General features: G+C 39.2%; 2 protein-coding genes across 2 annotated transcripts in view; both read right to left on the bottom strand.

Annotated features, from left to right (window-relative positions):
• Positions 1-8,003, bottom strand: part of SLC22A7 (solute carrier family 22 member 7) — a 20,085-nt gene extending 12,082 nt beyond the window's left edge. Inside the window, exons 1-3 of the mRNA XM_063317830.1 lie at positions 7,599-8,003; positions 3,198-3,301; positions 1,308-1,462 (exon numbers count right to left, since the gene is read on the bottom strand). Coding sequence (XP_063173900.1) covers positions 1,308-1,462; positions 3,198-3,301; positions 7,599-7,973 — 634 coding nt within the window. The 5' untranslated portion in view covers positions 7,974-8,003. The remainder of the gene's footprint in view (positions 1-1,307; positions 1,463-3,197; positions 3,302-7,598) is intronic.
• Positions 8,004-26,370: 18,367 nt separating this feature from the next.
• On the bottom strand, positions 26,371-137,760 carry TTBK1 (tau tubulin kinase 1). The gene is made up of 15 exons (XM_063302627.1): positions 137,728-137,760; positions 129,236-129,397; positions 101,360-101,507; positions 99,485-99,558; positions 96,233-96,373; positions 94,082-94,186; positions 77,786-77,851; positions 74,402-74,494; positions 73,765-73,890; positions 71,851-72,005; positions 70,258-70,480; positions 69,632-69,807; positions 64,954-65,512; positions 29,962-31,571; positions 26,371-28,404 (listed from the first exon to the last, which is right to left on the bottom strand). The coding sequence occupies exons 2-15, from the start codon at positions 129,341-129,343 to the stop codon at positions 28,002-28,004; spliced, it is 3,987 nt and encodes a 1,328-aa protein (XP_063158697.1). The 5' UTR covers positions 129,344-129,397; positions 137,728-137,760; the 3' UTR covers positions 26,371-28,001.
• Positions 137,761-144,179: the final 6,419 nt, after the last annotated feature.

Here is a 144,179-nt window from a genome sequence, read left to right as displayed (position 1 = left end):
TACTTCTCAGATTTGCCACTTTCTTCATCAGCTTGTTTTCTTCTCTTTGACCCCTGTCTTGGTTGTTGTTTTTATTGCTAGTTGATCTTGTAATTGTATTCCTGATATTTCAGATTTTGTTTTAAATCAAGAATTGCAAACTTTTAGGGTCAGTGAGTACATTTAGAACATCCTGTGCTTCACTTTTTTTTTATTTCCAACTTTTAGGAAAACCCTCATATATTATCTCATCATTTCCTTTCACTAAGTGCAAAATAGCAAAATTGAGACACACAATTAAAGGATCTGGGCCTCTGTGTACTTGCTTAGTACACAGCTTAGAATGTGTTTTCAATCCTGCAACTGAGGACTACATCACACTTTTTTCACTCATATCCCCCTTCCTGGTCTACCTCAGCCCTACAGTTTTCTTTATTTCAGTCACAGTAAGAGAGTTGCTTATTTTTTTTTTAAAAAAATGCTTCTGTTATAACATCTTTTTCTCATGTCTACTTTTCTTCAGCCTTTCTGAGGAGTTGTTGATAAGATTGGGTCTTATTTATTTTCATGCTAGGATTAATACATCTATTTTCACCCACATTTCCATTTATTTATTTTTTAATTCTGCACCCAAGTTTTGATGATGCAGCCTTGGGGGAAAAAATCCCAGAAATGACTCTACCACATTACCAAAGAGCATGAAGGCAATTTTTGGTTTACTAAAATCAGTCCATGTGGAATTTGCCCCTGTTCTCCTCTGGATTTATGAATACTGAGCTAATCTTGCCACTAATTAATACATTTTCAGATTTGTAATGTAATAAATATTTTGTCCCGACCACTTCCAAAGAATTAGAGGGAAGGATACAGGTTATCACAGGCCCATTAATTCTTGCCCAGCCTTACCCAGATTCCCAGGTTTGGTTTACTGCCCATACATCTCTAGACCATGAGAACTAGAGGCTCTCTTTCTATGATTCCTTCTTTCTTTTTTCACAAAGATACCAACATGGTATCGTATTTACCTAGTATTTGGTTAGATTTCAGTTTGCAGAGGTACCAAACCAGAAGTTTCTGCAGGGCATGGTAAGAGAATGCTATCAAAGCTCTGCCTGTTTGTATTGTGCAATCGTGGCCATCTTGACTTTTTTTACTGTGGACACCTCTGATCCATAACTATATAAAATACACTTGAGTCTTTCATCTTTCCACAAGAAGCATGCAGCAATCAAGGGCATTTTTCGCATCCATGATTTCCCTTGCACAGCGGGTTCCTATCTATCCCTAACCAGTTTTAAAGGCCCACCTTGACCCTCCCTTTGGCTTACCCAGTGGAATTACGATGATGGAGAGCCCACAGATAAACACCCCCGTCAGTGTCCGTGTCACTGCCAACATACTATAGGAATCTGAGGCCGCACTCAGCACCCCAAAGATGAGGGTGCCCAAGTAGGACACCAGGAGCATGCTCTTCCGACCAAACCTGAGGCACCATAGAAAGAAACATTACTTCTGCGACAAAGGAGACAACTTGGAAGTCATCCCCAGATTCCTACCACAGGTCATGAGAGTAGCAAATCGCCCTTTCAGGGAAATTGACTAATGGTTCACTTTTTATCCAAACAAGCAAAGAATTCCTCAAGGAGCAGAATCAGCTCTTGGCAAGAAAGCTTCATGTGATAGTAATCTCTATTGAGGCAAAAAATAGCAATATCCTGTACTTTGAACAAGTCTTTTTCACCTGTCCAAGAACAAAAATATAGCACAGAAATTATTTTGGAGCAGCTACTAGGTTTCTGTAGGCTATGAACACAAGTGGAAATAAATGAAAATAAGTAAGTAAGTCTGAAATGGTAGTACCCATTTAATTTGTTTTTGACCTATTTTATATTTACTGTGGCATTACATCTATGCTGGTCCTTTCATGCAGTCTAAATAATTGGTCCTACAGAGTTATTGTTGAGAGAGAGATGGGAGCTTGTTCTGCAAATGTGTAATTGGAAGTTAGGCTCCCCCCCCCCAAAAAAAGCATGGGATTAAAACTTCTAGCACATGTCAAGAGGCAGGATTTACCCAGATTTATCTAGGTGTGGCTTTCATTGGAAGCAAAAACCATTCAAGACTCTAACACTTTTTACTATTTTGGGGGGGGGAGTTTTTAGTCTGATTTGGTTACAAAATAATAATATGAATATATAGGTGGCTTTGAGTCAGTCTTGACTTCTGGTGACTGCCTGGACTAGTCCCTGCAGTTTTCTTGGCAAGATTTCAGAAGTGGTTTGCCATTGCCTGCTTCCTAGGACTGAGAGAGAGTGAGTGGCCCAACGTCATCCAGCTGACTTTGCGCCCAAGGCAGGACTAGAACTCACAGTCTCCAGATTGCTAGCCTGGTGCCTTAATCACTACACCAAACTGGCTCTTCTAATATAGATGAAGACAAATTGCTTAGATTCCTGCCCCCAGTTAGATCTTCGGGGGGGAATGCTCTGCTGCCTTCCTAAATGCTTTTGCTTTACAGCTCCAAATTTAGCCTTCCCCTCACTGTTTGCCTCCTCCGTTTCCAACACTGTTTCTGTTATTCCCTTCTGTTAAGTGGAAGGAGAAAAGTTATGACATTTACCTCAACAGTTTCCCCCTGTTGGAACATTCCAAAAAGATCCATCTATTTCCTGGCTATTGCAAAAACTTCCATCTGATCATTTGCCTGACAAAGGGCCCATATGTTAGTGCTACCAGATTTAGCCTGTAAAGCTCCAACAACCACTAGATGGCAGCAGATATATCAAAATACCAATACTTTGCTGCTATCTAATGGTTGTCTAGTGTTTCACACCCCAGGTCTGGTAGTGTTATTTATAGGTTTTAACAACATTATTATGCTAAGTTATTTTAAAACAAATCAGATTGTTATCTAGCTAGTATGGGGTTGTCTCTTTTCTGGATTTTGCAAAATTTCTGTATGCTTTGGAAGCATACAGAGATAACTGGATATTGACTCTGAACAACTATTTTGTCCTACAACTAAGCTTTGGCTGAAAATTGAAATGGATGAACAAAAGAGCTGTGTTTTCATTGGGAAATTGTGTATAGGGATCTAGGGGGTTGAATTCTCACATTTTTTCTTGCCTGTGCATGAACTTTTACAAACATATCCTTCAGATACATCCTCAGATACACACATATCTAGATAAAATAGTGGAAGAATGAAACCAAATTACCTGTCTGACAGGTATCCAAAGATCACAGCCCCGAGCATCACCCCGAAGAAGAAGAAGGTAGCAGTTGCTTGGTTCAAGCTTTTATGCTCACAAACCAAATCCCACTGGAAAATAGGCATTCATTTAATGATTCCCTTTTTCAGTAGCCCAGTAAGTTTCATGTTCATGATAATTTACAGAAGGTGATAAAACATTTTAAAATTATACATTCCAACTAACCAAAGTCTATGGGTTGGATCCAAAGGTACCATTCTGCTGGTAGATGTTATTATGCCAAAGGGTAGATAATGAAATTCCATTAGCACCAGCACTGGCCCGACCATTAACCAGAGTGAATGGAAGATGTTGGGGAACAGCAGCAGCTGGAGTTTGGAGGAGACAGCAGCATACAGTCCAGCCTTTCCTACTTCCCTGAAGTAAACTGCTGCCTTCAGATGCTATGGAAGATGCTGTTCCATAGTCAGTGTTGAAGGAACATTCACTGTCAGTTGAATATTCAAATACTGTGGCTTTTCTACACGGAATGAGAGGTAGGCACCATGTTCTTCTTTGGTTCAGAACCCAAAAGGTCTTGGGCTATCCCTGCAGTCATCCTGAACACTCCTAATTCTCATTTGTGCAAAGGGGTGGGGGTGGGAATGAGCCCTGTAGATACAACCTGTACAGCAGTACTTAAATCATTTTAAATCAGAGAAATATCAAAAAGCCAGAACATGCAGAATATACAAAGCCACTTTTATTGAAATCACCACATATTATCAGAGATTAAATTAGCAGTTTAGATCCAAATTTGGTTGGTAGAACAGACAGAACAAGTCTACTTTCCTTCCACACCCTTAAACCGAGGTGAAAGGTGATCACCCCTCTTTAGATATTACCCAAATACCCTAAAATTCATTCAAATTAACATTAGGCCCCTTTATTAGACCCCAAAATAACTCAGAGTTGGGTTTGCCAAAATCAATGTCTTGATTTTCAGCATTGGGGGGGGGGGGCAGGTGGGCATTCAATCTACCTTTAGAGATGCCAGTGCAGCTATTTTAAATCTGAGTGAATTTATTTTCCTTAAAGCTTCTGAGGTGCTGCAGATAATCTGATAGGAAGAAAGTTTGCCATGCAATGATAAATCATTAACTCTCTAACATTTAAGGAAGTTAACTGAAGTGCTGAGTAAATCTGCCATTTAATCTGCTGGGAAGTGTGAGTGTTAATAATTTGAGATGGCCACCCGATTTGGTGCACTAGAGATGCATGGAGGATAGGCTCCTCAAAGACTGTGAGTCATGCCTGCTAACCATGCCCTTCAGTTGCTTGTGATACCGAGAAGCTAGCAGGAGAAAGCTATTGTAGTTACACTGTGCTGATAGACTTCCTTGAAGCATCTGTTTGGTCACTGTGAGAAACAGGATGCTAGACTAGATCAATCTTTGCTCTGAACCAAACAAATCTCATGTTCTGTTTCTTTGGCAAGCCTCTTTCTAGTAATGGACAGACACCAGAGGAGCATTTCAGATTCTTGTTGCTTCAGTAGGCATGGGTGTCTGGCAAATCGACAGCAAAAATAGAACACTAGAATATGCTGGAGACACCAGGAAGAGAAGACCAACAAGTAAGAAATTTACTGTCTCAGAATGCCATGGAAAAATTAATGCTTACTACAAACCAAGAACAAATATTGTATACACTATACAGAAAGATTTTCACATCCACCCCCAAAACTGTTGCCAGATCTCAGAATAAATTGGCTGTGTTCTCGTGACAAGCTAAAGTCACAGTTAACTGACACATGGTCTACTGAATTAATCTAATTTTCTGGGCTCACACAATGCACAACCATAAATCACCTTCAGTGATGTACATGCATTAGAAGACATTGTATATAAAATAAATGAACTAAGTGAACCACATGGGCTGGTTTCATATAGCACAGTAAGTTAAAATGGTTGACTAGTTTATGGCCTTGTGTGTCATGGGAACAGAGCCATTAAGTCAATCATCAAAAGTCAAAGATTTTCAGTGAGGACTAAGGAGACATCTCCGCCCACCCCACCCCACCCCACCCCAAACACATACATACACTCAAAATGTTCGGGGGACAATATTATATCACAACAGCATACATGCTTAAGGGCATTTTGCCCCAAGAACACGACCAGCCTACTAAAAGGAACCAAACTGCAAAGGTGTGTACACTAGGAAAAGTGTACAGGCATTTTATGTATTAGGAGAAAAGGCAGAGAAGTGTACCCGTGATTTTTCCATAAACCGAGGTAGAATCATGATAAATAACGTTAAGGTTGGTAAAATGAGAAACTGAGCAAGAGTGAAGGTGATATATTCCCTAGGCACGACAGCTACATCCCCCAGAAGCAACATGCTTGGAATAGCATTCTCTGGGGAATGTGACTGAAACTATGCTCTTGTTGCCATAACCAGCTTGTGGGTCTCTGAGAAGTATCTGGTTGCCCATTTGGTAAGAGAAGGCTGGATTCAGTGGGTTTTGGTCTGATCCCACACAACTCTTCTTCCATTACTGAAACAAAGAGCACAAGGTTAAACATGTGAAACAGCTTTCCTTCAAGCTGCTGCTGTTCTGATGGGTTCAATTTCTCTCCCTCTCCAGCCAAAGTAGCCTTTAGCCAGGCTGGCTGGGAATATCGTATGTTGTGGTCCAACACAACTGGAGGGCATCAGATTGTGACAGACTAAGATAGCACAAAGAAGATCTAGGGCAATATCAAGAGACACTGCAAAAGAAATACAAGCTGTTGGTAGTGAGAACCTGAAGAACTCACAACCCACACATGCTCGTTCTCTTAGCTCTGAAATGAGTCTTGTCATCCCACTGCCTCCTTCTTTGTTTTGTCCTTCCATTTCCTTTCAGTCCTGACTTTCCCTTTATCTATTCTTACCCCAATGTGCTTTTATGAATCATCATCCTATTATTATTATTATTATTATTATTATTATTATTATTATTATTTCAACTTACATTCTTTAAGCAGGAAGCACCTTGCTTTAACTAAGTAACTCTTCTTCCCAGAAACATGTTCTTGGAAATACCAATTTCTGCTCTCAGTAGAAAATGTGCCTGGGCCAGTCTTATACATTTATTTGTTTGTTTGTTTGTTTGTTTATTGGCATAACAAGGAAAGACCCTGGAAGGAACTAAAGACGACCAGCAGCTTCTTTGTAATCAAGTCATACTGTGGCTCTGTATCATTTGGGCCAACTTTCCCAATCTGGTACTTTCCAAATGTGTGGGATTACAACACTCATCATCAAGATGGTCATACTGACGCTGGGCTGGATTAGCTGCACACTTAGAAGACCTCTATCTGATTATAACAATGCCTTTGCAGGATTTCCAAGCCAGGCCTGGAAATATTCAGTGCTTTATTCAGAACTACTTGCATTTAGAGCAGAAACTTCATTCTCTGACTGCTTAGCTTTGGCAGTTATGAAGTGATGAAAATAGACCACACCTGAACTGGGGGCAAGTTACTTTCTCTCACTGCTGAATATCTTCAACCCTCTCTGAATGCAAAGGCTGATCCAGACTTCTCTGACCCAAATTCATACTGTGTTTGGGCATGTGTGTGTGCCTAATATCCAGAAACAAGAATAAGAGAAAAACACCTTTTCCTAGTCCTCACCCTTCAAAGCAGTTGTAAATCCTGATATTTGTCCTCTGAAGAAAGTAAAGAGACATTTAATTGTAATGTCTCAGAAATATCCTCAAATTATATTCCCAGGTCTTTAGGAGGCAAAAGTTTGAAAGTTTAAACCTCTTTCTACTAGTGTATAAATCTGAGGTACAAGTCAAAAGGGGAAATGAAAATGTCATCTCCATTCATCCCAAGTATAAGTTTAGCAAAGCATTTTTTCAGTGCTTCTTTCCTACTTTTCCTAAACAGTGAAATGTACATACATTCATCAACGTTTTTCAAAATCTTGTTTCCAGAGTGATTAAAATGGATCAAGAAATAATCTGATGATACAGGCAACATATGCACTAATATCAGTAGTGGTAGTAATAATTTTATCATGTATATTGTGCCTTACAGTATTACATAGACAAAATTAGACAAGACCCTGCTCTTAAGTAGCTTACAATCTCAGCCAAGTAAATTGACAGAGAGACAAGAGTAAGATGGACTGGTTATGATCAATGCAGTCTTGCATATTCAGCTAGAAATAAGAATTAAATGAATACGAAATTCCAATATATGATTGGATAGGTGATTATCTAAGGAGAATACTTATATTACCCACATAAGGTTTTGGAAAAAGTGAGGAGAGGGATAACATAACACTATATTCTCTTTCACCCCTTAATACTTCATTCTCTTGCTTTTTTCTGATGCTAATTTGAAGTCTGATGCTAATTTGAAGTTTTACCTGGGTGGCTATAGTGGAAATGAATTGGGACTGATCATAGATCCATCCATACTGGCAGCTCTGGACAGATACGTTGGTCAATTCATGGGAAGAGTTAAGCAGGAGGCGAAACTGAGGTTCAGAAAACATCTCACAGGAGCTGAAAGCACCATTAAAATCCCTTGGAATGTTGATGAGTAGAACCTCTTCTTCAGTAAGGTTGGCAAACTGGTGCTGATGTGGGATGGCGCAGTGATGTCCTGGTATGGCTGCTAGGAAGTTATGCAGCAGGAAATGCAAAGGGAGGAAGAGCCTTGGAAGGCAGAGCAGAAGCAGTGTTAACATCTGGAATTGCCCAAAGCCTCCAGCTTCTTGCAGGAGCTCTTCAAAGTTCATCTTTGCCAAGTCGCTTGTTTGCTCATAAGAGCTAAGATGCCAGAGAAGAAAAACCCTGCTTGTGTTGTGTTCTATATGAACCAGGTGCCATGACTTTTCACAAACTCTTTGTGGACTTTGAAATGTAGAACATGTCTTTCCCCCTCCCAGCAGAAACTGTGCCAAAGGATTCACAGTGAGAACTAGACGGAGCCAGAATCAGTAAAATCATAGTTACTGAGACATGAAAGAAAGATGCCCAATAGAAAAAGTAGGGACAGAAGGCTAGGAGATAGGAGAATATTTAACAGAATGGATATTATTGGTTGACTAATAACCTTTAATGCTTCCAAGAATCAGGCTGGACATACAATATATATTTCTCTCTCCTTGTCTGTAAAGCTAAATACTATCCCATGCAGGTTACTAAAATCACATACAGGCCACAGTACCTTCCTATAGCCAACAATTTTCTTCCAGAGCATCTCACTGTCCTTGTTCATTTAAATAGGAATAATGGGAGTTGTCATCCAACGCACTGGAAAGACTTGTACAAGGTTGCCTTAGAATAACCAAAGCATAGGAATAGGTCAACCAAGGTGAGACTTGCTGGCCAGTTCAAACATTTTAATGGGACATAGAGGATGTTCCTTAACTAAACTGTAAACTAACTAATCAATCACAGATTAATGCAACAGGTTGTGCAAACTTAGTCCAGGTGTTTATTATTCAGTTTTCAACTCAGAAAGCTGGGTAAACTAGGGTCATTAGCCTTGGTAAGCATGTCATGTGAACACAATCACATGCTTGATAGTTCTTTGATCCTTACATATCATACTGGGACTTTTTATGTTTGAGGATTCTTTTGAGAAAAGAATGAGGTGTTTAATAAGTGACAAACTCAGGATGCCCAAAGGCAGATGCCAAAAAATGTCTATAACCATTTTTAGTCCCATCTATGATTCCTGATTCTTGTGCTCAAAGGTAAAGGACTCAATCATCCAAAAACTTTGTGGAAGTTCTAACTGTATGGAATAATTCTTGGTGAGGGATATGGGGAGTTAAAGACCAGTGCATAGGATGCAGTAGTACATGTTAGCTGGCTGTCTAAGTATAGATCATCTGCCTGTCTAGTAGGAACTCAGTCAGCAGACAATGACCAGTGATAACAAGTCCATGACATGAAAAGTTTAATCTATGAAGGTTTGCAGATCAAACCACTGTACAATGCCAAGGAAAAGGTTGGGGATCTCCTCTTGACAGTTTGACAGCTTTTTTGCAGCTTTTTTGATTTTCCCACTCAGAATTACAAATTTTTGAAATGGCCACTGGACTCGTGACTTTAATAATGGTCTGATCTGCAGAAATTCCCAAGTAGAAATGTTTTGTATCCTTGCTATGAAAAGCTTCTGCCTATACAACAGATCAGGCTGTTTGAATCTAGTATGTTGCTCTTTGTTTCTTGTCCACTTGTAATATGCTTTTCTATCAGTGGTCAACAAGGCAGCTAATATCCTGTAAGTATACTATAAAACATGCACAGAGATGGTGTATTGGATGACCCAGGAGGAACAAGTGTAGGAAGACAGCCACGTTAGTCCATGGTGGCAAAAAATCAGGAATCTGGTAGCACCTTTTCTGACTAACACATTTTATTGAAAGGCACAAGCTTTTGTGAGCTGTAGCTCACTTCATCAGATGCTGATGCAACTCATGAAAGCAACTCATGAAAGCCATTCCGAGAAGCAGAATTCATCCCTTCGAGCTCCCCCTACTGGTCGATGATTTGGCCACAGGCATGATTAGGATAGCCTCTAGGAAAGTCAGTTTTCTTCCTCAGAGATGGGGAGGGCACAGATCAGTTTCCTTGATTAACCGAATGGGAAGACTTAGCCAGTGAAGTGGAAATAATGGGAATATTGGGAGAAAGTGACCATGTAATGTTGGACTTCATGATTTTCAGGAAACTAAGGCTCAGTATGTCAAACATGTGTGTGTGTGTGTGTGTGTGTATGTACATGTACATGTACATGTATATGTACATGTATATATTGGATTCAATAAAGTAGAGTTTAATAAACTAAGAGCAATGATAAATAGAATTCCATGGCTGGAAAAACTAACAAGAAAAGTAAATCAAGTTATGCAAAGCATAATTGCAAACAGTTTCAACAAGGGAAGAAAAGAGGAAAGCGATAAAAGAAGCCAATGCAGCGGTACATTATGTTGTGTTGACAATGGAAAGAGTTTAGTTAAGATATAAACCCAAAAGGATATATATAGAACATGGAAGGAAGCCAAAAGGAATGATCCAGGAAACTACAGCCCAGTCTGACATCGACACATACAGTAGGAATATTTAGAGCAAACCATAAAATAATTGACTTCTAAGCAGCCTGAAAACAATGCAGCAATTACTAGACTTTAGCATAAATTATTCCAGAAGAAGGACTGTTGAACTAATTTGGGGGGGGGGGCACAGGGGAGGGAATCCAGTAATTTTCTTAGTAGGCTATAGGAATGCTGTACACATAATATGATTTTGCAAAGCATTTGATAAATTATTGCATTACATTTTGATTAACAAGCTAGTTAAGTGTGGATTGGATGGCATATGTATAGCTGGCGCTAACATATATTCAAAGAATGTTCATCATCCTGATCAAACTGGAAGGAGATATCAAGTGGGGTACCACAAAGATCAACTCTAAAGTGAGCCTTCAACATTTTTATTAATGACTTGGATGAGGAGATGGAAGAAATGCATATCAAATTTGCTGAGCAGAAAAAGCTACTGATGATACCACAGAAAGTTTGATACTTGATATCTATCCATTCTACAGCTGAGTCAAAATGTAAAAGCATGATTATGTGGGCATTTGGGTCACCATTCACATAATATTTTTTCCATCAATTCCATACACCCACATTTTGGGCAACAATGGCTCAACTGTCAATGGACATTTGGGCTTATAGGATGCTAAGACAGTCTGAAAGCTTCTCTGGACCTCCATGATTCCATGCTTCCAGGAGTATTGGAGAATGGAACTGACAAAATTAACATCAATCTGTTAGCAGCCACTTACTGTACAACCAAAAGACAAGATTCTCACAGTCTTCTTTAACTAGCTTTACTGAAAGGGGAAAAGAATTAGATTACAGAAATTTTGATAACTGGATACATTTACTGTAGTACCTAATTTATTTCTAAGTAAAACCCAGTGAAGTAGATCTTGATTTTCCAAAAGCAATTTCACAGCTATGGGTTCCTTGTACAGCCCTTAAGGATGCTGACATCATAGGAAACAGGGGATAAGTAAAAAGCTGGTTCCCTATTTGGCGGTAGGGGGAGGTTTGCCAGATGGCCTCCAGTCAGTGGTGCAGCTGATGCTTGAGTTTAGGATGGAGGTCCAAAACCACATGCTTAAGAGAGCACCAAATTGCACCCACAGAGTGAGAAGTGGGTGGGGCAGTAGCATTCAGGCCTATTATCTATAATTAGGTTTACATGGCCATGCTGGGACTCATCTGGGATCAATCAGCTTGCATATCTTTATTTATTTCATGTCCAGATCAGACAGTATATACCTAAAGGACGCAGGCAGGGAGCAAAGAAAGGAAAGGTCATCTTGCTGTTATTTGAGCCAGAATAACTTTTCCACTTCAGGTTTCTCAGAACAAGCCAACACTGACTTCTTGTGGCTAAATGAACTCATCACAAGTTGGCTCAAGTGGTGGTTTCTGAAAGAATGCAATAGAGATATTCTCATCCTAAATGTGAACGTGAAGGGGCATGTGAAAGCGAGAGGGTGCACAATTCAGCATTTTGAGCTGGCTGCTGGAGTTGTTTGTGCTTCTGGCACAGGATTTGAGAGCTGAGAAGATTTGAAGCACCGGGTCAGGGGAGATGGGGCAGAATCGTTACCACAAATGCATCTGTATTATTTACTTGATTTTTTTTTAACTTGTACCCTGCCTTTCTGTCCATAGGGCATTCAAGGTAGCTAACACTCTAAAATAAAAGATAAATAATAAAATTCAAATACAAACCGCATAATGAACTGCCTTTATTTGAATTTCACTTGCTTATCTTTAATTTAAAAGCCTAGCTGAGGAAAATGTTCAGAATGCCAAACTCCCATCCTCATTATAGAACCACTGTTGAGTCTGGATACAAATTTTGAGAATCCTTGCAAAAACTATGAGCAAAAACTGTAATTAGAAGAATGCACATATTTTGGACTTCACTATCCATATCACCTTCCACTCTGTGGAGAAAAAAATACGAAGTATTGTTTGTTCGTTTCAACTTTTCTTATTTGTTTGAGTGGCATGCTCACTCTGAACTACATTTAAAAAATAAATAAATGTTTTATTCTTTCCTTGGTTTTGCTTTAAGGCAATAGCCAGAACCTAACATGAAGTTCCAAGGCTCCATCCATCATCTGTCCAAAAATGTGCAAATGCGTGTCAGTCACCTATTCTTAGGCAAATTATAGGGGCTGGGTCCAAAAACAGTCTGGCTCAGAAAGATTGCTCTGAAGTTGCCTGTTAATGAGATGGTTAATGGTGTGGAGGAAATGCAGGCCATTCTACTTGGGTGGGGAAGAGCCTTAGGCACATTCTCCTGCACCTTCCTGTTCTGCGGATGTGGCCATTCCACTTGCATCAGCCTTAAAAGTTAGTTCTATCTGTTGGTGGCAAAGAAACCAGCATTTTCAGAAACAAACAAGGCTCTTTAGAATAACCTAGTTTCTATGCGGAGGCAGTTCAGATGTTGTCAGTCTGCATGCAACCTTAGATGGCTTCAGTTCTCTGCCAAGGAGATAGCATTCCATGCTCAGCTAACGCAGCTCCTAGGAGCCGCCCAGGGTCCTGATTCCTAGATAGGGGAGACTTGAATTGATGGGACTTTTGATTTGACTGGCAAGTGATTATGTTCCACTTTAAACTACTGAACCCTTACAGAAAACTGGAGCCTGGCTCCATGTGTGGCTGACATAAAAGGGGACAAGGGTTTGGTTGCACAGTTGCAGCTGCTTTTTTTTTCCTCCTTTCCACCACCACCCAGATGCCCCTGAACTTAAGTAATCTAAATTATTAAGAATCATGCAGTAACACTCAAGCATCTGCTTTTTGGGTAGGGTGTTGTGTGTAGTAGATGTCTTGCAGTTTTTAAAATTGATCTGCTATGAACATATTATCTATCCAGAAGTCTTGGTAGTGAGTCAGCTTACCACAGAAGTAAATACTCACCTGTCAGACAGACAGCCAGCCAAAAAGGACAGATCTGTGAGCAAGACCACCTATCTCCCCTGATATCTGCCTGGCTACTTCAGTCAGGCAGGGTTGGCGCACTCCAGATTCCTTCAAGTAAACAAGGCCATCTATCAGGATCCAGAAGCACGCCTTCTCTGTAGCACTGCCTGCCCTCTGCATTGAGGTTCCCCCCAAGATTCGAACAGCTCCCAGCCTACTGGTATTTTGAAGGGCCCTGAAGATGTGGCTCTTTGCCCAGGCCTTTGGTGAGGGAGAGGACCCCTTGCTTCATTCCATCCAGTCTGTCACTGTTGCCATCTTTTATCTTTTTTTCTGATTTTTAGTTTTATTGTAATTTCTTTGTTTTGATTGTTGTGAGCCACTCAGAGTTGTTGGGAGTCAGGTGGCATACCAACTTAATAAATTTCTACTACTACTACTACTACTACTACTATAGAAGAAGGGAGCAACAGCTTGATTCAAGCTATTCTTCTTCCACACATCCCACTGTAGGAGTAGAACTAATTAAGTAAGGATCAGCATAATGAATTTCTGATGGATTGAACTATATCTTTTGGCCTAACTTATTTAAAGAGCAGCAGGTTAGCAAAAGCTGATTAGCAAAGCAAGCAATTAAATATGAAACCTTGCAGACACCCTTTGAGTTGTATGAATTAAGAACTTACCCTTCAAGGTCATTCAGGTCAGGAAACAAATTCTATAAATTTGACTGGAAGTCTATTTTACTGAGATATAGTAACAAAACCTTGCAAGCTTGATTGTTTCCCCTTCTCTCCTTTTTATAACCCAGGAAGTTAGGGCAGAGCCATGTTGAGTTTCTTTTTTATGTTTTCCTTGTTTCCCAGGCTTAAAGCATCTTTTTATTTTTGCAAGTGTTGCTGCGTAGTTTCTCCAAGGTCATCTCTGTAGCTCTCTACACATTCAGAAATTCTGGAGCAGGTCTGAGAAGAGCATTCCTGGTGCCAGAACACCATATGGTAAAAGAATGGATGGGTTTGATGGGACATTTGACATCCCTGGAGGCAAATGCTTCATATCCTGCAGGCCTGGTTCTTTTGCTCTGCAAGTTGGGTTGCTCTGACTTTCCACATGATGGTTGCAAACATAAAACACTTGCTTGGCCCTTAAAGTCAGAGCACTCCCACATAAGGATTCTGCCCGTTTGAAAGCAGCTCCAGACCCCCAGTGACATCCAGTTAGCCTTGCAGCTTGATGTCTTTGTTTTGCTTTTTTTATTGGATTTTTGTTAGGACACCATGGCTTTGTTTCCCCTTTGGCAGAAATCTTGTCTCACCCCACCTCCTGGCTCCTGAGTTTTGGGTCCTGTAAGGGAAATGCCACTTTGATGTCTTGCAGGCTCCCCGCCATAGCCCAAGCAGAACTAGTAAGTTGGAAACTGCCAGTATTTTATTATCACGTTCCCATCCTTCTCCCACCACCAAACCACTAGGTATGTCTTTCCCTTCACTTGAGGGTGAGTTGGCTTTTTTGTTGTTGCAGCAGAACCTGCAAGCAGCTCAGAACATCCCAATGATTTCTCAACATTTCAAGTCAGTAAAAGCAAACGGCATCACAGAGATCACCTGCAAACTGCTTTGGAGAATGTGGAAGTGAAACAGGTGAGTGTAAGAGTACACATACTATAGAAAAGCAGGTTATAGGTCAGGGGTATGTCTGTTTCTTGGAGAGAATGAATGTTTGTGAATGTTTAAAGGATCAAACCATATTTCAGACAAGCTTACTCTGGATCCTGAAGGATTCAGGTCATCATATTAAATAAATAAATAAATATCACAAATATATTTATTAAATATATTGATGATTGTTGTAAGAAAAAATATTGACCTTTGAAATTTATTTTATTTGGAATTGGTCTTCCAATCAGCTGCACTCTTTTTGATAGATGTTCTTTCCTTTAACTGTAAGCCTCCCAGAATTGCTGAGGAGTCAGGGGGCATCAAAATTGAATTAAACATATAAATAAATAATTAAAGCAAACACTTGGAATTCTCTGTACTAAGGAAACTAAAAACCTTTGTAAATACTTCAATATGCTTTTTCTGATTTGTGTAATAAAAGTCATGAAGAAAAACAATTCAACTACTTTTAAAAAGTTGAAGTTAATATTTCTTTTATGTTTCTTCCTGTCATATAAATTGCACACATTGGCAGTAGAAATTATAGTGATATAAGTGCTGTTTATTAAGATTATGTTAAAACTGCAAATTAAAATCCCACCCTTGTTCACAGGCTCCATGGTTTGACCATAGTATACACTATTTGCCCTCTTGTTTTCATTTTTGCTTGAATGGGCATTTATCACAATCTTGCAGTTTAGGAACAACCATTTGGGATGCATTCTGACATGCATCTTCTTCCCCAAAGAGGAAGTGACATGAACCAAATCTGAATTTCAGGCCAAGTGCGGGGATTAGATTAAAGCTGGAGAGATCAGAATTCAAATTTCCATTTTGCTGTGAAATGTGATGGTTGATTTCACACAACATGCTAGATTAAGCTAAAACAAGGTTGGGCATTTTGTGGTTCAGCGTGTTTTAGGAACTCAGCCACTGTTGTAGTGTGTTGTATAAAACAGGCCATCAGATTAGGTTATGATAGTGTGTTATACGAACAGAGTAATTGTGTTTTGTTAACTTGGATTTAGGTTTTAGCACACCCAACCACTGGGTAATTTTGGACAAATAACAATGTTTTGTCTTGATCTTTCCCTCTGAATTACTAGAAAGATCAAATAATGAAAAGAATCATATTCACTGCCTTTTGCTCATTGTAAGAATGTTTAAATAACAGTGCAAATAAAAAGGTATTCGACAGATCACAACTGAGAAGTGGAGCCCTGTTCCCACAACATCTGTGATATAGTAAAAGATTAAGTGCCCCATGCCAAAACTGAGTGGAATCCTGCCAGTGGGAGAACCCCAGGACAACAGATGGGTGGCATACCAATGGTTTCTTTTGCATGTGCTCCTGATTCTTTCTCCTTTTTAGTTTGCTTCTTTGAAGCAGAAGACTCTTTCAGTGACTTTTATAACAGCTTTCAAAAACATCAGATACATATTTTTCATAGCCCAATAAATGATTGTTTCTGTCTTATCATCAGTGCCAGCATATCCTCACTTAGAAAATAAACTTTTGGGATATTACAAGAAATGTTTGTTTCATTTCCTTTTTGAATACTATTTAAAATATGTTTTTTCTTCTTGCAGTTTAGAAAATTGTACCCGTAACATGAGCTGGATGGACATGATAGGCTCATCCATCAGAGTTAGGTGCCAGGAAAAAAAACAGTACAAGGGAAAATAAACATGTTATTTCAAGGTCTTGCTGAAATGGCAGACTTGAGAAAATCATTGTACTTAAACTTCATTTTCCACCATACATAACAGAGTTATTTACTCAGTGATAGAGTCATCATTTGTACATTGGCAAAAAAGACAAAAGGTGGCATAAAATCTGTATACTGAATGCTAATTCATTATGAGAGATGTAAGCTTAGAAATGCTGCCTATAAATTTATATAGCAACATAATATGGCCCACCAGAGAGAGTATTGTAACTGATAATCCTGTACAGCCTGGTGTCCAACTCTTGGTGATGGGCAACTCTAAGACACCATTATTTACCTTCTTATAGTTCTTTATTTTTAAACTGAGTTCCATTCAGACAGCCTTTCAAAGGGAGCAAATTTGTGCAGTGTGCAAATTTTTTCCTGACTTTTTTTTCCTACCAATTTATTCAAGGCGATAAAAGAGAACTTGCTTTTAACAATTATTTCAAAACAGAAGTCATTTGGAGGCATATGATGATATTCCTGCACTATTTACTCTTTACTCTTACTCTTTAAGAGAGAGAGATGAAATTGCCCTGTTTTTCATTGATAATCATCTATCCAGCAGTCTGCAAGCTCTTTGGCTTCTCAATGGAAGGCATCAGAAAGAAGTAATAATAAATCCTTCCTTTTTGGAGAGATGGAAAAAGGTGAGTTACCAGGGAGGCCTCAGAGCAGAAATACATTTTTTAAAAAAAATCAATACCAGTAGTTGAGCCTGCTCTCTCACTCTGTGCTACGTTCAAGAATAGAGGACTCTCAAAAAAAGAAAATCAGAAGAAATTCTCAAGCTCCCTGAAAATGAGATGGAAACCAGAAGCTTTTCTTTGCAAAGAAGGTTTCAGCACAGCATTTCTTCTTAGAGGAATGTCCTCTGAAAGCACTACTGTCCTTGATGTAGTCCTTGATATGGTCACTGTGGATAGCAGATCCTGATATGTGGCAAAGGTGAACCAGGCTCCACTCTGCCGCTGCTCTCCTCAATGCTCCCTTAAAAACTCAGCAGGCTCACTCCTGCCCCCTTGGCAGCAGCTGAAAGAAGACTTCTCCTGTCCTCCCTTCCTGAATTCCCCACTGGGTATTCTCAGAGCAAGGCGACTCTGCTTATACAGAATATTTAAGCTTACACTTCTTGTCCCAGGAATCTATAACAATTCCCCAAGATGGAACACCAGTTTTATTTCCTTTTACATTCCGTTACTCAAGATGGATCTATACTGCATTATTTTTAAAAAAACAAGAACAGAATTTACTTTTTCAGTGCTTTGTTTTAGATATTTCTTTTGATTGCATTTATTAAAAATTATTTTATGGTGTCAATCAACAGTACCCTGTCTACAAACTTCTTTTCCTCTTAACTCCAATCAGGCTCATTTTGCTTCCCACTCCATCTCATCCCTACCTTCTAAGAGGAAAAAAGGGGGTGGGGGTGGGGAGAAGAACATTCATCTACTAGAGGTGGCTGAGACTGAGGACATCTGGAAAATATTCTTGGCATGAACCCTCTGTGCCCCTGGCTAACATCCAACTCAGCAGCCCATCAAACAAATGGTAAAAGACACATTGGTGAAAAGGCCGGCGAGCTTTTTAATGGCATGACCAAGAATTCCCTTTGAATAACAAATCTACTAATGATCGTTTTTCATACAAACAAAAAAGTGATTTCCTTTTTTTTATTATTTTTAAGTCATGATTTAGAATTAGGAAAATGCCATGTGAATCTGTACACAGCTTCATGCCAAACTTTTGTGGCGCTGAGAACGTTGCCATGCATTTAAACCAGAATTTAATGGGTTTTTTTCTTTTTACTTCCTTGTTTGCAATTGTACATTCTAGTTGTAATGTGTAAAACATTCTAGAGCTGCTTTCAGAAAAACGTAAAAAAAGAAAAAAAATACATTGAGGTGGTTTATCATGGAGCCTGACAATGTTTTGAGCATACAATACCAGTCACCTGAAATCCTGCCTACCAACCAGGTTTGTTTGTTCTGCACTGTGGGAGACAGTGTTAACACAGAGCTGCTCCTTGGTGGGACATTTCTGACCTTAAAAGCAAGCCCTCTCATCCATTAGCAATGCAAAGTTATTAGCGGTCTGGTATTAAATTCAGTCCAAAGAAATACCCATATTGTTTACATTGCACAACACATTGCCTTTCACAGGAGACATATATAGCATCCTGTTTTGTTTTGTTTTGTTTTGTTTTTCATCTTTCAAAATAGGTGGCTTGTGCTCTTTCACATCTTGACTGAACACATGGTTTAACGCCTTGCAGTTACTCTATACTTCAGACTAGCCTGAGAAACGAAGTAGCAAAAGATTATATATGTTCCCATGTGACCCAAAGATTAAGAACAGCCTTTGAGAACACTCAGCCCACGAAATCTCCCAGAAGCACCCCTGAAATCTCTTCCCCAGTCTACAGGTATTCTGCCATCTAGATTAGCAAATGCTTCCTACTCCTGTTCAGAAACACAAGCCAAGGAATTATGACATCTTGGTTCTAAACAGTTAGTTTCTCAGGGTGCATAGTAACATTACAAAGGTAAGATTAGAGTAAGCATGGGACTGAAGTCACTTAACTTCCTGGGGCCATAGCCTTTTCTCATATTTACAACTCCAATTGTATATTATACAGAAATACATATTCTGCTAAATGCTCCGGTCCAAACTGCAAATTACAGTAAAACTCCACCAAGAAATCATTTTGTTTCCACAACCCCTGCATAATGTCTAATATAACTTAGCATGGTTTGCTACATTACCACATTCCACATCTTCTCACCCACCAGATTTTGGCTTCGTCAATGACAGAAAGAGAAAGTGGCATTGTGACATGCTAAATTCTGAGAAAAGGGGTGGGGGGCAATATGGCTATTTTCAGTGGCACCAACTCTGTATTTCCCTTTGAAAGCAAATTTAAAATGCTGTAAGATAGATGCAAGGAATCTGACACTAGGACATCCTTGACAGATGGCTGTCTACTGTCTTCTAGTTTCCTCCAGCAAAGGAACATTCCCAACCACCCATGTCCAGTCCCAGGTCCCACTCTCAAATTGCTCTGCGTGTTAAGAAGTTTCTCCAACTAAACCAGTGTCTCTCAACCTTGGCCACTTGAAGATGTGTGGACCAACTCCCAGAATTCTCCAGCCAGCCATGGCTGGCTGGAGAATTCTGGGAGTTGGTCCACACATCTTCAAGTGGCCAAGGTTGAGAAACAGCGAACTAAACTGTATCCTTAGCCTAGTGAATCTAGTCTGACCATCTGGGGCAGCAAAGAACAAGCCTTTGCCCTCTCCCAAATTTGTCACCACTGCTCTGTTCCTTGAGAAATTTGTTTTCCACAGTCCTGACTATCTGCATTCCTCTTCTCTCCAGACAGCCAGTATAACCTTTAACATCTCTTTCTTCTTTTAAAAGACCTTTATATTGCAGCTTCTTCCACTCTTATATCAGGAGTGAGTGTGGGGGAAATCTGTTCAGAATCACTTGTTGGTTCTGTCCTCTCTCCTCAACCTTTCCAATGATAATTGCTGGAGTTGTAGGGGGAAAACAAGTATGTATTGGACTGCACCTCATAATTTTGAGTGTTCTGTAATAAAATAAGGTAATACAAGTGCCATTTAAAAGATTACCCATTGCAAATCTATTTGGATGAAGCTACTACAAGGGTCTTGCATATAGAGAGGATTAAAGCTTCATCACCCAGTGACTGCTATTCAAGACACCCATCACCCCTCATCCACATAAAAAAGAACTGTATTATGGGTAAGTGTTCTTTCCATTTCATTTGATCAGTGCTGATTTAGCTGCTTATGTAACTAAAACATCATCACTCATGCACAACAAGGAAGCCAGAAGTGCAAAAGAAAATACTATAATGAGGGAACAACAATGAAGAATGAGCAAGCTGCCTAATTATTGAAACAAATGATAGGAAATTAGGGGAAATGGAATTGGGTGTCTGCAGTTCTGACACACCATGCTATATATTTAAAAAGTAATACAAAGAATGTATCTGTGTGTTTTGCATGTTATCATGTAAATAAATCTTCATGGAGATCTCAAGAAGGGCTATGCTGTTTATATTAAAACTTAATTCTCACAGGGTCTTCCTAGGGCACGGTGTTGGTTCTTAATTTGTCACTAATATAAAGCTTTGTGATGAAATAGATGGGAAGGGACGTTAAGAACCGTCTCATAATCAGACAGCTAAGGCACTAAAGCAGGCTATATATTGAGGATGCTAGATTTAGCCAAGTACAATTAGCTGGATAAGGCCCCCCAACCTAGTCTAGCCCCATTGTTAATGCTGATTCACACAACAATCAAATGGCAAAGATCTGACTAGGGTGCAATAAGCTGTAAGGTCTCTGGCGGTGCTGAAGCCCAAAAGACAATTTTACCCTCCTCATACAAGCACCTTGTTTTCAAAGCCCCTTTTCTTTTCTGCAACTCGCAACAACATTTCCTGACTTCCCCCTCCAAATTTTACTTCTCTTCCCCATTCCCAAAAGTCATCCCAGCTGATTCTGCAGAATACACTCCCCATTTTTAATTAGCAACAACAGGAGAAGTGGGAATGTATAGCAAGAGAGAAAATTTCTGTTCCTGCTACTGTCACTGAATAATTATAAAGAAAAGACAGACAGAAAATGAGCTGCGGATGGTTTGGGGAACTGAGGATGGCACAAAGATTTTTAAAAATCTGCCAATCATTTTACTGATCTTATAACTATTCCTTTATGCATGTTTGATCTAATATATTTGTTCATTAAAAAAAAACATGCACTTGTAATATAAGCTACCTGGCAAAGTCTTGGTCCCAAAATCCAGGCTAGAAATACATTAAATAATGTAACCAATGAGGTTGCACTATAAACCTGTATAGATAACATTAACAGGGATCACACCATCCCTAGTTAATATTCCAATTTAATTTATTATAAATGTAATAGGAAAGTGTAGCATCAATCAACAGGTCCAAAATACTAGTACAATATCACAGCTTACCCTCTGTAATTAATACCACTGCACTAGCTCAGAAAAACGAATGGGGTGAGTGCACAATGTACTGTGACATTAAGGAAATAGAGTAATTGGAGCTGTCTCACAGGTTCAGATTCTGGGCAAAAGAATATTATTGTGGGAGAGTCAGCATTTATAAGCAAAATGCTATAAAAAGAAAAGGAAACGTGACAAGGAACTATGAATTCTTGAGGACATCAGAAAAATAGTAGTCTTCAGAATTCAAAGAACACAATGAAGTAGATCTAACGATCTGTAACCCTAAGAAAAAATAAGATAACAGTGCTTTTTGACTCTACAGTGATACTTGTTTATACCATGGCACCACAGATAACATGCTCAACTAACAATCCATGAAATCCCATTTTCAGCATGGAGTTGTGATATTTCATGGGTGAGTTATTTGGATCTCTAAAACAAAGCACTCATTCCACCAGGAGATACACAGCTGTTTCGATCACTACCAAGGACTAAAGGTACATACAGCTCCAGCTTGCTGCTATATCAGCAATATTATTTGTCCCTATGCTGCCTTTTTTCAGCTCATTATCAACACTGATCCTCAATAAATATTCAGGTAAATATGTACAAGTGTCCCAAAGGAATATTAATTCCTACAGATGCTCATCCTGCATGATAATTACATCTACAGGGTATTGACTGTATCTACATGGTATTGATTCTGTAATTTGTTTGTTTGTGTCAAAAGGTATAACATGTTTGTGCCCAACACTAATACTATTTGGAGGGCAGATTAAAACTTTCCTGTTCTTCCAGTGTTGCTATACATCATATGAAATATATCGGGATTAGAGCTGCCTACCAATAGAACAGACCTGCTTATCACATATCACTCAATTAAAATAATATAGGCCTCCTAAACCAAACTGAGAGCAGAAGCTGATTTTCTTTTGCTAGCATTAAATATCAAGGAGGACATCCAAGACAAGTCTGCTCATGAACTCAAGAACAATTGATCCCTATTGTGAGAAGGAGAGACAGAGGCTCATCCAATCTTAAAATGTAAGAGGAAGAAGCTATGTTCCCACTTCCTGCACATACCTGGAATATAACAACATTGTGCCTGTCTTATCCAAGTATTCCAAAATGTTGGTAATTTCTTTCTATCCCTTGGGACAAAACAGAGACACCAAGCAAAAGAGAACAATTGGGTGAGGGAAAATGCTTGCATTCCATACCCATCTCTATAAAACTGTCAACAATTGCATGCTTCTTTTTAATGCCAGAGAAATCAGATACGATGCACCTCTTAGGAAAACTGGAGGAGACAAGCCTTGAGCCATAAGAGAAAATCTGGCTAATCCCAGTTCCAAATTTCACAGGATCCCCTAAAGTGTTTTCTGAAACAAAACAAACAAACAAAAAACCTACTAATGGCACATAAAATTATGATTAATCTTTCCCATTTCTGAAAGCCAAAATAACTGCTGTTTAAGGGATGTTTTCAGTCCAGTACTTTGGCTACAGAAAGTTTGAGATGTGCAACGCAGGGAAAAATATTTCACACAGAGAGACACACACAGATATCCCAATGTTATGCTTGGCTGCAGGTTTTCTCAGCTTCATGATTAAAACTGTGTGGTGGTATAACAGGAATTCAATAGTTGCCCTACCCCATCATGTACCTATGACCTGCCTCACAACCTCAATGCATTGTAAGAAAATGTCTGTCAGTTACCCATGTTGGAAAGACAAGCAAGAGATTAGCAATGATTTGTTTCTTAAGGGAAAAAAAAACAGCAGCCATCTCCTTTACAAAATGAAAGATGACTCCCATCTCTGGTGGTATATATGCCCTGAGCAATGTTGAACCATGGACATCTATTGACAGAATAGCTACTAACCCTGGACTAAACAGTACTGTTGTAGATGGCACTGCCCAGAGTTGCTGGGAGTCTGGCAGAATATATCTATATCATCATCATCATCATCATCATCATCATCATCATCATCATCTCACTACATGGAGAATGGCAGGGCTGAATGATGGTTGTGTACCAACAGAATCAGTGCTTCCCTGCCTCCCTATATTATGTGAGGTCTAGGACTTAATATGTCAAAACGCTCTATGCCTGAGAACTTATAGCCTCTGGTTCAAGCAAAATGTCATGTGGAGCCCTTTCTTTCCTTTTCCACATTTGGGGTACAGAGGAGGAGGAGGAGGAGGAGGAATGGGCAGAGAGAGAAGAGAGAGACTGTGTCATGAGCACTGATGGTGAGCAGGAGGGGGCCCCTATCCAGGGGGGAAAACGCATGCGTAGTAGTGAAGAGTTGAGCAGTCATTCAAAGACACAGAACAGACCCGCCTTGACTTTTGGGGTTTATCTGTATGGGTTTTCCCACGCTTCTTCAGTTTGTTAGGATTTTCTGTCTAATGTAGCAGTAATAAAACACTAGAGACTTATTCCTCGTCTCAGCATGTTTCCTGACTGTTAGGACAGACTGCTTATTCTGGTTTTAGGTTTTAAAAATTTCTTTTTGAACTGTTTTTCTTATTGGAATCAGGAATACATACAGGGTCCTTCTGTATCCCACATCCCATTTCCTGAATGCTCCCCCCCCCCAAATAGCTAGGATGGGGGAAATACTCTGAGAAACCAGAAGGGGAAGGAACCAGCTTCTTCTGTCCAGGCTTTGTGCTCAAATTTGTACCCTGATATTTACATAGCATATTGATTTTGAGACAAGGATTAGCTGGGCCAGAGAGGGAACAGTTTATACTTGTTCAGTTTTCTTGAATAACACCCGTTTTTCTGAATTTATGGGAAAAGGTCTGTGGTTTATTTAATAAACCACAGCTGACTGGGTTCATGTATCAGTTGGCTGGTTTCATATATTGTGGTAAACTATAAATTGTTTACTGACCACAGTGGCTTGGTTCACGGAACTAATACAAACAAGCAAACCATATTATGACTTAACACAATATGTGAAGGAAGTCAACATGTGAGCAGTGGGGGTTTTTTTAACAAATAAACATTAAAAAAATAGAAGGACTGATTGGGTCATGACATGCTTGCCCCATCACCCTCCACACATTGAAGAAAAAGGTCTAGAGTAGTGATTCTTCTGAACTAATCAAGCAATGTTGTAGATAGCACCAATAGGCTTTCCACTGTAGATCGTTTACTACCAAGTGCAAAGGAGGGCTGGGATGAGTGATGGCTACCTACCAATGGAACTGGCACATCCCTATCTCACATGTGAGGTCTAGGATTGAATAGGCCAAGGTGTTCCATACCTAATAAAATGTCTTTGGAGAGCCATATGACTAAGCTCAATAATAGGGTCCAGTCCTCTATTCAGATATAAATCCCAACCATTTATATGAGAAATACAGCATATTAAAACACATTGATGAGATCAGATATTCAAGAATATTGATCCCAAATAGCTGTCAGAATAACACATTTTATTAATACAAGCCTTATAATCTATATGTCCCTACCTCTCAAGGGGGGCTACTCAAGGCTGCAGAAACATTATTTATAATTGTCCCCACAGATCCTAGACTAATCCACTAATACAGGTCATGCCAATGGTTCCCAACTGGCAGAATTTGGCTAGCAAAGATTCTAAGCCATACTTGGTTATCACCAAGGAAAAGAACCAAGTTAGGGGTTCTCTTTATGGCTCATTAGATGCTCTCCATCTTCCTGCTTTTTCAGATATATCTAGGCATCCTGCAAATAAGATCATTTGTCCATCTAGTACAGTTGTTCACCCAGATTCACAGTGGCCCTGTAGGATCTCAGACAGGGGTCTTTACTCTTTCCTATCTCTTCAATTCATTCCAGTAGAAAAGCTGTCAATTGTAATTGAGCCTTTCTACACACAAGGCATGTGCTCTGCCACTAAACTCTGTCCCTTTCCACTAGGATGTGTATGTCTAGTGGACAGGTGAGAAAGAGGTCTATGATGCGGGGAGGTTGGAACGTTGTTGATGAAGGGAATGGGGAGGATAAAATGGTTTGTTTGTGTAAATATTTAAACAAACATACAAAAAACCCAGAATACTTTTTAAAGAGGTATGAAAAACTCACTCCAGCAGTGGCCTTGGAGGCTTGGAACAGCCTGCAGTATGACTGGGAGGCTTTTGCATACTACGGATTCCTAGAGTTGCAGAACAGAAAACTCTGAGGGTTATGGGAGGAAAGGAAAAAAATAGATACGCATTAAAAAAGGAGGAAACACTGTAATATGAGAGCATTTCTTTTCAAAATCTCATTGCAACTGTGTCTCGACTAAAATCACACTGCAGCTCCAACTATAAAAAAAAATTAATCAGGGTTGTTTCTATTGTTGTTTCTTTGTTGTTTCATCAACATGATCTTACCAAAACAAATAGTTGTGTCTTATATTGCTCTTAGCCCTGTCCTGGAATTCTCTCCTCTCATAGAACCACAAGTCCCATGTTTCCTCAGGTGTATGCCATGACAATCATGCTATTGTTTCAATAGTATATTCTAGACATTCTGGTAGTTATCCTTTGTTGAAAAGATGGGCATGAGATTAACAGTACATCATCTCTTTTTTTAAAAAAGGCCATCTCCTAATACAATATAAAAAATAGCCACCATCTCTTTGATGCATGAACATTCATGGGCAGTCTTGGGGCTTGAGCACCTATTGATAAAATAGTTATCACACATATTTGCCTTTAACAACTGAGTCCTGAATTCCCACCAGGAAAAGTAATAATGTTGAGTACCAAGAATCTCTTTATCTCTTACTAAGAAGTTGCAGGTATCATTTTATTAAGTTCACACAGCAACCAAAACTGGTCTAAAGAAATGAATGAGGGAACCAGGCTCCATTCACACTTCATTCATATAGCTCTGCTTGATAGTTGTGGGAGGAAAGGAAAACCAGAATAAGGACCTCTAGAACTAACACAAGTTAGCCTGCTCTGCTCAAGTCGTTCATTTCTTACTTTCTATCATGCTGCAATTTATAGATTCATATAGATGGTGGGGAGAATATTATTCAGTACAGTTACAAGAGGCAAGCATTCTTACTCTTCCTTTTTTTTTCAAGTCTCCATATCTAAATCTAGACTCTTAGATATAAGCTCTTAGTTATAATGTGTTTCCTGATCATGATAGCAAGTTCATACAACTCACATTTTTCAGGCCAGAGCACAGAAGGGGGTTACCATGAAACCCCACCTCCACAAATTAGCCAGCTTCAAAAGCTTTATCAAGATATTCAAGCGCCAGGTTGAAAACCAGTTAATCTGAGAGCTGCCAAACACTCTAGTTAAAGTCTGGCAGCTGGATTTCTAAAACAAGCAGGTACTATCATTGCAAGGCATTTAGAAATGGAAAGCCTGTTAAAACAAAACATAAAAACAAAAAAATGACATGTCCAACATATCCCAGAAGGAGAGGCAGTCAATGTTGTAGAATGCCTTATACTTGGATTCTGAAGAAACCCCACATGCTGGTGCCACATTGGTCCCCTAGGTCATTATTTAGGCTCTAGAAGCTCTTTTCTTTGCACTTTATTTTATTTTTACCAATAAAGAGACCATGTAGAGGTCCCTGAGAAGCTTGCAATGCTACCTTTACACAAAGCACTACTTCTTGTGGATATTAGCTTACAGGCACGCTGCTGAAGGGAAAAACTGATGCCTCTCCACTTCAGAGCACCCTGGAGCAGGTTCTCCAAGAAACTTAACACTTCTCTTCAGCAACCTTCAGGACTGCTGCTAAGGGATGCTATGCATCCAAACAAGCTGCACAAGATGCAGCTCTTCTCCTCTGGGCTGTTATTGACTCTTCATATAACTATAGGCAGGACAGCCATTGAGGGGTCTGATTGTAACTCTTTTTTTCTATCAATACACCAGCAGCATCACCAGAGCCACACTAAAGATGGCCCAGAGAGAGAGAGGGTGCCAAACAGGGACGTCAGTATGTCTAGACCATCTAGAAGTTCACATCAAATTTTATCTTCCATGTTATGTGCAGCCCTTTAATTTCTCCACCGACTGGGGCTGATGTATGCTATAAAAAGCCATCTCTCCTAGCAATCTCTCAGGATTCTGTGGTATTGCTAACTGAAAAATGAAAAGAAAGTATGAAGGAAAGAAAATCAGGCACTAGGCAGGCTGCCTGAGTTGTTGCTTGGTGACTGGCAAAAGCAAGCATGAGCTGGCCAGGAGGCTCTCAGCCAGGTAGAGAGCCGGACTGAGACAGCATGGACATGTGGGCAAGTGAAGCACTGAAGTACAGCTAGCTGCTATATGCATATATTTCCGACATATAAGGCTGTGCTGCGGCATCTTGAGTGTATATTACACGCAAAGGTTTTTCCAGCCTGGCAAGATGGTAGGTCGGGAGGTCTAATGGACGGGCAGCAGCGGATCATTATCTAGCAGTAGACTTGCCTTCTTGGGATACCTGTCTTCCTTTGGTTCCTGGAGTATGGGTTTTCCCTTTTTGTCCTTTTCTGAGCACACCTGGTGACACAGGAGTATCTCCCAACAGGCCTATAGCCTGAGCCCTGGATGGAGCTCTGGGAGAAGACTGAGCCCATGGAGGAAACGTGGTCCCAGGCCTATGTGGTCGAGATGGTGATGGGCTTTCCTTTCTGGACAGGGATTGGCTTTTGGGGGAAGCACTGAGGTTTCGTGGAGGAAGAACAGGACTTCTAGCTGGAGGATGGGAGGCTTTTCTTGGGCTGCTCTTCAAAGAAGGTATAGCAGGAGTTGTGGTTGCTTTCATCCGGGGATCACCAGATATATTTCCACATGGTCTTTGCCCCTGAATCCTGCAGGAAGAGAACAAAGAGGAAGAGCAAGGCTTTTTTGTGACAAGGTCACAACAGCTGGCTTATTCTAAAAGTCTACACAAAACCATGTGACAGAAACTGATAGTCTGTAACAGATTAAAACTAAGCATATGGTGGCCAAGTGCTACAGCAATGCCCCAACAAGTAAGAGGAAAAGTTAGATTGTCAGTACACCCAGTCATAAGACTTTATAACTAAGCCTCATGCAACATTTTTGTATCATCAATATCAACTTGATGTGATAGGACAGCGAGGCTGGCTCTTCCATCATATATCTTATGGGAGTTGAACAATGTATTCAAGCCATGATGCACAGAAGTATGCGTCTTTCTCCTGCAACAAAAGAGCCCCTACATATCTGGCATGGCAGCATTCAAAGTGATATCAAAATAGCAACATGCATACAGAGATGTCATCACACAAATGCCACTATTAGTTTTTTGGATCTTTATCTTTTGTCAGCCTTACCAGGTAGACCAGACAGGTAACATGACTGGATAAGCTAATTCTACTTTATTGTAGAGCTACATAAACAGAACCCTGCATGTCGAAGTACAATTCTTCCGCCATCACCTTTACAGCCCAAGAACTTAGGGAGGGTCCCTTCTGAGCTTCTTGCACTTCCCACTATGCAGCTGCGGGCTATGCTCTCTCTTATCTGACCATTCCCTAGACAGCATCTCTTTGCCCCCTCTCCCAAGGTCTTTCCCACATACCATTACATGTCTAACATTAGTGTGTGAGTCACATTTGCACTGTGACATGGTCATGTATATTTTGTCATTCTTGCCTTCCCTGCGGATACCTATATCTGGACATGTGTGTGCAGTGCTTGCTTCAAGCAAGATGTTATTTGCACTGTAGAGGTGAGATGCAGGTTACGTTTTCACAGGAACAGCATTAGCTGTGCTGAAAGTAGCATAAACAGAAGTTATAAGCCACTTGTGTTACAGAAGCAAACACTACATACTGAGCACTACATACTGAGCACCTAAAGCTAGAGGACTCCCATGATATGATTGAAGTATTTTAATGATGTTTATGTTTCTTTTCTATTTCATTGCCTTGTATCTATTATTTGGAAGAAAGGCAGGATACAAATTAAATTAACAAGAAATAAATTTGTCTGTCCTTGTTGGAACAGCGTAATAGTAACTAAGGTAGAGTATAAATTAATTGTAATAATAAGCTATTTGAGTGTTGATCTTTCTCAGCCTGGTAATTCTTCCTCCTCCTCATACTTAATAAGGAAAGGACAGCAAGCATTAGAGAACATTGTAGATGCAACTACATAACTAAGATAATAAAAGTCATAGTGAGTTGATACATATGGCAGAAATGTCATCCACATCCTCTCTTATATCTAGGAACCTCCAACATACAACATTAAGCTTGAAAAAATCTCCAGTAGGGAACACTAAACTAAAAGGGCACAAAGTAGGTTTACCCCCTTCAGTTGTGATTCCTGCCTAAAAATGTCCTCTCTGTAGAATGAAGATCTTTTTTTCCAGATTCTCCTGAAGAAGTACTGCATACCTGTTCAACCCAGCTGCATCACCCGTACTGCTACTTGGTGCTGCTGGTGGAAGGGCTGAAGGGCTCCCATATTTCAGTTCTATCACAGGTGGCTTTACAGGTACAACGGGGCGAGGGATTCTGCTCCTTGTATTTAAGCTTTTCTCCTCCATCTTAACCAGGGAAATTCTTTCCTGATTTCCAATCTTCCTTGGGGTGAAATCATCTGAGTCATGAGTATCCTCTTCAGAACCAGTGGCTGACAACGTTTCTGAAGCCCGCTGCCTCTCATCACTAGAGGAAGCAGAAGATGATGCTCCAGAAGCAAACCTGAACAGATGGCTTTGCCTTTTCTCCATCACCAGACGGGCCAGATCCTGCTGTTTCAGTCTCTTGTATAGCCTCTCTTTGCCAGAGTGTGAGGCTGAAACATCTGAGCCAGTGTCCTCTTCAGAGAGCAGGACAGGAATCCGGCTTCTATACCTTATATTCAGTGGCTTTTTGGAAGTTTCTGCTAGAATACGTGGAAGCAACTCTGCTTGTTTAAGGGATTCTTTTGCAAGAGTTTTATTTTCAAGGCCAGGTTCTTCCAAAATCAACTTACTATCTTCTTCCACATCTGACTCGGGAATAAGTTTGCCCTTAAGTTCTAGCTCTTCTTCTTCTCCCATTTTAACACCATTCAGAAGTACCGGTTCCCCTGCAGTTTCAGAGGTGGTTTCAATATGATTTACTGAGAAAGCACAACTTTCCATCTCTCCCCCTTCCAAGGCTGAATTCACACTCCCATTTTCTACCAGCACCTGATTTTCCTCTAATTCTTCCTCAATGATTATCTCTTCAAACTGCCCTGGAGTAGAGTATTCCTCATGCCTCATAAGTTGGCCACTGGAAGACATGATGTTTAGATGTGTCTTTTCAGCAATATGGACAAATGTGCGCTCAACTTTGGTAAAAGGGGAGGAGGTTGTGGCCACAGACACAGGAGGCTTTGGTTCAGACTTGAGGATGGAAGACAATGTTCCTGGCTCAGATACATCAAGCTGGCTTCCCATAGGCTGAGGTTTCTCACTTTGAGGAGTCAATGCAGCAAGAGTTCCAAGATCAATATCAGGAGCCAAGTCTGTATTCACAGGAGACTTTTTTAGGTCACCTGGTGAAAAGAGAACTAATGTTTTTGAGCCTTCCTCAAGTTCCAAGTCTCCTTCTGCAGCTGATGCTCGGCCCTTGGATTCCTTCTGGTCATCAGCCAAAAGAGTGGATGGGGCACCTTCCTGACTATGCTCAGTACTTTTTTGACTAATTTCACTGCTTGAATCACTCTGCATATCAAGCTCTTCCCCTAATTCACCAAGTTCCTCCTCCTCCTCCTCCTCTTCTTCTTCCTCCACCTCCTCTTCTTTTTCCTCCTTCTTCTCTTTGTATCTGCCATTTGCCACTTGAAGATGAGCTATAGGTGATTTACAAGGGGCAGTTAAGACAACATTTGAGAAATCCACTTTTTTTATCCGTTGGAGAATTTTGGATCTTTCCCTATTTTCTGATACATCCCTTTTGAAATCTTGGTAAGGCAAATTTAAAGGCACCACCTTGGGGAGACCATTCATTTCAAAAGGTTTCAGTGTGAATACCTGGAAAAAGACATACAAAAACATTTGGTTATCCAGAATGTTGAAACTATATAAGCAATGTTGTGATAGCTGAAATTAGTCAAGTGAATTAAAACCAGAGATGAACGTAGACCAAGAGCTGGGGACCATTTACTGCCAACTTCACACTACTTGGGGGCCATCTGTTTGGACCCAGCAGCAGGTAGGGTCAGAGTGAAAAGTAGATGGACCTTATCTCCCTTCAGACACTCTTGGTCTTTCACCTTTCTCTCCCTGAGGGAGAAACAGAAACTTTTGCCATGGATGTGAACTACTTACTTATACAGGCTTTCAAAATTATGCTGAGGCTGCATTCAGCCCAAGAATCACAGGGTGCCCCTTCCTGGTTTAGTCAAATAACAAGAAGATTAAGAAACAAGTTATTTTTGAAGAAAGATTCTGCAGGAAAAAAGTGTATTCAGCATAATGACAAATCCCTTACCACATGATATTAATACCCTGCTTTAAAACCCAAGGGTATCTTCTGGGATGCCTGAAGAACAGTTTGTAGAACTCCCCCTCATTCTTTTTCAGTATTCCATCTTCAGTATCCAGATCTAATACAAATAGGAAGGAATGAGAGGCAACTGCCTCCCTCTAATCTGATGCTACCACTACTAAAGACAAAACCTATCCTTCACCTCCTACTAGTGTGATGTCTGATGAACACTCCTAAGAGGTAACAATGCAAAAGGTTATTATTCAGTTAATACCCTAGCCAATCTCATGGGTCATCTTGTTCATGCAAACAAGAAAAATGCAACTGGAACAGATACAAAACCAGTTAAAAGAGAATATAAACAGTAAAGGTAAAGATTACATGACTTCTAGCAGCACACAAGAGCAGGAACAGGGGAGGTCATTAAATAAAATAAAAGGAAAGCTGTAGAAAAAGGAAGAGATGTCCAGGGATATGAGAGAGATATATGACATTATTTTGAAGTGGAAATACTTTTATTTTTTTAAAGCATTCTCTGAAAATCGATGAATATCTCAAGAAATGAGTAGGAAGCAAGTGTTACACAGGGAGTAAGAACTAGGTTTCCACATAGTCCATTAAACATGAACGAGACAAAAAACAAATAAATTGCTTAATGTTACTGTGGTTCTTCAAGTAATCATCTCTGCATGCACATGTACAGGTAATACACTTGTATAGAATGACTGCCAGAAATGTTCTACAGCTACTTTCTACAACATTTTACAAAAGCGTGCTCTGTATTGTTTATGTTCCTAGCAGTGACTCCAATTGTACTCTCCATGTCATATGACTGACATGACACTCTTGGAGCTCTAATTATTTGGCAGATCAGGCATCAGCCAAAGGAAGTAGGTTAGTCATATTAATGCACATAAAAGATGTGAATGTGCTCTTGAATTATATACAAAAATTTGGAATCTATGATTATGCTGTATAAGAATTACGGATATACTGTGGATAGCATACAGCAAATAATATAATTATTCAGTGTTGGAAAAATAAAGAGTTCTTCTAAACATAGCAACCTAGGTGATAGACATGTACTCACTTTCTATGTATGAACTGACACTTTATCAGTGCAATGCAAAGACTAATTAATTAGGCTTAATTGTTTTTTAAAAAATTGGGGGAGAGGTGCAATAAAGTATGTAACTTTTAAACGTGAATGAACAGTGACCACTTGAAAAAACAGTTAGCAACCAGTTCTTCTTCACCACTTGTATCACATGTATCAGTGATTAGCAAGTTTAACTTGGAGTTGGGGCAGATACCTTAGCAAAAACAGTTAAATAAAATACCTGCCTGTCCAAAAGATGCATTGGTTTGAACAATGAAGCAATAATACATAATAAAGATTGGCGACTAACATCATATCACCAGTTTGTGAAAGGTGAAAGCACCGAGTCATGTCTGACCCTTTGGGGGGATGCCACTTTTGCGATGTTTTCTTTTCCTGGCAGACTATAGTGGGGTGGTTCGCCATTGCCTTCCCCAGTCATCACTTGTCCTGTTTCTGGCCGCCTCATAGAATTATTATCAAACTCTTTATTTAAAACAACTATTTACAACAGTGGAAGCCCTGGTGAATAAATGAGCTAAGCAATTTCAGTCAAGACCACCCAGGCAATGACGGATGAACAGACAAGGCTGCAGGATCAGATTGTGGCAGAATTCAGCTAATTCTGTGATCGAAGCTGCCAGACTTGGTGAAGCTAGAGTGCATGGCAAGGCAGAAGCTGGAGGCAAGGTTCTGTGGACTGGCACACAGATGTGGTCGGGCTGAAACATGGAGGCTAGACAAGACTGGACTGGAACCTCTAGGCAAGACTTGGCTCTGGAGGCTAAGCTGGGCTGAACCGGAGAGTCTAGGCAAGGCTGAGAACTGAAAGCAAAGCTGGCCTGGACTGGACAGTCTAGGCAAGGCTGAGAACTGGAAGCAAGGCTGGCCTGGACTGGAGAATCTGGGCAAGGCTTGAATCTGGGAGCACACCTGGATCGTGCTGGAGCGATGCGACGAGGCCTGGAGCTGGATGCGAGGCTGTGCTCAGCAGGGGTGGCAAGGAGAGGCTCAACTGGAGCAGCTTGTACAGAAGGTGGGTCTGTGGAGGCAGAAGGCGCTGGCGCTGATTCCACACTGGCTACAGGTGAGGCTTCTGATTCCGGTAAGGACTCTTTTGCAGAGGCTGTGAGCTCGAAGGATCAGTTGTCTCCAGCAGCTTGCTCCTCGCATGCCTGCCTTTTAAAATGAAACTGCCTGTGCTTTTTCTCTCCTGCAGCCAGTCGGGCTGCCTTCTGATTCACACACTTCTCTGCTCTCCTGTCTCGAGCGCTGATTGGAGGATTCAAATCCTCCTCCAGAATTTGTCCAATCTGCATCTGCAAATTCTCCCGCTCTGCTGAGTCACTTCCTGGTTTAGATTCTCCAAGCCCCTCCTGATAAGTTTCGTTTTCCCCTTCTGACTCAGGATAAGTTTCGTTTTTGGAGCCAGAAGTGGGCTCAAACATCACATCACCTTCCCGAGCAAGCTGGGTACTCATTTTACCAACCTCGGAAGGATGGAAGGCTGAGTCGACCTGAGCTGGTTCACCAGTTTACTTAACCTCAATACTGAAATATTACAGAGGGAAGCAATAGAAGAAATCATAGGTCTGGTCAGTCAGTTTTGATATATAATGGAACAGTGGAACCCAGCAGTACATTCTGTGTTGGGTTTTACTGTATTTTTAGGCTTCCAGAGTTCTGAGAACAAGATAGGCATCAAGACAAATAGTTTAAATAAATAAATAAGAAAAATTGTTTATTTTGTTATATGTTTAATTGTTTATAAATAAATAATAAAAGTGGTTGTTCATCAGCCCACAATACAGAGTAATACTGTCATGAATCCAATGAGCAAAATACATGTTGTCCTCATTTAACAGCTACCTTGTTTAGTGACCATTTGCAGTTACAACGGTGATGAAAAAGTAACTTTACGACCAATCCTCGCATTTACAACCTTCACAGGTCTGTAAAGCAAAGGAAAGCTGAAGTAAGATCATAAGCACAGTTGTTTCACTTAGCGACTGCTTTGCTTAACGATCAAGTTTCCGGTCCCAATTGTGGTTGCTGAGCGAGGACTACCTGTATTGCAATGACATTGGAAAACCTTTCTTCAGTCCTGGATAATTAAAAAAAAAAAGCATTGTGGGATCAATGGTCCTGACAGTACAGTAGGCTAGTACACCCATTAATTATCTAAAGTATGAAAGCACTGTAAGTATCCAATGCGTTGAAATTATGGCAACGAAGAATGCCACCTGTTTAGCAAGCAGAAACAATGATCCAGAGTTCAAGTGGCTTTTTAAGTGGGATGTGCAAACTACTGAGAGAATCCAGACTGAAACTGGATTTTGATTTCAAGCTGAAACCAGGATTGAATTGGAGGGTAAGTCTTAGTCATACTCCTCAGAAAGTTCTTAACGATAGGACAAGAAAACACAGCAGAGTGGTCCGTCATGGTTTGCATAGCAGAAATTGTCACAAGGAAAACTGTAAAGGGAAATAAAAAACTTGAGACTTCCAAAAACGTCAAAATCAAAAACAATTAGCAATCGCCAGGTAACTGGGTCAAAACGCTTTGGACTGTATGAAATTATTCCATTTATCTGTACAAGGACCCCAGGTAGAAAACTTGTGTGCAGCCTCTATAATCACCAAGGCTTTCTCTGAAAACAAAGAGGAAAAAACTAGGTATTGAGATGAAGAGTGGTAAAGTCAAAAAGATGATCCAATCTGAGGCAACAGATTGTTTCCAGTGGAAAGCTTGAGGTAAGAGACAGTGAGGAGAATTAAGAACCAGGCTGCATGGAGACACCATACAAACTAAGCTGTAGAAAACCATCATGATAAGTGGAAACGGAAGAACATTTATAAGAACGGATGAAAACCATAAAGAAGGGAATGAGAACTTCGATATAGGTAATACCAGGCATTCGTGCCTCTTTTTCTTCCTCTAAGGCTCACTTGAAGGATTCTTGAAAGGATACTTCACTTTTTACTGAAAAAGATCAAAAGAAAGAACTGAAGCTGGTAGATTAAGAGAGCTGTCTGGACTGGAAATGGCTCCAAGGCTACAGAAGACTGCACTTGAACTGGACTTGCTACCAAGGCTACAGAAGACAGTTTAGAAGCCATGGATATTACATATGGCTGCTGTAAGTATTGAACTGGTTGAGAAATAGATACTTTAGACAAACTGGAAGGTCTGTAGCCAGGACTGTTTTTTCCCAAAGGAGGCCTCACAGGCAAGATGAATTGCACTGAGCCTGTTTACTAAATGTATGTATTACAACTATCTACCAGATGCTCCTCTCCAAGACACATGAGACAGAGGGAATATCCATCCATAGGTGGTTAGCTTGCTCCCACATTTAGAGGAATTTCAGAAAGAGATTCTGAGTTTTGATGGGCTGCAGAAAATTCCACTGAGAGCCTGCTTGAGAAAAAGCAAACAATGAATGGAAGTAATAACTTGAGAATATATACATATACAGAAAGAACAACAGAGCTGTGACAATAAAACAAAAAGCAACAAAATGTTAAGCTTTCAAAAAGGAGATGAGGACATTAATCCTGTGGCTGTTGAAAAGGAACTGAGGGCTGGGAGGGATCTAGTTCTACAAAATATATCAACTCATATGTGTGATGCACAGAGATCATAATGAAAAAGTACATCTTTCCACAACACAGTTGTGTGGTTCACTGCCATATAATATGACAGCGGTCATAAATTGCATAAGAAATTTTATAAATAGAGAGAAAACCAATGAAGTTATTTTACAGCATTTGAGTAAGCTTCAAATATTTAGGCACAGATTGGGGGGGGCATAATTCAGGCAAAGATACTTACAATAACCTTCTAGATATTTAAAGGGGACAGAATTAAGTAGATGGTGAAATATACTTGACCAGACTACACACATAATATTCAGTGATATAATTCTAAAGCACAGTAAGACAAATATCAGACTGTACGCATTATGGTTGTTCGGTTTTGGCTTCATATGATAATTCTCAATCATTATGGTTTATAAAACATCATTTATATTTAAAGTAATACATAAGTTCTGCCAATGACTCTTTTCTTCTAAATCACTCCACAGTGATATTCTGTAGCTTTCTGAAGCCCAGTTCTGAATCTTGAGTGAGCAGCATGCTTTTTACAAGAGATATCTATTAATCATTTATTTCTTCTTCAACTTCTTGCTAGCAAGCTCTAATATTAGTGTACCATAAAGGCCAATGTTGTGATAAATTTAGGATTATCAATAAGAATTGTAAAGAACTTCAATGATACAAGACTTAGTCTGACTTTATATTCTATAACTTATCTCTGTTATTTTAAAGCAGACTTTTACATATCCTCTCTCATTAAGAAAAGGATATGCCCTCTAAGTAATTAAGTAAATTTCATTTTTGCTTTGGTGTGGGTAGGTGAGTCTGACACAAACAACTGCTTACACATTTGGGCCAATAATTTGTATGGGATTACATACCAGTTCATTTTAGATATGTAATAACATGAATATAGATTGATTCCCCCTTGTTTAGCAGATAAATAATTAATGTATACATGACTAATTTAATTATAGTAATTTAAAGAGAAATACATAATATATAACCAAAGGGGGGACAAGTTTATACTAGGGAATCTTTGTGTCTGCTCTATCTGCTGTACAGAAAGAGTTAACGGGCAAATTCCTAGTACCTCCTCGCCATTCTTTTTCTGGCTTGTTATCTTTAAATTGGACTTAAAAGCATAAAGTTCATTAACTAAAAATTATGCCATCAACATGGCATCTGGAAGCACCATCGTAACCCACAGATACCTCATCATTTGTTTTTGCAGCCTATAACTTTCTGTGGCAAAGAAGTTAAAGTGCTGGACTTCAGACTCAGACCAATCATAATCTCTCTGTCTAATCCACTGCACAGTAAAAAAATATAATTAGGGGGAGGTCCCATTTGTGCTCCTAGAAGAAAGGTGGGATATAGTTTTAAAATAATAATAATAATATAAAACCAAATAAATGAATAAATAAATAAGAACTGTGGCTATAAACAATTGAGCTGAAAACAGAAGAAGGCTGTTTGTCTTCTCTCTGGAGTTCGATGCAGAGTGGGTGGATGGTATTGCTATAATTTTTTCCAGTTTCCTGTATCCCACCAGCCACAACACATCTGTGCCTGAGCTTTTCTCAGTATGTAAGAGAGTTAAAACTGTATTCTGTTACCATGGAATTCCATAGGGAAGAGAAAGATGAAATAAGGAGGCAAGATGTGGGTAAAGAAGCCAAAGCAAATAACATGAGAAGTGGCAGATAGGGTTGCCAAGAAGACACTATGTGGGGAGTACCGGAGACAGAAAGCGATACAGCAGGACTTGTAGGGATCAGCTACAACCCTCAGTCCAAATACTGGTTTTTTCTGCCACCTCCTGTGCTGATAGGCACAGAAGGGAATGGTAGACAATTTCAGCCAGGATGTCAATATACAGGACCATCAGCCTCTTGTCCTAGAAAATCAGAGTCTATTAGAAGCAATTTGGTGCCACTGGCATTTGTAAAGATTTCAAAATGTTTTGTCTTGCCTTGTTCTTGAAAATGTGTTGATAGGAGAGGCCACCAGATTTATCAGTGTTCAGCCAGCCAAAATATTAAAGTCTCTCTTAGCTCTAAATGCCTGATAATGAGATGTTGGCAAAAACATTTGGACCAAAAGTGAGATGAAAAGGTGTTAAGAAAACACTCACATTCTAAATGTGGCAAAATGGTCCCACTAGATAGACCAAGACCAGGAAATCAACTCCACAGGAAGGCTAAAATTACTTTTATTGAGATTGGCTATAATAACAGAACCTTGCAATTCTGATTGTGCTGTCGCTCTTCCTCTTCCTTATAGTTCAGTGAATTAGGAAGGTGTCTGTCTGAGCCTCTTCCAAATGTTACCTGGATGTTCTGGATTTAAAAATTATTTAGCCCCTTTTGCCTAGGCAACAGTTTCTGCATATCTCTGTCAAGGTCATCTTCTTTCTTCTTTACACATGCCTTCCTACTATTAGACATGGTGCAGCCTTTTTAAGCTAATACATATGTAAAAGTAGTTCTCACAATGATTTGAGTTGTGCATCCCTATCCTATGCCATTCTTTTCAGCATTCACTGTACTGTCAGGGTGATGCCCCTGTCTTATACTGATGATACCTCATCCCATGGTGATGGATGATGTTGCCCAGCGGTTTCATGTAGATGTTGAAGAGAAGCAGGGAGAGTACCGAGCCTGCGGCACCCCACAAAGAAGGAGTCGAGGGTCGGACCTCTCACTCCCCATCAACACCGATTGGGACCGGCCCTGGAGGAAGGAGGTGAACCAGCGCAAAACTACGCCACCCACCCCCAACTCCCTGTGCTGACCTAAAAGGGTACCATGGTCGATGGTATCAAAAGCCGCTGAGAGGTCAAGAAGAGCCAGGATGGATGCACTACCCCCATTCTGCTCCCAGGGCAACTGGGGGGGGGGCAAGCGGGGCATGTGCCCCAGCCACCACGCTGGGGGGCACCAAAATGAGTGCTGGGGGGTGCCAAAATGGGTGCGGAATCCATGTTTGCCCTGGGTGACACAGACCTTAGTTGTGGCCCTGCCTGCTCCTGCCAAAGATCATCCATAAGTGCGACCAATGCCGTTTTCATCTTATACATAGACAGCCAATGCCGTCTTTTATGTAGGCAGCATTTAGCCTGAGCAAAGTTCATAGGCTGCAGAGCTCCCATCCCACTCCAGAAGCTGAAAAGGAATGAATAACGCCCTGCCTGTCTGAGCCCTGCAGGTTAGATGTCCTCAACGAAAATGCTTGACAACATTCGAGCATCCCTCATAAGTAGAATGATAATACATAACAGTACCTGGGGAAGTGGGGGAAGGAGTGTATCAAAACAGGCAAGATGGTAGATACAGTATTGTGATATAAAGTCCACCTCTCTTGTATGTATGCCAACAGTGCATGCTTATACAAAAGAGGCAGACTTGCATCACAATGCTGAGGATGCCATCTTGTATGCTTTGATCCCCCAAAGATGCTGCAATAATACCCACAAGGTTGAACAGTGCTTAGGATTCCAAAACAAAGATGTCACCACCACCTGAAGAAGGACCAAGAGTCCTGTGGAGTCAACTTCAATTCTGATCCTGAACTGAAGCCCAGAAATCCCCAAAGTGGAACTCTAGAGATACCACTTTTGAAGTAGATTCTCCTGTGTAATTGGTCTTTTCTATACCAGAAGTCTCATCATGTCTTCTAATGAGGGAAGAAACTAACTGAATGGGACCAAAGTATTTTATGCAATAGTAGAGCTGACAAGGTAGCAGGCTGGCTAGACTGAACAGAGTGATAATGGCCTCCATCTGCTCCCAAATGTGGCACAAAAAACTTGGAACTGACCATGATTTTGCCACTCCAGGCTGACCTTATCAACTGACTGATGAATAGATGTAATAAATTACCTTTATGTCACTCATATCTCATATGCAGAACAAGACTGAGACAAATAGTAATATCTCACAGCAAACACCAGTCTACTTCCACCTCAGCCCAAGCAGGCAACCTAATTGTCTACAGAAATTTGGGGCTCTATCCCAAACATTAAGAGATTATAGTACGTCACCACTGCTACCCTTCCTGGGAGTGATGGGAACACAAGTCCAAAGTATTTGGAAAACATCAGAATGGCAACTGCATTTTAAAATGGGCTTTAGTAATCTGACTCTCAAGACAGTTTGCATAAACCAAATATTCAGTAATGTGGATAGATTGTTCACTGAAAGGCACTGAGAATGGAAATTTACAATTAATCAGAATTGTCCTTTTTTCCAGGAGAGAGCAGGAAACAATGTCCTCAGCAATAAAGGCCAATTCAGTTTACTGTTGTACTTTAGATTATCAAAATCCTTTGAAGAACCCTTCTTCCAAACTCTAAAGAAAAATATTGTATTTTATTTATTGAATTAAATCCTTTACATGGCCACCCATTGTAACCAAACTCTGGGCAGCTTAAAATCAAAGGATAAAAACAACATATACAAAAAATAAAAACAGTAACACCTGGTGCCATAACCAAACTTCCCAATGCAAGCCATGACACTCTCCTCCCATTCCAATCTCACCCTATCCCAATGCTTGGGGGAAAATCCAGGTCTTAGTGCTTTTTGGAAGGTTAAAAGGGTAGGGGCCTGCTGGGTCTCAAGAGGAAGGGTATTCCAGAGGGCAGGGGCTATGATGGAAAAGGCACGCTTCCTAGGTCCTGTAAGATGGCAACATTTAAGGGAAGGGACTTGGAGCATGCCTACCTTATCCCATCTGGTGGGATGGGCAGATATCCTCACGGAGAGACAATCCCCCAAATAACCTAGTCCCATGCCATATAGGGTTTTAAAGGTGATGACCAGCACCTTGAATTGCACCCAGATGGAAACTGGGAGCCAGCACAGCTCATGCAACAGAGATGCAATGTGGGCAAATCCCGGGGCATACTAATAGTACTACACCCCATGCCATCAGATCACCTTGCCCAGCAATTTCATGTAGGTATGTATATAAAAAAATCTCACCTGATTGCTCAGTACTACAGACCTTCTAAACAGAGTACAACTATCAGCTTACTACCAAAGGAGTGAGGAGTTCTCCTTCACTGGATGAAATCAGGCAGTGACTGGACAGCCATATGTTGGACCTTTGGATTCCAATGAATTAGACTTGATGGCTTAAATGGTTCCTTCCAACTTTTAGATTCTCAGGTTTCAGGTTAACTACTGAAACACTAGCTAACCAAAAGAGATTTAACCAGTACTTGCTTACCTATGGTTTCACTATTTCTGAGCCATTGAAATAAACTGACATAGCTTTGATAATCTTTTCCAAAAAGAGCCTTATTTGCAAAAAGAAAAGATGTTACTGACCTGTAAAGATAAACTTTGAGAATGTTTCAGGTAATTAAATTGCATTATTTATTTTATTTATTTTATTTCTATTCCACCTTTATTATTTTTGTTTTATAAATAACTCAAGACGGCAAACGTACCTAATACTCCTTCCTCCTATTTTCCCCACAACAACAACCCTGTGAGGTGAGCTGGGCTGAGAGAGAGTGACTGGCCCAAGGTCACCCAGCCGGCTTTCATGTCTAAGGTGGGACTAGAACTCTCAGCCTCCTGGTTTCTAGCCCAGCACCTTAACCACTAGACCAAACTGGCTTTATATATATTCCTTTCCAATGAATGAATGAATATATTTATTTACTTTTGAGATTTACAGGCTGCCCCAATCTGTTTTAACTTTGGGAAACTTACAAATTACAACAATAAAAAGCAAAATAAAAACAAAGAATTGCATAACAAAAAAAATCAACAAGAAATCAACAATTTTTAAAAAACAAAACATCATTCAGAAGGTCTATCACCCACTCTGACCCAGGGCCTGGGACAGGGACAGGTTTAAAGGCTTGTTTGAATAGGTCCAGTTGGAGGCTACACAAGTTTCGAGGGGAATGGTATTCCAGAAAGTAAACACTATGACAGAGAAAGCCTGTTTCCTAGGTCCTGCCAGGTGACATTTTTTAATCTAGGGGAGATTCTGTCAGATTTTGTGGGATGGGCAGAAACTATGCTATAAAGGACTTTATAGATGACAACCAGCACCCTGAATTGCACTCAGAAGCCTACTGGCAACCAGTACAGCTCACAGATGAGAAGTGTTACATAGGCATGTAGTGGCCTTCCTGGCCATAGCTGCCATCTGCTGCTCAAGCAGGTACTGTGAGTCCAAGAAAACCCCCAATTGCATACCAGTCCTGAGGGGAGAGTGCAATCCTATTCAAGAGCAAAGACGAAAGCAGTCCAGACTTGGCAGGTCCAAACATCCACAGCCACTCAGTCTTGTCAGGGTTAAACTTAAGCCTATTTTTCTCCATTCAGACCCATCCAGCCTCCAGACACTGAGGCAAGACCTTGAGTGCATCACCTGCCCAGGGTTGAGATGTATAGCTAGGTGTCATCAGCATACTTATGATATTGGACCCATATAGATGTTAAACAGGAGGGGTGAGAGCTTCAAGCCCTGAGGTACCCAACAAAGGAGGGATCTCTCGCTTGATCTCTCTCTTCCCCCTCCCCCTCATCAACACTGACTGGACCTGTCTACAGAGAAAGAAGAACACTGGAACATTGTATCCCCCACTCCTAACCCACAGGTAGTTCAGAAGGATAGCATGGTGGATGGTATTGAAAGCCACAAAGAGATGGCTGCACTACCCATACTGACCCCACCAAAGAACAACAACAAGCATAACCAATGCTTTCTCAGTACTGTGCCCCACTCTGAAGCCAGACTAAAAAGGATCTAGATAATCCATATCTTCCAGGGCCCTCTGAATCTGCAACCTCACCATCTTCTCAGAAAGAAAGGCAAGGTTGGAGACTGGATGAAAAAAGCCTCTTGATGAGGAGATGCACCACTGCCCCTTTCAAGGCAGGGGGCACCATCTCCTCTCTCAAAGAAGCAAATACTAGCACACTGATCCAATGCCATGCCTCACAGGTGGCTTTAACCAGCCAGGAAAGGCATGGATCTAATATAGCAGTGGCTGGGCTTATCATATTAAGGATCTTGTCCACTTCCTCAAGAGACACAGCACAAACCCATGCCAGATAATCAAAAAAGGCCACACTTCCATCACCTTGACAGGACTTGCCCTGTCAGAGTCCACATTCTAGTTAATTTGAGCAACTTCATTTGCTAGATGCTTTGAATATTCTTCATAGCAGCCCAACAGATGGTTCTGAGGCTCATCTCTGCCCAATAGGGAGGAGGTCACCTGAAAAAGGGCTGATGGTTGGTTATCCATGGATGCAAAAAGAGTGAAAAAATAACTACACTTGACCATTGTCATCACCATGGTGTAATCCCTAAGTGCTCTTACATATGCTTGATTCATTCTTCATTTTCCTCCAATGGCACTGTAAACATCTCCACTGATGTTTCATCTCCCAAAGATCCTTGGAGAACCAAGCCCCCACCCCACCCCCAGGATCAACATACTACAAGAGGCTGTATAGGAGCAACCCAGTCCAAGGTCCTCATTACCTGTCCATTCCAGCTAGCAACTAAAGCCTCAGCTGAACAACCCATCAAAAACTCAAGTACGACCCTGAATACCCTCTAAAATCCCAGAGTCCCTTAGGGTCTTGGGGCAGGTAGATCTAACAGATTTTACCTTCCTGCAGGGAAGGGTAGCAGCAGTAAGCCAAAAACCAATTTGAGATGCTCTGACCATGACAAAGGACTGATGATAATGTACTCCACCTTCTGATCCTGTTGCAAGCGTTCCAAGACAAAAACAAAATTGTTTTTGAGTCAATAATTTGGGTCAGATTCATGGTTGCCATGGTGACCATGAACTGCTGATCAACCCCAAACTCAGTGCTACCTGGAGGCAGTTTATATCAAGCATGAGGAATTCAACTACCAGCCCAGCAATGGAATCCAGCAGCTCAGGCAGGTATGTTGCTTTAAAACACAAAAGCCAGTATAGCAGTAACAAACCCAACTGCTGTCTAGAATCCAACCTCACCTATGAAAGTCTCACATCTGGTCTCACATTAGAGCATAAAGGCTCTGAAAGCTATCAGAGCTTCTCAGATAGTAACTGCCACCTCTCTCTCTGTCCTGGGGTTGCAGCTGATGCCAAACACAGAACCCAGGTGGGCACATCTCTGAAAAAGGAATCTCTCCAACTCTGGCCCTCCTAAGTAATAGATGGCAGTCTAGGTCTCACCCTTTTGGGTAGGAAAAGCATGGTCCAAATGAGTGCAATTCCCAGGATACTTTATATTTGTATGGAATTCCTGCACACAGTTTCAAAAACCCCATTCATTGTTCCATCAATGTCTATGGGGTCTCCAATTCCAATTCCAGATATTCCATTAACTTTGAAAAATGTGCAATTGACAGTTATATATGGAGACATTGATCTCCGTTATGCTTTTCCTAGAATGTTTACCTTTTTGCTAGTACCAGATTTGGATACTTTTACTTAATATAAATTCTTTCTGGACCCTTTTTGAATATTCATATACAGTATAGAAGTTTTAGATCATTGGACTGTTTTGGGTTAAAATATAATAGATATATCTCCTGTCACTATCACATCAGTTATTGTGGTATACTATTTTGAGAAAATTGTATTTTCTTTTTTTATGTCAAACAAATGGACACTATGGGATAATCCAGACCTTAAAACTGATTTTAAAAACTGTTATATAAAAGATTTGGATGGATGATATGATTTTTACTTGAGATCAACTATTGGGTGATAATGAGTTTTTTCTTACCTTCTGTGTTAAAAAGATAAATACCAATTGTCCATTGTAACTTACTGGCAGTATTTACAACTGCATTTATTGGCATCTCAATTTGGACCAGCAACGTTTTCAGCCTTAGAAACACCTAATTTATTAGAAGTAGAAGTTAGCAGTTCAGAGTCCCATAGCATACAGTAGGTGAGAGTATTAAATGTACCCTCTAATGCAATCCCATTTGGAAATTCCTATGACAATTTTTTTTGGGGGGGGATGTCATTTTTAGAAGAAAAACATTACAGCAGAGGAATGCCAAAATAGCAAAACAGGCAATTACTAGAAAAATTTATGCAGGCCAAATGGACAGTGCTGTTCTTCCAAATTTGGGAAACACCTTCACAAAAATTAGTAGAGAAGCTGCATTATAGCTGAGTCTACACTTAGCAGATTCTGTTTTCTAAAAGTCTGATCTTTGAAAAGCATCAGAATATACATTATCCACACTTGAGGAAATGTTGCTCACAAAATTGTGTAGATACAGCAAGCGTGTAGCTGATCTTAACTGATCACCAAAAGCAGGTTGTACCTGACTGGTACCCAAATGGGAAACACCAGGTCTGTCAACTAGACTACAAAACTGAAAAGACATCTCAGAAGAACAACATCAAACCACTTCTATATCATTTTCAAGAAAATTACCTGAACATGTCTGTGACAGTGCCAGGAATCAAGCCTGACTCTGCTGCATCTCAGTTATGCATTTTACCTTTAGCTGGTGTAATGTGTCTGGTCAACCCCCAAATCAGCCCACACAACATGCTTTCCTGCTACAATTGATCTTGATGCCCTGGCATGCCTGGAGGTTGTTGCTCTCTTCTCCACTGTGTTAGTCAGTATTGGAGTTTTTCTTTTCTTTGCCATGCAAAGGACAGACTCTCCCATTTCATTGCCCTCCCCAGTTACAAAGAGTGATTTTCTCCACAAAGCATCAAACTGTTGTTTTCTTTGGATGACAGATCACTATACCTGTTTCTCTCTGTCCCAAGGTCTAATAGGAAGTGAGAAAAATGAAGAAGGAAGAAAACATTAGTCAAATCACAATACAGATCCCAGAGAAGGAAGCTCCAGAAGATCTGTTCTCTTATACTGATCTATAGGATGTAAAAATCAGGCTGGAAGAGCAGGGCATATTCCTCTCTTTACTAAAACCAGAATTTATCCCTCCTTTTCACTAGTAAAAGTCCTCCACAACATTGATGCAGCATAATGAGTCAACAGGAGAGGTTTGCATTTGGATCTGAAGCCTACGTAACAAGAACAGTGAAGGTCCAGTGAAAAATCAGATTAAAAAAAAAACACTGCCACAAGTTCTGCCTTTGATTCTTTAATAAGGTTTTGGTAGTATACAAGCTTTTTTTCCGATTGTCTGGATTAACATACATGGATTTAAAAAAGGCACAAAATCCATTGCACAGCTTCGGTTTAGTTTTTTGTTTCTTGTTTTGTTTAAAAGATGAAGTTGCTTGTTATTTGTAATTTCAAGTGTAGGATCTTACAGTACTCTGCAGCATTTACAGCATGTTCTACATACAAGTAATTCAGTGCATGCTTTTATACAGAAGATAGAATTCAAGTTCTGTCTTGCCATTAGTCTCTCTATATACAGAAGTAATACAATGCTTTTATCCAAAAAAAGAAAAGCTTCAATTTTTTTTTCTTCTTACATGCTTGGTTTGCCCAGGAGAGTAGTGCAAGCATATTATACAATGTTAGTACAAAAAGGTGAAAGGTAGGGGTGCAGAGAATTACCTTCAGTTCTAACAGGCAACACACACAAAGAATAAAAAGGCTCAGGGAAAACAAACTTTTGAACCCCTTCTGACAACTTGGTCCTTCCAAATTAATTCCTGCTGTCCCACAATAAAGTTTTACCTCATAATTCTCATAAGAAGGGTTTTAGGCCTTTTGCAGTCTTGATGCTAAATATACATATGTCCTTCTACAATAATACCAGGATGATTCTAATTCCTGAGGTTTTCATTAAAAAGATATTTAAAGTATTATGAACTGGCACTCCATACAAGAAAAAGCAACACAAAACAAACTTCGTAACATCCACATGGATATCTTGGAAAACACACCCATATAGTATGCTGCCACAGGACAAAAAGCTAGCGCAGATGTAATATGGTTGATATCTTAACTACGGGACCAAGCATTCACTTTCTAACACGAATTCCATTCTTTCTAAACAGTGTATAACAAATACATCAATACTGACTTTCATTCTGGTTTAGCCGAGAAGTGGCTTGCCTTAAAATGAAAGATTTGACATTAGAAGTCCTCTATGTGCACAACTGAGGCTTCAGGACTGCATGTCGCACCCCCACCCCCATAAGCTTTCAGTGCTGTTCTAGAAGCCTCCAAAAGTTGTTATATGGTAGAAGAAAATTTTATGACTGGAAATAATTATATTAATCACATTTATTTTTGTTTAAATTTAAATGGAAATGAAACCAAATTCAGTTTTTGTCTTAGCCTCATCTTTTTTGGAGTGTGGTCTCTAGTCTTGATGCTCTGGAACAACAGAGGTTTTGACTGCATAGCCACAATAAGATGCATGTGAGAGGGAAGGGGGGATTTGCTCTAGGGAAGGAGAACATGATTCCACAGTTAAGCCAAAATACAGTTAGAAATTAGTTCTTTGTATGCACACTGATCCTATAAAATGATCACTGTTGTATTTCTATACATACTGGGACCACTGTGTAAACAGAAGAAAAAAATGACCCAATCCTTCTCTCCTTCAAAATCTTAGTACTGCCAACTGCTGATCCACAATAAAACAGTAGCAGCAAGTGTGTGGGCTTAGGATAAGGCAAAAGAAGGATACACTAGTCCCTGAGGGTGCTGATGATTATGAGAGAAATCTAGAAAGCCCAAGAAACAGAACACAAGTGATCAAGTGATCTCAGGCATAAGAAACTTAGTCCTGAGAAATGCAGATGCAATCCAACAAACAAGAATCCAGCTCCCACTGGAATTAGTTATTACAGCATAGGCTTAATATATCCTGAAACCAGTATTACCCTTCGCAAGCAGAATATGTTCATTATTTATTTAGAACTGTCAGATTTGGCAAATCTAGAATTTCAAACTTGTAGGATATCTGCTTTGTAAAATATAAATCCAGCCCTTGCATGATTATAATATACTCATTCTCACCAACTTAGTATACTAAATTCTGGACACATGCATTGCTTAATAGCTTTCAGAAGCTATTCCTCCCTTTATAGTTTTTTCTAAGCTAAGGATAGGTCCAGGTGTGTTTCCTGTGCTCCTGATTCATCGATGTAGCCTTGCACAATGCTGGCAATCATGGCTATCCCTACTGGCAATAGAAAACATTGAGAAACTAGCATAGACTAAAATACACTGCAATCTAGACTATATGAATCAGAAGCACTAAAATTAACCCCAACTGAATATACTTTTCATTCAGTCAATCTTTTCATTTTGAAACTCTTCACATATTGCTATGTTTCTACCAGTCAGAGGTTTGAAAAAAATGTAGGTAGACAGAGAATGGGGAAATTATTATTAACAATTTGTGTTCCAATCTTGAGAAGGAGGAATAAACTGTAAAATAACCTGAAAATATTAATATTTTCTTGGTACAGAGGTAAGGCCAAATATAAGGAAGCTCTGCTTCTCTCAGGAAGGACCAAAGTGAAGGGGCAAGTAAGTGTCCTATAAGCATCCTTCTTATTCCATTGTTACATGGAGCAGTTTTTGCAATGTAGATGCATTTTATGTTAAGAGAGTTTGCCTGCATTTGCAATGATTTGTTGATAAGGAAGCTCTGTGATTTATTACAAAGAAGTTATAATTAAGCCAGGTGCACTGAAGAGACAGGATTCAACAGAAAGCATATCACACTGTTAAAAAATTCATAGAATCTGAATGTTAAATTACATGCAGGTTAATGCAAAAATGGAGATCACCTTTCAACTCCAGGTTACATAGTTATAGCAGCTTGTATGTTTTTTTACATTCATTGTATCATTTTTTCAGTAGTTTGAATACTACAAATAATTATTACCAATACATCAAATGGAGTGTTAGAAACATTTACCATAAATGTTATCCTTGTGCTGTTGTGAAACTGCCAAAGCAGAACTAAATGTTACAGTGACCCAATATATAGAAGTATAACAAGAAAAGGAGATAGGGCATTGACCAAATGTTATTTTATAAATGTTACCAAAACTAACAACAAAAAATACTCTACCAGTTTCATATAATTGTGGGGAAAGACAAAATCCAGTAAATCATGTTTCAGTACTACATAGCTTCTATCAAGAATTATTGTAAAATAAAGTAGCATAGATTGCAGGTGGTACAAAACAGCACAAAATAAAACAATGATGACCTAACCCTTCAAAGTGATTGACTCTGATCTGCAAGTACAAAGCCAAATCCTTTGATCCAAATCCAAAGGGAAGCTGTACTGCAACAGCAACTTCAGCTCATTTATCAGCACAGGTCTGTGCTTAAGAAAAAGAAAATGGTAGATTTTGATGGTAGTGTCTAATAAAAAGAAAGTTTTATAAGCATTACAGAAGCAAAATCATCTACATGCCATAAATAGAATATAATTTTGTTTCTTCTGAAAAACTACCAAAAGTAGTTTTCCATCTATTTGATTGAATTTCTTTGCAGTGCTAATTTCAGGATGAGGCCTCACATAGTAAGGCACTTCTCAACTTGTACTACTATAAGTTCAAGCCACTGACTGATAATTGAAGTGGGCATAACTTACATCCATCCAACTGAGAAACAACAGAGCAAAATTTGCATAAAATTTTGTGCTGTGCAGCTTCTCTGATTTTGATCCTATGCTGCTCTTTTCAGTTTTTCAATACATCAAAGACCAGAAGAAACAACAATAGACAAGATATACAATGAAAGATGAAAGTGTCACTTGGTGTTGAAATACTAATGAATTACTCAAAATGGCAGGAGTGGTTCACCAGTAACTACAAACATTTGCTATTGGGCTAGTGAGGAGAGAATAGAGGAGCTGTCCAGTATTTTATCTCTCCCAACATTTGGTAGAAGAAAAATGAGTACTTTTTTAAAGTACTCATTTTGTTAGGGGGGAAAATGTCCATAGAAGCAAAGCCCTAAGTAAGGACCCCGTCCAGCATTGTAGACTATGTGCCATGACTGCATTATGTTCTAGAACACAGCATACAAAATAAGCTGGGATATATATGTGCATATTGCATCTTTTAAGAAAAATCTCTCGATACTTATACTAAAAATAAACAGAAAGATTAATTTAATTTAAGATTAATTTAATTCTCTAACTTGTTAGGATTTCTAATATAGTTATGCTAGAAAATAATCCACTCTCACAAGTCAGTTTGTTCCCAACTTATGAATGGGCAAGGTAAACTTTTTCCCCTTTATTCTAACATTCTTACATTAAAGAATTTAATTAAGCATAATGGCAAATGAAGGAAGCATCATTACAATTCAGTGAGGAAGAAATGAAAGTGCATGACTATAATCTCATTTTTATACATTCATATAAAATGGTATAATATTAGAAAGTTTTGACTATTTTATGTCAAAGAAGCAAAAAAATAGAAGCCAGTTCACAGATTTGTATTACTGGATTCACAGTAGTGGATCTATGGAACAATTCCATAGATATATATAACAAGATCCTGCCCTTCTTTGGATATGTCTGGATGCCTTTCCCCACAATCAGAATAATATCCTTAGGGACTAAACAAAATCTGGTTTGTACTTGTTTTTCTTATGTCATCCCTAGGGTATCAATTTCCCTATCAGGCTACACTCTATTCCTAACTGGTGTATAGCAGCAACCTATGGAGCTGTTGAATGTAACCCTATTCTACTATCACAGATAGCAAAATCAAGTTTTTAAAAAACATTATGGAGCAGCTGTGTTAAATAAATACTATGTATATACTGTGTATATTGTGCACATTTTGTAAAGCACTTTAGAACTTTTTGGATGAAAGATACTATAAAAAGCCAACATATTACATATACACATAATTTGCCTGTTGTCTTGCATGCCAGCCCAAAATCATTGGTTGTGAAATCATGTTCACAAACATTATGATTTATAAGGAGCAAGCACCTTTAAAAGAAGGCTGAGAATTAGAACCATTATTATAAGAAAAAAAAGCCTAGAAACAGAAATTCAGAGAGATTTATGCAGAATTAGAATTATGAGATATTAATGGAACGGAGGCAACAGACATAGAAGAAAAGGGGACAGAAACGGCAAGGAAGTAAGATGAAGAATGCTAGACAAAAACCTAATAATGGATTGAGCATGAGGGGAATAGGAAAGAGACCAGGAAGAAAAGACTTTGAGGGAGAAACTGAGAGTGTAGAAGGCCAAGGAGAAAGAGGAGCCAATTTCTACTATTCAGTGAAAAGGGCCTTTCACAGGCCAGTCTGCTCTTAGAGAGCTATGATTTTTGTCTTAGATTTCAAGAACTCCCACTGCTCTCTGTAGTTTTGAAAAAGAAAAAAGATAAACATGATAATCAGTGCATAGACAAGGAAGTTTTCAATATTATGAAACACAGAGCAAAGCATCCTATACAGAAGGTTTTATCACTTATATTCTTAAGCACTGGAGATCTTGAAAATGGAACCCATATGCTCACCAAAGAACTGGTCTTCAGTTAGAGCAGCACAATTGGGGCAATCCCCATTCATTGCAAATCAAGCTTGTATCAGTGAGGTATATTGAACATTGAGTTGCTTGGCTATTACCTTGCAGCTGAGTTTTTTTTATAATAAACCAAATCGTAACCATTGGAACTGTTTCCCCATCTTCATTATTCACGGAATAAGCCTAAAGGGAATAAATTCCTCAGAGGCTCTGTTAAGATAATAGTGTCGTTTAATTCTTGTGTTTTTAATAACTTATTAAACTGCCTCCTCAAATTGTACATTTCATTACCACTTCCTATACAATGTAATATCAGATTAGAGATTAGAATGTACTATAGCACAGCTTCAAACAGACTTTCATCAAACTGGTGCCTTTGCAGATATACTGGACCACAACTCTCATCATCCATGACGTGCAGTTATAGGAGTTGCAGTCCGATACATGTAAAGACAGGATGGGTAGACTGATTGAGAAGTAGGCTACAATGGGTTCAGTGAAGATTACGCTGAAGAAAGGTGCATCAAATTTCTGCTTTAAAGTGCAAAGTCATTTTTAAACTCTATAAATTGTGCACATGCAAATACACAAAACATATTAGAATAAAAGAATGCTAACAAGATGCATAGTCTTTTCTCACTGTACTGCTCCATAGTGTTTATGTCATCTCTTACAGCAGTTAAGAAATGCTTTTTTAAAAATGCATGAATGGCTTGGTGAAAATATACATATATTTTGAAAGCCTTTAAAAGCAGGTTGAATTCTCAAGCAAAATTAAAATTACAAAGGGAAGTGGGGTGGATTCTGACGACACTAGAGAACTCCAAACAGCACATTATATATTTAAATGACATTGAGGCAGTCTTAAATTCAGATTTAAGTTCTTTGCTTGGAAAACAGCAAGTCTAAGAACATTAGAGATTCTCACATGTCTAATGTTTTGAAGCTCTTGTTTCATACATTTTACAGTGAGCTTATGTTGTGGTTTTCATTTAAAAAGCAGTCTTATGAGAAATATACAAGCTACTCAAAGTGGGTTAAAGCTGGAATGGCATATAAGACTAACTAACTAACTAACTAACTAACTAATTAATTAATTAATTAGGAGAATATGCAAATTCATTATATTGGTTTGGCAGCTTTTGTCTTGGAGGTTTCTTTTTAATATGGCATTATAAATAATCAACTTCAAAAGAAATCCACAATTTGTATTAGACCTATCCTAATTATTCCTTGTATTCAGAAAGGCTCTAAACCCATATCAGAATTATACTGGTCTCTGACCTGGCCACATGGGTGTTATCCAGGGAAGATACTGCTTCTTTTCCATTATCTTTCAGACCACAAGTCATTCACCTTTTTCATCCATCTCTCTAAACTCTAGACACTGTTCATCACTTACAGTGATACATGTCTCAAAAAGCACAATAATCTTGCTTTCAATAATAAAGTTGATTTGCACTGATAAGCTTGCCATTGTTATATCTGCAGGCTACCCACCTGTCCTGGACAAGGTCATAAATAGGTCCAACCATTAGAACAGGGCATCTTATGGGTCACTTTGTGCTTTTTGTTTTGTTTTGCTCTGTATCTCTCAGAATTTTTGCTGAGTATGCTTTTTTGAGGAGCAAAGGGGAAATGACAACCTGCACCAAAATGCTGCAATTATAAATTGGTGCCACCATTTCAGACTTCATTCAGTTCTTGAAAGTAAAGCCAGGTACCAAAAAATATTTGTTAGTATGCCATTTTAAACAAAATCCTTCCCAGTTCCTGCCAAAATGGGTCTCTGTTTAAGCATGCACATTGCCTTTGGAACGAAGATACAAAATCCTCGAATTACATAATCTTTGGATTAAATATAACTTTTCCCTCTACAAATTTGTACTACAGTACTTAGTTTTCATTCCACTAACTCACAAGGCTGTGACTGTTATCCATTCACATGTACTATGAAGGAAAAATATTACACGGGAAGCAAAACCTTCTCTGACTGTTCTTGACACCTGAGCTGTCAGTTAGATATTACCAACACAGAGACAAAAAAAGAACACCAATTTACATGAACTTTACATGTGCTTATATGTATTGTATGTACCTGTACAAATGTAGAAATCATTATTATAATTTAAAAACAACTACATAATCTCAGCATAGCAGGGAAGACTGATAAGAGACTTGTGCCTGCACAGTCTTTTGGGCAGGTGCTAGCGGGCAACTTCAAGACCTTGGGCCATCCCTTCTTTGGGTTATATATGTTTAAATTCGATTTGGAGGTAGCCCTTTTTACAGAGGATGTCTTCAAAAGCAGGACTGCTATCTGTAAAATAGGACATACACTTCCTACATCCAACCTTAGCAATTCTACTCTTACTAACATAGCAAATATAAGAGACCTACAATAAATACTGCCACCAGCTAACAGCAATAACTATGAAATGCTGTGACAACAAACATAATTTAAAGGGGGAGGTGTGCCAGCTTGTGCTTAGACATTTCTATCCCTCCTAGGTACAGGAAACATTGAAAATATAATTGAATAGAAGTTTTGAGCTATATATGAATAAAACAGATAATTTTAAAAAACACAACATGAAATAAAAAGTTTAAGTCATTTCTGATTTGGGAACCCAGTTCCACTTCCTGATGAGTTGAAATTGCAACTTTATAGGGACAAGTTTTAATTATACTGGGTTCATAATACGAATACCAGTAACCCCAGAAAATTCCAGAGAAGTTCTCTATTATAACAGAAGTTTCAATATGTTACATTGCTCAACTTCTTTAATTCTTGATTTTCGTTATACAGTTAGTCTCTCTCCTCCTTAACTGAAAGTTTGTATCATTGAGATACTTGAGCATTATAAATATTTATTTTAACCCGGGTTCTGACCAATGGATACTGAAGGGCCACAATTCAAAAGAATTCTATTTTATCTACCTACAAGCAGGTGGTGTTCTAGCAAAGTTCTGCTTGTTTATACTGTCTTAAAAAACTGATGAAATTCATCTTTATAAAGAAAGTACCTGCAAGTATTGAAAAAGGGGGGAAAACTCTTATATTACCTTTCAAGTTAAATATAAATAGAATCTTCATAAATCAGCTAGTTCCTTCTTAACACGCTAACAGAATAACCTCAAGAATGCACTAAGCCAGGCCAGGAAACTGGCAGACAAATGGCTTCTAGAGATAAAGTACCTTCACAGCATTCAGTACTTGGATCAAGATAAAAATGATTGCTATGTATCATGTCTGTTAGATCCTCATGCCTGAAAGGTTGAGCTGGGGATGTAGAAATGCAGCCCAAACTATACAGTGTGAGTTGCAAAGGCAAACTCAGAGGGAAGCAAGATGTGCAATTTGTCTGTGATATGGAAATTGTAGTAAAAAGACTATGATTTTGAGATTGTAATTTTTAAAATATGCATCTATGAATCCTTCTTAGCAACTGACTCAAGTTTCTCATGCATGTTTACCTAAATTAACGATAGAGCAAAATATGAAAAGGCCTCAACATCAGCACAGACCAACACAAAACTGCAGAGATTTTATCTTAGTGTAAAGATAGCTCTCTCTTGTATCCGTATTGTCTCTCCCCTCAAGCCTTACTATTTTTGCCCTATTCAGTGTTACAGCCTAATACTTGCTACCCCACTGTTCCAGACCATCCCCTTGGAGTATTGTTATCAGCCTTTAATAACCTACATGCCAGACTAGCTGTACTCTTGAATCACGATGAGCCTCTGAACCATGTACTGGAGAATTAGAGAGAGAGGCAGGTGTTCTGAGTCTTTTTCTCTGGCAGGGGATTTAGACATTTACAATACCTTCTAGGTCAAAGACGACTGGGATTCAATATTGCATTAAATGGTGACAAATGGGGCAAGTGGGCTCTATTATTGCATTACAAAGGCTGCTGCTTCCCCAGTACAGGCTATGTTTTGTGTGTGAAGCGGGCCCACACCTGCTGGAGCTGGGATCTGGAAATGCGGAGGACAGAAGGCATAAGTCTGTGGTTTCCTGCTGTGAGGGGCATGTGCCTGCGGTGGGGCATGCGCACGGGGCTGCTCTCCGCCGAACGGCTGCGCTGTATGAAAGTGCCGCCAAGGTGAGGGTACTGTTCTGTCTCCAGGGTTGAGGAGGAGAAAACGGAGGACGCCAGTCTTCTTAGGGGGCTGTACCTCGGGAGAGAGTGTTGAGAATGCCTGTCCTCCTCCAACTGCAAAAGACCAAGAAGAGTGGAGGAAAAGGTGTCAGGCAAAGACTTGACTCGCCCCTGGTTTGTGCTGTGCATGCTGCAGAAATCTTCACTGGCGGATGGCAAACACTTCTGTTTTACGGGGACTTAACATAGCCTCCAGGTTCACCCATTTCTAGGCTAACCTCAGACTGTTACATGAAGAGGCCCTTTAGAAGTAAGAGGTACACCTAAGCCTTACCCGTGCACTTTCACAGTGCAGCAGATCCATACTTTCTCTATTAAAAGTTTTTTTAATCAAATAATGGAAAAGGGATAATAGTTCTGAACTTAATTTTGTTCGCCTCCTCGCTTTTCTATTAATCCCACCACACCCTCTTCCAAGTTGGAAAAACTAGTTGCTTGGATATAAGTCTACATTTTTTTCTACTGCATTTTTAAAACTAAAGGTCACATTTTAAAGTAACAATGATATCTTATAATAGGGAAGTTTATATTTTAGTCTGTCTCAGGCCTATCTCACTGTAGGGAAGCCACCGACAGTACCCTGATTGGTAGCTAAGTAGAGATGCAAAACATACAAGCTGTGACTCTGGAAAGTTAAAGTAATAGGCACAGCATGAGTTGTTGGGAGCTCTATCATGAATGTATATGATTTCTCCTGCAAGTTTCATTGGCATGGTAGGAAGAGTGAAAATAGAGCTTTAGATAATGTGAAAGGAATTGATACTAACCCTAAAGGAAGCAGGCCAGCATTTCTTTCCTAATTTGTTAGGCAACTTAGACATCCACTATATTCTCCTCTTTTCAAACACATACACACAAACACACACACACAAACTGTTTCAATAGACTAATCTGAAGTTAAGCTTAACATTAAGTAATAATAAAAAAGAAATAAATACTATGGCACTGCACTGCTTGAAGTAAGCTAGTATAAAATCATCATATTAAGTATTTCTCAGAACAAGGTATACAAAAATTCCATTCTTTAATTGAGCTTATAGAGGAAAGCTATAGTAAATACAGAGACCAGATCTAAAATGCCTGTGTTTTATTCATTCAGAATATTTCCTCTATTTTATCCTAGCTACTCATATGCTCTTCTTTTGCATATGGATATAAACTGATTAGATCCAATTGCCTTCCAAAAGAACAGATATTCCAGTGTTCACTTAAGAATCACCCAACTGGTATCATGGCCTTCCTTAACAACTTCTCTGCAAATAATGTGCTATTCCTAAAGATAGCTTTTGGGTTGAGCCTAGAAGTTGTGCTTTTGGTCTTTTAAATTGTCTTTCTTAGCCTGTTAAACAAGGAAAAACTGAAGCTCCTCTAATTATCATATCCTTTTACTCACCTCAGCCTTTTTTTTTCTTTAGTATTTTATGTAAATCAAATGTACCTAATTTCTTCAATGTTTAGAAGCCTTCTGTTGTGTTAATTGCTGTATCCTGGGCCTATCCCAGTTCATTTACAACTTTTAAAAATCTATACACTGATCTATTCTAGGATATATACAGAGATGCAACTATTCCTGTATTAAATAATGTATTTCTACTAACAATTAAGGAACAGAAATACATTATTATGATATGTTCAATGTATTTTATAGATTATGTCATATTACAGTTTAATATAAATGTAGACATCATTAGGAAAAAGCAATGATTAAATGTTATTAAAGATCAGAGCACCTGTCATTCCAGGATTCACAAACATTTTTTAAAATTAGAAATAGATAAATGAATCTTTATATAAGATGCCTATGAATTAAGCAATGACTTGTTAAATTAAGGCAAGTATGAACACACTGTCTCATGCCATATTAATAAATATTAATATTCTTACAGAAGCCAGGAGCATGCCCCACAATACAACATAGATTTAAGATTATTTTTAGCATGAACATTCTTCATTTCAAAATCACGTTCGTGATATTTCAAGAGAATAGAGGAAATCCATGCAAAGTAGATAGAAAAATTTATTATCTTCATAAAAGTTACTAAATGTTTCCATTTTACCTGACTACTGTAAAACAATGGAGGGCTAGAGCCCAAGCACAGAAGGATTTGTTTATGATATGGTAGGAATGGCTGCTGTATGCTTTACTCGATTTTGGCAAGTTCTTTTGCATATCCAAGACTCTAGCATCCAATATGGATAACGGCACAGAAGATCATCAGACAAGATGAAAAAAACTTCCAAAATGAATAAAACAGTCCATCTCACACTCGAAACAACTGTTTTAAACTTGAAACAAGCTATTTCAAGTTCAGAATGCTCCAAATATGAAACTTTTTGCTCACTATTACATTGAAGAAACTAAACATCCAATTCCTTGCCTTTATTTTCTTCTTATAGTCAGAATATTCAGTGGTATACAAACAAAATAATTACATTGGCTACCTTCAGACCACTGGATGTTTCATATCTTTGTTCGCCTTTCAGATATACATCTGTTTAAGAAAAAACTTAATACAGACTAAGGTAAGATCATATATTATGTTTCTTTAGAAATTAGAAATTCATAGCCCTACAAATTAAGCAAAAAGTAGTCAGAAACAATACTGTAGAACATAATGTATGGCAGAATGCTTAGTTAAATATCAGAAATACCTTATTATACAACCTATTATACTGAAGATAGAATGATATTTATGTACTGTAATCAGGCACTGAGTTTTCCTAATTTTAAACAAATTAATTTTTTATCCAACAGAAGTTTACCATAGAATAGGGATTATTTAGTAAGATTACCATCTCAGCAAAAAATAGGCCAGAGTTCCTAATTTATCTTGGTTTATTGTGAGCAAGAACCTTATAGTCTTCTCTCTCTCATGGTGCAAATTGAAAAAAATAAGCCAAGAACTATGTGAATTCTGATTTCTTGTTATTTCCAAACATGGGCAGTGAGATTTACTTCTGAGTATCATTAGGGTCAGGGTATAAGTTATAAAAGACTTGCAAAAACTGTTAATAACAAAATTTCATTTTTTGCTTGCTCATGCTTTACACCTGATTAATTCAGAAATTAATTAGTGAAGGGATTCAGACACTATGCCACTGTATCAAACAAATGTATTCCATATTTCCAGAAGTACTCAGGTCATTTACTATATTATATATGTGTTTATAGAATAAAAGGTTGTAAGGGGCATCTGAAAGTCATTTAGACCAGTGTATTCAAACAGCAGTACAAGGCTCTCTTTCTCAAATTGGGAAAGAGAAAGGAGATCAGAGAGCAGAGGTATACATAGGATGGGACAAGGAGGACAAGTGTACTTGTGATTCATCATGCAAATGATGTGAATCATGTGCTTTGTATCATTTTCAGCCTGATGCAACTGATGTAAATTACATAATTTATGTTATTTTTGTAATATATGTAATCTTATGAGTTGTACTATACACCAATAGCATACCAAAGAATGACAGACCTTCTGGTATCTAGTTAAGCATGCTAGGTGAAGGGAATTGATCATTTCAACAAAGCATTTTTTGGAGTCTAGGAGTATAGTAACTTATGAAAGTTTTGGGCTTAATAAATAAAATAAAATAGAATAAAATGTTTTGTGCTAGTTCTTATTATTTGGATGTATTTGAGGGGCTTAGGAGAAGATTGCTATCAAAGTGACAAACCACGGCTTCAGCTCTCACTCATTATTTTACTATTATAGCAAACAATTTTTGTGTCTTTAAACCTTAGTGTAATGAAAAAAATGTAGTAACAAAATAGCAGTAAACAAATACACATATATTACACCTGGCAAAACAATGGTCCTTTTGTTTTTGTCTTGGTCTGACTGAGTTATTGGTGGAATTTAAGATACGCAAAGTTGAGAACCACTGATCTAGACTACTGGCAACTACTGATCAGTTGATGGCAATGAGCTTGCAACATTTATCTGAAGGAAAGCATGGATGAGAGATCCCTCTCTAATCAGCTGTAAGAACTTGGACAATGATACAGACATTCAAACATACCTAGCATTTCATGACCTTAATCCATTTAAAAAGCAGCTAACACTAATATATCAAGACAGTTCCAAGAATTTGCCTTAATATCTCCTGAAATGTACTTATTGTACAAGGCAGAAGAGGACCACCACTGGGTTTATCTGTGACAAATTTGAACTTGTCATAGCATGATATTTGTCATGGGGTTATATGGATATCATTGAATGCTGCCACATTCTTCTGCTATAGCCCACCTCTTTAATAAGCTGTTTCATTGCCCATTGGCTCTGTACTCACTTGGCAACAGGCAGGCAGGAAATACACAGCTGTGATTGCCCACAGGTAGAATGTAATGCAATGAAATGCCTAGTATGGATTGTTAAGAATCAAAGGTTTCATGACATACAAACCAAGTTTCTAGTCCTTGGATATAATTATGCTAAAAATAAAGATAATATTTTCCATATGTTCTTCTGTACTTGGGAAATCTGAATATTCCTCTCATGTGGTTTCCTTTTGGGGGATACAATTTTAAACCAACTGAGGTTTTTATTAAGGTGACTAATTTATCAAAATACAGAATATGGAAGTAGAAAATAAGGTATGTTTGGAAAATGTGACCAATATTTTTATTTTTAAAAAAGGAAGCCAAAAAAAGGAGGGGAGGGGATACCTGGTTATTATCTTAAAGGTATTGTATAACAAATTGTAGGGTAGCCACAACCCAGAGTAGTCTTTCATATTTATTTATAGACTGCCCTCTATCAAGCCTGACCTATGGTGATTTGTATTAACAGTACAAAAAAGCATTGATTAACATTAGATAAATATTTAAGGACATATCTAGAAATACAATTCCTTCACAGAGGATGAGCCTTCTTTCATTTATGTGTCAGGACTAGAATTTCTTATGAACATATTGGAACTGAATTTAATTTTTGAAAGTCCTTTAACTACAGAATGGGAGGCTAGTAAAGCATTTATGAGAGGGTTGTTCATCTCTCTCACATCAACTAGAAGGACAGTTCTGCAAAATCAGAAAGATATCTCGTTGAATTATCTGAAACAATTGGAAACAAATCATAAACTAAATTCAGCCTCAGATTTAGAGCAAAAAATTTAAAACAATACAGAATCAGCTTGATTTACTAGGAGTAAATGAAGCCTATAAAAAGTTGAATCTTACCAGAGAGTAATACTTTGAAAAAGGTAATAACCCAGACAAATTGTTGCCTTACAATTGCAGAAGAAACAGAATAAAAGAATGGTAACTTCTAATTGGGATGGAACCAAATATGTCTCTACAACAAAAGGCATTATTCAACATTTCATCAATTATTTTTCAAATTTACACAGCAAACAGCAATCTGACCCAGCAGAAACTGAAAAATGTTTGAATGGAATATTACCTGAAAAATTTACTGATCAACAAAAAAGGCTCTTAACCTATAACTCAAGACAAAACTAAAGAAGCAATTAAAAATTTAAAAATGAATAAAACTCCATGACCCTATGGTATTTCAGCAATATATTATAAGATTTTTCAATAAATTCTGATTAAATCTTTAAATCAAACAATGAACAAGATTCAGGCACATCATGGAAAGAGGCTTTAATTGCCTTGATTTATAAAGAAGGAAAGGATTTGGCTTGTCCTGAAAGATTTAGACCTGTTTCATTTCTGAATGTGTATTATAAACTTTTACAGCAATTCTTGCTAAGAGGATAAATGGCTTCTTTTTAACTGAGATAATATATCCTGACTTGAAGGGCTTTGTCCTGAAGAGGTATATGAGAGATAATATCAGTTACATTTTGAAGGCTATTGATAAGACAAAGCAGAAAGACCAAAGATAGGCTATCATTTTTCTTGATGCTGAAAAAGCCTTTGATAATCTGGAATGGTCTTTTTTGGTTGCAGTTCTTAAAAAAGTGGGCTGAAGCGCTAATTTATTTACATGGATACAGAGTATGTATAAAGAACAAAAAGCTAAAGTTATTGTGAATGTTCTTATTTCACAGTAATGTACTTTACTGAATAGATGTCTTCTCCCTCCTTATTTTTACTAGCATTAGAACCCTTGGAAATCCAAGTACATCAAGAAAACATAATCCCAGAAGTTAAATCAGCTGTGCAAGAACACAAAAACTGAAAGTATTTGCTGACCATATTATACTAACAATTGCTCAACCTAGGGTCTCTTTAATAACATTGATAGAACTTCTGCAACAATATTATTTGATGTCAAGACATCAAATCAATAAAGAGAAAACTCAGAGGTTGATATAGAATTTGACAGAAGATGAAAAGCAATCTGTGTATTAGCTAACTGGCTTTACTGCTGAAAAGGTCAAATATTTAGGAATCTTTCTGACAAAAAACAATAAGGATTTATTAAAAAACAATTATTTACCAACTTGAAACATATGACGACAGATATTTCTAGACAGAAAAAATTACATTTGTCTTGGGTAGGAAGAATTGCAGCAGTCAAAATGAATATTTTACCACAACTAAACTTTCTATTTCAAATTATTCCAGTTCCTTTTGAGAATTAGTTATTAAATGACTGGCACTGATAAATAATGAATTATATATAGTCTAACAAACAGCCAAGGATTAAATTCAACAACCTGTAAAATTTTTTTTAAAAGGTGTACTATTATGCCAGTTGCCTAACATGGATTTCAGAATGGATTATATTTCTTTACAGTTCCATCATCTTAATGGAAGGGGCAGACCTTCCATAGTGGCTGTGTGGATATATTTGGATTGATAAGCACAGAAAGAAACAATTTTAAAGAGACTACTGAAGGAACTTACTAAATGTTTGGGATAAATATAGGAAAGGAATAAGTCCAGACTTTTCCCCTCTTGCTTCCTTACTGAATGTCTTCCTTTATGATGAAGAAAGCACTAAGGAATTTGCTCAGTAGAGAGACAATAAACTATTTAGATTACAAAATGTTATTATTAACAGGACAAATTAAGATCTCTCAAATCTTTTGCTATGCATGGCTCTTCCATGCTCAGTTGGTTCCAATATTCTCAAATAAATAGCACAACAACACTAGCAAAATCTTACATCAAATATTAGGCATGCCTATGACCAGTTTATCTTGTCATCTATCACAAAAATATCCATGATTAGCCTTACTTCCATTTATATCACTGTCAAAATACATTTTTCCCTACTTTCCCCAATCCCTCCTTCTTCTATGTATGGTGAAAGATGTATTTGTGAACCCATAGCATACTAAAGACATCTAAATATTTTTCAGAGTTCTCTGATTATTTAAAAAGAACTGTGAATCTAAGCAAATCATAAGAACTATGGGACATGCATTCCAAACCAACCAGTGGGATACCTTAGCTGCTGAATAAATAAAATAAGTATTGGGAAAATGGCTATAAAAGTATACCTGAGGAAAAAAGAAACAAAAATACAAAGAAATACAATAGATTGACTAGTGAAGAAGTATAATAGTTAAACTTGTATTAGGAAGGTATGTCTAAGAATTTTTAAGATGCTGTTTCTGATGTGTAATAGATAATATTTTTCTACAATATTAAGCATTTATATGGCATTCTTAAAGTGTTCTGCATAGGTTATTTTCCTTAACTAACCAAAGAAGTGTTCTCAGGAACTGCAGCAGTTCTCGACATATGATGGCAATTGGGACTGGAATTTCTGTCACTAAGTGATGCGGTCATAAAGTGTGACCACATCGCTTCGTGATGGCAATCCCAACAGTCTCGGTTGCTGTTTTTAACTGAATTCCATGGTCATTAGGTGAGGCAACTTCCTGCTGGCTTCCCAACCAAAGTCAGTGGGGAAGCCAGCAGGAAGTTGCAAGTCCCAGGCTAGCAGGCAAGTAAGTGGCTGCTGCCAGGAGGGAAGGGAGCAAGGGGGTGCACAGGGGTGTGGGGGAGGGTCGGGGAGGGTGGGAGGAGGTACGCAACAGGCGCTGTGTGAATCAGGGAGGGTGCAAGGGGGTGCACGAGAGGTGCCATGCAGGTTGGGGAGGATGCAAGAGAATGCACGAGAGGCGCTGCGTGGGTTGGGGAGGGTCAGGGAGGGTGCATAAGAGGCTCTGCGCAGTTCAGGGAGTGTGCGGGAGGTTATGAGGGAGTGCACAAGAGGAATGGCACAGGTTGGGGACTACAGATTTAGTCTAATTTGATCCTCCCAGTCTACAGTACCTCATCCTATAGCAGAAGTGGACAATCTGTGCCTGAACTATAGCTTCCAGCATCCCTCTTAGAATTGGCCATATTGGCTTTAACTGCTGAAATTAAAGGTTCAGCAACATCTAGAGGGCCACAGGTTTCCCACCACCCTGCTGATGCTCAGGACTAATTTGCATCAAAAAAAATTCACGTGGACTCACTTCTAATGGAAGCTGCTGTAAAACATCATTGATGCTGGTGCCATAGCTCTAGTATCAATATCTTTAGATTCTGATATAAAAGATTAAAACAGATTTACCTTCTATATAATACACTAGATTGGGATGTGATGCCCAGATGTGATGACTAAACAAAATAGACATCACAAAAATGAAAACTATGGCAACATGAAGGAGATGCATTTCTTTTGCATATCTTACCTGTCTCTCAGGACCAATGGGCTCAGATTCTCGTCTCCGCTGTCGGATAGCTGGTGCTGAATATAAGGGGGACTGTGATGGGCTTCCTGGTTGCTGTTCATGTTTACTCTCAGACACTGTCTGGCACTGCACTTCATTTCTGTGGGAACTGTCCTCCTCAGCCACAGGCTGCATACCTCGGGTTCGCCCCTCATGTATTCTGGGCCTGACTGCTGCTTCGGCGCCCAATTGCCTCCTTTCATCCCCTTCCTCAATGGGCTTTAGTTCCTCAGGTTCCTCATCTGTTGTTCCAGATGTGCTTGGTTCGGCACCAGGATGGAAGTCCTTCAGTTCTGTCTCTTTATCAATTATAACCCACTCTTTGCTGTCAAAGTCCTCCTCCTCAGCCAGGGGCACTGATCGGAAAGCATTGCTGAGAGCTTCATGCTCCACAGAAGCAGATACGTCCATCCTGCCACTTGCCTGTCGGTCTACCTGACCAGTCTCAATAGACAGCATCTGTGCTGGCTGGGAAGAGCATACAAGCCGGGAAGGAGAGCAAGGCAAATCCACTCGGGATCTGAAAATAAAAGCAAAGAAGGCCAGGTCAAATTCATTTTAAAATTTAAGAATTTAGGATTATTCATAATAAGAACAGCTATTTCTTATCATCTAAGTTAGAGAACCTTCTGAGAATAGCTCCCCTGAGTTGGGATCTGCCCTCTTCCAAATCCACTAGAAATTCAAAAGATCCACCAAATATTAAAGCTGTATTTCTTCAAGTATAACTCACTAGCCATATGTTTCTCTGCTACAGAATATTTATTGTTGACTTTCTAAAAAGCTCTTAACCACGTGTATCTACTTGACCACTCCCCTCCCAGAGTATGCCCCTGCTCTCCTGTGCAAGAGGATTGCCACTAGGGAGTGGACCCTATCCATTCTAATGCCTCACATGAAATTATCCTCCAGGAAGACTTGCTTGGGAGCAATTTTTAACAACCATCATATCCTTTAGGCTATGTAACTCAAAGATATATCATATGCCTTCATTTCATGCTTTTAAATTTTATTTTTATTTTATTTTCCATTTGTTCATTTGTTTATCATCAAATTTATACGGCAGCCTATCTCACATACAAGTGACTCTGGGTTGCATAAAACAAGGCTAACCAATTAAATTATACAAAACAATTGTTGTTGTTAGCTTTAAAAGCTGTAAAAAACACAGAGCTAAAAAAGGACAAATACTAGGAGAAGAGCAGATGTTAATAACAATGGAGCCACCTCAGTATCTCACCAGTCCCCTGGGGGCCCCAGGCCTGATGGCACAACCATGTTTTGAGGGACTTCTGGAAACTCAATAGGGATGGAGCCAGCCTCACTTTGGGGTGGGGAGAGGATGTTCCATAAAGCAGGTACTATAGCAAAAAAGGCCTGCTGTCTAGGACCTGCCAAATATAGCTCCCTAGCCAACAGGACCTGTAATACGTCCTGTCTGCTGGATCAGGTAGGACAGGCAGATGTACTCAGGGCAAGATGGTCCCTCAAGATAACCCAGCCCCATGCCATGTAGGGCTTTACAGGTCAAAAACAGCACCTTGAATTGGACCTGGGAACAAACGTAACTGCCCATGCTGCTACATTTTGCACCAGCTGAAGCTTCTGGATACTCTTCAAGGGCAGCCCCATGTAGACCGCATTACAGTAGTCCAACCAGGAGGTGACTAGGTCCTGAGTGAGTAGGGCTCCTCAATCTAGGAACAGGCACAACTGGCACACAACACAAAGTTGTGCAAAGGCCCTCCTAGGCACAACTGCTACCTGCTCTTTGAGCAGAAGTCATGAGTCTAGGAGGACTCCCAAATTTGGGTGTCCTCCTAGACTCATGACTCCTGCTCAAAGAGCAGGTAGAAGTCTGTTTGGGGTCTATTTGGGGCAGTGCGATCCCATCCAGCAACAAAGATGGTACAGTCCTAGAACCAGCGGGCCCCAAAACCCAAAGCCACTCAGTCATGCCAGGGTTCAGCTGAGGCCTGTTGTTCTCCCTCCAGACCCCCACAGCCTCATAGCCCAAAAAGGGGAGGTTAGATACTGGACAAAAATCGTCCAGTATAGCGAGGTCCACTGATGGCTTCTTGAGGAGGGGGCGAACCAAAGCTTCTTGAGGAGGTAAAGGAACAACCCCCTCCTTCAAAGAAGAATTCACCACTAATAGAACCCACTCACATGACACCTCCCAGGCTGCTTTAACAAGCCAGGAGGGGCATGGATCTAAAGAGCAAGTAGCTGAGCTCACAGTCCTGAGGACCTTGTCCACTTCCCCAGGCCCAACAGGTTCAAACAGTTCCCAGATAACTGGGCAAGACTTCTCCCCAGGCATCTCCCCAGACCTACAACAAGGCCAGCATCCAACTGTGAGTGGATTCGAGTGACTTTGTCTGACAGATGCTGAACAAATTCTTCCGCACACCCCTGCAAGGGGTTCTCCAAGCCCTCTCTACACAAGAGGGCATGTGTCATCCGAAACAGAGCTGCCAGACGGCTATCCGCAGACGCAACAAGGGCAGAGAAGCCCTTATCACCACAAGGTAGGCCTTAGTAGTACTCTGACTCATGTTCAGTCGAGTTCATCCCCTGTAGAATGCCAGTGACACTCTGGACGTCTCTTCTCTCATTTCATCTACCTTAACTCCATGTCTCCCTTAACTCCACAGGTAGTGACAGGATCCACAAGAGGGGAGAGACTGCATAGGTGTAATCCGATCCAAAGCCTCAGCCACCCTCTTATTCCAAGTGGTGACCAAGGTTTCAGATGAACTGTACAGCAGACCAGTGGGAACAACCCCCAGCTCCCTCTGAAACCCATCCAGGTCCATCAGACGCTGGGGGTGGACCAAACTAATGGGTCCGGCCTCTCAGCAATGGATGGTGGCACAAGAGAATCCCATGGTAATTGGGGCATGATTTGACCATGGCAAGGGGGACACCAAAAGCTCCCCCCATTTCAGATCACATAGCTACTGTTCTGACAGGAACACCAGACCCAGTGTGTGACCACCGTCCTGTGTCGGGCTCTGGATGACCTGGGATAGGCCCATGGCTGTCATGGTGCCCATAAACTCCTGAACCGCCTGACCCCACTTCCAGAGAAAGCAGATTGAAGTCCCCCAAGACCATAAGTCTGGGGAATTCCACTGCCAACCCAGAGATGGAGTCAAGGAGCTCTGGCAGGGAGGTTGTTATGCATCAGAGAAGTTGGGACAACAGCGACAATCCGAACTGATCCCTAGAGCCCAACTTAATGAACACGGTTTCACATCTGGTAAACTCTGGTGCAGGCCCCTGAAAGCCATAAGCAATTCCTGGATTACAATCGCCACACCTCCACCCCTACCCTGAGGTTCTGGCTAATGTCACACCTGAAATCCAGCTGGACCTATCTCTGAAAGGGCCATTCCCCCTTCCAGACCCAGCCAAGTCTCAGTGATATGAACTAATTATGTGAAATAATACCCACTGAATAATACATACATACATTTCAATGGAGCCCATTTATCTGTCTAAATCAGAGACTTTTATATGAGCAAGTCTATTCATTGACTAGGTACATAATTTTAAAATCTGAGCATAACAATGTAAAGGAAATTCAGTAGAGATCTACATGTATTTCAAGTAATGAAACACACAATTAAATTTCTCTCCTTCTGCACTCCTTAGCACTGATAGGTCTGCGTAAAAAAAAAAGAATAATTTGCCAATACAGATTCAAAATAAACTGTAAGAATGTATAATTGCTCTTTTTAAGCACATTTAAATAATAGCACCTTGTTTGTTTGTTTGTTTTATTTCAAATCCACCCAACTCCCCAGTGACTCAGTGACACAGTAAGGGTGACTTATAATTAAAAAAGGAAACTGTATATACAGTTATATATACATCTATATACATCTGCACAGTGTATGAGCTAGACCCTCCCAAGTCCAGATGGGAGATTCCACAGAAGGTTGTGGAGAATGACAGGGCTAAGATCCTATGGGACTTCCAGATACAGACAGACTGGCAGGTACTGGCCAATCAACCGGACATCATGGTAATAGACAAGGACCAGAAGACAGTGGTGGAGATAGATATAGTGGTGCCAAGTGACAGCAACATCAGGAAGGAGTATGAGAAGCTGGAGAAGTACCAGGGCCTGAAGGAAGAACTAGAGAGGATGTGGAAAGTGAAGGCCAAAGTAGTCCCAATGGTGGTAGGGGCATTTGGGGCGGGGACCCCAAGCTGGAAGAGTGGCTCCAACAGATCCCAGGAACAACATCAGAGCTCTCTGTTCAGAAGAGTGCAGTGCTAGGAACAGCTAAGATACTGCACAGAACCCTCAAATACCCAGGCCTCTGGTAGAGGACCTGAGGTTGAGGAAGACACATACCACCCATATGGGTGAGAAAGGATTTATTATTATTACAGCCAATTGAAGATTATCATAAAAAAAACAAAAACCAGACAGACTCCACAACCATCCTGTCCCAAAGCCTGAGAGGACAACCAAGTTTTAACAGTTTACAGAAAGTCATTAAAGTATAGATCTCTGGTGGGATGCTATTTCAGCTTCTTCTGAGCTTTCTTTACTTTGACTCTAGTTATATGCCCAAAGCTTGAACAAGAATGCATAAAAGCCACTTGCTGGCCCTAGGCAAACCTTCGCTCATGCTGATCGACTTTTCCATCCCCAGTGGAGAGGCGTTCTGACTCAGGACTGTTCACACGACGATATCTCAGAGAGCGCCCTTGGGTTGTAGGAGAGTCTGGCACTGCTCGCACTGGGGAGATGGGACATACACCACTTTTCTGATCTTCTTCTGCTAAACACTGCGTCTGAGATAGAGAAAGAGAAACCACTGAGAATATGATAAATCCACAAAAATATACAATGTAATGAGCAGCCTATCATCTGTGCTAATTAAACATCTGATTTCACATCCATCATTCCTTGACAGATTATACCCAGGAGACTGCAGTAATGACAGTACAATTTTGGCGAAGAAGACATAATCAAATGGTATAATAGAATTAATGTTAAGCATCAAGAGAGAGCTTGCAGTTTATAATAAATCCTTCATATCTTTAGCCCAGTAAAGATATACAGAGCATATGCTGAGCACTTCATTTCAGTGCAAGACAGAGGCAGTTTACATTAAAAAATGCTTTATACGTCTAAAACCTAATTTAAAAGCTCTTTAACTTAGTATATGGTCTACTCACAAAGCCACTATTCTTAGGAAGAAAATGAAGAGGTTAGTGCACAAAAAGGTCAAAAGGCTTTACTTTGCTGATGCTGATCCTGAGTTTGTTGCGATTTACATCTGTTTCTTCCCAAACTTCTCCTTCATTGAAGGGAACATTTGGAGCCTGCCCTAAGTTATTCTCTGTTGGCCGGCCAGATAAAATTGGGGGTGCATTCTCTTGGTCACTCAGGTGTTCTCCTTGCAAAACATCCTCTGTGTTCTCACGAAGTAAATCTCCAGGAACTGGAGTGATATTAACCACACTGAAAGGGAAAAAATGTACAAACTTCAGATCAAAACACTAAAGCTTTAGAATTACTATTTCTCGCAGTTCCAAAGACCCCACCTGTGCACAGTCAATACTATGGATAATGCATACCAAGCCCACTGCAACAGAGCATCCAGCTCTAAATAAGTTATTTAGCCACCATCAGTATCTTCTCTTGAGACACCACTTGATTCAACAGATGGATGAAACTTTGTTACCCCTCTTGCATTTAACTGTTGGAAACAGTATATCCCTTATTGGCAGCCTGGAAATCTTCTCATAAGGATTCCATAATAACTACTTAGCATACTACAGAATTTCTTGTCCTTCAGTCAAAAAAATGTACTGTTTGTTATTCGTCATTATGATGGTTTATGGCAGGAGGGAATTCAGAAATATGGAATCTACTATAATCACTGTCATTATGATGTACTGAAGACAGTACTAGTTATGGAAGAAGGATGGAGCTCACTGAGTAGCCCTGCTAAAAGAAAATATAAGAATAATAAAGTATATTATTTTTCATTTTGATGGCAAAATACTGGGATGCCTCTTGCTTGCTTCAACTTAAATCTTGAGATGTGGCTTATATCTATAATACTTAGATTCTGCCTGAGGTTTATGATCCTTCAGGGGAGCTGCCTTAATAGGGAACAAGGAAACCAGAATACAAGGTCAACAATTTTCATAGAACTTTATGTCTTGTTATGCCTTGATATGTATTTTCTCATTAAATAACTGTGTTCTCCACTCCCACAACATATCCTTAAATTACATTGGCGGTTTATTACTTCCTAGCTGTCTTCAGGCCTAGCCTGCAGATTCACTCACATAGGAAATATTCACAAACTCAGAGACTCTCCCAAAATTTAAAAATTAGAGTGATCTGAAGCAGCACATTGATGATAACACAAATAGGGTTTGATCCTATGAGCAGAGTTCTGCTTTTTACTCCTGCTCAGGGCAAGAGGTCAGAAGGTAATATTCTCTTGTCCTCCCTTCAGCTCTCTCTACTCCAAAAGGATGAGCGACATGTTAGACCAACTGCATTTCTGCATTCCCCACCCATTGCCCATGAATCAAAACATACACTAGATACAAGTTCTTTAGATTTCTGAAAGGCTCCATCCATAAACAATAGGACATCTTTCAATTCAATCAACTCACAAGAAATCATGTATAGTCAACAGGTCAAACTCATACATAGCATTAATATTAGCATTATACCTGTATTCCACACTTCATTGTGGAAACATCTGTAGCAATAAACAATGACTTTATATTTGTATAAAGGAATTTGCCAGTGCACCAAAAGGCCTTGTAATGAGGTTCTGTGATATTGGTTACATGCTGTCTGCCACTCACCCAAACATGGCTGCAGTCTGCCGTGTGTTCTGCTGAGGTGGGGTGGATGTACTTGTAGATAATAAAATATCGGTACCAGCTTTCTCCCAGTCAAAGGCCTCATTCTCAGTAATTCCTCTTTCCTTCATGCTGTTTTCAAACACAGTCATGATCAGCTAGACAAAAACAGAATAGTAAGATTCAACTTTTTATCCACAATCAGAAAAAGGAGTATAGGAAGCCACTTTATATCAGATGGAGATTTACTTCATGAATTCACCACTTGAGGCCCCAGGGCCACATGTAACTTTAAACCATTGGTTGCACCCTCTAAGCTTTCCAAAAATTGTTCCCAAAGTCTAATTTTTGATTAAAATGGAATCAAAATGGAAAATCATTATATTCTTGACTGAAGAGTAAGCATATTAACTATATTTTGATTAAACATGAATGTGAATGAAACAGAATTTAGTTTATTTCATAACTGCATCATTATTTTTGGAGTATGCTCATAAAGCCAAGTAAAAGTAATGCACACCTGTCAAGTAGGTCAGCTCCAGCTCTCCAGCACAGGCAAAGTATTTCCCTGAACTTAGCTTTCTTAACTGGACATGTCTGGAATTCTTCTATAATATTCCCTTGCTGCAAAATTACTGCCCCTCCTTAAAAGGATTTCCCAATACATTTTTATTTTCCATCTGATATATTAAAACAGATAGCTAAAAAAGGGTTAACAGCATTATGGGACTGTCTACTGATTATAAATAACCCTGGTTAAGGCAATCAACCTCAGGATACAACTGAGAGGAAAGATCTGCTTGTAAGTAGTAGGAATAGTAGTAGTAGTAGTTATTGTTGTTGTTATATGTGGTGAAATACCACACCCCATGCCAAAGCATCAAAGTGGTTTACAATAAAAACAGCAGTAAAACACATAATACACTAATCATAAAGCAATAGTAATCCTCTGCCCATTTGCAGAGGAGTGGGGGGAACAAAAGAATCAGTGTAACCCAAAGTGGGATATTTCAGTCTTGAGGGAAGAGTAAGGGGGAGTCCAGCTCTTCTGATGCTACTTGATTTCTCAGTGGCTTTGATAGGGTTGTCCATTGTACTTTTCTAGATGGTCTTTGTGAGTTGGAGTGATTTTGCTCCTTTCTGCAGGGATTATCTCAGTAGTATTAGTTGATTATTCCTCTACACTCTGGTTATATATTCACTGGTATATGTGGGGTACTCTTGCCCTTGTTCTAGAAGTTGCAGCTGGTGCAGAATAATGGTCTGAGTCACAAATATGATGAACAGTGTTTGAAGGATCTTTGGATGCAGCATTGCAGATACCAACAAAAAGCAATAAACTCGGTCCCATTTAATATTTGAATATGTCAAGGGAAATCTGACTAGAGTGCTTACTTGCTGTACCTGGGCTTCACTCATTGATATGCCCAGGTATTCTTTGAACATGTGAATAACAATTCATTCCTTTCCTATCATAAAAGTTATTGCCCACAAGCAGTGCAACAGGAATTAAACTACTACTTGTATAGCCTCAATTTACAATTTTTAGCAACTGATCTATTTAGGGTAGGCATCTTGCCTTACCCTAATTAGTTGTCTGTAAGATATCATGTTAATTTTTATTGGCAAATTTGTTCTCATAGGTATTACTCTACAAAAACAGGCAAAAATGAGCAGAACCTACTGTTTCATGCTAATTAATGACCTGGAAAAAAGCAATATATTGATTTCATTTGGATCAATTTTGACATGTTGACATAAAAACTTTAAAAGGTAAATCAAGTATCTCCAAAATAATATTCCAAGGAGCAGATTTAAGAGGTCAGAAAATCTACTAATTATTTTTTTACCAATTTCATGTGGGAACTCAAAATTATTGTCTCCTAATCAAGCTAGTAATAAAAACAGGAGTTTTACCTGATAATCTGGTTTAGTGAAATAATCCAGATTTGCAATATGATCCAGAAAAAGGTGGAACTCAGAAGGCATATGTTTTAGCAGCATTCGATGTTCATATTTCTCCTTAATCATACCAACTTGCTCCTAGAGAGATCAAATGTATGTATGTATGCATTTATTTATTTATTTAGATTTATATCCTGCTGTAACACTGCTCATAAACAGGGTTTCAGTGGCTCACAAAAATAATGAATATAATACTAGGAATGTAAGATAAATACACTAAAAACTCAAAACAACAAAATACCTGGTGTTACACCCCAAAAACTCTCTGGAAAAGCCCTCCGAAAAATACCAGATTCCAGCATCATACAGAATACCACATATAATCAATATCATTAGCAAACAAAACAAGACAATAAATGGCTTGAAGTTAAGGTATTAACTTCTGTTAATTGTGGTGGTTATATATTATCTCCAGTATCAAAGACGAATTGTTTCTGAACACTGAAACACTGCCGGCAAACACAATCAAGAAAATGTTATTGCTCTAATGTACTGCTGTGGACATCCCATAGGCAGGGTTTTTTTTTTTATTGCTTTATTGTTCATCTTGGAAGGAAGATCTTGTATTGTCACCGACTACATTTTCTACCTTATCTTTAATCTTCCGCCATGGAAGCTGACCAACTGCAAACTCCACCAGCATGTAAAAAAGGGACCACAGGTCATCATGTCGACCCATTTCCTGAAATAAATCAAAAATTAGTTACAAAATATTGTAGCTGACGACAGTGTCTACAACAACTTCAAAATCAGGCAGAAAACTGTTGCTACCCAGGAGCCATTATAGATACATCAATTCGAAAAATGTGATAAATAAAATAAATATATATAATCAAACCTAATGTTTCATGTAACCAGAGCTAAAAATTGAAAGCAATAATTTTCATATATTCTGATTCCAATAGAGCTTTTCTGCATTGTCTTGTCTATTGAAAAATTCCTCCACCTCAGTATTGGAAATACTTTATGATGCATGCTGCACATCATGATGTGTTTGAATTACAAAGGTCAGAAGAGACCATGCCTATTGTTTTGCAATGCCAAAAGAGACATAAACTGACTATACTTGGAAGAAATCCAAAGTTGGAATTTATAGATTTAATAAAGACAAGCTCTATTTTTTTCCCATTAGGATTTCTGAACTGTAGCCCAGTGAGAGCCCCATTCTGCTGGGATTTGCTTGATTTTGTTATTATCCTAAAAAAGTATCCTAAAATACCCCCCTCCAATACTTGTATCACTGCACTGAAGGAGATCACCTTTTAACTTCCTTTGGACTGCAGGCTATCAGCAGGACTCCATGTTATTCTAGTTATATCTTGTTTAATTGCTAAGAACTGAATGAGCTTTGCACAGTGGGAGAGGCTGTTTGGAGCAAACCTATCACAAGATGACCCATACTTCAACAAGACCACCCCTCATACTAGCCAGAAAATCTCCAAAAACCCTCTGGCATCCATTGGAAACTGTTAGCCTCTGTGGGCAGACCATCCTAAAAGTTCTCCCACCTCTTCCAAAAACAGTAATTGCTCAAAGTTTAAATCTCAGCAGGAAAAGAACAGCTGTAAATCCCTCAGCTTCAAATCATCCTATTCCTGTTCAGTAGGAAAGATTAATAGTGTATTTTTTTTGTTTAGATTGCAGTGTCACAAACTTCATATTGTTCTCCACATTTGAAAAGCCAAGCCACTAGTAATACAATGTAATGCAGTGTGGCAAACTGCTGTGCTGGGAAAAATATTAATAAACACAGCTACAGGCATAAAAATTCTGATATTCAAGGTAAGGGAATCTAACGTTGCAGACCATCAGCACTCTGGACAGAGAATGTTTAGAATGCCTCAGTAATCTAACAGCCCATTAAGTGAGCTAAGCAGGACAGTATTTTGTTTCAATCTAGGATTCTTTTAAGTCTAGAGAATCTGAGAAAGTGGATAGGGGCTTCTGTAGTATGAATTCTGCTACCTATGGATTAGACCCATGTATATCCTGGCTCCTTCAGGCAGCTGAGCAGGGTGTGTGCAGCTGGATTCAGAAAGTGGTGAATGCCTCTTTGTAGGAGGATGCTCTGCCACTAACCTTGAAAGGGGTGGTGATCTGCCCTCTCTTGAAGAAACCCTCTCTCAATCTGGCTGTACTTGATAACTTTTGATGTTCTCCAGCTTTCTTGTTTAAAGAAGACTGTTCAGAAGGGGGGACGGAGGGGGCAGGGAGTCAGCTATCAAGAATCTTACAGGAAACAGGTTTTCTGGACCTCTTTCAGTCAAGGATCAAACCCAGTTTTGGGACAGAATTAGTATTGATCACTTTAGTTGATGTTGTTCATTGGGACCTAGTTGGGAAGAATGTACTTCTCCTGGTCTTATTGGACGTCTTGGTAGTATTTGATACCATCAGCCATGGTACCCTTCTGAACCTCTTGCTAAGGTTAGGAGTAGGGGACAATGTTTTGCAATTGTTCCTGTGATGGTATGTGGGAATGGTATGTGGGAATGACCTTGGGAGACAGGAGGAAGACCTGCAGCCAGGGCAACAGTCTGATAAGAGGCAGCTCAGTCTGCAGGTGGGGGAAAAACATGGGAAACATTTCAGAAAGGACCTCCCTAGTTTTCCAGAGACTAAAAAGAGAGGTGCTGATGCTCCTGGTTGTGCTTCTTGTCTGGACTATCTCAAAGGGCTAACAGTTCCATCCCTATCTGAGCAAGTAGTTCCAGCTGGTGGAAAATGGTGTAAAAATGATCCATCCCTAAGCTGCTCCAGTGTCAGGCGTCAAAGAGTTCAGGTCTCCCTCCCATATTACTTAACATCTATATGAAACCACTAGGTGAAGTCATCTGTTGGTTTGGGGTAGGTGTTACCAACATGCTGATGACACCCACTTATAGATTGTCTTCCCAGATTGTGCTGGAGATGCTGTGGATGTCTTGAAAGAGTGACTGGAAGCTATTCAAGACTGGAAACATGTTCAGATTAAATCCTAGCAAAACAGATTTACTGCACATCTGTAACATCAGAGTTGTCTAGCAGCATCAGCTGTAGTAGTTGCTTTCAGTGGGGCCACGTACTCCCTCAAAGAGTTGGTCTGTGATTTGGGGCCCTACTAGATTTATCTGTCCTGCTTGAACAGATGGTAACCACAATCAGAAGCCTTTGCCCAGATACAACCTGTTACGGTCCCACCTGCTGCCCTTGCAACAGTGATTCATGCCCAAATCATTACAAAACTGGCACTACCATAAGGTACCCTACATGGGGCTGCATTTGAAGATGACTCAGAACCAGCCTTGAAGATGACTCAGAAGCAGCAAATTATGCCCATCTTCAGGTCACTGCACTGGATACCAGTAGGCTTCTGAGACCAATTCAAAGTGATGGTTATTACTTGTAAAACCCTATACAGCACAGCACCAGAGAATATCAGGGACCACCTTAGAAAATATGATTCCACCTATCTATTCCAAATATCTAGGGCAAGCTTACTAAAGTCCCACACCCACATGAGTAAAGGATCTGGAATCAGGCTTTCTTGCTAGCAGTCCCCACATTGAGAAACACACTGTTCCCACAGATGCAATTACTCATACCGCCATCTTGTTCATGAAGGCCCTTTAAGCAATTTCTTCCAATAGGGTTTTGGACTCTAGGACAATTGGTGGACAACTGATTATTTGTGGTAGCAGTTTTTTTTATGGTGCAGATATTCTGTTTATGGTTTGCTGTTCTATGTACGGTACCACACAGTCAGTTTGATTGGGGTAGTACAAAAATATTGTAAAATAATAAATCAACAAATAAAATGTTTATGTACATTATAATACAACATACACACCCTGTTGAACTCTACCTTGATTCACACCTAGTTCCAATATGTATTCTGTATGACACTTCTACACCACACTGAACAACAAAAGGGACACTTCTCCTTTAACCTCTCCCACTTAACCCCCTCCATACACATAGAGACAAAACTTACTCTATTTTTATGTGCATTCACTGAAGCATACCGGACTGTTCCCCGGAACCCAGCAACATTACGAGGCTAATGGAAAGAAGAAGAATTAAACTTAATTTTTTAACATGGAAGTAAGCAAAACTTTTCATCTTTTCTTTGTCACTTAGGTCACAAACTATTTTAATGACAAATATTAATATGAACTGATGGTCAAGTTAGACATTTTGGTTATGGATTAAAAGTTGATCTTTGAACAAATCTTTTAGAGACAGTAATGCTTCCCACTGGAAAACACCATTGTAAGACAAAATCTAATTACCAATTAATTTTTTTAAAATCTGCAAAGATAAGTTCTCCACAGAAAATACTGTAGCCTTCAGTGGACAAAGCATAGCAGCAAAGCATTTTTTCCAGAACAAAACAGAAAACCACTGGCTTCAGGAACTTAATAAGTAAAAGGTCAAAAACAGATTCAGTTGACTATAAGGGGATAACAGCCTCATCCTTCTTACCAAAGTGGTTCAGTTGCTAACTCAGTTCCTTTCTGTTGCTCCATCTTAATTCACATTGACAGACTCCCCTTGATTCCAGAAAGCAAAAAGTTCAAGTATACCCCAAGATATTTTAAAGTACACTTGAAAATGTCACATGAGAAAACTATCAGAAACAAATTTGTATTTGTAAATTTATATATTACGATTATATGTGTGTGTGTGTGTACATTTCTTAAAGAATGTCCATATACATTATTTAAGAAACCAGGATTGACTGCTGTTCATAGCTGAGTATAATTTCAGTGTCAATTTTGGTTCTTTTTATTGTGCAGCAAAAACTATCTATGAAAAAACAAAGAAAGAGCAGCAATTGGGTCCCAACTGTACTAATGTTTTTGTTTCTTCCACAATGTATAGACCAGCATTCATCTATCAGCAGAAATGGGTACCACTGGTGAAATAAATTGCCCTTTGCTTCCTGCAACTCCTCAAACATGCTCCAAGGAATTGGAAGACCAAATATGGGAAGTGATACAGTACAGAGAGAAAGGACAGGTGTTCTGTTGTGTGGATGAAAGTCTATTTGTATAACTTTGGACAGAATCCTCTATCTTCAATTATTTAATAATTGAAACCTGATTTTCAGAATTTACGTGATGCAGTGATACTAAAAGAGCCATTGCTTACCTAACTCCTAACCATGAGTTCAGTCACATAAACTGAATCACCATTGTTACATACTCTACTTTCTGAAACAAGGTATTACAAAAATAGAAGGATAGAAGTTCTTCAGTGTATTTTGGAAAAAATATTTTTAAAAGTTGCAATAAAGCTTTCCTGAACAAATAAATGTCAAACCTTACTGGCTTAAAGAAATGTTTTTGATCTCCTGAGAACTGAGAGGCATATGCTAAAACAAAACTTCAGTTAAATTGTCACTTTCTGTTACGGTTAGGATTCCATCACTAGAATGGCTGCAATTTCAGGTACTTATTTCATGTTTCTGAAGGAAATATATTTTCATGTATATAAACAGGTTTTGGCATATTCAGCTTTTGCACAATAAGTAAAAATTTAAAATAGAGGTTGTTCCTAAAGTCCAAAGGATCTTCATTCAACACCACATAGTTCACTGCAGTCCTACAAAGGCCCAACAGTCATAAATGCAGAATCCAGAAGGCTCCTGGCCTATGCATCAAAAATTGAGAGCAAGGATTATTTCATGAAAACAAAATAAAGGGAAAAAAACTCAGAATTCTATTCATTATTAAAACAAACAAACAAACACAAACTAAAACAAAATAAGAAGCATTATGATGGCTCACTCACAACTCATGGCTGAGATGGTTATAAGCAGCAGATGGGAAGCCAACGCATCAAACAGTCTCAAAAAACGAGCCCAAAAGAACTGTAAAACAAAGAGAAACCCAAAGAAAACCATGACAATAAAAATGCAAAATGGAAGGAAACAAAACAGAAACAAATCTAAAAATTGGATCAACGTTATTATTATCCCTTCCCCTGGCCTTGGATATCTTGCTTGAGTTAGCTAAACCTCATCATGCTCTAGATATCTTATGTACAGTAGTGCATTGTGGCTCAGCTTCTAGAGCAAAGGTCTCAAACTCACAGCCTGTGGGCAGATGAGGACCTTCAATTCATTTTCTGTGGCCTGCCACAACATTTTGTAGGTACTAAGAACACTGCCCAGCAAGGCTAGTTCCTTGAGTGCCATGCAAATGCTTAGGGTGAGTAACAGGAAGAACAGCATTAGGGCCTGATTGGCTGGGCCACACAGTCAGCACCTCAAACTCTCTTATGCCAAGTTGCACCACAATCTAGGAACCCCACCCACTCTCACACTTCATGACAGATGTTGCTTCTGAAGCACTGCCAGGCTGTCTGGGCAGGAGCAACAGGAAAGTGAGACTTGGTAATGAAAATATGCTGGAGCTGCCCAGAGAAGAGACAGGGAAGAGAAAATAGCTGAGGAAGGGGGCCAAGTCTGGCTACCCTGCCTTGAGGTTTTCACAACTGGGCAAGAAGTGGGAAAAATAGAAAGCAACAAGCAGGCAAGCAAAATCTCTTGAGAAAAAGGCTAAAAGAAAAGAAAGATATCTCTGCAGCAAGGAGAAAGAAGTAAGAGAAAAGCAGGGATTTGGGCAGCAATTCATGGAATCATTGTCCCTTATCATCCTCAATACAATCTTGAAAAAATATTGAATAACCCAATAACAAACCAAATATTGGTGAACTGGTTAACAAAAGCACTGCAAGCTAATTGGTGAAAGTGAAATGGGTGTTTTGCAAGCTGTTTTTTGCAGTAAAGTTTTTTTTTTACTTTAATACATTTGTTTAATGGCATATCATGATATTCTTCCTTTTCTCTATATTTGATTCACTAGAAACTTTTGTAACAAAGGCTTCAGTGTTTCAACCCCTGAGCCAATGAATTATTCCTCAGATGGACCCTTGACCATATGAGTTTTAGACTCCTGTTCTAGAGAATGATCCAGAGATAGCAGGAATGACCCAGTCTTTAGCAAGATACTTGTAGTCAATACCATACAGTCAATTTCAACAGCCATGTATTGATCACTACTGCTCTACTCTGACACATTTACAAGGTAAGATTAATTGGCATAATTTCTCAGCTAGATATTCTTTACTGTTTGATCTAGGGACGGCCTCAAGGATCACACTATTCTTTATCTCCAAGGTCCTTATTGACTAAGGATAGTCCCTGTTTCTAGTTCCTAGCAAGTTGCTATTATTTTTGTCTTTTGGAAATTCTTTGGATACTTCTTTTTAAAATCTGTGTTAGAGTGTATTATTGGACCTCAATTTTCCAAGATTAAGCATGCCACCTGGCATTTAAAGGAAAAGTACATGTACCAGCCAAAGAGAAATTACAATGCACTCTTACTCAAACAGTGGTTTATCCAGCAATTCTGGCCTTTCACTTACATTTTAGGCAGATGGAAACTGTATTCCATTAACTGGAGAGCATATATAAATATTCATCCATATAAGCAAGAGTAGGTAACTTTGCAACAGCTACTGCAGAACCTGTAACCCAGCTGGGCAGATTTCTGACAGAATCACGTGTGTCAGAATGGTCCATCACAATTGCCTAATGGATTTAGATAGTTTCCAAAGGGAGCTTGGGAATTTGAAGGGCAGTTCCATCTTGTGTTGATTGATCTGTCGAACATGGAGGCAGCCAAAGCAGTTGATGAGATGGCTCCAGTGAGACCTGTTTCCAGTCACCATTTGGAAGCTGAGTTCTTGGTTTACTGAGGAACTCAGGGGGGAAAAAAAATTGAAAATATGCCTAAAGCAATGATGGCAGAAAACCAGAACTGGATGCAAGTGAGTATTGCTAAGACCTCATGACTAAACCCAAACTGTGATAACAGCAGTGAAGTTCTTCTCTGCATTAAATATTTGTTTGTTTGTTTATTTTATAAATTTATTCATCGCCCATCTCCCCCGCACAGGGGACTCTGGGCGGATTACAATAAAACAGGATTAAAATTCAAAACCATTCCAAATATGATAATACAATAAAATAGAAATATAATAGAATCTAAATGGCTAAAAGATTTTAATCTTTTAGCCATTAGTCTAAAAGATTAGTCTGAAGATTCCCACCTGGTGGCCCTATTCACAATTACTTGGACTCTTTTATAGGAAGATGGGTGGGACTGGGTGGGACACCTGCAGATATACTGGATAAATTCATGGTTTGGCAGATAAAAGCCATTCATATACATTCTAGATTGGATATGAAATGGACAGAGCCCATGGTACTGAGAGAGGAGACATCTTGTGTTGTAATCTGGGATACATTTGGGCTTGTGGGACCTGAGGAAGTAGATAGGGATTGCTGTAATTTGAACTCTGTCAATTTCACAAAGCCACTTGCTTTGAAGGAGGTGGTAGTCCTTGGATCCAGCCATGTTTCATAATCTTTATTTGGTCTCCAACTTCCCATCTATGGAAGGTTGTTGAGAAAGTGATGGGGGATCAGCTACAGAAGTTCCTAGAAAAACAGACTAACTGGATCCTTTTCAGTTTGTATTCAATCCCAATTATGAGACAGAAATGGCATTGCTCATCTGGTAGATAATCTTAATTGGGATCTAGATGGGGGGAATGTGCCCTCTTGGCTGTATTAGACCTCTTGGTGGTATTTAATATTATCAAACATGCTATCCTTTTGGACTGTTACATACACTGGAATTAATGACACTGTTCTATTGTGGATAAGCTCCCACCTGAGTGGGTAGTTCCTCTCAGTGGTCCTGGGGAAAAAGCACTCAAGCTCCAATGTAGTGAGCCACTGGGTTCAGTACTCTCCTTTATGTTGGTTAACATTTAAATGAAACCACTGGGAAAGATCATCAGAAGTTTCAGGATGAGGTGTCATCAGCATAGTGATGGCACTCTTACTGTATACTCCAGTCTAGGCCAGAGATGCCATAGAAGCCTTGAATCCATATCTGGAATCTGTGAAGATCTGGATGGGCCAAAACAAGATCAGACTAAAGCACACCTAGGCAGAACTGCTGGTCATCACTAAACATCTCAACGATCAATCATAACAGCCCTGGAATTACTCAAATTAGGGTTATGCTTCCCTACCCCACTCCTGAAGGATATGGTTTATGACATAGGAGTCTTCCTGGCCTTCCAATTCCTGCTCAAGCAGCAAACAGAAATCATGGCGGACTTCCAGTGGGAATGGCGGACTGAACGGCTGTGCCTGCTGGTTCAGCGGGCAGAGCTGACAACGCGGTAACTTTTTTTGGGCTCAGGCAGGTTTTCCTGAAGCCCAGAAATGTTCTCTGGATCAAGGAGAATATCTGGAATCACCCCATCTGTCCTCTGTATGGCTGCTTGCAGCCAGAAGATTGCAAACAGCATTTCACATTCAAGTAGTAAGAGCCAGCTGGGAGGCGGGGACTTCATCACTTTTCAAGCTGCGCTGTACCCTTAAAGGGACACTAAGACCGGCCACCCCATTTCTAAATCACCATTTTTTTTTTTACGTATATGTACCCCAAAAGAGGCTTTCTACAGCAAGGAGCAGATGGATCTCTCGGTGCTTAATGTTATTTTTGGGATTACTTTTTTTTTAAAAAATTCTTTTAAGTTTTGGATTTTGTTTTCCTTCCAAAGGAAATTCCAAAGATTGAGAGTAAACAATTGTCTTCCTGTTATTATTTCTGTATTAAATTTGAAGATATTAGCATTTTCCTACATAATGAATTGGCTGATTTGAACCTTCAGCTTTCTGTTTTCACTTTCCCTTGAGAACTGTCTGCTATCTCATTTTATGTAAACACACTTTGGAACTCTTCCATATCTTCAACTTTTGCTGGTTAAGCTCCTAGGGGGCGCCATAATCTACTGTGTGAGACATGGAGGATTTCAAACAGATTCTTTCTGACTTTCACCTGTATTTTAAACAGGTTTCTTCTGACTTCTCTCAGGCTTTTATTCAAGATATCCAGGACATTGTAGAAAATATGAGATCTAAAATGTGCCATCAGGTTGGGGATGTGGTGGATGAAATTGAGGAATTTAAGAGCGATAGAAAGGGGTTTTTTTTTAAGACTGAGATTGGGATTTTTATCGAGATGCTGGATGAAGATTGGATAATGGAGTTGGAGAAATCTGAGAGAGAGAGTGATCTGCAAGCCATAAGTAAAATCAATCTCCTGGTGGAATGCCATGAAAAGAACCTGGGATCTTTGAGGGGGGGAGTTGGGCTGTTTGATTCTTTCAAGAGGAAAGCTCTGTGCACATTGTAGGGATACGTAACTGCTTTGGTTTATTCTGAAGTGGGATAAGGGTTGAAGAATGTTCATCTGGTTTGCTTTAAGGATTTGATTGATGCTATTTGCCTTTTAAAGATATGGAATTACTGTTTTGAATTGTCTTTGTTTTTTGGGTTTATTAAGATTGGGATTATTAAAATTGTTGTACTATTAACTATAATAGCAGACAACTTATGTGCTTTTTAATTTGATTCTTATTATAGTAGACAGAAATGTATAGAATAGTGGTAGTAAAGGTAAAGGTTTCCCTTGACGTAAAGTCCAGTCGTGTCCGACTCTAGGGGGCGGTGCTCATCTCCGTTTCAAAGCCTTGGAGCCGGCGTTGTCATAGACACTTCCGGGTCATGTGGCCAGCACGACTCACGGAACGCCGTTACCTTCCCGCCGAAGCGGTACCAATTAATCTACTCACATTTGCATGTTTTCGAACTGCTTGGTGTGCAGGAGCTGGGACGAGCAACGGGCGCTCACCCCGCCGCGCGGTTTCGAACCGCCGACCTTCCGATCGACAGCTCAGCGGTTTAACCCGCAGCGCCACCGCGTCCCTTAGAATAGTGGTAGGAAGGGAATAATAAAATATATTTTATCTTTTGGAGGGGAGAAAGATTTTAGGTGGTTTATATGAACTTTTTTTCTTTATTTTAATGTAAGGGTGAAGAGTAACTGTACTTAGTGATTTTTATTATGTGTTAAAGTGGAATGACTTATAGAAATAATGTGGTGTTTTGGTTTAATATAGAGTAAGAGATTGATTATGGAAATTTTTGTATATCCTTGCTGTTAAAAGTCGGAAGCCATATCTTTTTGTAAATTTGAAAAAAAAAAAAAATTCTCTTGTATTTCCGTACTTTTTAAGGTTTTTTTTCTTTGTGGTTTTTTTTGTAGTTTTTATTCTTCTCTTGAAACCTAATAAAATTTACTATATAAAAAGAGAAATCATGGCTAGGGCATTTTCTCAGTTTCAGCTAGCATGCTAGTTACATCCCTACTTTAACCAGCATGCCCTACATCAGTAATTCATGCACTGATCACTGCTTATTGGACTACTGCAGTGGGCTGTACCTGAAGCTGCCTTTGGCGACAACCCAGAAGCTCCATCTGGAATAACCCCATCAGTGTAGAGTAACTTGTATTTTATAGGTGCTGCATTGGTTGTCCGTAGGCTTCTGGATCCAGTTCAAAGTGTGGACCAGTCTTTAAAGCCCTTTGTGGTGCAGCACCAGGAGATATAAGGTAACATCTTGCCAGAATTTATTTATCAAATTTGTCACCGCCCATCTCCTCTGAACGGAGGGACTCTGGAATTAAACGTATATCACCCAGAGAGGGGCTGTTGAGAATCCCTCCCATAAGAAAAACATGGGGAGTGGAGCAGATGACAGTCCTCCTCCAAATTAGCCCCAAATCTTTGGAACACCCTCCCTCCAGAGATACATGCAGTCTTTGCCCTCTTAATAGTCTGTGTCAGATAAAGTATTTATTTAAATGAGCGTTCAGTCCTAGTTAATCTCACTGAGGGCATTTATCATAGGTACTTGACTAGTGGATTTTATTGTTATGTTTTATTGTTTGTTTGTCGTACATTGTTCAAAGTCCTTCAGTAGTGGGTTGGGTTATAAATACTGTTAATAAAAAAACTCTAGAATCTGTTCTGGATATGAGAATGTACATTTGATCAGATCACAACAATGCCACTTCCGTATGTGCCATATCCAAATGGAATATTCTTTTGAATCAGGGCTCAGCTGATTTTCATGAATACAAAACTCCATTGCACTGTTTCCCACTATCATTTTAATTACAACCTTTCTAGAGATTAGAAGTTGTGAAGTGTGATTGAATTGCATCAATTATGTATTATATGCACTGAGATATTAAACATTAAGATTTTGTCTTTGAAAGAAACACTAACTGGAAGCCAGTATTCAACAGGCTATTTTAAATTAAACAGAAATATTTTATATCAGGATAAAGATAGCTTTCTGAAATATGCAATCATATGGGGATGAGCTGACTTAAAAGTAATTGTAATGTTGATTTTGCTTTTCTTGGGTTAGTATGAAGTGTGAGCATACCCACTGAGGTTTGTAAGCCAAACAAACAAAACACACCAGGGCTTTCTACCGCATTACAGTAAGTAGAGATGAGACGGAGATGAGCACCGCCCCCTAGAGTCGGACACGACTGGACTTTACGTCAAGGGAAACCTTTACCTTTACCTTTTACAGTAAGTAGATTTTCAAGTACATGGTTCTTATTTTCACCTGGGAGCTGTCAAAGCTATCATTATTTAGGGATGTAGAAGTCTTTTATTTTGCCATAAGTGATTTCTTGAAAAGTGGTTGGGTTCAATACCAAAGTTAGCGTCTTCTTGAAATAATACCTTCATCATTTCAGATACGCAAACATAACAGGATAATTGCAAACAAAACAGAAGAGAGATACAGTGATGGTTCCCGCCTCCCCATTTAAACAGGCAAATTTTCTGCTCTGTCTAGAGCAAAATTTAGCAAGGCTCCTAAGAACCAAGTAAAACTGAAATGGAATTGGTAATCTTACTTGGTTGCAGAAATAAAGGGATCATGATGTGAAATGCCTTTAAATGCAGAGACAAGGATGTAATTACTACTATAATATTGTTACAACATGCAGTGATAATGATGACTAATTCTGCTCCAGAACATTATTCTGTATTTATAAATAATTGTACCAATATTAGGAAATAACAGAATCAGTAACAATGTTCATATTTGGACTTGGATGCTCTATTTAAAAATTGGTCATGTTATAATAAGGGTTTTGTTGTGTGTTTTTTTTCTTCTTCAAATTTCTGATTTAGACAAAGCTAATCAGATTTCTTTACATTCTGCTTCAGCTATACAGTCAAAACCAGAAACCAAACCATACTTACACATATATGCAATATTCTCAAACCAAGTATTGCAAACAGTCTGATTCATGAGGAAATAGCTGTAATCAATAATCTAGAGCTGAGTCAGCAGAAACAGCAGCATTCAAAGCACTATAGCACATTTTCAATTCATGCAAACAAGAGAGACTTTTCATGATATAATGCTGCATCTTTTTTGTCATTTCAGAAATACTTTCCAACAAAACAACAAAACAAATTATTTTCAGCAGACAGGTTTATAAAACTGGGAGGAACATCACACTCTCAACACTAGATGGGCCCAGTATCAATTTCACCCTGAGTCAATGTGTGTCAGTGTGTATGATATTTTAGATAACTGGTTTCACTGTCAAACTGCTCTTACTGTTTGGAAGCTTTTCTAGCGTTCAATCAGAATCTCCCTTTCTGCAACTCAGGGGTTCTCAAATTGTGGGTCGCAAATCCTTAGGGAATCACAAACAAATTAGAGGGAGGGTTCAATGTTTTTAAGGCTTGCACACAAAAGTGGTTGTCCAAGCAGAGGAGGAGCGGGGTCTGAAAGGCTCCAGCTACACTCAATTCACCTGTGACATCTCTCCTCCAGTAGCTAACAATGTACATTCACTCATCCCCAGTGTTTTGTTTGCAAATTTTCCCTCCTGTAAAGCCTAGAGGCTTTCTGTGAGAGAGAATCGTCAAGCAGGCAGAGATCATGAGCACAGAGGCAGGCAGGTGCCACACTTTTTCCTGAATGTGTCTTTCCACAGCTCAGCTAAAGGGCATCACCAGGACAGGACAGGTGACAAACATCTGGAGAGTTAGTCAGGCTGCCTGGCAATGGCAGCTAAGAACTCAGCTTGTGCACCACTATGGAGAAGATGTGGTGGGCAGAAGGAGGAGAGAGAGAGAAAAGGTGGCTTCCATCTCATTCCACACCTTCTGCCTGCAGAAGCTGCAGCTGCCTCTAGCAACCTGACTAGCTGGGGGAGGCAGAAGCAATGGCCGTAGCTTCTCTGCCCATCCCAAGAGAAGGAGCAAGGCAAAGCATGGAGAAGCAGCCAGAGATGTAGGGCATTCCCACATATGGCAGACATGAGTTCTTCATGTCCTTTTACACACTCTCCTTGGAAAGCCATGAAAGTGACTACAGCATCACTCTTTGGTTCCCCCACCTTTCACACCTTTCCTATTTGTGGTAACAAAGCCTTTATGTGAAAGAGTTCCCTCCTCCTGTCTGGAAAAGCAAGGTAGGGAAAGCAAACTACACATAGCTTCTGGAATTCTTTTCAACTTCTTTACCAGAAGTGGCCATATATTTATGGTTAAGTGTATGCTGGGAAGCATAGAACGGGCTGTGTTTATTCTGGAGGATGGAAAGGGGCTTAGAATGGAGCAGATACCAACACTCCAAACTGTTGCCCAAGCTGCCCCTACCAAAGAGCTGCACCGAAGAAGCCAAGGGAATTTATTTTTCTCCACACCACTACCTGATCCAGCTTATTTTGGAAGTTTTTGGTTTTGGGGAAAAAGCCAGCAAAAGAAAGATGAAAGCTTTGTTTTCAGAGACATATTATGCTAAGGGACCGATAGAGTTCTGATCCCCTTGACATAATTTCCATTGTCAATAATTAGTTTAGAAAGGAGGAGGAGGAGGAGGAGAGAAGGAAACTAATGGCACTGTTCCAAGTAGCCTCCCTCTGCTCTGGGTCCATGGAAGGATGAGCAAGGAATCCGTCTTGGTGAAAGAGGCCTGATATAGCTTGGAAGCTTTCTGTGGGATGAGGCACTCATAGGACAGGTTGTTCCTACAAGAAGAAAGCTATGAGTAACCCCTTATGGTCACCATTAAAGATAAGGAGGCAGAAGGAGTGAGCTACAACTCTAACTGGGGTTGCTGTCAAAAGACTTGCAGTGTAGGAGAAAAAAATCCTGCATTCATTCTACTTTTGCTTCTAATACCAAAAAGCCTGGAAATTTGACCACAGGCATCAGGGAGGCACACGAGAATATATCTGTCTTCCTTGAAAACCAAAGCTTCTCTTTGGAAGTCAGTTTGCCTACAGAGGACAACCCGCAGCCAGAATGGTTGGGTCTGCTGGGAATTGCAATTCAACCCACAGATTATAGATTTAAATCTAATCATTAAAAGTTGTATATTTCTTTCTTGCCCAACCCTAACCCCAATTAAATAGTTAGTTTTTTTTGGGTGGGAATCAACACATTCATTTATTTTGGGGGTCAGGGCACCACAAAGTTGAGAAACCCTATTGTTAATGTAATCCAGTATTCTGTAACCTGCACTCTAGAATGAGAGAGAAGTGATCGTGACTAGGGGAATGCATGAACCAGAAAAATGTGTTTTGTTTTATGCAAGAAACACACACATGGTAACTTGGAAGCTTGGTTGGACCATTCTGGGCAGGTCACAGTCTGCCGAAACTGATTTTGGTTGTTTGAGGTTTCACCCAAGAAAAATCTGGAAAGGCATTTCAGGGCTAATCAGACAAAACACAACATTCTTGTGAATTATATCAACTGTTTCCTTTATTATTAGCACAAGGGTAGAAATACATCAGCTTCTTTGAAAATCTGGCTTTCCCAAATAACTACACAAGCAGAATTCAGTTAATGCATATAGATGTACAGTCCTCCCCTCTTTCTTCCCATCCTCTGTCTGCCTTCAAAGGAGGATGGAATGTAGCAGTTTCTTTATGCTTTCTGCTCTACAATTCTGGAATAACTATCACCCTGCCAACAACAGTAATGCTTCTGCCTAAATTGACAGTGTGCTTCTCAAAAATGTTGCTACTACTAAATTCTCCCAAGCAGTTAGTTAAGTGCTCCAGTTAAAATTTAGTTGGCAACCTCTTGGTCTTTTTCCTGATGTCTTCAGTTCTTTTTCTCCCCCTGGATATATGTGCAGGGTAGGCAGATCCCACAGTGTGTCATCCTCCTTGCACAGCAGTCCCTATGTAGACTCCTCTTCAGTGATCTTGAGCCAGAATCCTTTCAGCAGCCCTAAACTGCCTAAGTACATTTTGGATTGTTAGCATTATTTTCTTCTTCTCTCCCATTCTCCAGCTTCCATCCCAACCAACCTTCTGCCAGCTTCTTAGTTCTTTTTAACCTTCCCCTGCCACAAGACTGTATATGAACCCCCTTATCTTGTTCCTTCATACAATCTTCCTAGTGCTTTCCTGTCCAATAGCCACTACTGCCTTACTTGAATACAAGAATGGCACCCTCAACTGGCTCAACCACCATTTATCCATCTTCCCAAGCCTTTACGGTCCTTACTTCCACTTAGCCACCACCCAGTTATCCCAGCTGTCATCCAACCTGAAACGCCTCTGCTTTGTCCTAACCCACATCTGTGCCATATCTGTACTATATAAAATATGCATTTTAGCCACACACAGGACAATCCTTACAGGGAATGTTCTGTATGTGCCTAGACTTGATATTCTCCTATGTGACATCCTTTCATGTATTTTAAGAACTATATTTATCAGTGTAGATCAGTGCTAACCAGTAAACAATAAAAGATTGCAAGATCTGCTTTTTTTTCAGCCGCATAACTTTTCTAAAAGGCTACATGGATTGCATTACAAATCTGTAAACTGAATACCTATCCTTCATCCTCAGTAAAAGGTCCAGACACCTTAATGATTACTTAGAAAGAAATGTGCTGTGACATCTTGAAGACTAACTTCCATAAGTAACAACCGGTTTAGTTAAGTGTACAAGTAGACTGAAACAATGATATAGCAATGGGTAAAGGTACTTTTGGAAGAACAGTGAGCCCCATAAAATCAAAAGCATAAAGTCACTCTTTGCAGTAGGGTTCAATCTCCATTATGACTTTTCTTAAATGCCACAATATTTTATTTTATTTTATTTATTAATCAAATTTATCACCGCCCCTCTCCCAAAAGGGACTCTGGGCCGTTATGTTCATTGTCCAATAGCACTGTTATGATGAGAGCAGCTAAAGAGTCTAAACATCCAGCCAGAAAAGGGTGGGGACTCTCAGTTGGTGGCAGTCACTCCATGAGATGTTACAATTGCCTCAGAAGATTATGCTGAGGGACTCCTGCTTGATACTGTAGTTGCTGGCCTATGTCATAGGCCACGGTTCAAAGTATTAATTATGCCTCTCAAAGGCATAAACAGGACCAAGCTTTCTGAAATATTACATTCTTCTATACTAACATGCCAGGGTTATGTGGTCCCAAAGACACATTTTTATTTTGGCTGCTGGTGTATAAACAGACTTGCAGATTAAGTGGGTCTTAAACTGTTAGCTTTGTGTGCTTTCTCTTATTGATATATTTTTAATGTATTTATTGGACTAATTTTAAGTTGAGCTTTAAGTTTTAATCTTGGCTATTTTATTTATACCGAATTGTTAGCACTGGGCATACCTAAGCTATAAATATTTTAAAAAATGAATAAGAGGGATGAAATGGCTTTAACAGGATTGATCCCAGAGTTGCTCTGCACTTTAATCTTTAACATACTGAGTAGTGTGATACTGGGCTCTGTCTCACAGAGCCTTTTCCTTGGAGAACTTTTTGAAGAAAAAGTAGAAATAGAGAATAATTATATTGGTACTAAGAGCTTTCACTGCACAAAGTACAATTACCTGTTAAGAAAGATGGATTTTACTTTTCCAACTTTCAAGCTTATCATTAAGCTTTAATCCTAGCTTTGGTCACTGGCTGGAATAAGGACCTTCAGTATTCAGCTCTTCTTTGGGCTCATCTTGAGAGGTATCATTTGACCCCATTGAAATCTTGGCAAATACTGGGACCAGAGTTTATGCAGTGATTAATTACAATGCCTACATTCAATCCTGCAAGATATATATAGAAAATATTGCAACTCAGATATAATATAAAACATTTACCCAGTGAAAGCTTACACAAAGCCACTGGGTACAGTCAGCATTGATCAGGGTATCATGATGATACCCAATGCTGCATCGCCACCCTCCATCAAACAGGAGACACTGTTAAAAGTTTTGTTGCAGTGTCTGGAGGCTGTTAAGAACAGGACAGGATGAAATAAGCTAAAGATGAATCCCAGCAAGTGAAAGTTGCTTTTTATCCATTGAGATACTGTGACTAGTCCAGGGTTGCCTCTGACAGGGCAGCACTGCCCCTGAAGGAGCAGGTCCATGACTTGGGAGTCCTTCTGGACTCACAGTTCCTACTTGATAGATATGTGGAAACTTTTTGCCCAACTGATCGGTGACCAATTGTGGGCCTTCCCAGAGCAGGAGGATATCTTAACTCATACCCACTTCACCACTTGTCTGGACCAATGCAATGCACTCCACTTGGAGATGTCTTTGAAGACTTCTTGGAAGGTTTAATTAATCCAGAATGCAGCATCCAGTTATTAGCTAGTGATCATCACCAGGAATATTATATATGTGCTGTGAGTCCTACATTGGCTCCCTGTTAACTTCTGGATGCAATTCAATCTGCTGGTTGCCATCTATAAAATCTAAAAGACTTGGTACAAAAATGCTGCAGGACCTCCTTCCCCAACCAGACTTGTCACACCTGACTTGTCTCTCACAGAAAAAAAAAATGTTGATGATCCCCCATTTCTGTAATATATGGGAGGCAGAGCTTATAGGTGCTACTTTTCAGCACTAGTCACAATGCAGTAGAATAGCTTTCCCCTAGATATTAAAACTGCCTTCACTATTTTGGTTTTCTAATCTAGATATTTTTGAAAATCAAATTGTTCTGAGGGGTGTATGATAAGCATTAGGATGCCCAGTTTAGTTATTGATTTTTTGGTTTTTTACTTTTAATAACTGTTAACTATACTGTAGATGCTTTAATGTTTAATTACTGCAACCCACCAAGTATCTGGCAATAGATTAAATAAATAAATAAATAAATAAATAAATAAATAAATAACTAACTAACTAACTAACTAACTAACTAACTAACTAACTAACACCAGTTCGGTACCTGCTGCATTAGCTTCCAATAGGTTCGAAATACAATTCAAAGTACTAGTTTTAATCTATGAAGCCCTTCATCACCCATTTCCTAGGTATCTTCAAGAATGTTTCCTTTAGATAGAACCAGCTCATCTCATGAGGGGATGCTTAAGATTCCCCTACTTTTTGAGGGACTGGGGGCTCCCAAGGCACTGTTTTTCCACTGCAACCCCATTACTTTGGAACAGGCTTCCCTAGGAGATTCAGTTAGTGCCCAAATTGATGGCATTTAGGAAGGATATTAAAACAATCCTATTCAAAAGAACCTTTGAGTTGTTTATTGTTCTTATGCTGCAAACCATACTGGAATACTGTATTATAATAAATCACTGAATAAACTGAAATCAAACAGAAGACACTTATACCAGTAGAACCTTGCTGTTCAGCAGGTTCATCTAACCCTCTGGAGATTTTTAGGGGTGGTAGCAGGAGAAAAAGAAAGGTAAGTTATATATGCCAATACCACTCACAACATTATTAGGTGCAAATTTGCTTCTTCTGCATTCAGCATGAGCGGTTTTTAAATAAATAAATAAAGACAATCAGTCTTCTATAAAAGTTAAGTTACTGGGACAAGGGGATGAACAATTTGCACTGTTCTCTTCTTTTAGTACTGATATAAGTAACTGATAAACAGGCATAGATATATGCAAAGTAATATTTTATTCTGAAGTCATATGTAATGTCTCTTTGGCAATTAGAAGAATCTAACTGTTCAGGTTCCATCTCAACAAATAGGTATATTAAAGTGACAGCACTGCAAAGATGAATAATATAATAGTGCCCTGTGGGCAGAGAGATAGTATATAAATTGAAATAATATTTATTTTATTAAAAAAATTTATAAGGCCACTCAGCTCACACATGGAGACTCCAGATGGCTTACAGAATTAAAAACTATACAAACACAAAAGACACCCTGCCCCGGCAGCAGCAAACACATTCGTATCAGCCACTTGACTGGCTCCAAAGCAGCCTGGGGATGCTTCAAAGCCAAATATAAAAATATAATAGTTTTTTTTCATTTGTTACAATGACAAAAGAAATAGAAAAGACATCACTTACAGGTCGGACTTCACCATTAGTATTGGTATACTGCCGGGCCAGACCAAAGTCTAACATATAACATTTCCTGTAGGTTGAAGGCAGGCGTCCCATGGCAAAATTAGACTAAACAGAAGCAATACAAAAAAGTTTAATATATCAATACCCCTTCTCATGTAATGAAGCCCCTATCCAAAATCCGTTCCAGTTACTATTTTTATATTTCCCATTATTAGTCATTTTACTTTTACATCTGTGATTAAAAACAGTTCCCGCTATCCAAAATCTGTTCCAGTTACTATTTTTAACATATTTCCCATTATCAGTCATTTTGCTTTTACACCTGTGATTAAAAAGAGTTCCTGCATTTAATTCAGTAGCTTCCTGAAAGACTAAACATACCAAGCTCAGTTCAATCTCTCTTCAAATAACTGTTTCTAGCCACTTGAAAGTAGAACTTGTTGCCCTTCTCTGAATTTGTTCCAATTTCTCTGAATTCTTTTTAAAATCTGATGTCCAAACTGGATAAATTTGAAGTGGGGTCCAAGTGAAGCAAAGCAAACCAATTTAATTATTTAGAAAACATCCTTCTATTGATGCAGCCTAAAATCACATTTTTTTGCAGCTGCATCACATTGCTAATTCATACTCAGCTTGTAATCAACTATTACTTCAAGATTTTTTTCATAACTTTTTGCCAATTCAGGTATCCTATACCTTTACATTTGATTTATGTATCCTATACCCCTAACTGTCTCTATTGAATTTCATCGTATCATTCTGAACCCACTTCTCTAACCTATCAATATCAGTTTGTATTTTATTTCTAACTCCTAGAGTATTGGCTATCCTACCAAATGTGCTATTTTCAAATATGAGGTAAGCTGTAGTACAGCAAAAAGAAAAGGCATGAGAAAGCTGATGTAGAGAAGGAGACAAGAGTGATGAGGATGGCACAGCAGACAGAAAAGCAACATTGACAAGGTGGAATAAGCAAGCAAATACGCCATATTCCTGTCTCTCCTAAATCTAGTACTGCTGTTGCTGGTGATATTTTCTGAAAGGACAGGAAAACACTGATATTTTGCCATCCTTTGCTAAGAGGGGAAGGGTTCTTTTTTCCTCTGAAAAAAGGTTTCTGTGTGAATATTATGTATAAGTATGCAAGTACAAGGCTGTATGGAGACGTATGCAAAAGTGTGTACATAAGGGAGGAAGAGGAGACTTGAATGGACATGAGAATGTGGATGTATACATTTGGGCATGCAATCACTGACAAATGCACTCTTAAAAAACAGACTTGGTACAGCTCAAAAGTCCCTGGACTTTTATACAGTGCCTGAAGGAAAGGAAGGGTATCAATCCAACTAATAACTAAATAAACAAACACACAAACAAACTTAGGGGTTTAAGAGGTTACCTGGAGAAAGTGTTATAGGTACAAATAGAGACCGTTTGGTGTAGTGGTTAATGTGCTAAGCTAGAAACTGGAAGACTATGAATTCTAGTCCTCACTTAGGCATGAAACCCAACGTCACTCTCTCTCAGCCCAACCGACCCCACAGTGTGGTTGTTGTGGGGAAAATAGGAGGTGACAAATTATGTACACTGCTTGGAGATGTACAAAAATAAAGGTGGGATATAAATCAAATAAATACTATTTCAGTTTTCTCAATATTTAAATACTATGAATAATTCTGAAAATCCTATTTGAATTTGAATTCACTCTGTCGAAGAGGGAATCGTAGAGGCAATCCTCTTTGAAAGCCCTATCCAATTTCACAGCAATATGGTTCACAGTAGTCCCCAATCCGGTTTGTAGTATAGTTATTACTTTCTGATTGTGATTCTTTCATCTATGCATATTCTCACTCATTGGTAGAAAAAGTGACAGCAAAACATGACAGGATAAATGCCTTTGCAACTTGGAAATAGTTAAGTACACAGGGTCGTGATGTACCTGAGGCCTGACCTATCATAAAACATAAAGCCACACTTCTATATACATTTCATGGATGCACCTCTCTCTCCAAAACTCATGCAATACCCCGGAGGCGTACGTTTTCCAAGTATAAGGAGGATTGTGCTTACTTCTTAGTAAACATTTTAGTAAGCATTAACATCAGGAAAAACAATCTATGTAGGGAAGGTCCACCATCAAAATCTACTTACAGGCTTGATGTCTCGATGCAAGAATCCCACCGAGTGAATGGCTTCTATGGATTCTAAGATCTGCTTGCCTAATCGAAGAGTTGTGCTCAGCGTAAAAGTTCCTCGAGGCTGGCTTCTTCTGAGGTCTGCAAGATTCCGGCCCTGAAATAAGTGGATATCAGGTTCTGTACCAGATTTTGTCAGCAGATATTATTTAATGCACCAGAAGGAAGAAAAATTCTATGTTCTGCTTAGATCAATTAAGTTTAACTCAAACAGATTCTTCTGGGCTCATTTTGACAAATGATCATCTGAAGATACAGCTGGATGTTCTGTCTTCTGTCCAATCAGTATTGGCCTCCATTTGTAAAAATCTGTTAAGGAAGAACAACTGGACCATATCTTTTGACTCAACAGCAATTCTCAATAGTTAATTTAAAAAAACAGTTTAAGACATAAAATCTGCCTTTTCACTCTCTTCTATCTGCTGCAAAATGAAACAAGCACACTGAAGTGGCAGCTGCATACCCAGCACTTTTGGAGATACAAAGAGCAACACTGAAACTTGGAGGGAGTTTTTTTTCCTCTATTGCCCTAGAGGGCAGAACCAGAACCAATGGATTAAAATTACAAGAAAGGAGGTTCAGGCTAAACAACAGGAGGAATTTCCTGACTGTACAGGCTATCAGCCAATGGAACCCAAAATGGTATGTTCTCCCTCACTAGGGGTCTTCAACAGAGGCTGGATAAACATCTGTCAAAGAAGCTGTAGCAGTTCCTGCATGGAGCACAGGGATGAACTAGATGATCTGTATGGTCATTTCCAACTCTATGATTCTTTTCTGAGGCAGGAGAAATGGAAGGAACTGTGAGATTATTATGGAAAAAGAAAAGAAGCAATGATAGTAGAGTAGTCAGGATTGTTTAGCAGTAGGAAAGATACAATTAACTCCTTCTCATATCTACGGAACATGAGGATGGCATGTCCCAACACCAGGATTTTTTTAGACAAAAAGGATGAAATAAACTGAAACAAACTGTTATTTGAGTAACATCTTCCTAATTTTGTAACATCTCTTTGTTCAAACTAACAGAAACATTTACATTTTTTAAAAAATAATTTTATAGAAACATTTACAACTTTTTAAAAATAATTTTATAGAAACATTTACAACTTTTTAAAAATAATTTTATAGAAACATTTACAATTCAAAGGTTTCCCACTGCAGCAAAGTAAGTTACTCTGCATCTATCTACAGTATATGAATGAAATGGATGATCAGCGACCTCCATAACAAGTTGCAATGACATCAAAATAACACAAAAATATTTTTGCACAGAAGGCCCAACTTAGTATTTGTGTCATGACATCTGACACAAATTCACAAATAGCCTTAGTGTCATGATGCACATGCCATAGTTTGTCTCCACTTCCAACACCTATTTGCTGATATATGTTTGCTTGCTAATATTTGAATCTTTATCTTGTATTATGAAGCACAGCAAGAAAACCATTTTGGTCCTGAAAGATAGCATAGAAGTATCTACCATAAATAATTGACAAAAAATTCATATATGTAACATGTAAACAATTCTCAGATGAAAGATTTTCATTCTTTTTTGCATACTTTCAATGCTAAGAGGAAGGGGGCCTCTTGAGAAAGTGGACCAGGATGCCTTCTTAGATTATTTTTGAGCTGCTACTAACCTTCTCAGCAATGTGAGAACCAACTCTCACAAAAATCCCCAGTGCCCGTACAAGTTATTTAGCTATTCACAACTCCTTTGCCTTGCCTTCCATAAGACTCTAAGGAGTCATTTGGCCTCTAGAAATGTGGTACTAATTAATAATTAAACAACGCAGAGAGAGATATTATGTTGTTGTTTATTCATTTAGCTGCTTCCGACTCTTCGTGACTTCATGGACCAGCCCATGCCAGAGCTTCCTGTCGGTTGTCAACACCCCCAGCTCCCCCAGGGACGAGTCCATCACCTCTAGAATATCATCCATCCACCTTGCCCTTGGTCGGCCTTTGATCTTCTTGCAGTCCAAGGCACTCTCAGAATTTTCCTCCAACACCATAGTTCAAAAGCATCGATCTTCCTTCTCTCAGCCTTCCTTATGGTCCAGCTCTCGCAGCCATATGTTACTACGGGGAACACCATTGCTTTAACCATGCGGACCTTTGTTGTCAGTGTGATGTCTCTGCTCTTAACTATTTTATCGAGATTGGTCATTGCTCTTCTCCCAAGGATTAAGCGTCTTCTGATTTCCTGACTGCAGTCAGCATCTGCAGTAATCTTCGCACCTAGAAATACAAAGTCTTTCACTGCGTCTACATTTTCTCCCTCTATTTGCCAGTTATCAATCAAGCTGGTTGCCATAATCTTGGTTTTTTTTGAGGTTTAGCTGCAAGCCAGCTTTTGCACTTTCTTCTTGCACCTTCATCATAAGGCTCCTCAGTTCCTCTTCGCTTTCAGCCATCAAAGTGGTATCATCTGCATATCTGAGATTGTTAATGTTTCTTCCAGCGATTTTAACTCCAGCCTTGGGTTCCTCAAGCCCAGCATGTCGCATGATGTGTTCTGCGTACAAGTTGAATAGGTAGGGTGAGAGTATACAGCCCTGCTGTACTCCTTTCCCAATCTTAAACCGGTCTGTTGTTCCGTGGTCTGTTCTTACTGTTGCTACTTGGTCGTTATACAGATTCTTCAGGAGGCAGACAAGATGACTTGGTATCCCCATATCACTAAGAGCTTGCCACAATTTGTTACGGTCCACACAGTCAAAGGCTTTAGAATAGTCAATAAAACAGAAATAGATGTTTTTCTGAAACTCCATGGCTTTTTCATTATCCAGCGGATATTGGCAATTTGGTCCCTAGTTCCTCTGCCTTTTCTAAACCCAGCTTGTACATCTGGCAATTCTCGATCCATGAATTGCTGAAGTCTACCTTGCAGGATCTTGAGCATTACCTTACTGGCATGTGAGAGAGATATTATACTGTTTATTTATTTATTTATCAACTTATATTGCCACCAAACGTATAACTCCTGAGACTTTTAGGTGACACCTGGGAAAGAGAAGGTGATTCCCTTTCAACTCCTCCTTGCTAGTCCTTTTCCATCTGTATGGTATTTCAGAAGATAAGAAACTTTCCACATTTTTTGCTTGCCTATAAAACTGGTCCTCTGGATAAGAATCCAGATCATCATTGATGACCTGGTAAATACAATTATGAAGTTTTTTTTTAACAAAGCAGAAAGGCTTACCTGAAGTTGCATAACAACATAGTTAAACTTCTCATTCCTTCCACAGCCAATGAATCTGCAAACATGATCTTTCCCTGCAAAGTGTAAAAGCAAATTCCATTCTCAATAATCAATCAGAATACAGATAGCTTGTCACTATCAGAAGAGAGTTTTTCAAAGATTCTTCCAGAATCCCTGTGATTTCTAAGTACAAAGCTCAATGGATCACAAAAAAATTAAAAGCCTCAGAGATCCAGGATTCATTTAGTTTCCTAAGCCATTCCATGTAGTTTTTACCCAGTACTCTGCTGTAAGATATCACCCTGGGATTCTTTTCTTGCCCCATTATTGCTATCTGAGAGAGAATGAGCTGTTTGCCTTAATTGTTACCTCCTGAAAAAGCACCTGCTAGTCCCACCTGGTTCTACCTAAAAGATATTTTTACCCAGCCAATTTTTAGCTACTTCACTGGCCACTGGAAATCACATCCTTGTCATGCAGTGCTTGGAATTAGTGTCTCATGTGATCAAGCAAGAAGAACTCATGGGAAATAGCTACCTAAATTGTAAATTCTGACCACTGACTATTTCCATTTTAACCAAACAGTTTCATATCTAAGACCCCTTACTGGCTCAACCTCGAATAGAATATTGAATATTCCCACAAATCAATGCCAGAGCTTCCATTTACAATGCTACTTTCATGGTTCTTTCTGGGTAATTGTGTGCTCTGGACTGTGCTTAAGCAGCTTCAAGTGTTTCACTTCATTTGAATTTAGATTAAAAAAGACTGTAAAAGATAGCCTAATGCATGTTATCTTTTTACAGTAATTCTTAGGGAACGGAAGTGCAGACTTGTATTTTCTCTTTCACTGGAATAGTAAATACAATTAGCTCTTGCTGTCTTTTTTTTTTCTTCTTTCTCTGAATTGAACATTTTTGCCTCTGCCACCTCCCCATTAACCTAGCTATCAAGTTTCCTCCAATCAGCAAGGTTGGACTGTTACATGATTTCCATAGCAATGCCCTCTTCTCCATAGTTGGAAAGTGTTATTTGACTATTTTTTTCTAATTTTCATACTCCCAAATAGCATGTCAGTCCATAAGAGAGATAGGCATAATAACTAAGACACTTTCTCTTCTGCATATACGTAAATATTTATTTCCCACATCTTTACCATATAAAGTAACTTTTTGAACTTTGTCGAAGTGTAATAGCAAATATTTATTTAATGTAATAATTCTTCATCAGTTGAGAGTCTGAATGAGATTTTGTCCTAATCGTTCCCCAAATAAGTACCTATTGCCCAGGCTGGTGAAACATAGGGCCATAAATCTAGTGTTTGTATAGCACATATCTGGGAGGAAAAAGAAATAATTTTTATCAGTTCCTGGCCAGGTGCATGTTTGCAAACAGAAGATATTTGGCACTGGTTTAATTTATGTTCTTGGTATTATAACATTTGCTGCAGTAACAAAAGCACTCCCTTCTGACTAAACCAGAAGCATGTAGTTCTCTTGGGATTGTAGGAAAAACGATTTACATGCATCTCCACAACGTATCTTAACTTGTCTAAAAGAGTTGCTTTTTCTCACAGGGAATACAATTATTGTAGCTTTGGATATGGAAGTTAGAATCTCCAACAGAAAATTCTAAACTTTCCTGACAAACTACAATTAATGTAGTTTGTAGAAAAACCCACAATAGTTAAAACAGTATGAAAATCATGTGATACTGCAACATAGGGATGTCACTGACATCCCTCATTATACTGTAAGAAAAAAGCTGTATTTTATATTTAAATACACTGTCATATGTTTTAGCACAAAGCAGGACATAGTGCAAACAAACTCCAGAGACTTCTATATACTTTCCATAATAATTTTTATCTCCTACCTTGTAGTTTTTTTAGGACAGCCACCTCCATCTTGAGAACTTGCTTTGGCTGCTGAGCTGACTCAACCTTCAGAGCTACATTCTCCCGAGTTAAAAGATCCATTGCTTCATAAATCTCCCCAAAGCCACCACCACCAATCTTCTTCAACTAAACAGGACACAAAATCATTGCAATACTTAGTAATTAGGGAGACTCCACATCTTACTTAGAAACATTGGAAAAACAGTACCAAGTTATGCAATGTTGTAAGACTGTCTTGGATATAACTAAGTGCATTTAAAGATACAAAAACAAAGCCAAATGGCTGCTCTCTCAAGAATAAAATGTGTAATAATAGACTCTAACAAATGTGGGCTGCTAAAATCCTGGAAAGGTATTAAGTGGCAGTAGATAATAGAAAATTAAATAACATTAAATTTAAATTTAATAAACCATTAAAATTCTCACTCTTTTCTATTTTATTCTATTTATAATCAGAAAGACTCAAGACAACTTGCATTAAAAGTAAAAGCAATCAAATGCAAAAGATATAAAAATGAAATGATACTACGGGGAAGTATATAAAAAACAGTTTCAACTATCTTTCGTAAGTCATCACTTGGTAGGATCACAAAACATCTTGGCCCGTGGCCTGGTCAAAAATCAAAGTGTTCAATGCCTTTCTAAAGCAGAGGAGGGATGGGACTTAACAAACCTTTGGGGAACAGGAACAGTATTCCAGACAGCAGGAACAACAACAGAGAAGGCATGCCTCCAGGATCCCACAAGACGGTGCATGCTTATTCTGTTAGATCTGATAGATCAAGCAGAAAGACAATCCCATAGATAACCAGACCCCAAGCCATAGATGATAACTAGCACCTTGAATTGTACCCAGAAACCCAGTGGTAACCAGCTCACAGAATATAGGTGTCACACAGGGATATTGAGGTATGCCCATAACTGCTTGCAGAGCTGCATTCTCTACTATATTCTGACTGATCAAAAGCAGCCCCATCTGCAGCACATCTAGATGACAGGTAACTTAGGCATGAGAGACCATGAGCAGGTTCTGCCAATAAAGGAGAAGGACACAATTGGCAGATTTTCTACGCAAAAGGCCTCCTGGCTGTAGGTACCACTTACTCTTCCAGGAATAGCCATGAGTCCAAATTGCACACCAGTTCTGCCTCAGAAATGCTACCCAATGGAGAACAAAAAATGGAAAATCCCCAGCACAGCTGATCCAAAGCCTCTAATTTTTACTAGGATTGAGCCTGAATCTATTCCTCGCCATCCAGATGCTAACAGCTTCCAGACACTGAGACAGCACTTCCACACAAAGCCAGACAGGGGTCCAGATATACAACTGGGTATCATCTAGCATACCGGTAATAGCTGACCCCATGCCATCAGATTAGTTCCCTGAGCAGTCTCATGCAGATATTAAACAGAAGAGGGAAGAGCACTGATCCTTGAGGAATAAGGCTCAGCCTACCCTTCCTCTCCTCTGCCCAACACTGATACCAATCTCAGAGAACACAAAACAGAGCCCCCTACTCCCAAAGTCCAGAAGGATACCATGATTTATGGTAATGGCCACCAAGAGGTCAAGCAGGACCAGGAGAGTTGTACCATCTCTGTCCCAGTTCTACCAGATAGCATCACAAGTAAGAGCAATGCTTTCTCAGTACTATATCCTGGCCTGAAACCTTACTGAAAAGGGTCCAGATAATTTATTTCTTGCAGAGCCCTCTGGAGATGCAGCCAGAGAGCATCTCTATAATGTTTGCTCAAAAAGGGAGGTGGGAGACCAGACAAAAATGTCTAATATCATTGGATCCAGCGACTGTTTCTTAAGGAGAAGGCACATCACCACCTCTTCCAGGCAAGGGGAACCGCCCCATTATTCAAGGATGAATTCACCATCACTTGGACCCAACCACAAGATTTCTCCCAGATGGCCTTGACTAAGCAGGAGAGGCATGGATCTAACCTGAGGGTAACCATGCTAAAAGCTCTGAAAATCTTCTCTACTTTCTCAAGATTCACAGGTTCAAACTCCACCCAGTTAATGGATGAAAAACTTGTCCCAGTGACCCGAGTCAGAGTCCACTTTAGAAGAGATCTGAGTGATTTTATCCATCAAGGGCCTGGCATAAACCTTGCAGTGTACTATGCATTAGCCTTTAAGATACAGTATTCCTCTGACCATACCTTCATTAAGAATGGTCAACTTGAAAACACTAATAAGAAACACATCAAAGAAATGGTGGAGCTCCGAGACAAAATAATTTGGATGCGAGGTTCATTATGCAGAAACAATTTGAGCTTTCTTTTAAGGCAGAGTAAGAGTAGCCCCTAGTGGTCTTTATGGAAAATTTCTTACTTGAACTTTTTTTCATTACCATCTGAATATAATTTGGAAATAAAATCTAGGTAATATATGGATTTTCACTATTATTCAAAATTATAGTTAAATTCCTTAAATCAACATCCAAAAATAGAATTTTGCAGTTCTTCCAAAAAGATATTCCATATCTTCAGAATATACTAGAATGAAGATAATTTTTCCTGACCTGCCTCCTTAGATAATTAACAAACATAAGAAATCAGCTTTTTTTCCTTTATCCAGTAATTTTTTCTTTATTCTATCTACAGTATGTGGTCACTAAGAGTCAACATCAATTTGATCACACATAATCAAAAAATCAAAACCAGATTTGGGAGCAAATGTATTATCTTCTCAAGTGGGAATCAGAAAAAAATTAATAGCTTGAATAAACATAATTTTAATAGCAGATGAACTCCTTAACTAAAGGATAAGTGTCTGTTATGTTGTAGAATATTGCCTCTGAAGTCCACAGTTTTTAGTTCTAATTTTTATAATCTTTGGAAATGTCTGTTTATTTTCATATTAATAATTGGGGGGAGGGGGTTCCTATTTTTCTAAGACCTTTTTGAAGTATTAAAAGTGTTTCAATCTGAGATTGTTTATTCCATTTTCCTTAACCCCTGAAAATGCATACAGTTTTTATATTTATGCTATCTTTAATTGTTTCATATTTTAAGGTCTTAGATGTGTATCTGAAAAGAGAAGGATCTTTTTAAATTGGGTAACTTAAAATCTAATATTTTTTTTGCAAAAAAATCTACTTTTCCTGATGAGATTCCTTACCAAAGAGATGGACTAGTCCAATATACATTTCTGGTAATTCAAAAACTAGTTTCCATGAAGACAGAGATTTTAAATTTCCAAAGTTTTCCATGTTACTCTGAGGTTTATATTTTGACTGGTCTTTTTTTGGGGTGGTGGTGGCATACAACTGATTTTTTCAAAAGACATTATGAGTACAACTGGAATATTATTACCTAGACCCCCTGATAATTCAGCAGAGGCTTGATTCTCCTTTCCCAGCATTTAAAGCTGTAAGAAGTATTTAGAGAATTTGGGGATGGATCCCTGTTGACATGAAAAATTGACAGCCTGGGACAACCTCCATTTTAAATTTGCAGGTAAATATATTTTTTGAACATTTGGGCAGAAATTATATTAGTACTCCTGAATTGGTAATGATTTCTTCAAAATATTTGATGTATTGCATAAAGAATGTGTATTACTTAAAGCTGTTGAATATCAATATATTCAATTAAAATATCTTTTGATTTCACAGAGAGATGCATTAGCAGCTTCTCAAAACCCTTACATTATTTGTACTAGAAGGAGCTTTTGAAGAGTTTAAACTTACAGTTTAATTGTATAAATTATGAAACATATTAGAAATACTGGTAATCATCAAGAGCTCTGGAATACAGGCTTAGAATACTCTATTTTAACAAATTAATAGTCTTGTATTTTAAATTATATTAATTATATTTCTTAAGAACTGAAGAGGAGACTAATTCATCACAGCTTATTTTTCATGTTTATTGGCCAGCTCAGCATATGTGTAAGAAGGGTTGGGAGACAATCTTTCTTTGCTGGAGATGTATCTGAGGGAACTCTGACACATACCATTTAGGCTTGCCCCATGGTTGTTCCATTTTGATCTAATGTTGACATTATTGTTGTGTGGGAAGAAATTAAGATCTCTCCCTGCCCGCCATGTTGTCTCCCCCCAGAACACTGACTGCCTGCCATTGCTTCTCCTCCCTGAGCACGGTAAAAGGTTAAAGATTACAAAATAGAATGGGTCCAATGCAAAGGGGATGGATGCAAGGGAAAAAATGTAAGAGGAAGCCCAACTGTTTAAACAAAAAATTCCCTTCGGATTTAATCAGAGACCTTGTAAAAAAAAAAAAGTCACTCTTTCACACAACTTAGCCAGCCCATTCAAGGTAAACATTCTTTCCCAGCCAAATAATCTCCATAATCAAATAACAAAAGATTCCTTCCAAGGTGAACATTCCAAGCTAGTAGACAAAGCCACAGCCCAGCAGGGAACCTAAACTATCAGAACAGGAAACCACAAACAGCAGGGAGCTTGACCATAGAGCGCCTCCTCTCTGAACCGAGGTAAACTGCACTTTCCTAGAATTCCTAGAGCGCGCTCCCTGCCAGGAAACTGGCTAGGTGCACTTTCCCAAAAGTTCCTAGAGGGCGGGAACACTTTCACATAACAATAGCCAAGCTCTCCTATATAAAGAGCTTGTGAGGAGAATACAAGCATGGCCACCTCCAACCAGCAGACTCTATACCATGCTCTTGGAAAATAAAATACTCTCCGTTCAAGCAATTGCCTAACAACTTTCATTCCTGGCTTGGAACGGACCTGGTAAGATTTCCTTCCAACAGTTGAAATGGTTTAGAAAAGAGAAACAAGGTTTAAAGATGTTAATATGATACTCAATTATACATATAAAACTTGGAATGTGTCAATTCATGAAGCATTTTGGACACTGGCCTTGGAGCATAGCTAAAAATACAGTTTTGCATTGCTGGAAAGCACTATCATTCTGAACCAAAAAGTCTGGATTGAAGAAATGTGTTCCCTCTCTTTGAACTGGCTTTTATTGACATAAATGGAAAGACTGATTAATATGAGTCTATGTGGATGTTTTACCCATCTAAAACCACTTTATATATCTATATAATTTTTTGTTATTTTTGTTTTCTGGTGGCAGTTACATTATTGCAGGGTTTTTGTTCCTTTTTTATATATATTATAGCAGTAAAAATTGAAAATAGCAAAAGAAAGAAGGGTCCCCTGGGAGCAAAAAGAATAATACAGAAGGTAATGGATAAAGTATTTTGGGAGTTTATTTAGAGTTTTAAAGTAAATCAATGCCATGCAAATGGAACCTAGAAGCAGAACTGTAACAGTGCAAGCTGCTACAGTATTACTGGAACATGATCCCATAGCTAAGAACATTTCTTTTAAAAAAAACCTTAATGACGGATCATATCAAGTTCCTTATTTTTGTTGTTAATAAGAACTATATTCAATTTCAATATATGTAGTTGAAATACAATATAACAAATATAGAGAAACAAGAAAAGATAGCTAACAAACAAAGAAGAGACTATAAAAGTGAAGAAACAAAAGATGATTTCCGATTTCTCCAATGCAGATATAAATACAATTTGAGGTATAATCTCTTACCCGTAATTACACCATATTAATATTGTTTCTTTCAAAGTAAACCATTTAGTCAACAAACCCCATAATTAAAGCTTCATTTTTATCAAGTTTCAAAAGACCCTTAGCCTGAAGAGTCACAACAATAATCCTTCCCAAGTGTAATCACAGAGCGTCAGCTGGTAAAAGCCACACAAGGTTCATTTAAGCAAAATGCAAGTTATCTTAATTTGGGGCAAAAAAATTCCACACTAGTCAAACTAGATTTGTTTGGCAATATCAACAGCAGCTTTACTGTACTCGGAAATCTGCTGTAACATACCTTCAGATCAGCATGCCTTGAAAAGCTAAAAAAAATGATGTTATATTACCATTTAAAAAATGAGCCAGTAATAGGACTATTATGTACTTAATCCAAACTCTGAATACTAAAGAGGATGATATTGTCTCTATATAGGTGAATGGTAGAATTCTAGAAGCAATATAATAATTTTAAGTTCCTCATGTCTGATTAGATTCTTTTGTGATTTTTCTTCGTAGCATATACTGTACCTTCAACATGACCCTCAGATGGCTATGGATGTTACTTCTTAAAAAGAACAAATTATTTACAAGACAAACGAATTATATTGTATTATGTATTATTTATAATACAATATAATTACAAAAGTGACTGCGTAGATTTCCTCTGAAGAAATGATACAGCATTTCTGGAAATAAGATCAAGAGATTCCACAAATATCCCACGTTATTGTACATTATTTGATTAAATCACTGTTGGAAGAAATCTTACCAGGTCCATTCCGAGCCAGGAATGAAAGTTTTTAGGCGATTGCTCGAACAGAGATAAACTTTACTGTCTGAGAGCATGAAGTACAGAGCAATCAGCTGTCACAGGTAGCCATGCTTGTATTCTCCCCACAAGCTCTTTATATAGGAAAGCTTGCTGTTGTTATGCAAAGGTGTTCCCACCCCCTAGGAACTTCTGAGAGGGCGCCGGTTTCTTCGCAGGGGGCGCTCTCCAGGAATTCTAAGAAAGTGCAGTTTACCGGTGTTCAGAGAGGAGGCGCTCTGTGGTCAGGCCCCCTGCTGTTTGTGGTTTTCTGTTCTGATAATCCAAGTTCCCTGCTGGGCTGTGGCTTTGTCTACTAGCTTGGAATGTTCACCTTGGAGGGAGTATTTTATTATATGATTATGGAAATCTGTTTGGTTGGGAAGAATGTTTGTCTGAATGGGTTGTGCTAATTTCCTTGGGAGGAGACAAATCTTTTGTCTAAGCAGTTAGGCTTAATTTCTAACCTTTTACCTTGCTCAAGGAGAAGACGCAATGGCAGGAAACAGTGTTTGAGAAAGACAGTATGGCAGGGGGGTGAGAGATCTTAATTTCTTCACACAACACAACACTTACAGAATATACCAGTCTATGATAAACTATTAGCTAACTGTAAACTTCCAAACCTAACTCAAGGTGTTGACTCATACTATTTTGGGTATTACTGAGAAAATAAGATAAAAAGACCTTACTTAAGTACTTTATTGTCAGTATGGGGGGATTTGGGTGAGCTTGGGTGACCCTCTACAGACTGTGCTGGACTCTGGCAGGACCTGTAGATGCCGACGGACCCTTGGTGGCCTGGAAGCAACGGCAGAGTGGGACGGGCCTTGCAGCAAGGCCTCCGAGAGGAGTGGTGAAGCAGCGGAGCGCAGCAGGCCTGGTGGTAGCAATGGACTCAGGTGGATTCCGGCAGGCCTTGGCAGACCTGGGGGTGTTGGGAAGAGCCCTGCGAACCCTTGTCTGGGGACTGGTGGAATGGTAGACTCCTGGAGTGGGGGTTTGGCAGGCGGCGAGTCCCTTCGTGGAGAATTGGCTCTGCTGAGGCGGTGAGTCCCAGCGTTGAGGAGTGGGCCGCGGCAGCTTGGTGGACTTTGGCAACGTGGAAGGGCCGGTCGGACGACATAAGGGACTTGGGTAATAGAACGGCTTGGCACAACACCCCACGGATTCTAACAAGGCAAGGACCCAACAGGTGTGGCAGACCCCAGCAGTAAGAAGGAATGAGTGTTGGAGTGGAGGACTGTATGCTTCCTCAATTGCTTGGAGGCAGCAGAGAATTTTTAGGGTCCCATCTGTGTAAGTGGGATACTCCCCCTCAGGTGTGAAATATGTGGGGGGAGCCCAGGATTATATGTCATTTATGTAAGAGTACCCACCCCTAAGTAAGAGATAGGAGGTGGGTAGAAGCGGGTGGGGTGCCCCCCTGTGACCAGTGAGAGAGGCCAGGGGGGCACAGCAAGTGTGTGTGGTTGTTAGGCCCAAACAGCGCCGAGAGCAGGAGCTGGTGTGCTGGGGGAGCCTGCCATCACTTGAGGGTCTTTATGTGTGGGAGGATGTGGGGGAGGGGACCCTTGTTTCAATCCAGAGTTTCTGGAGGTCCAGGATTGGAGGCAACTGGGCCTGGAAACTCTGGGGGCTGCAGGGCAGGTCATCTGATTGACGTGGTGATGGGCCAGGGATGTTATGGCGGGAACCGAAGGGTGGGCCATCTTCGGGGAAGACACCCCCAGTGTTTGTTACCGGTGGCGTGTTCCGGCCCTCTGCGTTCAGACCCAGGCCCTGGTCAGCAGATCCTTGGGGGCCCCAGCTTCTGGCTGCTGCTGCTTAACAGCAGGTCAGTTAACAACAAGGTCCCCCTCATATGTGATTTAATCATAGAGGAGGGGGCGAACCTGGGGTGTATTACTGAGACCTGGCTGGGCCCAGAAGTGGGGGTAGCTCTTTCAGAAATGTGCCCAGCCGGGTTTCAGGTATGGCATCAGCCGAGATGCCAGGGCAGGGGAGGAGGGGTAGCAGTTGTGATCCGAGAGTCTCTAGTGGCCTTCAGGGGTGCTGCTCCACAAGTGGCCAGTTGTGAGACCCTGTTCTTCAAGTTGGGTGCCCGAGAACAGTTCAGAGTGTTGCTGCTGTACCAGCCTCCTTGCTGCATAGCAACCTCTCTGCCTGAGCTGCTGGAGGCCGTCTTGGGGCTAGTGGTGGAGTACCCCAGGCTTGTGGTTCTGGGGGACTTCAATCTGCCATTCCTGGGGTGTGCCTCGGAGGCAGCTTGGGAGTTCATGGCCACCACAGCAGCCATGGGCCTGTCCCAGATTATTTGGGACCTGACTCGAGACAGTGGCCTCACCCCAGACTTGGTTTTCTTGTCAGAACAGTGGCAATGTGATCTGAGGGGAGAGCTAGATCTGTCCCCATTGTCATGGTCACATTACACCCTGGTGGCCTTGAGATTCTCTGGTACTACCCCACTCCGCAGGGAGGCAGGCCCCACTCGATTGGTCCACCCCCGGCGACTGATGGACCCTATGGGGTTTCAGAGGGAGCTGGGAGTTATAACCGAGGATCTACTGCACAGTCCAGCGGAGGCCCTAACCATGGCCTGGAATAGGGAGGCGGCTAGGGCCTTGGACAGGATTGCACCTGTGCGACTTCTCTTGCCCCATCCGACCCAGCACTCCCCGTGGTTTATGGAGGAATTGTGGGTTCTGAAGAGGATCAAGAGACGTCTAGAGCACCGCTGGAGGAAGACAAAGACTGAATCTGACCAAACACAAGCTAGAGCCGCTATTAAGGCCTACCTTGTGGCAGTAAGAGCATCAAAACATCAATATTTCTCTGCTCTTATTGCATCCACAGAATGTCGCCCCACAGCCCTGTTTAAGATTACCCAATCCCTCTTGGGTAAGGGGGATTCGGTGATCCATTTACAGGGCCGTGCAGAGGAGTTTTTTGAGCATCTGCAGGATAAAATTGCTCAGATCCGTTCTACGTTGGATTCTAAGTGTGAGGCACAATCTGGGGAGATGCCAAGGGAACGTACTTACCCTGTTATCTGGGAACGGTTTGATCCTGTTGGCCCTGAGGAAGTGGATGGGATCCTCCAGACTGTAAATGCCACCACACATCAGCTAGACCCATGTCCTTCCTGGCTGGTGAAGGCAGCATGGGAGGCGACATGTGGTTGGGTCCAGGTGATGGTTAATACATCCTTGAGAGAGGAGGTGTTTCCGGCTGCCTTCAAGGAGGTGCTGGTACACCCCCTCCTCAAGAAACTATCACTGGGCCCTACTGTGTTGGACAATTTTTGTCCCGTCTCCCACCTCCCCTTTTTGGGGAAGGTAGTTGAGAAAGTGGTGGCATTACAACTCCAGAGGATTCTGGATGAAACGGATTATCTAGACCCCTTCCAGTCAGGTTTCAAGCCAGGATATGGGACAGAGACTGCATTGGTTGCACTTATGGATGATCTCTGGCGGGAACGGGATGGAGGGAGTGCATCCATCCTGGCTCTTCTTGACCTCTCAGCAACTTTCAATACCATCGACCATGGTATCCTTCTGGGACAGCTCAGGGAGTTGGGGGTGGGTGGAGTAGTCTTATGCTGGTTCACCTCCTTCCTCCAGGGCTGGTCCCAATTGGTGGTGAAAGATGAGAGATCCGGCCCTTGACCCCTCTTGTGCAGGGTTCCGCAGGGTTTGGTTCTCTCCTCCCTCCTATTTAACATCTACATGAAACCACTGGGTGTGATCATCCATCACCATGGGATGAGGTATCATCAATATGATGATACTCAGTTATATATCTCCATCTCAGGTGAGGTAAGTGATGCGGTGGCTGCCCTTTCTCAGTGCCTGGGGGCTTTGGGGGTCTAGATGGGGAACAACAGGCTTCAGCTGAACCCTGGTAAGATGGAGTGGCTGTGGGTTGATGGCTCCTCTGCTTCCGTAAAATTGTCACCTTTAGTTCTGGATGGGGTTGCACTACCCCATTCAGACCCAGTGCGTAACTTGGGGGTTCTCCTGGACTCACGACTCCTGTTTGAAGAGCAGGTGGCAGTCGTGGCCAGGAGGGCCTTTGCTCAACTTCGGGTTGTGTGCCAGTTAGGCCCGTTCCTGGAGCGAGAAGCCCCCCGAACAGTCACTCATGCCCTGGTCATCTCCCATATAGACTACTGCAATGCTCTCTACATGGGGCTACCCTTGAAGAGTATCTGGAAGCTTCAGCTGGTCCAAAATGCAGCCGCGCAGGCTATTCTTGGTGCCCCTAGATCGGCACATATAACACCTTTGCTGCACGAGCTGCACTGGGTGCCAGTTTGCTTCCGGGTCCAATTCAAGGTGTTGGTTATGACCTTTAAAGCCCTACATGGCATGGGGCCAGGTTACCTGAGGGACTGTCTCATCCCCTTAACATTGACCTGTCCCACCCAGTCATGTAGAGAGGGCATGCTGCAAACCCCGCCGGTAAGGGAATTCCACCTGGCGGGGTCCAGGAGGCGGGCCTTCTCTGCAGTGGCACCCGCCCTTTGGAACATTCTGCCCTGGGAGGTGAGGCAGGCCCCTTCACTCCCAGCCTTCCAGAAGAACTTGAAAACCTGGTTCTGCTGCCTTGCCTGGGGTGGGAGAGGTAGCAGCTCTTCCTGGGGGTGGCTAGCACAATAGATTTCTCCCCACCGAATAAGAGCTTCGCCCCTTGGGTTTGCTATCTATTCTATTCTTATTTATTAGTTTATATATTGTAATTTATATTTTATGATTTTAACTCTGATTTTATTGTAAACTGCCCAGAGTCCCCCTCTTTTGGGGGAGATGGGTGGTAATAGAAATTTAAAAAATAAATAAAATAAATAAATTAGCTTGGATTGCTCAACAACCCAACCCAACCCAACCCAAATAAGCTGTGTAACAGCCCTCTTCAGACATGCAAAAACACACTAGAATAAATCAGAACAAAACCAGAAATAATGTATATATAGTATAACATGTTTCAATGCAATGGAAACCCATTAAACTAAATCAAAAAAGTGTCTCTCCATGTAACCAGTTACACAACTCACAAAACCATGTGTCTATCCATTTAAACCAGTTATGCAATACAACCCACACAATCCATGAAAAGGATTATACTGCCATACATCAAAACATCTCAGAAACTACCAACAGTTCTTGGCATCAGGTAGCTAATAAACCAACAAAATCTATCCAAAGCATCCTAAGTGCATCCAAAGATCCAACAGCCAAAGGAGTCAAAACAGTAGTCATCTATAACATACAATGCAAGGGCGTGAAAAACAATATGTAGAGTAAACAGGTAGAAGATTAGCAGAACTCATCCATGAACATCAATTGTCAGCCAAAAGACATGACAAAAACGTCTTGATTTCAAAACACAATTTTAATTGGGAAACTGTAGACATTTTAGACCAAGACAGATCTAAAAATACAAGAGAATTCCAGTAGGCTTGGCACTCTGACAAATCAGCCATTAACAGACACGCTGAAATAAGCTCCATCTATAAATCCTTCAAAAACGCAAAGACTAAAGGTTAAAGAAAGGAGCAAACAGCCTTAAGCACATCCCTTTTCATCATACCCTAGTAACCACCACCCAGATAAGCAGGAACCAGCATCAGATAAACAGAAGACAATAAAGGAAGGAACAATACCCCATTAAATGCCAGTAAGGCAAGCTCCCATTTATAAACAGCCAGCAAAATTCATTCCTCTATGCACTGATGTTACCTAGCCTGATAATAAAATGTCTGTAAACTCAGAAAACAACCTGAACTCAATAAACCCTGAGCTACATATATTCTCCACTGTTGCCATGAAAGAACTGCGTTAGCCCTTTCACATACAAAATGAATGTAACAGATCTTACCTTTGGCTGACACACTACACATACCATTTCTGGTCTATTTTGCTATTGCAGAAAAGAAAAGAACAAAAGTTATTGTTCCATACAAATTTAGTCAACCCTTGTTTACTGGCTATATTGCTATTCTGAGGTCTTTTTCATTTTATTTGCCTAGTTTTTCATCTGGTACCATTTGCTCTACCTACTTTTTCACATGTCTACATTTCATCTACCTAGTACAGCTGTCTTGTGCATTCATTTGTGGGAATCCCATAAATGCAGTGGAATTAACATCTGAATATATATGCAAATTAGTGCACTAGAAAACATTTGTCAGCCAGCTCAATATATCATTCTCATTTTAATTGCTCATTGTTTTCAATTCACTGTTTTATTTAAAACTCAGTACAAAATTATAAACATGTTTACCATTTGAAACTAGTGGTATGTTTTATATTAGAACATGCTGTTAGATTACAGCTCTGCATGGGGCTGCCCTTGAAGGCTGCTCAGAAATTAGAGCTGGTCCAGGATACAGCACCACAGTGATGGGCAAGCCATTCTACACCCATGTAACACCCTGCTACATGAGCTGCACTGTTGCCAATTGGCTTCCAGGTGCAATTCAGAGTGCTGGTTATCATCCATAAAGTGATAACTTTATTGGTGATGGCATAGGGCCTATTTGAGAAACTGTCTTCTGTAGTATCTCCTGTCCTATTTGCTCCAACAAGGATGGCTTGCTCCTGATCCCATGAATTAAATAATGCCATCTAATGGGACCTAGGAGGTGGGTTTTCTCTGCTACTGCACCTGCCCTTTAGAACAGCATTTCCCCAATGGAGATCTACATGGTCCTTGCCTTGCCTGCCTTCAGGCAATCTTTAAAAATGTAGTTGTTTCTCTATGCCTGCGGCTAAGTGATTTGGATGGGTCCCCTTCTAGTGGTGGATGTACTGTAGGCACGTGAGTGAGTGAGTGAAAGAGAGAGAGAGAGAAATTATTATTGTGTTTTAATTTTGCTAAGCCGCCCAGAAGCCTAGAATAGCTTGGCTTCTGGGCAGCTTAGCTTGGAATAGGGTTGGAATAGGGTTATGGCCTAAAAATGTGACACATAAATAAAATATCCTGCCACATCTCACCAAGTTGGATAACACTTTTACTCTATTTGGATCAACAGAAGAGAATATCTGTAGCTCAGGGTTGAACTGTAGTATTCCTAGTGCTCTCCAAGATACTTGGATCAATTTGGGACACAGTGCAGAGCTCAAGTTTTTATTGTCAGGTAAAAGTGATCTACACTTTGTTGCTCATTCTACAGTGGTTACTGGAATCTCTAAAAGAAATATGAACTACTTCTGCATCACAGCCATTTCAAAGCACTTGGATGGACTGTACCTGTTGGTGCACATGGGAGAAGAGCAATCAAATCCTTGGCTCTTCCAGTCTAGGCAGCACCAGGTTGAAATCTCACCCCCATGCTTTTAATATTTATATGAAGACTCTGAGAGAAATCATTCATACTTTGGGATGAAGTATCAGCAATAGGCTCTAATGCTGGGAAAGATTCAAGGAAATAGAAGAGGACGACCAGCATGCTTTCATTCGTAATTTTTAGGTAATTCTCCCAGTTTTCGTCCCTGAGATTGCCTCTTGGCTCATTACCAGTATTTCCTTTTATCTCGTTTCATCTTGTACCTAGGATTTTTTCATAGGGCAGGTACCTGACAGAGTATCTGTACTATACCTTGAATTCATGACAATACTAATTTAATAAGGAGAAATCTAAATGAGAATAGTGTGCCTATTCATGGGAAGATCTGGCCTGACCCATATATTCCTGCAAGGTGTGTTACTAAGGGTTTCTACCCCACATAAAGACAATGGGGTGGGGGGCAATGATCTGGCTTCTCTGTAGCTGCCCTATGCTATGGAATATCTTGCCTCCTGAAATGCAAAACATCCCAAACCTCCTTACCTTTTACAAATTGCTTAAAACCAGATTGTTCTGCTGAGTATTAGAGGCCTAATAATGTGTGGGCTACCTATTAGATAGGTAGCTGATATTGTGTATGCCTCTTTTTATATATATTTTGTTTGTAAGTCACCTCAATTGCTGTGGAAATGGGCAGTATATAAAACCCTGCACTAAAATAAAGTGGAAAAACAAATAAAATGAATACTATTGATGATGTCTATTATTGCTTACCCAACCAAGAAGAAATGTTATAGATACTGCTTTCTAAAAGCAAATTGCAGTTATTCCAAAGGATGTGAAATAGTAGTGATGTGGGACTTTATTTAGCCTAACATCTCTTGGGAGACAAACTCTGCCAAGCATAGCTCCTTCAGGAAATTCTTAACTTGTCTTGCTGCCAACTTTCTCCTTCAAGGAATGGAGGAAGGAAGAAAAGGATCAACTTCTTTGAACTGATAATAACTAAAAGGGAAAATTGATTTAAAAAATAGAAATAGCTTACTATACATAGAATACTAGGATTCTTGATTTCAAGAATCACTAAAGCTGACCGCAGTCAAACACATAGCTTTGATTTTTTTAAAAAGCAGATTTTAAATAAAATGATTTTAAAGGGGTTCAAGATGTTAGAATTCCTAAAAAAGCAAAACTGCTAAAATTCCAGTGAGGAAAAGATTTAGGACATTAGAATAAGTCAGTGTGCCTTGACTTGCTTAGAGAGGCAGTGGAAAGGCAGGTGATCAAATATGCAGAGAACGTGAAGTTGTAGTGATGTTGTCAGAAAAACTAAAAGCTCAGAAAGAGTTGATATTGGTCAAGGATGCTAGGAACAACAAAAGAAACTACTTCAGGTTTGTTATAATAAAAGGAAGAGATTATAAACTACAAAACCCCTTTCTCCTTTCAGTTGGAATTGGATGCAGAAATTACTTCATTTTAATGCTGTGCATATTAAACAATGTCTGTGTTTTAAAAATGATATGCTACAATGGGTGGCAGAGATGAAACCATGACCAAAGATTCTTGGGAAATTATCAGATGCTGGGCTCCATACAAAGGTAAATGGACAACTAAACACAAGTAAACAATTATGCACAAAAATTAATCCAGGATTAATGTATGTGGAAACACTGCCATTTTAAACAAGCTGAAGATGTTTTGTACAATCTTAGTGATCACAGTTTAGTTATCTTGTGTATCTCATTTTAAAATTTAAGAATGGACTGTTGTCTTACACTAGATTCACGAACAATTCACGCACAACAATTCATGAAAGAGATAAATTAAACATTAAGATGTCAAGATTAAAGATAGACATTTTGGGCGTCAGTGAACTGAAATGGACTGGAATGGGCCACTTCACATCAAATGACCACCAGATCTACTACTGTGGACAAGAGGACCACAGAAGAAATGGAGTAGCCTTCATAATTAATAGTAAAGTGGCTAAAGCAGTGCTTGGATACAATTCAAAAAATGATAGAATGATCTCAGTTCGAATTCAGGGCAAGCCATCTAACATCACAGTGATCCAAATATATGCCCCAACCACAGATGCTGAAGAAGCTGAAGTAGAGCGATTCTATGAGGATCTGCAGCACCTACTGGACAACACGCCTAAAAGAGATGTTATTTTCAGCACGGGAGACTGGAATGCTAAGGTGGGTAGTCAAATAACACCTGGAATTACAGGTAAGCATGGCCTGGGAGAACAAAACAAAGCAGGACATAGGCTGATAGGATTTTGCCAAGACAATTCACTCTGCATAATAAACACTCTCTTCCAACAACCTAAGAAACGGCTTTATACATGGACTTCACCAGATGGACAACACCGAAATCAGATTGACTACATCCTTTGCAGCCAAAGGTGGCAGACATCTATACAGTCGGTAAAAACAAGACCTGGAGCTGACTGTAGTTCAGATCATGAACTTCTTATTGCACAATTTAGGATCAGACTAAAGAGATTAGGGAAGACTCACAGATCAGCTAGATATGAGCTCACTAATATTCCTAAGGAATATGCAGTGGAGGTGAAGAATAGATTTAAGGGACTGGACTTAGTAGATAGGGTCCCGGAAGAATTATGGACAGAAGTTCGCAACATTGTTCAGGAGGTGGCAACAAAATACATCCCAAAGAAAGAGAAAACCAAGAAGGCAAAATGGCTGTCTGCTGAGACACTAGAAGTGGCCCAAGAAAGAAGGAAAGCAAAAGGCAACAGTGATAGGGGGAGATATGCCCAATTAAATGCAAAATTCCAGAGGTTAGCCAGAAGAGATAAGGAATTATTTTTAAACAAGCAATGCATGGAAGTGGAAGAAGACAATAGAATAGGAAGGACAAGAGACCTCTTCCAGAAAATTAGAAACATCAGAGGTAACTTCCAGGCAAAAATGGGTATGATCAAAAACAAAGATGGCAAGGACCTAACAGAAGAAAAAGAGATCCAGAAAAGGTGGCAAGAATATACAGAAGACCTGTATAGGAAGGATAACAATATCGAGGATAGCTTTGATGGTGTGGTCAATGAGCTAGAGCCAGACATTCTGAAGAGTGAGGTTGAATGGGCCTTAAGAAGCATCGCTAATAACAAGGCAGCAGGAGACAACGGCATCCCAGATGAACTGTTCAAAATCTTGCAAGATGATGCTGTCAAGGTAATGCATGCTATATGCCAGCAAATTTGGAAAACACAAGAATGGCCATCAGACTGGAAAAAATCAACTTATATCCCCATACCAAAAAAGGGAAACACTAAAGAATGTTCAAACTATCGAACGGTGGCACTCATTTCACATGCCAGTAAGGTAATGCTCAAGATCCTGCAAGATAGACTTCAGCAATTCATGGAGCGAGAATTGCCAGATGTACAAGCTGGGTTTAGAAAAGGCAGAGAAACTAGGGACCAAATTGCCAATATCCGCTGGATAATGAAAAAGCCATGGAGTTTCAGAAAAACATCTATTTCTGTTTTATTGACTATTCTAAAGCCTTTGACTGTGTGGACCGTAACAAATTGTGGCAAGCTCTTAGTGGTATGGGGATACCAAGTCATCTTGTCTGCCTCCTGAAGAATCTGTATAACGACCAAGTAGCAACAGTAAGAACAGACCACGGAACAACGGACCGGTTTAAGATTGGGAAAGGAGTACGGCAGGGCTGTATACTCTCACCCTACCTATTCAACTTGTACGCAGAACACTTCATGCAACATGCTGGGCTTGAGGAACCCAAGGCTGGAGTTAAAATCGCTGGAAGAAACATTAACAATCTCAGATATGCAGATGATACCACTTTGATGGCTGAAAGCGAAGAGGAACCGAGGAGCCTTATGATGAAGGTGAAAGAAGAAAGTGCAAAAGCTGGCTTGCAGCTAAACCTCAAAAAAACCAAGATTATGGCAACCAGCTTGATTGATAACTGGCAAATAGAGGGAGAAAATGTAGACGCAGTGAAAGGCTTTGTATTTCTAGGTGCGAAGATTACTGCAGATGCTGACTGCAGTCAGGAAATCAGAAGACGCTTAATCCTTGGGAGAAGAGCAATGACAAATCTCGATAAAATAGTTAAGAGCAGAGACATCACACTGACAACAAAGGTCCACAGAGTTAAAGCAAGGGTGTTCCCCGTAGTAACATATGGCTGCGAGAGCTGGACCATAAGGACGGCTGAGAGAAGGAAGATCGATGCTTTTGAACTGTGGTGTTGGAGGACAATTCTGAGAGTGCCTTGGACTGCAAGAAGATCAAAGCAGTCCATCCTCCAGGAAATAAAGCCAGACTGCTCACTTGAGGGAATGATATTAAAGGCAAAACTGAAATACTTTGGCCACATAATGAGAAGACAGGACACCCTGGAGAAGATGCTGATGCTAGGGAGAGTGGAAGGCAAAAGGAAGAGGGGCTGACCAAGGGCAAGATGGATAGATGACATTCTAGAGGTGACAGACTCATCCCTGGGAGAGCTGGGGTGTTGACGACCGACAGGAAGCTCTGGCGTGGGCTGGTGCATGAAGTCACGAAGAGTCAGAAGCGACTAAACGAATAAACAACAACAGAGATTTAGGAAATGTAACCATAAATGCATTGTGGAGAGAAAACAATGAGGTGAACAACAGAAGAACTTATAGTACAAATATCAATGCACAGTACATTACAAAGTTAAAATATATGGTACAGAACAGTTTTGGAATGGGATATTAGCTGACCAAAGCATGCTAATGCTTTTGTGACTTTAAATTAATCTCAAAATAAAGCAGAGGAACCTCACTGCACTGTTTACTTTTTTTTTTAATTATTACAGAGTTTATTTTTCATCTGCCCAGACTGGAATATTTAACAAACATGTAAGTACAGTTTATATCTATCTATACATACAAGTACAGAAAATGTAAAATAAGTTCCTTTACACAGCAGGTCCATTCTTTGTAGGAAGCAGTAGGTGCCACACATCAAAAAGGAAAGAAGACCTGTACAGACTTGTACAGATAGAAAAAATTATTTACTGACGGTTGCTGAGAAAGTACTTTCATTATAGCAGCAAAAATTGTTCTGTTGCTAAAAAAAAAAAACTCCCCAACCAGTTTTTTTAAAGTCTCTACTGTCAGCAATGTGAGCATCAAATGCTGAGAAAGTGACTAGAAATTAAACTGTCACCTTGTTAAATGAGAAGAACTAACAGCTCCATTTGTCAAAATACTGATGGCCTGCAATATTTCAGAAAAGGTTTGGCAGTTGCATTAACTGATGTAAAAAAGAATGTTACTGTTTTACTATGGAAACTACGTATTAAAAGGGAAAATATCAGCCTCAGACCATCATGATAAAAATGGCACATTTGTGCTTGGGGTCACATCTCTAGAATTCCAGTTCTGGAAATCAAGCAAGATTGATTGTTGAAATGTTTCTGACAACGAATGAGAAAATTCTTTCCCTGCTGGTCTCTGCAGTTCCATCTTACCAAATGCTCATGCAATTCACATGATGGCTTCCAGGAAACATGAAATATGATAGCAAACTAAACAGTGGAAGGAAACTATTATTGGGGGAAATCACATGCCATAGCACCTAAACAGTAACACATGAAACTAATATGCTCAGTACATGTTTACTCCCAGCTAAATGCATTAATATTTACAGCCAGAGAGCTGCTAGGGGACCATAAATGTTGTAAGAAAAACTTGGGTTTCTGGACCTAATGGAAGACTTAGCAAGAGAAGTATCAGAATTTCAGGAGTGAGTATGAATGTGAGCCTAGGTTTCCTAGATTTAAAGTTTATACACACCCCTGAAGTTCTCTAGTGATCTTCGCAGTTATTATATTATAACCTAAATTTACCCATTTCTGAGGATTGTCAAGATGATCAAATCTGGGGAAGCAGGGAGAGCAAGAAAACTTCATTTGACCAGCACATCCAATGTGAGTATTCCACTTGTCAGTATCTGTGAGCCTGAATCTTTCTTCCCTCTGGTCCATTAATGACTGGGAGAACAACAGGAAGGTTGTATAAGGGATCTTTCCCATGACCCTTTTCCTTCAAGATCTTCAGGTTTATAGAAATAGGCAAGTGGGGTGTTCACAATGGATGACAATAGTGAATGTGTGGTAATATCATGGAATTCCAGCTTCAAGTTTCCAAAAAGCTCATGGATTGCTGTTGCAGAAAAGTTAACACCGAAAATTTAAATATAGGCAGTAATAATACCCCCCACCCAAAGGTAGAGTATCTTTGTGACATTCCTTGCATGCTCCCTAAGCCAAACAAGAATTTCCCCTTGGTTATTGAGAAAGTATGTGGAGATAGTGGGATTAAAAATAGATCTAAAAAAAGACTGGGGCACTGTTCATCAACATAGCCCACAAGCTACAGAACGGGATATTACTTTAGCTTTGTCATGGCCACATAAAATATCTTGCAATTTTAATTCCCAATCGTGTGTTCTAATTTGTAATTTGTCAATCCATAAAATTAAAAGTTAATTTAAGTCATGGAATTAATTAAATCTATCTATTTTAGGGAAAACTGCATCCCTAAAAATGTTTATACTCCCTAAATTATTATAGCTTTTTAAAATATTGCTAGTCTCATTAAATAGGAAAACCCTAACTTCATGACAACGGATATCAATAAAATTTGTATTCAGAAAAAACAATCACAAATAGAAAATATTATACCTTAAGCCCTCAGGAGGAAGAGGAGGATTTCCTAATATAATGACACTCAAATTTAGCACCTTAGCCTTCTGCACTAATGCCTCTCCTCAGTCTTCTCTAGAAAATTTAAATGCTGTAAAGACAGAGATGGAAACCAGCAAATCTATAAAGATTAGAAGACTGCTTTATTGGAGGAACAATATTTAATAGAGAGATAAAGCAGAAACCCAATACCTTAGGACTAATTTGGCTACAACATTTGTAAATGCTACCATTCCTAAAGATAAAGTTATCCAGGAAATACTTTTAAATCCTCTCACTGACTTTGAAATAATTATTCTTGAAGAAAAGGAACATTATAAAGGGGCAGTAAAAAAAAAACCTGTAGTGTTCTATTAAAGGTCTCTGGAATGCAAACAGATTGCTTATGGGAACAGGAGCTTGGCAAAAATAAAGGTGACAAAATACAAAATAATTTATGGAGGCAGAGACTTTTAAAAACTATCTGGAAGAATTAGGAAAAGCTCTCTGAAACTAATACACATATGGTGTATTAAGATTTATATTTAAGGATGGTTGGAAGAGACGTGTAATACTGGTACATTTGGTGGATTATACAATGATCCAACAGTTTTGGAAATTAGCGTTTAAGGAGATAAATAAAATCTGTTCACTCTTTGTTCTTGCAACAATCAAACTCATATATTTATAGGAACATAATAAAAATAATAAACTGGGTAAGTATCCTTTTTAAAAGAGGACATTAGGCTATATTGGGAATAAGGGTAATTGCATATCATGTAAATGTATTTAAGTTATCACATTATCACACTCCAGGACACACATCCAGGTGTTTTGAGCATAGAGTGCTAAAAGTATTTTTTTAATTAATTGAAACTGGCTAGAACAATTAAGGCACCAGGGTAGAAACCAGGAGACCGTAAGTGCTAATTCTGTCTTGGGCACAAACTGTTAATATGTTTTCTACTACAGATTAAGGTTACTATGGTAACTAATCATTTTGGCTGGGTGAAGAGGTTGAATTTAATTGTCCTCTTTTCAGATGTTAATTTTTGCACCTGGGGAAGAACTTGCCTGGACTTGTTTTTAGTTTCTGTTTCCCTTCTGTGTAGGCATGTAGAGAGTTAAGCAGCTCTCACTGAGAGCCTGTAAGAATGCAGAAGCCTTTAAATATGTTCGTTTTCTGTAAATAAAATTATTTTTATAGAAATGCCTGGTGTGTGACTTTTCTGATCTCTCCTGGGCCAAAGGCTTTCCTAGCAATCTGCTAACACAAACCAGCTGGAGGACCTTGGGCCAGTCACATGCGCTCTGAATAGTTGCTCCTCATGAGGAGACCGAAAGACAGCAGTCCCCAGTGGATTCTGAGTGCTGGGAGATTACAGGAATAGCCATCTTGCTTGCAACCATGGTTGATGCCTTTTAAAGGACACTAAGTTCGCAAACTTCCTTTTTAAATTACTTTTGGAAATTGCTTGTTAACTACTTTTAAGCTGTTAGAGACCTTCGGATCAACAAGTCTGAAAACGCTGGGTGAGTTTTCCTTCAATACTTAATGAAAGAAACTTTTAAACATAAGTTTAAGAATTTTAAAAAATGAAATAAACAGCAAAAAGCTATATAAGACTTTGATCCTAGAAAGTTATGAACAGATTAAGGGTCCAGATAAATTTGGAATAAGATTTTGGAATTAATTATAAAGCATCCTTCCCAAGGGAAATAGATTTGTTTGGACTTTTGCAAGACAAAATAAAGATAAATAATTTAAAAAATTGGAAACTAGAGGGAACTAAAGATTTTAGTTAAAGGAGAAAAATACACATGCCTGATTAATAGCTAATTAACTGGGACGCAGTGGCGCTGCGGGTTAAACCGCTGCGCTGCTGAGCTTGCCGATCGGAAGGTCGGCGGTTCGAAACAGCGCGGCGGGGTGAGCTCCCGTTGCTCGTCCCAGCTCCTGCTCACCTAGCAGTTCGAAAACATGCAAATGTGAGTAGATTAATTGGTACCGCTTCGGCGGGAAGGTAACGGCGTTCCGTGAGTCATGCTGGCCACATGACCCGGAAGTGTCTATGACAACACCGGCTCCAAGGCTTAGAAACGGAGATGAGCACCGCCCCCTAGAGTCGGACACGACTGGACTTTACGTCGAGGGAAACCTTTACCTTTACCTAACTGGGACATATAAAATGATGCAAAATATTTTAACACTGAAAATATTGAAAGACACTTTTAAATTGGATTTATAAAAGAGGCTTGTTAAAGCCTTGAAGAATCTTATGAGAAGGGACAGAGAAGAAATGAAAAGAACTAAAATTCTACAACATTATGTGAATGGACTAAAGATTAAGACTGTTGGAAGTAAAAGGAAGGAATATAAACTTGGTTTATTTGATCAAGGTTAAAATAAGATACATTGTTATTTCTGGTAACCCTTCATTAAGGACTTTCTGGACTTTCTGCTGACACTAGGAGCCTGGGTATACCCACTTTTAAGCCTGGGTATACCCACTTTTAAATGAGTTCAGCTTTTTGATATTTCAGCAAGATGGGAGCCCTGTTTTTACATTGATAGAACTATAGTTAAGATTATCTCATGAGGCTCTGATATTGGGCAGCAAGATATTTCCACATCAGTTGTAGCAACAATTAACCCAGCCATAAAATAAAATGGCAGTTAACTGTTCCATAAGAGGCATAGTTTAGGAGTGTATCTAAATCCAAATTGCCTGTTCTCATCTTCCCTTGTGTAACTAGTGGAAATCACATAATCAACAATACAGAATACTTAATGTTCCATTTAAGAACCTTTTTAAGATTACCGCCACTCAAGTTTGCTTGCTTATCTTTTTTTATCATGGCTTTGGTTAACTCCTCTCTGGAAGTGTCAATAAAGTTTATTTCTGCTGACATTAGGACTGAAAAGGTGATGCTTTATGGATTTGTCTATAGATAAGAGATGGGATATGGAATGAAGAGATCACTGGTTGTAAACTAAGGTGGTGAAGAGTTACAAAAATTGTTTACACTTGTGATGAAGGTTGGAAGTCACTTCCTTTATATATTTCTTTTCTTTCTCTTTACTACATTCTTACTTCTCTCTTTTTTTCTTTATATTTTCTATTTTTTTCTTCTCCTTTGCATCTTTCACTCTTTCTATTCTTTTTTAGTTTGTATTAGATTTTATTATTGTAATTAAAATACTTAATTAAAATTATATTATATATAAAAAGAAAGGAAAAGGAATGAGACAAAGATGCATATTGTCCCCATATCTGTTTAACTTGCGTAGCAAACATGAAAACGGCAGGATTGAAAGAGATGACAATTTCATTTTAAAATAGAAGTCCAAAATACTAACAAGTTGAAATATACAGGTGATACCATAGTCTTAATTGTAAGTAAGCAAGCCATCATAGATTGTTTGTAGTGGTGAAAGGGCTTGTAGATCCTAATGATGCCATGAATTATACTTGAGAATATAAACTCACAGAAGCCATGATGGAGAGGTCATAGACAAGGAATCACATTAAACAATATTATTATTATTTATTATCCCACCTCATATACAAACATACATATAACAAAACCTCAAAGTAGCAAACATACCTAATACTCCTGCCTCCTATTTTCCCAACAACACCCTTGTGAGGTAGGTTGGGCTGAGAGAAAGTGACAGTCCCAAGTCACCCAGCCAGCTTTCATGCTTAAGAGGGGCCTAGAACTCACAGTCTCCTGGTTTCTAGGCTAGGACATTAACAACTACACTAAATTGGCTAATATCCACTGGAAAATAACATGGACCCCACTCCACTATTCTATCAAGAAAGCCATATGGATTGTTGCAACAAGGAGAATGTCTGCATAATATGATGAATCTCTCAGGTCAGAAGGTACCTAAACAAGTTACTGGGGAAAAAGAAATGTACAAGTAACACCAGTATTTATAACGTAGCTGTATTAAAACCAAAAGAGTGTCCAGCTTCTGATACGCCAGAAGCAAAAGGAAAGTTCAAAATTGCAAATATATCAATCAGTTAGTCAATCAACCAGAAATGGAGTAGCAATCATTATTAACAAAAGAGTGTTAAAGTCAATGCTCAGCACTATCTTCTCTGTCATGGTCCCTGCTTTCTGAAACACCATTCTCCCTCAGATTCATATGGCCTCCAGCCTAGCCCTATTTAAATGAGCCTTTAAGGCCTAGCTCTATCCCTAGACTCTGGGTTAATGTGGGTGATGGACCCTTTGTATGGTGCTTGATTGGTTCCGACATATTGGGAACATCTCCAAAATAAACTATTAAGGAAATGACAAGAGGACTTACATTTTCACTTTAAGATATCCAAACTATATCATTTTCACACGACCTCTTTGGACATTTTTATAATGAGCTCACTGAAGACACTATGGTACCATCTGCCCAATGAACCATCATTTATGACTTGAGAAAATAAATGAACGTTCCAGTTGGCTACTTTCCACTATTCCACATAGCTTGTCACTGACTACCACCAGCTTCCTTAAGATTTCCCATGTTGTCTGCCAATGACTTATTCCCACCACAAAAAGACTGTTAGTTTCAATAAGCTAACTAGTTCTATAATTGCCCTGGCAATTAGGCTAAAACTTGTATAAAGACCCAGTGATGTGCGCATATAATTTTCACATAGAAATACGGTACAGCATTTAAACTGAACACCATAGAGTTATTTTAGTGAGACAAGACTCCTGAGACAATCAACACAAGAGAATGATAAAGAGGACATAAAAGAAGATTAAAATGTGCATGCATAACACAGATTGGTAAGGAACTGCACCTTCATTAAATTATTTTAAAAAACTAACATCTTCTGAGCACACAATTTGTAATAACAAAGATACTATATTTAGCACATCAATCTTTCCCTGCAAATATACTATATTTAATTCAATATGCCATTGGATAAATGAATACAACAAAAGCTGGTCTTACTGACTCCCTGCCAAGCCCTTCACAGCAAGCATGAAAACCACATTAGCAGTTGACCACCTCAATATTCTGAAGTCACACAAATAGCACGGAAGGGAAGCAAAGCAAATCTAGATACAATTACATTGCTGCAGATGAATCTGGAAAATGTCTCAGATATCTGCATTTCAAAATTGCGATTTTATACATACTGTAAATGGCACTAGAAGAGAGGGCACAGGCTGCTGTACTAGTTGTTATACAGAAAAGGATCAGGAATAATGTATAGAGCTGTGGTAATAGACTTACATTTGGGCCACTAAAGCAGCCATTTGTATCGTCTATTACACCATTAGCTCTTCTACAAGAATTAGAATTTGTGATTGTACTATGAGTGGATATTAAGTTTTACTTTTGCTTGCTTGAAAGAGTAATTTTATTTATTAAGCCAATTTATATGGCTGCTCATCTATCCAAGAAACTCTGGGCAGCGAACAAACAAAAACAGAGAATCACATTAAAACCAAAACCAACTAAAACTGCACTGAGGCTCAGCAAAAACACAAACCACTGGACACATATACCCACGCCATAGCAACATTATGAAGACCCCTATGTATAGGAGTCTCCACTTGTAAGGAAATATTAACTTAAATAATTGTATAATTGGCAAATCAGGGAAAATAAAGTAGTAGATGTTGTTGTTAGTTGCCGTTGAGTCATTTACGACTCATGGTGACCGTATGTATACTTTCCCTAATTTGCCAAGTATGTAATTCTTGTGTATCAGGGCCAATGGCCCTGCAGATATTACTGAACTACACCTGTAAGCAGTCCTATCCAGCATAACCAGTTTTGAGAGATGGTGGGAATTGTTGTTTAGCAACTTCTGAAAGACAAGAAGTTCCCCACATAGAAACAGTTAACATATTCTCAAAGTATGGAAAGTTATGTAATCAAAATGGATTATTTGCAGACAAGAAACAGGTATCCCCAGGGTCTGGGGAATTCTGGATTGCAAAAATATAACATGCTATCTAGCAACAAATATTCTACTGGATAGGACATTTTAATCTGGATTCCTGCATTGATCAGTGGCCTGGATTCAATGACCCAAAGTGAGCCTTTCCAACTTTGATTCTTTAATCTCATTATCTTAAGGGGCAGGAAACTTGAAAGGAGACCCAGAGAAGAGAACTTACTCAATGGACATGGAATGGACTGCTGACCTATCCTTGTGGGGAAAGCCAGAAGTAGAAGTGGAGGGGGGATTATGGAGTATGCTGGAACAGAATCCTAAACAGAAGCATTCAACAGTGGAACATTTTGTCACTGGTCCCTCTTGTAAAATAAAATAAGTAAAACAATGTTTTAAAGTAATTTGACATAATGTAATTATCAGGCTGCAGCTAGGTTTTATATAGAAAACAGCTATAAATAGATAATGATCAAAAATCACAAAGAATGCCCAGATAATAGAGCAATCTGGAAGTAATTACCACACAAGCCCACTGTTCCCATTTTTCAATAGTGGCACCATGAAGTACATATACATAGTGCCGGCTCAAGGGCACATGGTGTTCCTAGGCCACACTGACTGATGGCACCAACTCCTGCTAATGTGAAGATTTGCATTTTTAGAATGATTCACAAAGAGGAGTGGCATTGGCACCCCCTAAGCTTTGGCACCCTAGGCTACTGCCTACTCAGCTTTAGCCTAAAGCCAGCCCTGAGTACATACTATTCACATGTAAGAGTATAATGGTGCAAAATAGAAAACATGCATCCATACAATGAAGAACTTTGTAAGTATAAAACAGCATCTTGATATCTGCCACAAGACAGCAGAAAATAAGTCACTGCATGCCAGATGATTTCCCAGTCCTTGCTGTATATCTCCAGTTTTAGGGTGGAAGGGTTAAGAAACTTACCTATTCTGCACCTACTAAAGCTCATCATTCAAAAGGGCTTCATCCAGAACATATTCCAATGAGGACATAAGCTTACAATTTGTTCTCATAAAGTCGTATTAAAAACATCACTGAAACCAGGCACCCCCATCATCTACATGCTTCTTATGCAGGAGTGAAAAATTCAGGTAACATTGTTTGGGAGGATGCTTAACCCTGGTGAACAAAATGAGTATACAAAGTGAACAGGCCACATTACACTGAATAGGGCTAGGATTTTCTGCACGCCATGTTTTGCAAGGAGTTCTATGGTTGTTTATTTTAATTATATTAAGCCTCAATTAAGACATACTCTAGCTTTTATGAGTTTCCTGCTTCAAAACAGCAGCAAGCCACGCTACTGAATTTTGACAGTTCGGGTGACATAGAGACTCCATGGGCTACAAAGACAATTTCAGGGAACACAGGCAGCCATGGGCCTTTAGGTTTACTCACCTTGTGTTGAAGACAATGTTTCTACCAGAGCGGCAGTTAATTCAGAGCACGTCTCAAGTAACTGGAAAAGTCCTTAGATGGGATTGGTAGGACAGAGAGACAGGAATACACTTACCACTTTCCAACGGTCCTTCACCACATAGTTAGCCGGCAAAATGTCAACCTGTTCCCCTCCTCCGCTCATGTTTGGTTCGTCTTTGATAGCAGCTGCTAGGCACTGCATTTGCCAGCCAGATAATAGTTTAGTAGCAGCTCCCAATTTAAATGAGCCATTTATCTAGAAAGAAGAGAAAAAAACACACAAAAGGGGAGGGGGGAAACCAAAAGAGTTAATGCAGATCATAACAGGCGACATGTGTAGCAATCGGCAGTAGAAGCATTAAGAAGGTGGCAAACTCACCTCAAGATTGAGCACAGCTTGCAATAAGCCTGGCTGGCTCAAGCAACTGCCCTCTTTAAAAACTCTTCATCTGTCCTCATGCACAAAGGAGCAGAAGCAACCATGCTGTGAGACAGCAACACAAAATTAAAAATAGTGGACAAGGTACTGGCTTATACCATGCAGGATTTTTAGTGCTCAGGGACAGGAAAACTGAAAGCCAGCAACTCAATAACTGAGTGGTAACAATAAGGCCAATGGGACGCGGTGGCGCTGCGGGTTAAACCGCTGAGCTGTCGATCGGAAGGTCGGCGGTTCGAAACCGCGCGGCGGGGTGAGCTCCCGTTGCTTGTCCCAGCTCCTGCTCACCAAGCAGTTCGAAAACATGCAAATGTGAGTAGATGAATTGGTACCGCTTCAGCGGGAAGGTAACGGCGTTCCGAGTCGTCATGCTGGCCACATGACCCGGAAGTGTCTATGACAACGCCGGCTCCAAGGCTTAGAAACGGAGATGAGCACCGCCCCCTAGAGTCGGATTCGACTGGACTTTACGTCAAGGGAAACCTTTACCTTTTTAACAATAAGGCCAGCACAATGCAAGAGCCACAACTATCCCAATGATATACATGATATTGCAGAATTAACCAGAGATTTCTTCTTTAAACAACACTTAGCTCAAGGCTTGCCAGATACCACACATAGCTGGATTCAAGAAGAGCTACAGAGTACTTCAGACTGCCAAGATTTTTCAAAAATGCCATTTTCGTGAGGCAGCCAAACAGGGGAAGAAAATATATTCAGAATGGTTCAGGATATTAGAATGTGATATGCAAGAGCGGCTTTCCCGAAGTTATCCAGCAAGCTCTATGATTGAGTGGGAACTTGAACCTGGATCTCCTGGTCCCAATCAAGTATTTTAATCATTGTATCACATTATTTTTCACTCTATAATGTTTTTTAAATTACTGATTATCGTATATTAGTTATTAATATAACCTCATCTATTTGGACTATCAAAAACACATTGCCAGTGGATAAAGAAGAAAATCAAGCTAGCAATGCTACATTTTCCACTCTCAAAACTCACATGTGTTAAACAGGTAATAAATCTAAAGAGCACTAGGACTGCAACAGGTTCACTCCAAAACATTCCTTGCAATAAGGCAACACTGTAGTGTCTCATCCATTTCTTCTTCTACTACATACGTAACTGCATTCAAGAATGTTATAAACATTTGATGTTTTTTAAAAATGTGAAGTTAAACTGCATATGCAACAGAAAAGTTATAGTTACCCTCTTCTGATCGCTGCTAATTATAATGTGTGGAAGGATGTATCATAAAATGTTTTGTCAGCAATGGATAGACGCTGGAAAATTTTTCAAGAATTGTTGGTTTCAAAAATTTAAAAATGCTGTTTTTCAATCTGAAATCTAAATAGCTTCTGACATATGTGCAGACTCTTTCAGCATGTGGGAATCCCCATTCTTTCAGTGGGGATAGCTAATCCATCAAAAGTAATAGGGAAACTCTAATTGCAATGGCAGAAGTGCACATTGCTGCTGCTCCCGCAACCACTTCTTGGGTCGGGATGGTGATCACTGATCCAGAAAACAAGAATTTACCAGCTCAACCAAATGTTTTCATATTGTTTGGCATGGATAGGTAAAGGTAAAGGTTTCCCTCGACGTAAAGTCCAGTCGTGTCCAACTCTAGGGGGCGGTGCTCATCTCCGTTTCTAAGCTGTTAGAGCCGGCGTTGTCCGTAGACCCGTCCGTGGTCATGTGGCCGGCATGATGACACGGAACGCCGTTACCTTCCCGCCGAAGCGGTACCTATTAATCCACTCACATTTGCATGTTTTCGAACTGCTAGGTGAGCAGGAGCTGGGACTAGCAACAGGAGCTCACCCCGTCACGCGGATTCGAACCGCCGACCTTCCAATCAGCAAGCTCAGCAGCGCAGCAGTTTAACCCGCAGCGCCACCGCATCCCTTGGCATGGATAGCTTCAAATTAATATATTAATTTTTTATTAAAAAATCACAGTAACTGGGTATATTACCTTTTGAAAGCAACTAACTGAAAGAAGTTAAAACTCTTCACTGTAAACATGCTTTCTGAATTGTTAAAGAAACTAGTGAACAATTCAATCAGACTGATAATTATTTTCCATAAATAGAGAGGTGTAGGCCTGTGCTCCAATTAAGTTTCTTTTAAAATTTAATTGTGTAGTATCTTCTGCACAGGATGGGCAGAAGGCATGAAAAAAACGCTAGCTATTAATAATGGAGAAGGGAATCAGTTCTCCAGTTGCTCAGCTTCCCACCCAAGTTCCCCAAAGTTGCATGATAATTTATGTAGCAACCATAATTTACTTTGTTTTGTTTGTTCTGCATAGCTTTGTGAACCAATGAACTTCAAAATAGTTATTGTTTATGAGGCAGACTTGTATTAAGTAAAGTTATCTTATTTTGCTTATCAGACAAGTTAAAATACAGTGTATGCCTAAGCTACAGATTTTTAAAACCTCCAGACTACTGTCATATGTTGCACAGGACCGCCCTTAATAAACTTTTCGACATTTCAACCAGTGCAGAATTCTACAGGTAATAACAATCAGAGTTTGGGAAATGGTGATTCAGGGACTAAAATACTCCCACTCATAGTGAAAGCATGAACTGAATTTTCCATCACCAATAAGCCCGCAGCCATCATTTTTTTCTGTAGTATAAGTTTCAGAGAAAAAGATACAGTAGCAGCAAGCAATTTACTGGAGTGACAGAGTTCTGCTAAAGTCTATACTCCAAAATGCAGCAAACCACCAACAAGCTATTTTGCAGCTGACAACTGGAAACGTAAAACTGAGAAGGAAGGGGAAGACTGAGTCATCCTTATACAAAGCACTGCTATCAGGATTCTGGCAGAGGCTGGTTTATACAACATTTTACGCCAGTATTGTTTTATTCTACACTAGCTGCCTACTCAATTACTCCAAGTGCTGGTTCCTACTTTAAGCTCTTATCAACATGGTATAATTTTCTCCTGCAGATAATACAGTAATCACTCTACCAAGCATCTGAAATCCAACTCTGTAAGATCACATCTACATATGGTGATATGTAATGGTAAAGGCACTATGATCATGTATTTTCCAGTAGGAACATCAATATTACTGAATCTTCTCCAAGGAAGCCCAGTTGATCTTAATGCTGAATATGTTCTAAGGCTGAACCAAAGTAAATCTTTAAAAAAAATTAAAAAGAGGTAAAAATGCCCTGGAGTCCAGCTTGATTTCAGGTGTCTACACTGACACATCTGTGCCACTGTTTTCTTCCAGGATATTTGGAGAACAGAGAAGCCATGTGTGAAAAAGTAAGTACACCCTATGATTCAGTAGCTTGTAGAACCACCTTTAGCAGCAATAACTTGAAGCAATTGTTTTCTGTATGACTTTATCAGTCTCTCACATCGTTGTGGAGGAATTTTGGCCCACTCTTCTTTACAACATTGCTTCAGTTCACTGAGGTTTGTGGGCATTTGTTTATGCACAGCTCTCTTAGGGTCCCGCCACAGCATTTCAATCGGGTTGAAGTCTGGACTTTGACTGGGCCATTGCAACACCTTTTCTTTTTCAGCCATTCCGTTGTAGATTTACTGGTGTGCTTAGGGCCATTGTCCTGTTGCATGACCCAATTTCAGCCAAGCTTTAGCTGTCGGACAGATGGCCTCACATACTTTGGTATTCTAGAGGAGTTCATGGTCGACTCAATGAGGGCAAGGTGCCCAGGTCCTGTGGCTGCAAAACAAGCCCAAATTATCACCCCTCCACCACTGTGCTTGACAGTTGGTATGGGATGTTTGTGCTGATATGCTGTGTTTGGTTTTCGCCAAACGTGGTGCTGTGCATTATGGCCAAACATCTCCACTTTGGTCTCGTCTGTCCAAAGGACATTTTTCCAGAAGTCTTGCGATTTGTTGAGATGCAACTTTGCAAACCTAAACCGTGCTGCCATGTTCTTTTTAGAGAGAAGAGGCTTTCTCCTGGCAACCCTTCCAAACAAACCATACTTGTAGTTTTTTTCTGATTGTACTGTCATAAATTTTAACATTTAACATGCTGAGGCCTGCAGAGTCTGAGATGTAACTCCTGGGTTTTTTGCAATTTCTCTGAGCATTGCACAGTCTGACCTTGGGCTGAATTTGCTGGGACGTCCACTCCTGGGAAGATTGGCAACTGTCTTGAATGTTTTCCACTTGTGAATAAGTGTCCTCACTGTAGAATGATGGACTTTAAATTGTTTGGAAATGGCCTTATAACCCTTCCCAGATTGATGGGCAGCATCAATTGCTTCTCTAAGATCATTGCTGATGTCTTTACTCTTTGGCATTGTGTTAACAACACCTGAATGCTCGAGACCAGCACACCCCTAAAACTTCGGCTTTTATAGAGGTCACACTTGCTGATGATCAATTAATCAAGGGCATTTGATTAGCAGCACCTGGCTGCTACTCAGCCTCTTTATACCTATGGAAGCAGTAAGGGTGTTCTTACTTTTTCACACATGGCTTCTCCATTTTGGCTTTATTTTTGTAAAATAAATAATGACACGGTGTAATATGTCATGTGCTGTTGTTCATCTGAGGTTGTCTTTACCTAATTTTAAGACCTGCTAAGGACCAATTATTTTTATTATGTCCTGATACGTAAAACCATAGAACTCAAAGAGGGTGTACTTACTTTTTCCCACGACTGTAGGTAGGTATTTATTAAATTTGTACACCACCCAACTATCAGTGACTCCTTGATAGTTTCCCATTCAAATATTAACCATGCTTAAAATTTCAGCTTCTGAACCCAAGCAGGATCAGCCAATGCTGCTTATGCAAAGATTAAAAAGAAAAAAGACCCTTTGGAACTAGCCAATTTCTCTTCCTACTACTTTTCTGCTTCTCTAATAGCACTATCCTCACATTTTTAATTACTGTGACTACCTTTTCTATTATTTTCCTGGGGTTATAGCGTTTTTGCTTTGCTATTACTTGAACCTCATGAGTTTAATGCTTGTAGTTTGTTCTTTCTTAAAATGACTTTGGTAACTGTCTTAGTTCATTTGAAAGTCAGAATAAGATATATATTTGTTCCCAACATAAAAATACTTGTAAAGCCAAAGTAGGTGCATTCAATTCTGCTTCCCGTTGACAAAAAGGATCAAAATTGAAGAGGATATGCTATATCATGCATTAGCAGCCCGCTGGCAAATCAGCATTTTTACACTATCAAGATTATTATTATTATTATTCAAATTTGTCACCACCCATCTCCTCCCACCAGTGGGATTCTGGGCAGTTCACAATAGTCAATAAAACAATAAATATATAATAAAAATACAGTATCTAAAATACAATATCTAAAAATAAAGTTACAAATACAATAATTATAGATAAAAATAGAATCCAAATGGCAGATGATAACTCAGCCCGCGTATGCAAAGAGCGCTCTAGGGTACTAGCCATCCCCAAACATGGTGACTCTCCTCCCCACCCCAAGCCAGGTCTTCAAATTCCTCCGGAAGGCCAGGAGCAATGGGGCCAACCTCACCTCCAGGGGCAATGTGTTCCACAAGGCAGGAGATACTGCAGAAAAGGCCCACCTCCTGGACCCCGCCAGACGAAATTCTCTTACAGATGGGGTCCGCAACATGCCCTCTCTGCATGATCGGGTGGGACGGATTCTCCATACACTTGGTGCATTCTTGTAATAATCCCAGCTAGCCATATCAAAGATTGGATGTGGATACTTATCCACCCAGCTTAGCATTTCAAGCACCCCAGCATCCACCTGCCATTTCAAAAGCTAAGCTTGCAGATTGAACAATATTTCTTGCATTCAGGAAGAAAATCAGGCAAACATTGGGAAGAGAATTTGGATAATGAGCCTTTTAAAACCTTTCTCTCAGACACACCAATCCTAAGTTTCCATATCTGAGATATATAGATATATATTTAATCCAATAAATACTTGCAGAGAATAGAGGTAATGGAAGATGGACATTAGAAAACTAATATTCATTTAGTTGAGATAAAATTAACTTTTAGGTGACCAATTATAGATATGGCCCCTGTCATCTGCCAGCTAGAAAATGCAGCCCCATTTGAATTTTCCATTCCTGCCTTAGGACACAATCAGGAAAATTTCAGTATAATTTTGGTTTTCTATTTTTATTGCAACTTCTTTTGTTGATATGCCTGTCTATATTAATGTGATCTCAGAAATATTTCTCTACCTGGCATCACCTATGTATTACAGGAAGCCAAACACAGACAAAACACTAAAGTATTACTTCAATTGTTTGATTTTCTGGTAGCCTAGTAAGAAAGCTAACACCATTGTTATCAGTAGCAGTTGCCTCTTTAGGAACTAAATTGGAAAACCATATATAATAGAAATAATTAGCTTAAAACAGGCAATTGAATAGGACAGGCAAGAAAAAAGTTGAGATAAAAAACCTCTGGAGAGAATTATTTTCAGTACAGCGATCAGCTGATGCCCCCTACACGGAGGACAGCTTAACAAATACAGGTTATAACCCTGTTTTATATAATTAGTAGCTCTCTGTCAAGTCACACTGTAATTCAAATTCAAGTGCCGCATAAATCACTTAATTATAAACTCAGAACAATTAAGGGTGGAACATTTTTCCCACTGTATCTTTAGGATAAAAGCTCTAAATATGGAGTCTATGGTATTCAACACTATGTTAAAACTCTGTCCCGTTGAAGTCTGCTGTAGCCAAAGTATAGAAAGTAACATCCAAAATCTCTTCAGAATGCTCCATTGCCTCCATTCATCAAAAAAAGCTACGGAAAACTCTCTCACCATCTTACTAAAGGTCCTGGGAAACACTTTAAAGTGTTTTGTGCTGAAGAACTGCAGTATCCCAGGTTATTTCAGGATACATCCTCACCTCAGGAAGCCTATGAATTAGAATAAGCAATATTTATTCAAGTTGTTGGAAACCATGATTCCATCACTATCAGACTGTTTACCATGCCTGTTATTTGACCATTAAAAAGGAGTACAGTACCCATATACATTTATTTAAACTTGTTTGGACTAAGTATTACTTTCTAAAGAGTGTAATAATTAATACAAACCTTATACAGCTATTTGTAGAGCAGAATGAAAATTCGCAGCATGCTGAATGGATTTTGATAGGATTTATTCCCTCTCATAATAAAGGGCACAAACAGCAGAAAGTTGCAAGAATCTAAGCCAAGAGTCTAGCATACTCCTAAAATGCAAAGCAATGCTTTCTCTACTTGGACAGAATATGAAAGAAAAAGACAACAGAGGAACGAAGGCAAACCAAAATATTCTGAAAGCTTGTGAAGATTAAAAAAAGAACAAACCCTCAACTACTGTTCCAGCAGAGGAATCATCATGACTTCTCCCTGACAAACACACACATACACATACACAAATTACAGGACAAATTTCACATTTACATGCTACCCTTCTTTAGATATAGTAGCATATATTTAGTCAACTTTCCCTTATTATATGGTAAGCTGAATGGCCAAGACACCTAGGTAGTCTTAAAGCTAAGTGAGGATTTGAAATCAGATGTCCTCAGTCCAAATCAAAACTCTACCTCAGGAGCCAGCAATCTTTTCAGCACCAGGCATCATTATGCAATAGCATGGGCACATACAAGTATAATTTTAAATTAGGTCAAAATCTCATCCTTGCATCCACATATATACAAACATTCTCCACAAGAGATGCCATCTGTAGAGGCTCTTCAGCACTTGCCACATTGCCAAACCCTACACTGACTACCATATTATATCAACTATCAATATGGAATTCAGGCAAGGTATATCCTGAAATTACCATTTGGCATCAACACAGCTCAATTACATTTTCTGTCCCTACTATTACTATTTTTTCTGACTTACACATTATTTTAAAGGTCACAGGAGCAAATGTAACCAGCACAAAACAAACTAAAGTTGACAAAAAAATGTTTAATGCTGATAAAATATTTCAAATCTTGGCATCAAGTTCTACAAGCAGTAAGAGAGCGGCAAGTAAAGATTGAAGTCTACGTTCTATCTTTATCTTAAAATACTTGTTTCTCAAATAAGCCTTTGAAAAATAAATATTTCTCAAACAAAATTCTGTTCAAATAACAAAATTCTGATCAAATAACAGCTGCAGTCCCCACCTCCGCTGTTTGGCCTCCTGTCCTCTGGGATGTCTGCTTCTCATTGAACTGTCCAGGAAAGGATTTCCCCTTAGAAATTTCTTACTGATACTTCACAAGGTCCAGGCTCTGGAAAAATCAAATGCAAAATTCACATATCCAGAGAATAATTTCAGCCTGTATAAAGTTGGAAATGTACATTCCATCAATAGTTCAGATAGTACCAACATCATTAGCTCTGAAATGTCATATCAGATATTGAAATACATCTGCTTTTACACAGATATACAAGGAATTGAGAAATACTGTTTCTTGCTACTTTCCTAAAACTGTACTTTGGGGATGTGATAAAGTCCCCAGTGTGCCAATAAAATATTGACTAGACATGCTTATGGAGATGTACATTTTATTTATTTATTGAATTTATATCCCACTGCAAACGAGTCTTGGCAGCTGCTTTGATACACCCAAAACAAAGAAAAGTAGAACTGAGAAGCAATCTAGATTTAAGGAGGGAAAGATTATTCAGAGCATGCAGGGCATTTACACAGCACCTGTCAACAACTCATTAAAGAATTTGCATCATTTCCTGGGACCACAAGGCTGCTGCAGCATAGGAAAAAATCTATTCAATTTTAAGGAGGTACTAGCCAATGCAACATGTGCACCCTCACTCACTTCAAATCATAGTTTTTCCTCTTCAGTTCTGCATCCCTGCACAGCCCTACAAAGAAGTACTATGGAATGCTTGCATCTCCTTTCCCAAGAGCATCTATAGGTGCTCCAAGCAAGATTTTATTGGGCAAATGCTGAGTCATGCACAGGATTTTATGAGAGATCCTAATGAATCTTCTATGAATAATGTTTCCAAAACACTTCTGAAACATTTTAAATGAAATGTTTTATTTTAGAATGATAAATTAAATATTTAAGGCAAGATGCTCATTTGTCAATATAGTCATCAGGAATCATACCCTACTCAGTGGCATCTGTTTATACATTTGAAGTCTTCACTCCCTAAAATGATTAGTAAGACATATCTAAACGTAACGTGTTGAAATAAGCAACTCTGACAATTCCAGAATTTAGGGAAATAGATTAGACTTGATCTTACTGGTCAGAGTTATGAGAATGACTATGACCTCATGAGCACATCTTTGTTGACCTGTTTCCCTGTGAAAGGATGTAAATCTGGCATTGGGAAGGGACCAGTGAACTGTTAAGAGATGAGAAAAGACAACTCAGTCTTGAGAAAGTGTAAAGCATGAGAAACTAACTCAAAATAGCCCTGCCGTGATTTTGTTTGGTATAAGGTGGGGCAGACAGAAACTCTTGACAAGTTTTCATTATTAATGTCAGCCCTTTGAGGTAGGCCAAGGTCAAGAAAGAGAAAGGTCAAGAAATACGGATTCCAGAAATGTTCTTTATTGCTGTAGGGTAAAGTACCAGAATTTTGAAATTCATGACTAATATTTTCCATCTTTTAGCTGCCAAAAGTAACTACTCTGACATTTCTGCAAGTAGTATTGAAAGAGGGAGGCTTGTCCTCCTAATGCATCCCACACAAATTTGTTATGAGCTTTATATAAAGAAAGAAATGAAACACATTTCCTCATGTACCTAATTGCAGCTCCAGGAGAAATAGACTGTGAAAATGGCATTTCTGTAAACAGTGTAAACCTGCCATCTCCACCATCACTTCCCTAAATTTTCAAAACCTGCTAATTAATTTTTTGTTTTGTTTTATAAAAATATTTTGTCTACTAAGCCCAACGTCATAAAATACAATTTTCCTAGACAGTTTTGGACAAATAATTCATTGAGGAGCAATCAAGAGCAGCATCAGGATATCATTAAGAACTGGTAACACAAGAAATGAAAAGTACTAGTGAAAAACACAGTTTTTTATCTGTTAACTATGAACTAGTTAGTTAACTATCTGTTAACTAACCTATTAACTAACAGATTAATTTTAAGTGAAAGAACTTCATTTTTCAATCAAATCTGTCACGGGAACAATCAGTCAGAGAAAATGAGAAGGACGTTCTGTAAACTGTGAGATCCTGCTCTGATGTTAAAGAACTTAGGCCTCAATAAGACTGACTAACAATCCATTCCTATCCACGTCTACTTCTCTTTGAATTAAGTAACATTTACCTATGCACTGGCAAGATGAGATAATATTATAAATTTTGTAAGAGTCACCAAGAAAAGAATTTGTGCAGGCATACATTTAGAACATGCTGAAATCAAATATCCTTGAACCAGATTGAAGCCTGAAAAAAAAAGGTGGGACTGCTGTAATAAACAGTTGACAGGTCCTAGTGCTTGGTCCAAAGTACTCCTTTCACACCATTTTCAAAGTGTGCACTGCCTTATAGCGCACCATTTCAAAATGCTTCTACAGTAAGCAGTATAAAATGTATTATAAATGAATAAAATATTGCAGAACCATTTCAACTGCAATCACTTAAGTAAGGTAGTGTTGTAATGTGGGAAAGCAAGGCACTCTACCTTAAATAAGGATCAAAGCAGGCAGTTTTTTCACCAGGAAAAAAAAAACAGAATTGCACAGAAGAGTGTACAAGGCCAGCAAAGTCGTTGCTTCAATGTGGTACCACTGCAGTACTTAGAAGTGGGAGTTGCTTTGCAGAGCAACACTGAAGGGATATTTCATTAAATGCACAAAGTGAAGTGCCTCTTCAAGGTCCTGCACAGGCTTGTCAGTATATTTATTTCTCTGAATACAGCTTTGAATTTATGGGGTTGTTTCCAGAAGCCGTGACAAGATCATAACAACTAACTTGGATCAGGCCAAGGGCTTAAGCCCAGTATTCTGCTTTCCAGAGTGGCCAACTAAATGTCAATGGGAAGCCCGCACAATAGCATCTTCCTGCTCATATGCTTTAGCAACTGATATCAAGTGGTTTGTTTCTGAAACTAGTGGCAATGTTTAGTCATTATAATTTCTAGCCACTAATAGTCTCATTCTCCCTTAATTTGTTCAGTAACATATGTTTAAGGAAATACAGATTAGAGGCCATATTTGTATCTTGCATTCGTAATTTCCACAGGTTAACTATGCACTGTGTGAAGAAATATGGCCCTTTATTTGATTTCAATCTTCCATCATTCTGCTCCTTTGCATGACTGTAAAACCTAGTATTATAAGAAGAAAATATATATATTGTTATTTTCTGTACATCATGCATGATTTTATAAAGCTCTGGCTTAGGGAGATGTACCCTTGTTTGGCTGCAGCCTGCACTTGGCATTTTGAGAGTTATGCTGAGAAATGTACCACAAGAAATAAATGGTCCCAGGTCAAAGTTGGTTGGGAGAGAAAAAGCTAATTTAGTGTAAATATAAATAAAATATATTAAATACAGTTAATTATGCATCATGTTCTGTAACATTATAAACTGTAATTAGGTAGGAAATCTTGGTCAAATTATTTTGCACGTTTCCCAACTCTGAAATATTATTTTTGAGATACTTAGCAGCCTAAATCCATTATTATCTTGAGGACCTTTTATTTTATTTATTTATTATTAAAATTTATATCACTGCCCATCTCCCCCCAAAAGGGGCACTCTGGGTGGTTTAGGTTTGACCTTTTAGTCAAAACTATCATTTTTCCTGATTTCAATAGATATATTCTAAGCATAATATAGTTTAAACTATATTGTGGTTTACAATCATATGTGATGTAGCTTACGTTTCAAGTCTATTCATTTATCTCCCTTAGTAAAAGAGATTACAGCTCAGTGGCAACTCACAGGTTTTTCATGTAAAAGATCCAAATCTAATCCCTGAAGTCTTCAGTTAAAGCATATTATGTATGTCCTAGGTAACATCCCAGAAATTGTTACTATTACTGAGCTATATAATAATATATCATGTAGTGTGTTAAACGTACAGCATCCAGCTCCACTTCTGAATTCTGTTTACAGTAGTATAAACAACAAGGAGGGAGTAAAACTTAATTCTCCCCAACATTTACTTCACTAAATACCTTCTCCATACAAACATTAAAAAAACCTCCATTAATGCCAATGGAGTTGCCTATGGTACCACCTAAGGAGACAGAAATTGTGTTAAGCAAATGACTCAGATGAATCATGCCTTTTGCACAGAGGGCTATCAGGACTGGGCCTTCACATGCTTAGCTTTAACTCCCACATGCAAGTCAACACTTAATATAGATCTCTATAAACAATCAATGCATATATTTTACAGAAATCACATCTTAAAATTTACTTGTACTAGCAAACCTTCTTTTTTATCCAAGAATGTACCACATAGCCCTTATAATCGGGGATAGGGAATTTCCAGACATCAACTAAGATCCCTCCCACTGCTCCAAGACCCCTCATCTTCATCTAGCTTCATCTTCATTGAGTCTCATCTATTCCCTTTGAAAAGCATCAGCTGAGTTGGCTCCAGCATCCATATGCCATTGTCTTTCTTTGAATGGGAAAAGCATGATACAGGTCATAATGACAAAAAAAATCCTATCAATGCTCCTAAAGGCAGAAAGCCCACTCTCTCCTGCATGAAGAAAATAAGTCAGGAGATAGGGCTTCCCTATTCAAATGCTTACTCCCAATGGCTTCCAGAGAAGATGGCAGGTTCATCCCAGCCCTCCAACCAGGTCAATTATTTCTTTAGTATACTTAGCTACTATGTATCTCAGTTAACAAAGTGTTCCTCCAAAAATGATAATTCTCTGCCCATAATATTAAAGCCTTGAAATAATCAGATAGCAAGAACGAAAGGATGTGAACCATTAAAAATTGCCAGATTAAAAAAATACATATAATTTAACTTGATGGTTAGTAAAAGCATTAAAAAAATAAAAAACCTGAGAAATTAATTCTTAGGAAAAGGATTATGTCTATATTCCTAAAACATAAGAAAGACATATATCACCACCTAGCATTTATATATAAGTTTTAGTTGAGTTGTGGCAACTGGTATTATATTAGAAATAATAAAAATTAAAATACTGCCAATAAACTTTTGGATAAAAAGTGGAGTAATTATTTCAGTAGGTCACCTGGCTCCATGATACCCTACATTTTATAATATTAGCCAATCTTTTCTGAAGCCATCTATTTTAATAAACATCACTGAATGACATCAGATTTGATGTGTTATTTATGCAGTAGCACTTCCTTTTGATGTAAGCTCACTACCAATCAATTGTATTGATTGGACCCACCTTCTATTGGAACAAGAGAAAATGTCTCTATATACACTGTAAACACATTAATATTAGTACAATGTTCTAATGCATCAGCTTCCAGTTATTAGAAGCTGCAAATCAGAGGTAGAATACATGTTTCAAATCTAAAGGTTTTTAAATTCAGCCCCTGACTTTGCCAAGAGAGCTGGGGGAATTTCTGACTAAAATGCTAGAAGGCCAATATTCTTCAGTCACCATAGATAATACTGTATTTGATATTCCTCTAGAGAATTCAGTTTCTTATAATCTCAGAAAAGATATATTTCTAATTTGATAGTTTTTGTTTATGTACCGTTTTAGAATATATTCGAGTTTTACAAAATTCTTTTTGAGACTGGACAATCAGAACTGCATTGTAGTCTAAATGTTAATAACCTGAGATTTATATAACAATATGAAATTTACAATTTTATTTTCAATTATCTCCTTGTCTGGAAACACCATCCTGGGACACTAGCATAAGAGTGCCAATTACAGCCTACAGCATCAATCTTTCTTTTAAGAGTGTCAGAATCTGCTTGTTCAAACTGATTCTTTTGACAAATATTTTCTGCTATTTCAAATCACTATTCAGCTTGATAGTCATTGGTATATTCAGTTAAATAAATAAATAAATAATATTCTGCACTTTGTGAGCATAATAATCTAACATAAAAATTCAAGAAGTCATCAAATTAATCAAAATTAGTCTGAAATCTTGGCCTAATATGTGTGGTTCAGATCACTCTTTCAAATGTTCTAATGTCCCCCATCTCTTAATATCTGCCCACAACAAAACATGAATAACAAGGTAACAAGATAACAGGAATGAAGATTCAGTTTCCTGGATTACTGAAACTTCTTGACTCACTCAGATCTATCACAATAAAACACTGAGCTGGGTGATCTTGATCCAGTTATGTTCTTACAGTGACCAAATCTCTAGAGTATGCCATGAAATATGTGAATCTAACAGCAAAATTATCAATATTTAACATAATGCATTACTCACCCCCAAAAAGCAGAAACATGACATTCAAAACTTAAGTGACTAGATTGTGTATCACTGTGAACTACTGTATCTGGAAAGATATATGTGTAGTGGAATATCATATTTTAGAGAAGGTGACAAATTAGAAAGCACAAAACAGATATATATATAAGAACAGATTAGTGATAAAAAGTAACTGAAATTGATCTAAAAGAAAAAAAGGAGATAGCAATGGTTTAAAGTACAAAATGGAAT

This window comes from Candoia aspera, chromosome 1 (assembly GCF_035149785.1).
Source record: "Candoia aspera isolate rCanAsp1 chromosome 1, rCanAsp1.hap2, whole genome shotgun sequence".
Lineage (NCBI taxonomy): Eukaryota > Metazoa > Chordata > Lepidosauria > Squamata > Boidae > Candoia > Candoia aspera.
This window is presented reverse-complemented; position numbering and strand designations above follow the sequence as displayed.

Bases quoted from the DNA above. Each gene is read 5' to 3' on its own strand.
- TTBK1 (XM_063302627.1), bottom strand. From the start codon at position 129,343: ATGCAGTGCCTAGCAGCTGCTATCAAAGACGAACCAAACATGAGCGGA. The intron at 94,187-96,232 runs GTAAGTAGATTT...GCTTCTGTTTAG, and splicing joins TGCATCGAGACATCAAGCCT to TCTAATTTTGCCATGGGACG. The intron at 28,405-29,961 runs GTATGCAGTACT...CTCTTCCTGCAG, and splicing joins GATGCAGCTGGGTTGAACAG to GATTCAGGGGCAAAGACCAT.